The 107,495-nt window shown below is 46.3% G+C and overlaps 1 protein-coding gene and 1 long non-coding RNA gene across 2 annotated transcripts; one reads left to right on the forward strand and one right to left on the reverse strand.

Moving 5' to 3' along the window:
- Positions 1-34,034: 34,034 nt before the first annotated feature.
- LOC126535297 (uncharacterized) lies at positions 34,035-59,459 on the reverse strand. The gene is made up of 5 exons (XM_050182186.3): positions 59,289-59,459; positions 57,405-57,556; positions 38,144-38,211; positions 36,278-36,364; positions 34,035-34,306 (listed from the first exon to the last, which is right to left on the reverse strand). The coding sequence occupies exons 1-5, from the start codon at positions 59,382-59,384 to the stop codon at positions 34,182-34,184; spliced, it is 528 nt and encodes a 175-aa protein (XP_050038143.1). The 5' UTR covers positions 59,385-59,459; the 3' UTR covers positions 34,035-34,181.
- A 14,496-nt stretch (positions 59,460-73,955) lies between these two features.
- LOC140219411 (uncharacterized) lies at positions 73,956-87,449 on the forward strand. Its single transcript, XR_011895658.1, has 4 exons — positions 73,956-74,051; positions 75,761-75,866; positions 78,372-78,441; positions 86,092-87,449. It is a non-coding gene; the product is annotated as an uncharacterized lncRNA (long non-coding RNA).
- The last annotated feature ends 20,046 nt before the right edge of the window (positions 87,450-107,495 follow it).

A 107,495-nucleotide genomic window follows, 5' to 3' on the forward strand; every position in this document is an offset into this window, starting at 1 on the left:
TGTAGCCCAAACGATGGCGAGGCATTCCTTTTCGGTTGTAGAAATGCCTTCCGCTTTTGACAACGACCGGCTAGCGTAAGCTATCACGTGTTCATGTCCATCTTTTCTCTGGACTAGGACGGCACCGTGGCCTAGGCTACTGGCGTCAGTGTGTATTTCGGTATCGGCGTGCTCGTCGAAGTGCGCAAGTACGGGCGGCGACTGCATGCGTCGTTTGAGTTCTTGAAATGCGTCGGCCTGCGGTGTTTCCCACTTGAACTCGACGTCAAATTCAGTTAGCTCTGTCAGCGGCTCAGCGATGCGTGAAAAGTCCTTGACAAATCGTCTGTAGTAGGCACACATGCCAAGAAACCTACGCACTGCCTTCTTGTCGATGGGCTGCGGGAACTTTGCGATGGCAGCTGTCTTCTGCGGGTCGGGGTGGACTCTAGACTTGCTGATGACGTGGCCTAGGAACAGAAGCTCATCGTAAACGAAGCGGCACTTTTCTGGCTTCAGAGTGAGCCCTGATGACTTGATGGCCTCTAGTACTGTTACAAGCCGCCTAAGGGGATCGTCGAAATTTCCGGCGATGACAACGACGTCATCCAAGTAAACGAGACAGGTCTGCCACTTCAATCCTGCTAAAACCGTGTCCATCACGCACTGGAACGTTGCAGGCGCCGAGCACACTCCGAATGTCATAACCTTGAACTCGTAGAGGCCGTCTGGGGTGATGAAGGCGGTCTTTTCGCGATCTCGTTCGTCGACTTCTATTTGCCAATAGCCAGACTTAAGGTCCATCGACGAGAACAATCTAGCGTTGCAGAGCCGATCTAATGCATCGTCTATCCGTGGGAGGGGGTATACGTCCTTCTTCGGTGATCTTGTTCAGACGACGATAATAGACGCAGAAACGTACCGTTCCGTCCTTTTTCTTTACCAGGACAACAGGAGATGCCCGCGGGCTTTTCGACGTCTGGATGATGTCGCTGCGCAGCATTTCGTCGACTTGTTCTCTTATAGCTGCACGTTCTCGCGGCGAAACTCGGTAAGGGCTCTGGCGGAGTGGTCTAGCGCACTCCAAGGTCGATCCAAATAGGTCGCGAAGCTTCGGGCGAAAAGCGGTTCAGTACAGATTGTCACCGACATCAGGAAGGGGGGTTATGGGAACAGCGATCGAAGCGCGACTACGATTGGAGGGAACAAACATTGGGAAAGGAAAAGGCGTTTTTTAATTCAAGCGAGACACAGTTTCATTCATTCAACGAAAATAAAATTCCTGTTCAATGGTATATATTCCTTACGAGTTAAGAAAATACAAGTTTATTCAGTTTTATTAGTATTAATAAATGCATTTATTTTCGGCGCCCATCTATACAGGGGGCGTTCACGCCGCTATCACTCGCCGTGTAAAGCACGTCTTGAAATGGGCAGAAAGGCGCACTCGTAAAGTTCACCTGTTGAAATACGCCCCCCTCGCAGTTTGTGCGTTCTTGCTTGTCGAAGTTTGTCTGAATTTAATGATGCGGGTAGCTTCATCGCTTTTTAATCTGTTCAGTCAAAAGTAGTGAGTTACGACCGCCAGATAATTGTGTAGTTGTTTTCGTGCGGCTGCGCCGGCCGGCGAGCTTGGCGTCCGACGATAGGATCAGCACTCTACACCTAAAGCTTTCGTCGGCCTCCAAAGAAAGTATGTTTTGTGCAGGGGTGCGATTTCGACAACCGTACGGCTGGCTTTTCCTGCATCGCTTTCAGCGCTGAAAGCTCGAAACGCCCACCAAGTCGAATGGCGGGGCTTTTGAATATGTAGCTCAAAAGCAGGCCAACAAAACAAATTTTGCGCCTTCGAAAACAAAATGACGTCACTTCTGCTTTTACAGACATGGCGTCACATTATTTTTTCTTCCGCCGGAAGTGTTCCCACAACATACAGATGGCGCTAAGCCCCATGATCCGCCGATGGACCGCCATGTTTTGAACGTATGGGCTCCTATGGAAGCTTCGCTACCATGTATATTTACCTTGCGCACTCCTCGGTGATTATGCGATGCTTGGCGACTGGCATTTGTCGAATCCTAGATGGGGTCGAAAAGCAGCCTTTGTATCGTCGGAGCAGACTTCTCAGCTGTTGTTGCTTAATCATGGGAAGACTTGGATTAATGTCGTAGTCTGGTTCGGGAACCATCGTTGTCGGGGTAGATGCGGCGGAATCCGAGCGGACAAATGCATTACTGGTTTCCAGAATGTCCTCGATGTACGCGATCGTCGTGCCCTTGTTGATGTGCTTGAACTCCTGGCTGAAGTTTGCCAGCAACACTTTAGTTTTCCCTCCATGCAGTCGAGCGATCCCTCTTGCGACGCAAATTTCACGGTCTAGCAGTAGACGTTGGTCGCCTTCGATGACGCCTTCTACGGCAGCGGGTGTTTCGGTGCCGACCGAAATAACAATGCTGGAGCCAGGCGGGATGCTCACTTGATCTTCGAGCACACTCAAGGCGTGGTGACTACAAGGGCTCTCCGGCAGTATCGCTTTATCTTCCGACAGCGTTATTCACTTCGACTTCAGGTCGATGATTGCGCCGTGTTGGTTCAGGAAGTCCATACCGAGAATGACGTCTCGTGAACACTGTTGGAGGATAACGAAGGTGGCAGGGTAAGCCCGGTCATGAATGGTTATTCTTGCCGTGCAGATTCCAGTCGGCGTGATGAGGTGTCCTCCAGCGGTCCGAATTTGAGAATGGGTCCACTCATGACGGAGTAATCGGCTCGTGTGTCCACTAAAGCGGTAACTGCGTGGCCGTCGAGAAGCACGTCGAGGTCGGTGGTTCTTTGCCTGGCGTTGCAGTTAGGCCTTGGCGTTGGATCACGGCTGCGTCGTGTTGAACTGAAGCTGCAACGTCGCGTCGTCAAGTCGTCTTTTATCGGTGTAATCTTTTCTTCCTGACTTCGTCGGGACGGCGACGTGCCGTTATTATGTCGTCGAGATGGTCTCTTCGTCGTCTTCGTCGGCGGCGGAGGATCTTCGTGAGTTCGACGAACAGCAACCGCACCTCCATCGGTTGCTGCTTTTAGTTTTCCGGATATGGGCTCGCAGAGCGGCCCCGGGCTGGGACGGTGTATGGTCGGCGCTGCGGCGACAGGTAGCGGCCTGGTGACGGCGAACGGGACGGTCGTCGAGAGTTCCACTGAGTGGCGGCTAGGTATACGGCGATGTCACGTGGCCGCTCCCCAAGTTGTGGACGCGGCGCGTTGACGGCGAACCCTCTGAGTTCCATGTCGCGGTATGGGCATCGGCGGTACACATGGCCGGCTTCTCCGCAGTGATAGCAGAGCGGGCGGTGGTCGGGGGCTCGCCAAATGTCCGTCTTCCTCGCGTAGGTGCGCTGGGCGACGGGTGGGCGTGTTGGCGGCGGCGGCGGCGGACGACGGAATCGCGGTGTCACAGGGCCCTGGCGCGGTCGCGGAGGGGGGCCTTGACGGCGTGCGACGGCGGCGTAGGTCATCGCTTCTGGCTGGGGCTGCGGTAACTGAGGTTGTACTTCAGGGATCCCAAGTGTTCGCTGAACCTCATCTTTCACGATGTCGGCGATCGAGGCCACTTGAGGCTGCGACGAAGGCAGGACCTTGCGCAGTTCTTCGCGCACAATGGCCCTGATGGTCTCTTGAAGGTCTTCGGAACCCAGTCCTTGGATGGCGTACTGCGGCGTGAGCCCCTGGCGGTTATATTGCCGGGTGCGCATCTCCAGAGCTTTCTCGATTGTCTATGCCTCTGCAGAAAACTCAGCAGTCTTCGGTGGGTTACGATTAAGTCCGGCGAAAAGTTCTTGCTTGACGCCCCGCATCAGGAAGCGGACTTTTTTCTCCTCCGACATTTCCGGGTCGGCGTGCCGGAAAAGACGGGCCATCTCCTCCATGAAGATCGTGATCGTCTCATTTGGCAGCTGCGCTCTGGTTTCTAGTAGAGCTTGGGCTCGCTCTTTTCGCACGACGCTTGTAAATGTTTGCAAGAAGCCGCTTCGGAACAGGTCCCACGTCGTTAAGGTGGATTCTCGATTCTCGAACCAGGTCCTGGCGGCGTCTTCCAATGCGAAATACACATGTCGCAGCTTGTCGTCGCTATCCAACTGTTAAACGTAGAGACCCTCTCATACGCCTCCAGCCAGCTTTCCGGGTCCTCAAGTGTAGAACCGCGGAACGTCGGTGGCTCCCTGGGCTGCTGCAGAACTATTGGGGCCACTGAGGCTGCCATTGGGGCTGTCTCTTGGTCGTCTCTGGACGATCTTCTCGGACGATCACCTTGGTCGTCTCTGGTAGAATTCCGTGTTCCGGGGGCAAGCTGCTGTAGTTGGCGGCTTGCTCGATGTTCCGGGACGACGTTGCGGTCCGGGCTTGAATTATGGCTTGTCGGGGGCGTCCGGTACATGAACGTAAAGCACCTCCACTAGGTGTCACGTTGTGGTGACGTTGAAAAACGCAGTAGCAATACTGTGAACGACAAAACTAACTTTTATTGGGCCAACCTGTGCCCACAAAACAGGCTACACTTATAGCACAACGATAGCGGCGAACACGGTCGGCGATCGTCGAAATCTGATCAACGGGTCAAGCGCGTCGTCTTTTATACATCAATTGTCGAATGTTCCAGACTAATCGTTGGGACCCGCGTGCCTTTCACAAAGTTCTACACCATTCGCGTCAGGCGATGAAATCAGATAACATAAGGTTCGGCGACAACAGACAGGGAATAGAAGCATCGAGAACTTTTCAGAAACTTCGGATACATGCAGGCGCGTCCCGCGCGCTGTGCGATAACATTTGTTAGGCGGCGAAACGTGGTCACCCGATAAAGGTAAGTACACGTGTCAATATCAAACAGCAAGTTATGGCGCTTTAGATGAAGTCGCGCGAGAGACAGCCGAAGTAGGGGTGACCCAAAAAATTGGCGACCGATCGTGGAGGGCTTGCGGCAGAAATTAAAATTAAATTATGGGGCTTTTCGTGCCAAAACCACTTTCTGATTATGAGGCACGCCGTAGGGGAGGACTCCGGAAATTTCGATCACCTGGGGTTCTTTAACGTGCACCTAAATCTAAATACACGGGTGTTTTGGCATTTCGCCCCCACCGAAATGCGGCCGCCGTGGCCGGGATACGATCCCGCGACCTCGTGCTCAGCAGCCTAACACCATAGCCACTGAGCAACCACGGCGGGTGCGGCAGAAATGTAAAAGGGACAGAGTGAAATAGTTTTACGTTACAGCATCCCTAGCTTGAATCCCTAGCGTTACAGCATCCCTAACTTGAATTTTGTCTTGGTGCAATCTCGGACTTTGGGATCCTGATGTGTATATTTTCTGTGCTGTAATGTTATTAATCTGTAGTGTAGTATTCAAGATTGATAGAAAAAAAAACACAGAACACAAAAACTAAGAAATTATCTTTCTGTCTGCTGTCGAGCTGGAATTCCTAAGGGAATTTCAATGACCATATAATACAGGTCTTGGTTTTGCTGAGACTGGCATTATCGCAGATAACTTATGTGTTGAAGAATTTGGAAGATTCCAGTGTAGTTGAACCCATTTGTCTGCCATAATGATTCTTTATCATCCACACAAACAAAGGGCAAAGCAACAAACTTGTTCGACGAGTCAGAATTGCACCCAAATCACCAGGAAAACCTTCTTTTTTAGTTGTTGCCCTATGAGGTTACTTGTATATAAACTATACATACTTTAGAACACTGCCAGCATATCACCTTCCCGTACATAATGCTGTTGAGCTGTTGTAAGAGAATTTTTTCACGAACGCTGTGATTGAGACATGCATGTGAAACTTCTCTTGCTGATTTGTGGAAGAGTTTATCTTAATTTCACTATATTTGATCTCGAATTCATATGGAGTTCTTTCCAGCAGCAGGCTGAGTTCTGCGCCGTTCGTAAAACCGACTTATATTGGTGCACCCCTACGCGTTGCTTTGCGCATACACATTGCCCACAATGTTTGCATGCTTTTATGTGTGTATAGGTAAAGTTTCTTGTTTAGTTTCCGGAAGACGCTAGAAACACGTAACGCGAACCTGTATAATCCATAAATATTGAGAAAAAGTGACAGTTCACTAAACATTGGCATAGCCCTAAATTTAGCCCTAAACGCTAAAGCTATGCGGCATGTCATACTTAGCACGCTCACAACTTTGGCCGGATAAGCTTTGGGTCGCTGTGTTCCATCACAACTATAGGAAACAGGAAAGTACGGCGTTACAAATCTTTCGAACACACGTGAAAGTGACTTTTTTTTACAAAAGGTGTGATGGAAAAATACGCTTTTAGTACTCCATGTTGATTTGAAACGAGGTAATCTTACGTTTATTAAATTTGATCTTGCAGTCATTTGTAGATCTGTCACACAGAGGGCTAAATTTTAAAACCTCACTAAAACAAGCATAACGCTCCGGAGTGCTTGCATATGTAACTTATTGCGAAGGCTGTAATTAGGCTAACAACTTGTGAGCTTCACCAACATATCTGCCATAACTCGGTGCAGGGCGAGTTTGTACACACTAATAAAAGTTTGAGGGGAGCCGAACACATGCACATGCAACGTGTAGCGTAATCAAAGAAAAGTGACAGCCACATAAGGAACCTGTCTAGATTTGTCTGGCTCTATTTTTCGGGCCTTCTCCTTTCTTTTGCGCGCACTATAGGTGGCATGTGCATGTATTAGCACCCTTTACGATGACATCACTCATATAGTGTGCCCCCTATTTTAAAGGAATACAGTAGTGAACAAAACGACGATATCTTGACTTTGATTCCTGTGAACGAATGGGCTCTGAATGTTAGCGCTCTGTTATGTCAGACCGTTTGCTTAGGACAATAGTCTGTTGAACACGAACTGCCAACGCACTTCATTCTTGCCGCAATAGCCCACCCTGTGAAACTGTAAAAGCAGGCACATTTCATTTCTTTCACTGGTTTTGGTGGCTCTGTTAGCTTCGCAGTAATACGGCTGGTGCAGTGTGCCAGTGGGAATCAAGGTTATGTGAAACTTTATTTAAACGATTCAGTCGGCTCAGTTTCAGTTAAGCATATCCGCGATTGCCTTAGATTATATTGCACCGTCTCGTGGCATGACGTTGCGCTTCAGTGCACGAGGTCACGGGTTTGACCCCGGCTGCAGCGGCCGCAATTCGTTAGGAACCGAAATGCTGAAACATTGGGGTACCGTGCTTTAGGTACACATAAAGGAATCCTAGCTGCTTCAAACCTGATCTGCGGTCACCAGATACGGCGTGTCTCATAATAAATTCGTGGTTTTGCCGGTTAAACCTAAGAATTTATTTAGACACTTTCCTCGGTGGGCGCAGTTTTCTCCTGCATGGTCTCCGGAATGGACTAATTTTACTCGTTTGCGAACAGGTCGAACACACGCGCCAAACATCGGGAAGAAAGGCTTCAAAAGTTTATTTTTATAAATAAATCGTTTCCTTGAAAACACCATTGTGTTTAGAAGATATTTAGGTACCGTTTGTTGTTTCACAGCGTAGCTTCATAGAGAACAAAACCGGCAGCCCATTCACTGTATATTCTATAAAGTATAACTCCGACCTCTCAGATTGCCGATCAAACCAGGTAGCTTTGCTGAGACGGCAGGATGTCTGTCTCAGGAGTAAACAAACTTCACTGAGCAAAACAGGCAGATTGATGGTCTCTGCGTTATTGTGCGCCCGATTCGCAGCGGTGTCCGGTGCAGTGTTACCGGGAACATGGCAGTGTCCAGGTATCCACTGAAATGCAATTACGTGATTCACTGTGCTTGCTTTTGTGTATTCTTTGAGCGTCTCATACAACAGCGAAGTGTTCTTACACATTTTTTTGCTTCTGTTATGAAACGCGAAGCACACATCATTGCGAACAGTTCTGCAAATGTGTAATATGCCTCTCGAGATAGCTTAAATGTTTTCCATAGCGGCAAATGAGGAATGACAAATACTGAAGCTGAGGAATTCGAATTATATGAATCGCTGGTATACATGGGTATGTCCACGGATATAATAAATAAATTTGGAGTAGTGCCAGTTGCTGTGCGGCTACCATGAACATGTCTCTCTAAGATATAATCCCCTAGACCGATAATTCTATATAATTACTTGTTAATATCCAAGGACGATGCTAAACACTTTTCTTTCTACTAGCTCTCCAGAGGTACTGAAGGCCGTTTTATATGTTCTCAGAAAGAATTAATTCTCAATGGATTTCTTTCAGTTTATTACATCGCATGGACATGTCTACCGCAATCGTCATCGTTCTCACACCCAGCATACAATCTTACTATAGTCCTTCTTGCCCCGACACTTAGCAGCTGGTTATAACACATCGGTTCGCGCTGATCGCTCAGCTCTTTCGGGCAATAATAATCTTTACCTGCTTTTTTCAGCCCAATTTCACTGCACCATGGAAAACACGATTTAGATTCACCGACGATGGGTGATGGCAGTATGCCGGATGTTTATGTGAGCAGAAAGTTATTCAAGTCATCTCATTCCAGCTCGTTCACTGAAGGTCGGACACAACCGTGCAATATAGTAGCAGTACTGCATTATCGCTTCTCGTGATCTGAGGAAAATTATTACTTCTAAGTATTAATTCTCCATTCAAGAGAATTTGGTGGCGTATTTTTGGCAGGAGATTTAACACACCGAAGCAATGCACCTCTTTGTACTGGAGCTTCCAATTAGTCTACGACATGCGTTCGTGGTCCACAGTTCGTGGTCTTTAGTGCTGTCACTGAGCCACACTCTTTCCTTATTGCCACTTCAATAATACGATGTTCGCCCTCACTTATCTTTTTGGGAAGTGTGTTTTTATAGCATCTTAAGAAGTTCGAAAACAATCTACAAGGTACTTTTTCTGGTAATCTCTATTCTATAGCGTGTCCGAAAATATTACGGCACATTGGAGCCATCGGTAAGTTGTGAAATGCGTTTTTTTTTCATGGCTGTTGGTCCGTTTCTATAAATAAAATGATCGCTCTTACTCTAGCGTAATCACAAAACGTGGTCTCCCGACCTAGGCGTCATAATGCTGCGGTAACAATGAGAAAGGCAACATTCAGCGGACACATTGAGCGCAAGACATTTGAAAAAGCTGCCCGCGAGCATTAAAGCGAAATAAGCCTTCGGGAATTTCTGGAAGCATTCGTGCTGACACATTATGTACGATGTAGCCTAGGGCAAGTTAACCGCTGACGGTGGAGGCAATTACGATGACCACAACGCGACAAAAACGATGTATGCGATGGCATCCTGTGACAATGACACGGCAACGACTGAAGAAGAACGACGATGAAGACTACGCGGTGTTGGCAATGGCGGCACAGCAGCGATTACGGAGGTGTGATGGCGTCGATGGCAAAAATTACTGCGTAGTGATGATGGCTCTACAAAGACTGCGACGCGATCGCACAATGACAGCGAGGACGGCCTAATGAGAACCGCAGTGCAGACCACGGCTTGACAATGTTTAGTGCATCAACAAAGACATTGGAATTGGGACTAGGGCAAAGGTGTTGTACAGTAAAGACGACAGCATGACGAAATGGCGACGACACTTCCTAGGCAGACATCTAAAAAAGCAAAACACTCTTTTGTGTGGAAAACTGCAAGAATGACTGCTGCGTTGCCGGCGGCGCTACGTTGAAACACAAAACTGAAGACAAGGCAGCAACGCCATGTCGCAGAGGACTCGCGAACGGCGCCTGTCAGCCATGTCCCGCTTGCCAATTATGGTTTTTTGGCCAGCATCCTTCTTCACATAAGAGAGTTCTTGAAATTGCCAGAATTCTCTCAGTGTAGCACAGAAGTTCAAAGACATCCTTATGGCGACACTTAAGTTTGTTGTTTCATTGGTGTACAAGGAGATGATTCCGAAACCTACGAGGAAGTCTATAGATACTTTCCTGCAAGCTGTTTCTGGAATTGAAGCCACATATTACCACCAGTTGAATGCGGATCTTTGCCCTTAGCGGATTTGAGCTAGGTGGTGTAGCTTTCTGTGGGGCCAAAATTTGTGGCTAGGACAAGCCGTCCGCAGAGTTCACTGCCGGTTGTCAACTGCGGAATGTGACGTTTGCAATGAAAATATGGCAAGTTGGAGAAAAAGCGACGTCGTTCTTTATAATTGTGTTGACAGGCTTAACAAGGAACCACGCCTACATCTGCGCGAACTGCCTGCACGATAGACATGGCGCTTTGCTGCACAAAAATGGCGGCCTAGTGTCAACGAATAAGATTGTGAAGCTGTGCTGGATCGTGAACATAAAGAGAAGTGAATGATTTCGGCACATTGCTCACTGCTCATTATGACATTCCCCGCGACTTCTGTGTGCACATCTACATATTGCCACGTGTGTTATATCTGTCATATAATTGCACTTAGGAAAGAAAGAACAAAATATTTTCACATCAGACCTGTAAACCCATCGAAGAAACGTTGAAGTGCCGAGACCACATCAATGGCGGGGCTCATTCATGGCAGCTCGTCTTCCCGTACTCAGCGCTTGCTCCTAACCTCGCAAGAATTATTATACTCAGTAATCGGCACTACGGGCTGCAAGCTGTAACTAAGAATAAAATATATTCAGGCTACGTTAGTGTGAAAAAAGAAAACGTTTGAGGATAATGCCCGCACTTGTCGGAGCGTGCCAATTGCTTTTTTATTCCTTGCTTGGTGCAATCCCATCTGTCGTTAAATACGCATTGACGCATACAGAAGCACATATGTGTATAGTTTCATTGATGCAGCTCTAATGATAGCGTCCGACAGCATTCGCGTACTGACGTGTTCTGAGCTCTAAATCCGTAGTACTAGTTCCGTGCCATTAACAAATTCTAAAATAGAATTTGCAGTTTCTTTGCAAGGTAATGACAAACATGGTTATGTTAACGTGATTAAGAGACACTAAAGCACGCTTCGTATAACCGGTCAGGATTAAACCACGTAGACGAGCAGTTTGGGAAGCTCCACCGAAAGTCTAAACGTGCAGGCAGAGCAGTTATTGCCTCGGACGGCGGAAAGTGATCACAGAGCGCCGGACATGTCCAAAATTAAAATATGGTAAATTTGGCTATGCTAATGAAACGAACGCGTCAGGCGTAGCATGTACTTCACAATTCGTGCATCGTCTGAGGAAAAACTCAGAGATGTACTAGCCAACACGTGAGTTCAAAGCGTTTTAGGTCAAGCAGCTGTAATATCAAAAGGTCATTTGCATGTTCTGCACACCATTGGACTCGCATATCATCGACCCCATGGTCACCCAGTCACTGACGCTTCCGAAAATTATTACTTTTTCCGTCGCCCTACTGCTACTGCGCTAAACGCCATTCCCAGATCAAAGCTGCATATGGTGGCACGCCCAAGTGATCAACTATGGCCTCGCCCGTACATGCCACAGCGCTCAGCATCTAAAGCTCCAGGCGGTATGTTGGCACCAGAATCTTCTGCAATGGTGATGCGGAAGTGACTAACAATAGGTTAAGGGGACTCACGATATTCGCACGCACTAAACCATCTAGCCACATCGAGTTTGCCGCTCCATAGACTACCGACACCGTGGCTCGGTTGTCTAATAAAGGGTGGTTGCCGCGCTCAATCATCACGACCACGTATTCCTCAAAGCACAACAAGTTCGAAGTGGGAAATTGAATAGTTGCGTACTCTTCGCCTCACGGTTTTATTAAAAGTTCTATGTCGTTCCTTTGCCTAGTGTTTAAGGACTCGAGGATAGAGTCATATAGAAGTGCTAGCAAGCCTAATAGGAATAAAGGCGCAAATAATAATATTAACTGTTTTGCCTGGCAGCTAGCTGTGTCAGTATTTCCTCAAATTCTAGGCAGCTTCGAATCAATGATGCGGGAAACTCACCCTAAACATGTCGAACGGTTGACGAGGTTCCGGCAAAACGCTGGCAGCAACCAGGGTGGCTAGCACCATGCATGCTACCAGTTTAAGCAAAATCATTTGGATGGTTTAAGCTCTTTAGATGTTCAAGTTCGCACACAAAATTTTAGCCCGTGCAATTGGCACGTACGACACCACCCTTTTTTCCGGCGATGGGCGATAACTGTCTCAGAAGGTCGGCAGTTCCAGGCTCAAGCTGGGAGTTTGTGCAGATGGACAAGAAGAAACTGCGTGCCGCACTTTCGTGAAAGGAACACACACATGCACTTCAAGTCCTGCGCTAGCTGCACCAGGGCTTATCTCTTCGTGCTTTGGATCAGCGAGTTCGGAGCATGCTGATGCTTGCTTTCTTGTCCTTTTGCAACTTGTGCATGGGATAAAGCATGAGCTATGCCTAACAGCGCACGTACAATTGTTATAGTTTATCGCAGTTACTGCCCACGAATAATTGCCCCCTTATTATTTTACGTTCACAATTAACGTCGGAAATAGCAAACCCCATTCCACTTAAGAGCTTATTAGAACAAGCTGGTTTGGTTTACTTCTGGCCATGAAAAGTTCATTCGAACTAGAAAATAATGAAATAATATTTCATTTAAAATGTAGGAATCATAGCTTTGCTGAGCTATCCGCAAATTAAACTTATTCAAACATGTGAAAACGCTGCTGCGATTTTTCCATTATGTTTTTGGAACTAAAATCATGGTTATCATGTATCCAAATCAAGGAATAAAACCAAGACGATGGCCCTAGTGGAGTTAAAGGGGGAAAAACCTCTTACTTGGAGCTGTGCAGTGCAAACCCATACGCCAGAAACAGCGCTAAAGGTGAGACCTAGGGTATGCTTGCATTTTTCATGCTGGCGATATCTGGCATTCTCGTTTACCTCACATTGTTTATATCTCATGCGGCCACGTTTTCATCAATTTAATATTATCGGATTATAAATCCCTTGCGAACATACGTGCTATGGAGTGATATCACTGTTAGTGCATACACGCTTTTTCTCCGCTTTATTAATTTTTCTTAGTTTTGTCATAGTCTTGCATAACAGAGCCCTTCGCGTCATTAAAACCTCATTAAAGATCAGGACCCGGATTCATGAAGAGTTCTAACTTGAGAATTGGTCTTAGGAGCAAATGCAGGCTAATACGAATGCTTGCCATAATATTTGGGAAGGCAGTCAGCCAATCACCAAGAGCACTTACCAAGAAAACGTTTGTGAATTCCTCCCCAGACAGCCATTTCCTTCCGCCGTGGTGGCTTAGCGGCGATGGCGTGGCCCTGCTAAGCATGAGGTCGTGGGACCAAACCTTGCCGTAGCGGCCGCATTTCGATGGGGCGAAATGCAAAAACGCCTGTGTCCCATGCAATAGGGGCGCGTTCAATATATTTAAATATCCCCTGCTTGTCAAAATTAATCCGGAGTCCCCCACTATGGTTTGCCTCATAATCAAATCGTTGTTTTGGCAAGTGAAGCCACTTAATTCAGTTCAATTCACGCGCCCTTATCAAAATGCTAGAAATAACTTTCCACTAATTTCCAGACTGCTTGCACGATCAAAACAGCGCGTCAAGAAATCGTCCTTTGTCTTCGTCCTATCTTAATCTATGTAGCTTGATAACAATCAGTGTACAGTGTTACTTATTCAAGCGCTTCAATATGCCATACTGATGTTATCCGATTTGTCTCCTAAAATCCTAACATGATTGTTCGACACCAACATTAAATTTGGTGAAATTAGGTAGAAGGTTGTGTTAAGTGTTGCGGTGAAGCTTTAGCCTTCCTATTCTAACTAGGATCGTTGCAAATAATCACTGAATTTTGTTGTTCTATTTGCATGCTTCTAACGAGGAGTGTAGCTGGTTTATGTGGCGTCCTCGATGAACTAAAAAGGCACCTTTTTTTATATTGGGCGAAAACAAGCGGAACATTTCGAGTAAAATGTAGGCAAAGCTCAAGTGCGTGGGTTGTTGGTGGCACTTGCACTAAACCACAAATATGAGGGCATCGGAATGTAATTACCGAGTTGCTGCTTAACTAGGAACACTAAGTTTAAGTTTAGCATACATGGGAGGCCTGCTTTGAGAAATTGGTTCGAAAAGTTAAATAAAATAAAAGTTGAAGAAGTAGACCTTTTAAAAATTTAGCAAGAACTCTACAGCGCTAAATGGCCATTTGACGCTATCTTTCATGGTGTCTCGAGAGAGCTCTGCGTAAAGAAAAAATATTCCACGAAGAATGAGAGGCGCTATATGAGGTATGTGTAGTAGTCCAAGTTTTTGGACTACTGACAGCCTCAGTAATTAATTAAGTATTCAACGGCTCCACGGCGTATATTATTACGTCTTGCCGAGTGGTGCAAAATTCATTACGCAGCTCTCAAATAAGAACAAATGCCACTAAAATTTAACGTAGCTAAACTTGTCGGGCTCCTGTGGCTTATGTGTGCGCGAAGGGAAACACATGTGCATCGAATACAAAGTTTGAAAAAAATTGCTAAATTTAAAGTGTCACATGGCCGTTATCAGCTAAAGTTCTCAATGCCTTGAGAGAAGCGAAGTCCATCGCCAGAAGCTTACTCTGTTTTCAAGTCGCCGTCGGCCAGAACGTGACAGTTCAAAAGCGATGCATAACCTTTGCTCCAAACGTCTATCGGGCAACCACATGAGTCTATTGTCAAAGAGCCTGAACTTCGCAAGTGCCCCACGGAAAGCACCGAAGCGTGGTATCATTGTTGAGATTGAGAAGTTGCGGCGTATTCAGGTTACAACTGGGGTAAACTTGGCTCGCAGCCGAATTGCGTCCACGCGAATGCCAAAAGCACTTGTAAGAACCTGACCGCTGAGGAACGTGCGGTGCTGAAGGATTCCAAATCAGATAATTCTATTGTCATCCTCTCTGCTGACAAGGGCAAAGACACGTTGTTGCTAGACCAAAAGGATTACGAGTAGAAAATGTACAGCATCTTGAACGAACCCTTACACTTTGTGAAGCTGAATCGTGACCCGAAAGCAAAGTCAGAGCGACAGCTGGTTGAACAAATGCAGACACTACGAAACAAAGTGCACCTGGATCAAACGTTGTACCGCCGACTATTTTATTCGGACGCGGCTACTGGAACTGTCTATGGGCTGCCCAAGGTGCACAAAGAAAGTCGTCCTCTCCGTCCCATCATGTCTTCTGGTGGGTCACCAACTTACAACCTGTCCAAAATCTTGGTTGGAATGCTGAAGCCCTTATCTCAGGGCAACTCCAGGTCTGTTAGAAACTGTCACTATATTGCAACTGACGTCCGTACATAGCCGCTTCACGCTGACGACGTGATGCTGTCTTTTGATGTTATTTTCTTGTTTACAAATGCCCCTATTTGCCAGGCGACTAATGTGCTAGAGACACGTTTGAGAGAATATCGCAATTTAGAAAATTGTACGTACTTGTCGGCGGAGGAAATTGTAATTTTGTTGTGGTTTGGTATGAGCCAAACCTACTCCATTTTCACGAATGCGATTTATCTTCAAATTGGAGGGTGCCCTATGGGAAGTCCTGTTTCCGTTACCGTGGCAAACCTAATGATGGAGTACGTCGAAACACAGACGCTGAACTCACTACCTCGTTGGGTCAAATGTATTATAGACACCTGGATGACACCTTTATAATTTTGAAAAGGGAAAACCTGGCAAACCTGGATTTCCACCGGCGCTGAACAGCGCACAACGCGCCATTTAGTTAACGTACAAAGCACATATAATGGCTTGCCCTTTCTGAATGTGCTTGTATGCTGGCCCGGAATGGCAGTGTGGAAACGACAGTGTACCGTAAGCTGTGTGGCACCGAAAATTTTTTATCCCTATGCTTTCATCATTCTAGCGAACAGAAACACCCCGTTGTAAGGCCTTCTACAATGTTGCGAGGCAGTGTGTCAGAGGAAGTAGTTACGGCGACAAGAAGTAGAAAAGGTATTAGGTGCATCAAAATGGCTCCATGAGCCCAGTAAATTTTATTAAGATAACCAGAAGCGAATGCGGAGGAGTAGGGGAAGTGACTTAGGAGTGAGGGCAGCGTCTTCTGTATCTACGTGTAACCCACTGTTCGGAGTGCTTTGCGTCCGCTGGGAACACAAACCGTTTTCAAACTCCATTGTACCTTGGGGAATGTGTTCACGAAACCTAAAGACAGCACCCCTGCGGTTGATCAGAGTGGGGTCATCGACAATGTCCGATGCGGGCATTCTGACGCGAATAACGTTGGCGAAACGGGCAGAAAAATGGCAACGAGATTAAAAGAACACAAAGGAGACGTTGCCAAGGCGACCCATGCAACGCGTTTAAGACCAAGCTTGTCGATCACCGCTGGACGACAGGGCATAGCTTCGATCTTGAGAACGCGACGACGCAGGCCCGAGAGCAAAAGTGTGGGAAGAGAAAACCCCTGGAAGCCTGGTTCAGTCGTCGTGAAGAATCAGCGTGCAACACAAACTATGGTCCCCTAGCCGACGTTTACGAGGACGTGTGGGACGAGTAGACTAGACCTCCCCTCGTTTTTGTCAGTGTACACTGAAGATGCCACCGGCATAGGTGGCGAAACGTCTATGCCCTTTTGTTGCTAATTTGTTATGTTAATTCGGAGTGAACGTTTTCTAAATCATGAGTTCAACAGGCTTTTGGAACATTTTTTGTGAGAACTCTGTAATGGATAAGTTTTGCATTGAGGAAAAATTACGGTCATTTAAAATCAATATATCAGAAAACGTTAACGTTTTTCGGTTGATTAGAAGCGTCCCAAATTAATACTGAACCCGCTTTTTTGTACACGCACGCAGTATATAAAACGCTTACAAAGGACCACTTCCCAGGGAGAAAAGCCTGCAGAGATTTCATATTTAGTGGAACCTGGGGCGCTATAACGCTAAACTATTCCAAACTTTTCTATTCCAATTCTGCAATCAGCCCACCGCGATTGGACAAAAACTGTTTCGCACCACCCCCACTTCACCTGTCTGTCACGCGACGTCATGAAAACCGCAATAGCTCCCCATCTGATATGACATGTACACACTGATTATGCCAAACTTGATCGAACAAAGCAAAAATAGTTATTTCTGATTCGACGCCGTTTTGCCATTAGCCCTCGGCTATTGGTCAAAAGTTTTCGAGCTGCACCGACTTCACCTGCCTCTCACGCGACGTCGCAAAACCGCAAAAACTGACCGCGTCAATGTGACGCGTACGCGTTAAAGATGCATTAATATGCCGAACAAAACTGAATTTTCTTCTGAATAGCCGCTGGCTGCCCCACTCCGAAAGGAATAAAAGATGGCTGCCGCCGACCGCTCCGGCACTGGCTACTCGCCACAGCCAGAGAGCACGGGTTTCTTTGCGTGTAATAAAACTTTTTGCATGGCCGTGTAACGCTTTCGAGAACTATGGGCACGTTTACGACCTCGTTCTGCCAACTCTTCTTTGCTGAGGATCCAGTTTAGCGTCATTCTTAAGCTTCCGTTGCATGCTGCCGCAATTGTCGACGAGCCACCGCAAGCTAAGTAAGAGAAAGCGGACCAATCGCAGACGCCGGCACCACCCTCTTCATCCGGTTATCGCTATTCAGTGCTGTGGCTCGGCCCCATCGAATCCCTCTCCATTTGAGCACGCTCCTCGCCTCTTGTGAGCCAATTAGGTAAGACAAGCCTCACAGTGCAGGCAATGTTATTCGTTTTTTAAGCAAACAAAAGTGACCTCCTATGAACGAGGGGAGCATTTGATTGGTTTGTTCAGACAACTCTGCGGTTGACCACCCGATGCTTGCGCCGGTGGTTACGCAAATTTGACGTCAGGAGATTGGAATAAAAACATATTGGAATAGTTTTACGTTATACGGCCCCTGGAACAGGTCTCAGGTCAATATCTACAAGAAGATTGAAGTGTGCCGCTCATTTGCCTGCATGGACAGCGCTTAGCGTTCTGTTCTACCGAATTTTTATGCTTACAAGAGGCGTGTGGTTGTCTTTTCCCGGTCTCCTATGTGAAATGTGTGAGACGGAGTTTGTATTTCGCTGAACTATGAAGCATATTGTGGCTGACAAACGATAAACGCTTCATTTTGGTGCGCTAATCGCAGTAGTTGTACAAAGTTACTTATTCAAGTATTCAAGAGTGTAATAGAGCCCTTCCCAACTATTCTTCTTACAATATTATATACGAGCTCAATACATCAACTTGAAACTCCGATAAACAAAGCCGAAATGGTGTGTAATATATGTGGGAATACTTTCACCTTTTTGGCTTAATCAGAAGCTTTGTAAATACTTTGCCCTCACGTTTTTTTTATATTTTTATTCGCCATGCGAGGTTTGTGGTTGGTTTCTTCGGTGACCTCCTTAAACAAGCAGCTTGTTTATAATTGGCGAAAATACGGCTCACCCGCCGTTGTTGCTCAGTGGCTATGGTGTTGGGCTGCTGAGCAGGAGGTCGCGGAATCGAATACCGGCCATGGCAGCCGCATTTCGATGGAGGCGAAATAGGAACACACCCGTGCACTTAGATTTAGGTGCATGTTTAAGAACCCCTAGGTGGTCAAAATTTCAGGAGTCCTCCACTACGGCGTGCCTCATAATCAGAAAGTGGTTTTGGCACATAAGACCCCATAATTTATTTAACTAAAATAAGGCGCATGCAATGGGAATATGTAGGTAACATTGAAAGTATGTGGGTCAATTGAGGCCTTCGCAAGAACTGTTTATATATGTGCTCCGAAGCTTTACGGCTGTTCTATAAGTAGCGCGACATTTAGGCCGCTGCCTATGCATGGCTATTGACAAGAAATCAAATTTAAAATCTAATTTAAAGAATCTGCACCGTCCATTATGTCAAATCTGTGTATGAGGTTTTAATACGTGTTTAACAGATATACTTTTTTCAAGCAATATATTAAGAAAGTGTTCGTGTCATGGAGGCCGTTATCATCTACATTTTGGGATGTCCCAAGAGAACTTTCCATTACGTAAAGTTTGTTTAGTGCAAATGAAAGGCAATAAAGTGAAATTCGCCGCAAGGTTTTAACGTTTCTAGCGTACTTAGAAGCATTTCAAATAAGATATTGTAGCGCCTTTTCGAAACTTCTGAGTGACAGGCGAGTTTCACCCAGCGTCATCGGTGAACTCAGCGACTCATCTTGTTTATGTTTATTGAAACATGGGGTTATTAGATTCGTCGGACGATCCTACCGCTGTCAACCAGATATTGGAGTCGTCGGACTATCTCGCCGCTGCCACCATTTGAAGGAGATGAAGGTCGTAGACAGGAACTCGGTGAACAGGATTTATTTACATATTAACAGTTTAAGCAAGATACATTGGCAGTCTAGCGCGACTCCCATATGGAGCCCGCAAAACTAACATACAGCAAACAGCTTACGAGCACACAGCTCACTACTACATTTCGAGCATGACAGAGCACTCAACTCCCGACAACGAGCATGACACGAGCACCCTCTAGCAGCCGGCAAGCGCTGCTTATAAGCTCTCCGCTTGACGTCATAGTTCGACGTCATCGTTCGGCGTGGACGGAGCACGAATGGTCGGGAATGTTCGTCCAATCATTGTAAACTTGCCGCCGCCCCGCAGTATGGCTCACACACACTAATGCACACAAGTTCGAGCCCATACACACAAAGGCTCCGGAGTCGATGACCGAGGGCTTCGTAGAACTGTGCTCTGTCTCGGGTGGCGCGGCGGAGTACCACATTCCTGAGCTGACCGCGCGCCACGTGGCCGCCGGTCATCCGCAGTTCTCGGAAGGGCTCCCTGTCTGGTGGGCTTGGAACACGTGCAGCGGGATGAAAGCTGGCACGATGCCACCCCGTACGGCCATTCCTAACAGCTCCTCCATGGCCCGGAAAATCTCGCCTGGCCAGTGCTGGCAACCGCTGGGCAAGAAGAGAATGGCTGGCGAGCAAGATGACGGCTTTGCTCTCTGCAACCCCTGCGTACTCTGAATGCCTTTAACCATCTTACAACAACTGGCACAGAAGAGCCGACCCGGCAACACAATACCGCTCAGCGTTCAAACGCCCGGAATCAGCTGCTAACCCACCAGGCCTCCTATCACAATTCCAATGCAAGTCGCTCAACTGGGAATCCCAAATTTTTCCCCAAAATTTCGTGCCGCCAAAGCGAGCGTTCACGTTTCCCTTTCAGTTCGACCAAACCTGACTGTCGTGCTGCACAAGAGTAAAGGTTTACGCAAAATTAAACCGAAGGCTCTCAAACACCAATACCCAAACATAACATAAGCAGCCTAACTTCACGAACAGCCTGTTGTTACCCTATCGCAGTGACGTACTTATCTCACGTACTGTTGCCACTGAACAGTCTGGCCAACTCCACAGGTACGCAATCACAATCGCGCTAGCTTTGTGGTCCCTATTCCGAACACGTGCTTGCATCCTACAAAGTTTTCATCACGCTGACTCACATTTGTTCCTTTAGTCCACACAGGACACGTTCCTTAAACAAACAACCACACTTGCGTAACTTACGCAACACAGAGGAACCTTTGAACAAATGTGTCTTTTACTAACTCGCTCTTCGCACGCGCACCAGAGAAGTCAGAATACGGCTGCCCTCGACACACACGAGCAACCCAGTCATCAACGTTCTGCTTCCTTCCGTCCACACAGGACACGTGCTAATAGACTTAAGAGCTCTGCTCAGTGCAAATCGTGCACTTACTGAAAATCTACGCGCTTAACCTTAGAAAATTAAAAAAACACTTAAAAAAAGAAGGTTAAACAACACACACGCGCGTTACGATAGGCCTCCCAGCGATAACCTTGACCTTCAGGTTACTCACACACACAAAAAAGCAAGCCTATATACTTATTAATGAACACCTCGCGAAACTACATGTTTACTTAAAACGCGTCTTTCAAATCTCGAGCTTCTCAAACAAAACATAAACAGAGCTCATGCCTTACATATTGAAAGAAACTTAAATCGCGAAAATTATCCGAGTGCTCAAAAATAAAACAAAACAACATGCTTTACTTCCACGGAAGCTCCCTTGGCCTCCCGTTCCAAGCATTTACAACTGACTCATACTTTTGAGCCGTACTCGAGGTGGTCGCGGTCCGAAAGCTACTCTGGCTACGGGGGAAGAACAAAAGGGCTGACTCACTATCAGCTCCCCCAAGACGTTAGAGTCCCCTGCCAATTTGCGTCCTCGCGCCTCGCTTTCTGCATGTCCTCGATTGACCGCGTCGCTATTCCCCACCTGGTCTCGTCTTGCCACCTTGCGCTTCTTTGTACTGCACGCTGAGCTTCGAAGAGAACGACGGAACGACGAGGAATTTAACTGCCCCGTGCCCTTTGTCCGCGTCCGTGCAGAACATGCTTCTCGGTCCCCTTTTGACCGGTGGCTCGAACGTGTTTGATGCGTCAATATCGTCCGTGACGACCGCACCTGTCTTTTCTTCGCGCCCTGCCTTTTCGCGTCTGTCGCCGTCTTTGGCTTCGCTACATTAGCCACCGCATTCCGATCCTTTCGGCGCTTCTTTCTGCGGCGCTTTCTCCTCGAACTCTCTTTCATGCCGTCATCTCGCGCCTTGTGCTGGCCGTTACACATCTCGTCGGCCCGGATCGGTCTCTTACCCGCACAGTCTGATTGATTTTCATTTAAATCAACATTCTCGCTGCCTCGACTGGCGGACAGCTCAACCGACTCTGGCACAATGCAGCAGGCTTTACTCGAGTTATGCAACTCGCACTCTTGCGAACTGCCCTCTACTGCATTGCCCAGCTCACGCTGTGCATCTGCACACAGCCCGTCGGTATCGATCGCTGTCTCACACGCACAGTCCGAATGATTAACAACTGAATCATCCCTATCTAGGCTATCTATACTGGCGGACAGCCGCACCGATCCCTGAACAATGCAGTTGTTCTCTCGTGAGCTACGGAGCTCGCCACCCCGAGAACTATTCTCAACTGCATCGTCCAGTTCGCACTTCACTTCTGCACGCAGATCTGACTCGACATGGGTGCTCGCGTCTGTCAATTCCGTAGTATTCTGTACCTCGCTAACGACCTCGCTACCATGAGATGCGACGCACACGCGCGGTAACTGTGCCAATTTGTTCGCAGCTGGCCTAGCTGTCTCTACAGTCCTCTGTTGACACAGCACCTCGTCGCTCTCACTCTGGCCTTTAACGGCCTCTGTTGCCACTAAGGCGTCGTTAGCTGCTAGCACTTCGAGTTCACCTATGAACGTGCTGCTACTCTCACAGGTACTACTACTAGTCTCGGCTTTCGACGAAAATCTGCAATCTACTTCCTCACACTTTTGCTGCGTCCAGCCTACAGATTTCTCAAGCCGCTGTTGACTTCCTGCGTTTAGCTGCTGCAAATCCTGTATCTGTTTCTTTACTGCTGCAATTTCTTTTTCAACCTCCTGCCGTTTTTGCTCACGCTCTTGGCGTTTTCGCTCGCGCTCTTGGCATTCTTGCTTAATTGATTCCTGTTCCTGCCTTTTTCTTAGAATTCGTTTACCCATTTGCTCTATGAATTTCGAATCATTGTTACTTTCTAGAATTGTCTTACGAATTTCTGATTCCGTCAAGTCCTCCTCTACGTTTACCTCCATCTCCTCACACAACCACAACAGGTCAGCCCTCGTCAAACACATTAGGACCATGGTCGCTACTTTAAGCTTTGGCTCTGCTGTCACACAATACTTGCTGCGATACCCACGCAAATCAAAATACAAGTAAAAGATCCCCAGCGAATCAAATCAAAAACACAGAGAAATTGAAGCCTGGTAAATCTTACAGCCAAAACCAAACGCTTACCCACTGAAGCAGCACCATATCACCAGTCCTTCCCCGCCGTATCCAGTCAGTTGCAAGAGGTGGTCAATCTCAAGTCGCCTCCAACTTGATCAGGATGCCGGTCGGTCACCATGTGCCAACGTCCGTCAGCTGCCGTTGCTGTCTCCGAGTCGAAAGGCCGATCTAGAAGCCGTAGGCTGGTCTAGGAGCCGTAGGCTGATCCCACCACTGCCACCAGTTATTAGATTCGTCGGACGATCTTACCGCTGTCAACCAGATATTGGAGTCGTCGGACTATCTCGCCGCTGCCACCATTTGAAGGAGATGAAGGTCGTAGACAGGAACTCGGTGAACAGGATTTATTTACATATTAACAGTTTAAGCAAGATACATTGGCAGTCTAGCGCGACTCCCATATGGAGCCCGCAAAACTAACATACAGCAAACAGCTTACGAGCACACAGCTCACTACTACATTTCGAGCATGACAGAGCACTCAACTCCCGACAACGAGCACGACACGAGCACCCTCTAGCAGCCGGCAAACGCTGCTTATAAGCTCTCCGCTTGACGTCATAGTTCGACGTCATCGTTCGGCGTGGACGGAGCACGAATGGTCGGGAATGTTCGTCCAATCATTGTAAACTTGCCGCCGCCCCGCAGTATGGCTCACACACACTAATGCACACAAGTTCGAGCCCATACACACAAAGGCTCCGGAGTCGATGACCGAGGGCTTCGTAGAACTGTGCTCTGTCTTTGTGCTCCTAACAGGGTGAAATTTATTCCTAACAGGGTGAAATAATGCGTGAGGTCTAGGAAACGTTTATAGTTGCCGAGTTTATTGAGGCCTTTGCAATAAATTACGTGTTCAAGTGCTCCGTAGTGTCAGAACTGTTGCACGATCGCGCACAATTTTGTTTGTTTTTTTGGTAGAAATACAAATCGCACAAAAATTTGATTTAACCAAAGCTGGCGAAAGGCTGTGTAAGATTCGTTTGCGACGGTAAATGCATGGGAAATAAAAGATCTTTTTGTAAATGTCTTTTAAACAAGTGTTAGAAAGTGTCATACAGGCGTTACCAGCCATGCTTTCCGTTGTCCCGAGATAAATGTTAGTTACACCAAGTTTATCTGTAGTAGAAATGCGAGTCATGTAAAGCGCAATGTGTGAAGAAAACTGAAGATTCCTGGCGTCATTATAAGCGTTTCTTTTGTTTTGCCCTTTCATTCTTTGTTATAGTTGCCATCATGACTTCGGCTGACAAAGAAAACATCTTGTTAATATTTATTTAAATTTAGGGGAATGTGGCTAGTCTGTAGTGGAAGTAAAACATCTGCGCACTAATTATGTCCTTAGCAATAACATGTGCATGCAAGCGATCCGGATCATTATAAGTGTGTTTTACGTAGAACGCACAATTTATTTCATGGCCATGACAGAACTATGCGAACAACGGAGATCTAGTATAGCAAATAAACGTAGGGAGAATTTTAAATAAAATTTCATGGCAAGGTAAAATATTTGTGGTTGAATTGCTGCCTTTGTACGAATTGCTTAAGCTCTGCTTAAAAGCTTTCACGACAGCAGACACCAAGAAACACTTCGTGAATTGATATGCAACACAGGTCTCACCGCCCACATATTATACACTCCATACAATATGCGTTAAGGCGAGTCTTGATCACGAAAAGAAAGGTGTTCAAGAATGTGCTGTCAAGGATACAAACGGCCCATCGATATACGGGAATTGGTTTCTAGTATAGGCTTTAATTAGAAAGAACTGATCTTCTGACTAGAACTCTGCTCGAAGCAAAGAGCTTCGCTGGAAGTTGGATAGTGGTTCTGCAAGGTCGCGCAAGTGCGCTGTTTGATTGGTGTATCCTGCCTTCACGATTGATACGTGTGAAAATACAGATGGAACACCAACGACCGGTATTTCTTTGTAGATTAGAGAGTCGTAGCTGAGCGCTTCTAGTGAGTTCGTTGCAGGCACAATTATCTTCACAATTTACACACAGACGCGCAGCGATAGTGCAAATAAGCTGGCGCACAACGCTCATAGCAGCAGCGAAACGTAGAAGACTCGCTCCACTACAAAGCAACATGCTACGAATTGTGTGCAGAGCGTGTTTCGGTGGACTACGAGCGTTCGTCCACTTGTATTCTGTGTTGTTTTAGAGCTTCGTTGAATGCACCTTGCTCGTGCCTTTGGGAGAGAGACACGCTTATCCGAAATGTGAAATCAACGTAGTTCCTTGTAGTGAGTCCGCATGAGCAATTTGAGCGGAGTGGAGACGAAGCGACGCGTAGTTAAAGCTGTCTACTACCGCATGAATCACTGAGCGTTGCGGGGTTGTAAAGAGCAACTCATGCAGACACTGCCGAGAAACTAAATCTCGCAGCGCTAAACGAGCGGCTGGAGCATAGGCTGGAGTACATATTCTCGAGTACTTGAGCGATTTAGTTTATATGTGCCCCTTCATCGTTTTATATGTTGCAAAATGCTACTACAATTGTGTGGGATCACTTGGACCGGCCATATAGATGCACTGAAGAGCAATTTATTTAATTAATTATTTATATACAACAGGGTCGTTCCCGCCAAAACAACCATTGTGTTTTCGAACACCATAGGCAAAACTGAAAATTTCCCTAGTGTTTCTTTATTGTTAAAACTCGTTCGCCGCGTTTATTTTTGCCCAGAAGTTTCCTTGCATTTTGAAGATCGGCTACCACTCTGCATGCCGTTTATACATGACGGGTATCGTCCCACAGAAAATTCACAGTGCCAGGTTCCAACCTAGAATGGCAACAAACGATAATGTGGTGCTCGGCGAACTCTCACCTCGAGGGAAACGAGAGGGCGGACTGAACTGCTCGAGGAATAAGCATCCGAGGACGGGTCGGTCCTTTCGAGGAACCTCCCATCCACCCGCATGACATCCTCGATAACAAAAGAAAATAGAAACAAAAGTATAGCTGCCCACAACCCTACCTTACGGGGCAACAGGCCAAGACTGGAGCCGCATGCATGCAAATACATATCCACACGTCCAAATACTTAGTGAGATACACCCTGCAGTCTATGGGGATACCTGCCTTTCTCACAGGGGGCGGCAAACTCTTGCTCACGTAACGTGCACGTGTAAACTACGGACTCCAAATTGTCATTCGCCTCCTTACGGCGCAAATGCCAAATAATAGATAGTGGGTAGTTTGGCTTGCTATCGAAGATCTAAGGTGCCAGAGAACTCTTCTTGATCAAATCCAGCGAGCCGCCGAGACCAGTGAAGCCCTGGACTGGGCGACGAACCCACTGTCCACCCACCGACCCCTGACAGAAATAAAGCTTATATTGTCAGCAAAGTATTCGCATCTCATCTTCCTCATCGGTACATATCATCACTGTACATATCCTCATTACCCCGCCTGCATTAACATCGGCGTCTCCCAAGATGCTTGCAAGCACCGCTACGACTCCACTCACGGCAGTGTGATTTTCTGCCCTGGGGACGAAGTACTACGTGTCCCCGGTTTAAGTGACAAATTTCACAGTCGTTTTCTTAGGCCCAACCGGATTCTTAAACGAACTTCGCCTGTTAATTACCGCATTTCGCCTCTTTGTATTACCTCAGACCGTCGTTGTCGCGGGACCGAGATCGTGGACGTGGCTTGTTTGAAGCCCTATGTGCGGCGCGTTTCGTAGCACACTTCCGCCGCGAGGCTGGCTCCTTCCGCTAGAGGGGGAATTTAGTGTTAGCAAATTATTCGCATCTCATCTTCCTTATCTGTACATACCATCATCGATTCATGTCATTACCGTATCTGCACATATCATCATCAGACCCGTGAATTCCTTGTCGTAGCGCAGTATCTTCGAGAATAAATAAGTTTATTCTCAAACTAATATTACTACTACTGCCACTGCGGCAACTGAACTTATAACTCTGACTTAGCCGCCGGTGTAAACTGTAGGCACCGACTCTGCACCTAAATTAAATGTCCAAATGCGGCCTGTTCCAGGACAAAAGACAGCATCTTAGCTTTCTTCATGATTCATGGGATAATGAGGCATATTGCAGGTGTGTTTAAGCCCCATATAGGTCACGATAGTCTCACTGCAGGTATATAGTTCGATGGCAACGAGGTTCGACTGGCAATTCTACGACTGAAAGCTGTGCCTAACCTCTCCTCTGGTAAAGAAGAAATACTCTGACAAGGTAGTGGGACAGCGCGCCGAATATGTTCCCTGAGAGTGGTGGTTATGTACGTTGATATTGTTTAATATCGCGCTACGATAGTTGTTGCCGCGGCCGGCGCATAATTCCGAAGACCGATACACGTCTTTAGGGCTTGAACTCGCCTTCCCCAGAATGCAGCCAGGTTTTCTTCTTTTTTTTTTTGCAGGTCTTGGCTAGCGCGAACAGGGAGGCAGTATCTTGCGAAACTAGGGAGCAAAGCATTATAAAGGTGCATCATTGACTGTACATATGTGCCCCACAATGTTCTGCCAATAATTTTTAGATTGTGCGTTATTGCAGTTAACGTCCTCTTTAGATATAAAACGTGCGAGCTCCGGGATAGGCCGTGGTCGATAACTACCCCTAAACGCGGTGTTTCCCTGCGTTTGCATTTGCTCGCTCATTGAAACACACAAAGTAAGGCCTCGATCCCTCGCGTTTCAATGCAACAAGACGGCGTTCCCCTGAAGAACACTCTAAATTATATTTTCGCAAGTACGAAGGCGTTCATGTAGGTGCCTTTTGTAGCCTTGCTCGTAGCTGCAGTCTTGTCACGTACGACACCCAGATGCGGATGTCGTCAGCATAGATCTATACTTGGACTGGGTTAGGCAAGTATCGGACAAGGCAAACGAGCACTAGCTCGAATAGTGTCGCGTTCAACACTCCGCGTTGCTTTACTCCACGGAATATTTGGTAGCGAGTTGTGGCGCCATACTATGCAATTATGAAGAAAATCTGTCCGGGAAACAGCTACCTACACAATCAAAAATACAACCGCGGATTGCAAGTTCAGTCAGAGTGTCTATAATGGCTTAATGTGCTGCATTGTAGTACGCGCCTTTTATATCAAGGAACCATCCCGCAATAAGTTGTTTCAAGTATTTCTTATGTTGAACAAGTCAGACCACATCGATGACAGCATCTATAGAGGACCGCCCACGCCGGAAGCCAACTATACCATCTGGGTACCTGCTGTAATTTTCCAGGTACCATTCCAGGCACGTCAAGACCATTATTTTCATTATTTTTCCGAAGCAGCTGGTCGAAGCGGTGGGGCAGTACGATGACCCCTCTAGCAGCAATTCACCATGTATTAGAAGCGGAACCAAGTGCCTGCATTTCCATCCATGTGGAACCAAACGGTTGCGCCAAGGCTCATTGTAATGATTTAGCAGCACTTGTGCTTTCTGCTCAGCACTGCCGAGCGCGACATGGGTCACGCCGTCCGAAACAGATGACGAATAACGCCTTCAAATTGACAGCGCTGCTTCAAGGTCGTCCACCGCAAACGTCACATTGACACGGGAGTCCCGAGACATAGGAATGACATATGGTGCAAGTGCTCGTTGAGGTTGCAAGCAAGCAATATTTCAGCAAAATTCCTCAGTAATCTCAATCTCTCGTCAACCTTGGTGCAGAGTGAAAGGTTTGAAAGGAACACATTTTTCATGTGATGCGTGAAGCCCACGCAGGGTTCTCTATATCTGAGAAGCGCTGCTGTGGATCCAATGGCTCGCAAAATCATTTCCACCTTCGAGATAGTAGTGCATCAATGAGGCGCTGAATCTTTTGTGTCCGCCTTGCCTCTTTGGTACGGCGGATGGATTGATTTCGCCTGTGTTTTCTTTCAGCCCGCCAGCGAATCGCTGGTAATCACTGCAGTGCACCTTCCACTTCTTCGTATTTCGAGAAATGCTGAGAAGTGCCTATGGCTTTTTGAATTTTTCATTCCAGACTTACATGGTTCCATTTCTGACGTACTTCCTAAATGTGTAACCTAAACGACGACCCTTGAATTTCTAGATTCTTAGAGGAGTACTTAAATAGCGCTTTAATCCTCAGATATGTGGGAGTATGTTTACTTTTATATGATTGGATGTGTTGGAGCTATTGCGCGTTTCTTTCGAGGCACCGAGAGGCCAGGGATAAATCTATGAGCTGCTGCATTTAAACCCAGGTAATGTTGGGCTACCATCGTTGAGGTTGGAAAGATGGTGCTAAATGGCAAACAATGCTGGTCTTCTTGCCCTAGAGGCCCTTTTCGAGCTCCCCCAAAGCGGATGGCGAGCAGTAAAATTTCCGGTGAGAGTAAAAGGGACGGTTGTCGCTCACAACATGGCGGGCAGTCATTGGGAGTGTAAGTAACTTGAAAGAGTAATGTAGATAGAGACAACAGTGAACGTAAGCTACTTCGTTGTTTTTTTACAAATGAACAAGCCTACAGTTATCGTTCTGAGGTGCAACTCGGTCCAAAATATACGTCAATTCACACCTACTATGTACAGTGATCTTGCCTGCGTGACCACAGGTCGAGGATACGAATGTCTCACAAGCAGCATGGCGAATCGTATTCTGAATGTTTTGTTCACAAAGTACGTGGATGGGGAAAAGATTTCCGAAAACAAAGGGTATAAAATCTCAAAATTCGGATTTCAAGCCCCGGACACACCAATAGAAGAGAGACACTTTCTAGACTTCATTGAAGAAGGGAAGAGAGGAGTGGTCTATGGTGCTATGCGAAGCTTTCAAGCACCGCAGTCAACGTGTCCAGGGGCGCTATAACGTAAAACTATTCCAAACTTTTCTATTCCAATTCTGCAATCAACCCTACACGATTGGTCAAAACTTTTTTGGACCACCCCCACCTAACCAGTCTTTTTGACGTCAGGAGATTGACGTCAAAAAGTAAATTTGACGTCAGGAAATTTGACGTCAGGAGATTGGAATAAAAACTTTTTGGAATAGTTTTACGTTATAGGGCCCCAGTACTTGCGGTGCCCTACGAGCAGCTAGATGGTCGATATTTGTCAGTAGTAGGCGCATGGCATTCCTGAGAGACTTCAGCATGACGATCACTTGATAATTTTTTTCTAGCATGCGGTCAACTGCGGCGACATTGCACTTGGCAATTCCTGTGCGGTAGTTCTGATGTTTGGCATACATTCGGCATCGCTAGCCACACCTCATGTGATGAAGAAGTGATAGTACGGCCTATTTTTTCGCTGGGATTTGTGGTCTTAGCGGATACAGATGGAGGAAGAGTCGCCGTGTTGCCACACGAGACATTTCCCTCAAGCCGGAAGAGGATTTCGTAGGCCTTCGATTCCGGGAACGATGTCTCTTTAGTGCAACAGAAGCATCTCTGTCTGATGATCTCTGCTCATCTTCCTCAAGAGTTTCTGTTTCTTTCGACACGTAGTCTTTTGAGAATGCAACGTGCGAACCTTGACAATTTGTGCACTTGAGTTTCGTTGCACAGAAAGTGTCGGCGTGATGTTGTTCGGAACATTCTGGGCGTACTGTTGAATTTCTGTAGACAGCAGTCACGTCGCGAATAATTTGACATCTTCTACAATGAAAAGATTTCGGCATAAAAGGCCATACCACATGCCAAAACTGGCGGATCTTTACATGTGATGGTAGGCACTGGCCTTGGGAGACGATCCTAACACAGCTCAAGTTGTGAAAGCGCGGTAAGGGAATGCCATCTCTCGCAAGTTTCATTAATCTGGATAAGCCACTATACACAATCGATGCATCAGTACCATAAACAACCCCAGAGGGGGTATCGTTGCCATGCGGAACAAGGTAGTGCACAATAATGTTCCCAGGAGCATTATTGTCATTAAAGTATCGATTGCGCTCCAGTAGCGAACATAGTAAGCCAGGACGTTCCTTCGATGTTTCATTGTTATCCTGAATCTCTCCTGGCACAACAGCCTCCAGGGAAACAGAAACCGCTTGTCGATTAAGGTTGTCGAGGTCGTCCGCAGGTGTGTCAGGCACAAAGAGAACTGTCTGCGGCGATGGCCTTCGCTGTAGCGTGACAGTTCACCTAATTTACGATGGCCGTCCGCTGATGTTTCTTTTTATTGGCCTTCACGTGTACCGCTCCCTCGAAGCCTTTGTCGTCTGAGACATCATCGCTTGAACGGGAGTACAACACAGTGTCCTCGTTGTCGGGTTGACTTAGAGGGCAGTTTCTTTTCCTCCGGCCTGTTCCTACCGAAGTGGTCACGTCGCGTTAGCGGTCTACCAACTCCATTTGCATGGTCGTAGCAATGGGAGCATCGTCCTCCAGCAAAACACACGAAAAAAAAAAACGATAAAGGAACTGCTGCGAGACAGAACAGTCGTCTGTACAAAAAAACCGCTTCCTCTTGAGACACGCATCATTGAGCCGCCGGGCTACTCTCACACATTCTTCGGCGTACGTTGCGCCTAGTGGCGCTGCCGAGAAGTTCGAGCGTGTCCTCCGACACGAGATGAGTTGCGTGCGTGCATGCGAATGCCGAGAATTGTTCTCTTTTGGTCTGCAAAACCAGTGATTCATGCTCAGAGGCCCAATATGGCCATAGGTTCGCTGAAGAAAGCCACATACCCCGAGCGTTTATGGCACAGGTCGCTAAATTGTTGGCGTGAAAGAGACTTATTGAAAGGCGGCGCATGCTCAGTGCATTTGTGGCGCAGCTTACTAAAGCATCGGGCTGCTGTCCTTCAGATCCGTGTCAAGTGCGTTCGATTCGGCTCAACACGGGAGAAATGTAGCCGGGCTTCACTCCTGATGCATTTCTTGCGTCTATGCGCTGCTTCCCACGGCACACGCTGTGCCGTCTCTCACTGTCTAGTCCGCGCTCGGTGCGGTTCGAATCCGGCGAGCCTTGGAGAAATCGAAAGCATCTTTTATCTCATTCCAGAGTGGCACATTCACAGTGGAAATTGCACAGTTGGCGAAGATGGTATCAAAGACGTTCATTTAAGTTCGGGCTAGTGAGTAACAACTTTATTAATGAAATGGGTGAGGGGTAAGGGAGGCTAAGTTACGTAGGCTGCCAGACTGTGCTTGTACAGCGACACACACCTACTATAACATACCCTGTGATCTATGTCAGTATCAAATAGGTTTCTAGAAGACCATCACACAATTTGGCACATACACACTGTTCCGAGTAAGCCTCAAATGGAATAATTGAAGACTGGTGTGTACCCATGCCCTATATCTAGTTCCTAATCCCCAGTGAATAAATGGTAGGGCGTCAAAGAGGTTCGTTAAAGAGCTGCACATAGGTACACAGTGACACAAACCCAGCGACCCAAGTTGGTCCAACGGTTGCTTTCGAGCCCTGTACTTTCAGCAAAGCAGTCTTACATTCCACCTGTTCCACCATGGACTACCCACCCACCCAGCTTAGCGTGAAGATAGATAGATAGATAGATAGATAGATAGATAGATAGATAGATAGATAGATAGATAGATAGATAGATAGATAGATAGATAGATAGATAGATAGATAGCCCCCACAATGTGCTGGAAGTACCAACGTTACTAGACTAGCTTCAGTTGTAAAACTCCCCGCCCGCGCGCTTACAGCCGCTGTCGCCACTTCTGTGACAGCCGCCAGATGGCAACGCTGTTCCATCGGGCTCCACTGCAGACGCCTCATCACAGCCTTGAGCTCGAGCGGACGGGCAGTTTGCGCGTGTTTCACGCTCGCTGGCGTTCTCCCTTGTCCGAATTAGTGATACCACGAGAAAGCGGTATCCACCTACAGCAATAAGATTTATCGCGCCAGTTCGTTAATACTGAAAGAAGGGTAAACTGCAAGAAAGGAAGAAACGCCTACAGCGAAGCGCAGAAGCTGCGTTTCTAAATTATACGTGGAAAATGCCAGCAAACTTGAGAGTAGAAAAAATCAAGAGGCAGACAGACAAAGAGACAGGAAGGGGGCTTGTCACCACCTTCCTGTCTCTTTGTCTATGTCTGCCTCTTGAGTTTTTCTACTCTCAAGTTTGCAGGCATTTTCCTAGTATAACCATGTACCAACTAGCCCAACAAGCAACTCTCATGAGCGTTTCTAAATGTCGTGCGTTTCTTCCTGTCGTCTTAACGTTTCGCGAAGTTTAGGCTCACGAGCCTGAATATCTGGCCAAAGTGCGTGATTATAGGATGATCTTCATCGCCACCGAAGCTTCTCACCACGCCAAAGAAGCGCTACAAAAAGAAAGAGGAGGTCGGTCTTTCTGCACATAAGCCACATAAAAAAAGAAAAAAAAAGGAAGTCGGATTTTTTATTCCGTGAAGATGCTTAGCCAGAGAAGCTGAAGCGTGCGGCCCCTGTGTTTATCACTCAGTTTTAATCCCGAGGGTTCATTAAAGTATTTCTCAGTTATGGGGTTACACACACAATCGGCTGCGACGGAGAGAACGGCATCACTGACGGTATGCCCGCAGTCCGCAGTTGTCGCTTGCGTTCGATGTCTCGTGTTTGCTCGGCGGCGTGGTAAGCAGCCTTCGCCTGCGATTTGCCGCTTGTGATTCTTCGAAGTTAAATTTCTTCAAAATTAAATGTTTCCGTTACGTAAGACCATGAGTGGCTCATACCCCCGTAAACGCGGCCTCCCCATTACGACGACAGAAGTGAAGTGAAATTCTACGCTGGAAAGATGAGCGGCCACGCAGCCAGCTGTGGAAGACGACGACGAACGCGGGATCAGTGGCACGAGCGCGTGCCGTTGATTTCGCAGAGTGTTCCCGGTCGGCACGAGGAATCGCTCTGTTTCACGCCGAGCGAAGCGTCGCATTGCTGGGAGCACAGAAAAAGTGGTGCGCCGAACTGCCGACATCGTTCCGATAGCGGCCTTGTAGTCAGGTACGCAGCACGTCGGCATCGTCTGCTGATATTCTTAAGAAACTCGGCCAAGGCTACAGTTCCACGGATGACATGCTTGCTGAAATTCGCCGTCCACAACGAACCACAGAATACACCAACACTGCACCGCGTGCTTAGTCCGGCCCGCCCGCGTAGCTGGTCAGTGAGGAAGTGAAGCCGGGCGCGACTGCAGCGCCACGAAGGCGCGGGCGGGTGGCGGTTCCGCGCAACGGCGCCGAGTTTTAAAACTGAAGCTAGTCTAGTAACGTTGGGAAGTACCCTAAGAGCGTTATTCGCGTTAAAATAGTGTCTCATAGTTAGAGCATACTGCTGTTATTCTCGGGGAAGTGAATTTAAACCCACCATCAGGCAATTGAAATCCGTTCTTTTTTATTGAACAAGCCCGAAATGAAGCCAGACAGCAACGAACCAACCTTTTGCTTGTTCTATCAGCTGGGTGGCTGTATAAGTTGCCAAGTGTACACACACATAAAAATCCAGTGAAATGTCGTGACTTTATTTAGTCGTCCTTGCAGAGGTCGTTTTCGAACGTTGGCACTCTGACTTCACAGTTCTCTTCGTACCGCTCCAGGCAGTGCTGAGGAACAGAATGAGCGATCACGCGTTTCACCCACAGCATACAATCTGCAAGTAGTGAGGACAAAGAGTAATGAATTTTATGAACCATACATGAGACAAAACATGTAGCGGGATTTCATGAAGTGGTCGCAAAAAAAAAAAAAAAAGAACGTGCAATGGACGCATGTAATTACGCGCAACAGCCCATTAGAAGAAAAAGAAGCCAACAAATGTACTCCACTTATTCCGACACATTGTCAGATTAAGTGGTCCCATGAATTACATTTGTTGGCTACAGGACTCTATAAAATTAATAACATTTCACAATAAAGAAGTTGAGGAGCACACGATATAAGTATACACCCCATGCAAGCGATCTTGCGCGCGATAGCGACAAGCAACGCGATGGAGATGGCTGTCGCGTTCGCTCGTTGCCTACAAGTCGTACTCCATGCGAGCGATGACTTCGAGCGACGTCGCCCCAGTGTTGCCGGTACGAGGGCAGCAATATAGGCGCCGAAACTAGTGTAACGCGTGCTTTATTAACTTAAGTTGATGTGTTTTACTGTAAAAAGCAGCATAAAATATTTCTGAAAGACTTATAGTAGGTTCTTGTCCTTGCACGTATAAAAATTCAACGTTCGCTCGTTCCGTGCGACAATCGGAAGTACTTGAGTTATGTACATCCAGTTCCGGCTTCGCGCTATTGCCTAGTCGCTGATAGCGCTTCCGGGCGACGAGCGACTAATTCTAGATTTGCAGAACCGAGTGATCGCGCGACAAGAGAGAGCGATTCGTTCACGCGACGGCCCGATCTGTCGCTCGAAGCCGTCGCTCGTCGCTGTCGCGCACAAAATCGCGCTCATGGGGTTTAGCCTATACTATTTAGAGCGGCCACTCAATATTGATTGTTTCTGTTTTCCTGGATACAAAAAAAAAAAAATTCTACAAGAATGTTAACACTGAAAAAGTTATCCGTCTTTCTCACGCATTTTCCAGCCTTTGGTATCAGGAAATCAAGAATGAATAAACAACCCTTCTAAGAAAAACTTCTTTTTGATTCCCGAGTGCCTGTTATAACTACTGCACCTATTTCTAATTTATTATGATTTATATATATACTTACACCAACTTTTTTCTGCTCGGAGCAACGCTCCACCCATGCCTACGCTACATATGCGTAAAAATTTTTGGGATGCTTAGCTGCACGCTTGAGCATACGCGTGTTCAGAAGGCCGCTACTGTGATTGGGGGGGACGCGAAAAGCATTTAGCTAAGTGTTGCCCACTCGCACCCACTTCCTAAACCTACAAATAAAGATGGTGGCTACGTATGCAGTGGTTACCGCAAAGGCTCCCTCACGCCATATGTTGAAATTTGGACGCAGTAACCAAAATTTAACCTTTAGCCCCAATCCTACTTACAAGTACTGCTTTTCGTCGCACAGTTTGCCTTCATACGTGTTTGCATTTGGCTAAAATTCAATTGCTTCTACCCAAGAGGCAAATCACACTTGCGTGTTCGCATAATGCCCACTGATGAATAATGCATTCCTTGATCGGTGCTCTCCAAACTAACGACTCGAGAAAGAATTCAAAACAGGACCAGCGTGACTATAAAACGCGTCACATAAGTTTTCTGCTGTGGAAAAATGTCTCGTTTGCTCTTTCAGTGAGGACCAAAATTTAAAAAAAAGTTGTGGCTGCACACGACCAACTTTTTCGTGAGAAAAGCGAGATTCGTACTTTTCAGCACATAAGCAAATCTGCATGAAAAGGTTCTGTATTCATTATGAGCACACAATTACATTTTTCTTTCTTCTCCTTCAGTGGGCACAATGACGTACGTAATATATAAGCACTTCTAAGACAGCTTCTCTCCTCCCTGTGCAGGCGGAACACATTCTACGTGTCGTCACATTCATACAACATTGTTGCTGTAGTCATACTTCGTGACTAGAACGTGTGAGCGCTACGAAATGAACGCCATGCTCTTTAAAACTACAACAATGACGTTGCAGAGACTGTTCAATCTTACGATCGTGGCCATTGTAGGGAACAATTATGATCATGCAGTTCTTGTAGTCCGTGTAGTTGTAGTAGGCAGTGAAGGGGCGAGTGCGATCTGAAAAAAGGAAAGAAAATTTAGTCCTCTCAACACGAAAACCTATAAACTAACAGCCGTCATTTTGTACTAGTAATTGAAGTACATTAACTGTGAGCTGTGCTATACTTGCAAGGCTATTTTTCAGTCTACTGTGGTGGAGTTTCACACAAATTATGCAACAAAAGTACACAGAGGAACCTGTACTCGCATGTCCGTCCGTGGCCTTTTATGGTGTCTCGTGTGGAATTCGTGCGCTGTAGACCAAACAATGTTGCACAGGCTAACCTCAGTTCAAGCTTTATCGCTAAGCTATCTGCGGTAACGCTTGCGAATGTAAAACATTCACACTACACGTGCTCGCCAGTGTTAAATGCATATCGTGTGCAGGCAAGAGCGTATCAAGCAGCCTGGCTCCTCACCTCTCTTTAAATTCACATACGCCACCATTCAGACATACAAATGTCTGAATGGAGGCGTATGTCTGTCTGAGTGCAGATCAATCCAGTAGTTTTCAGTGTTTCCATGACGGATAAATTTTTGAAAGTACAATCGATGTTCCCTCTTGTTAAAATATTCTTCCGGCAAACAAAGTTTCGCAAGCCAGTAAAGGACACGTATAGCTTCGTTGGAGAAGGGCCTTTTGCCAGACAAGGTTGGCGGGTTACTAAAAAAATAGGTTTACCGCTTCCGTGGCACAAAGAGAAGCCTTGCCCATTGACGATTTCTTTTCAGCTGATGAATAAATTGTGATCTATGTTTATTATTTTGCGCCCTACTTTCAAATTGCTTCAACTGAAGTTTATTTCTTTCTTGTTACAAAGAGGAAACCATGGCTAAGACTGAGAGACCTGACGATAGCAAGAAGGAGTGCGTTGAGATTTACCGGAGCGTGTCTTAAATAGCGCAGTATTATTGCAGTTTTCATCCTAGATAAAAAACTAATAACAGCGCGCACAACGGGACATACAGACTGAGACAGGTGAAGCGCTGTTGATCAATCTGCACGTTCCATTGTTTGGGCTGTTATTAGTTGTTTTTTTCCAGACAAGTACCAACCAGCCCAAGTTAGAACTTTATTTGATTATAGGTTCTTTGTTAATATTTTGGGAAGAAAATCATAATTTTAAGACTGAACGTCGCTATTACAAATTTTGGAATGCCACTCATGGAATGCCTGTGAAGGCACTGAGTAAGCAAAAGGAAAATAAGAGGCGGCCACAACATGGTAAAATTTTCTCAAAGCTGGTGTCCTGACAGCGTCTGGTGGACGTATGTTTAATGTTTTACCAATACTAATATGTTTAATTGTGTTCCAAGAAATTTAAATGTCGTAAGTTGTGAGAAAGCTTGCTCCTCGAAAACGGCTGAAATACACACGAACACGATTCAATCCACAACGCTGCTGAATCGTTGTCGGTACTACGCTTCGAGCACGAAAAATAATATGGGAAATCTTGGCTGAATTTTTCCCTGGCAACGATGTGCATTTTTGCAATAATTGTGTACAAAGAGTCATGAAACGCTGAAACGCAAATTTAATGCCGCTTTTAATGAGTGAACTTAGCTTTCGAATATTTGAAAATGGAATGGATTAGCTACTTGTTAGATTTTTCTTCACTATCTTATTGGCCTCAGATTAAGTAAGTGCGTCAACCGTCAGCTTCCTACGGACTATAGGATAGATGCTAATTTTTATAGTAAATATCCGGCGTAGAATTTGTTGCGCAAACTAATGAAGTCGACGCTATGTTCATAGCGAGGGAACACTCAGAAAACAGCCAATAAAACAACACGTACCATTGTCAACAAAGTAAGTGACCTGGTCAATGGAATTTCCCTCCTCGATATCGAAGCTTACATTTTTCCTGAAAGAGAAAGCTTATTAGTAATGCATTTGGTGCTTAGAATACAACAGTCATTGAATTAATCATAACATTGCTTTAACAATTGTCAGTGGTAGTACAAGATCAGGTACCGGTTTGACTATCCCTAATGCAAGGCATGGATATGATACAGCTCGAGTCACTGCACGTAACAAAAGATGTAACAAGAGAGAAAAGCGGGTTAGTTTGTGTCGATGCATGCTTTATAATTGCATATTTGTTTCGTTACGTCATTTCCCGTGCCAGTATCGCACATTAATTAAATTGCACCCTTGTGTCTGCATAGGTGATCGAAAAAGCCTTTCTTCCGCCTTATATTTAATGGGTGTACTTGTTATAACACCCTTAAAAGATTCATACTGCTACTTTGTATTATCTTTATGAGTCCTTAAGGCGTTACATGTGAAAGATAAACTTTACTCTGTTTAAGGGTGCACGGGTACTTCAACGTTAGAAATACGTAAAAAGCCGCCCGAGCTTCTATGTCAGCGGTTGCCGCAAACTCATTGTTCATACCCGCCATATAGTCACAGTAAGCTACGGGTGTCATCGTGCTACTGGAGTTCCCATGGGTGAAGTTCCCATGGGTGAATGGGAAACAGAGCTGATGATCAACTGACAAGGGAGATATTGGAAGCGCTTGAGATCAAGAAGCGTGGTGTTGACTGTATCAGTGAAGCCTCAGTTTCTCTTTCGACAAAGGAACTGGCGTATCTTGAGAGCGCCACTTAAAAGTTATTCTGTATCTTAGCTTCCTTGTGCGATACAGATTACTGCCCTGTTTATTCTTGTTGTTTTGATCCTTGACAGCAGCTATGTGTTATTATGTCGAGAAATAAAACACTCAGTTGTTACTGCACCTACGTGCGTGTCTCGTGTCTCCTTTCTTCGTGTGTTGTTTTATTCGGCGCCGTCTTTGTAATCATGCTTAACCAACTAGCCCACCAGCACATGCTCATTCAGCTCACTGTGCTGGCTTATAGATCCGCTGTTCAGCGTCAACCAATCACACCACATCAGCGAATCATCAAGATGCATGTTCTTTCTGGTGTAGCGTAGGCAGCGGCGTAATATTGCGCGCAGTAAGCCCTGCACTGTTTGCTGCGGTATCGGCTCGAACAAACATTCTCAGGTACGCGCGGCGCCTTCTCTCGCTGATAAGGATAACACATCAACAATTTGGTGCTGGCACTTCTCGGTCGTGGACGAAGCGGTAAAGAAATGAAGGAAGAGGTCAAGAAAATTGGCAACCAAGTACACGCTTATTTAGAGTGTAAAGAGACAACAAGGAGTCATTAGAAAGAAAGTGAGGGGAACGGAGAAAGTGAATTTGATGCAACAAATTGGCGCAAGACTAACGAGGGATATTTACAGGAGTATGAAGAAATTACAGGGGAAAATCAATATGATAACAAGAAGGGAAGTGCCTGGCTATTTGATGCCCGAGCTGGTTGCCTCAGCACAAAAACATACCGAATCAAATATTCGCAAGTAAATTACGCATGTGTATGCTGCAGCAAAAATCCAGAGACCAGTCAGCACATCCTAATAGAATGCGAAAAGATTGACCTAGTGAGACCCGTAGGTGACCCACACCTTGCAGAAGCGCTTCAACTTAAAATGGACGGAAGCATCAACCTGTCACCTGTCGAGATAAGCAAGAGACGTTTATGGTATATGTGGAAGAAAAGTAGGCAGATATTCATAGGAGCGGATCCTCGACAGGCATACGCAGTGTTACAAGGTAAGTTGAGAAGTTTTGACGAAGAGACGAAAGATTAGAGATCTATACAAAAACACTTGAATGAAAAGCATGTCATGCATACCTGAGTAGCTCAAGCAGGCTAGGTGACTATTTTCACCGGCCCGTTTCAAAGCGAATGCCAATAAAACACCACCCCCCGCATCATCATCGTCATCATATAAAGTATTTCCAAGACAGCGCCAACTCCCGCCGTTCAGGCTCGTGACAATCTTAGACCAGGCCCCGCCTCGCATTACCGCCATATTGTGTCGGAGCTGTTGAAACGGTCATCCATGAGAGTCTAGTAGGGGGGTGCTTTCGTGCGTGTTCCTTACGCTTGTAATTTTCACGGTACCGTGGATGTGTTCGCTAAGTTTACTTTTGGGGCTATCGACGTAGGATAAAAGGTACATGACAGTTTTATAGCTCAAGGCAGCCCATCGTACCAGATTGCTGCGCCCCTTAGATAACGAGCTCAACGGAAGCACGAGACCGATGTCACGGTGATCAGAAGCCTGTTGAGCCACAGTGTGTAATTTACAACAGTCGCATGCCCAGATAATCCAAATGTTGTGAAAATATTCTTGTTGAGTTTCATCACGTAGTGGTCCAGCATGTACTTGCGCTGATTCCTCCATCATTTACTTGCCAGATGTCATGAAAATGGTGGAATGTGGTAATAAAACCACCGTGGCTGTAAATTTGGACTGATGAGTTTTTGCGTTTGTAAGAAGCGTGACACTTCGGCTTGTAAAGTCAATGTACTGAAATATGGCTATGGCCTCCTGAGACCATACACGTACGGTGAATGTACATGGTGAGCTGTCTCTTAACCATATCTGAGGTATTTACAGGCTGTTTTGCTTTATTTTACTCTAGGGACAGTTTTGTATTTGAGCAATGTGCTTTTCCATTCTTTTGGAAAGAAGTCTCACTATGATGCTCTTTCTCACATCGCTGGTTTCACTGGTGGGTCACTGCTAATAGAGCATATATAAAGCAAGCGTCTTTTCCAGGAAAGCGTTTAAGCCCTGACAAGCAGGAAATGTTCACAAGGCGCGCACAAGGGCTTATGCTTTTTTCTAGATGTCTCCAACGGTGCTGTTAATTTATCAGTGTTCGAAAGTCCTGCATCGTTTCCCGCTTCTCCTAGTTATTGGAATAACGCGGACACTCCGGACACATTTACCCCTATTCGTCGCGTGCTTTTCCGTTTAAAGTCTAAGTGCAATTACATCGCCACAACGCACCGTATGCTGTATGTGCAAGTGAAAGCATGCGAGGGTGAGCCGAGGATGGTGGCTCAATCTCGTGGGCGTGGGGAGGCGTTGTGCCGTCTTCCATCGCGCGCAAGGCACCGGGGGGGGGGGGGGGGTATGATTGCAGCGCGGCTGCGTATGGCGTGCGCCCTATCTTGAATGCGATCTGCGATGGGGACAGACTGCGCCGAGTGCACATAGCTGCGTGTGCACTGTATTCCTGCCGCTTAGTTAGCACTGAAGTGAAACGCAGCCTGAAGGTGAATTCGCTCGCTGCTGCTGCCGCACTTCCTCCCACCAGCCTTTTGACAGCGAGTGTGCGTGGCTAGCCAGTGGTGTTCATATTTGCTTCTGCGCGCGCGTGGCACAATGCTTGCTAATTTAGTTATTGAGCGAATGTTTAGAAGTTTATAGGGCCGATAAAACGACACTCCTTACTTCGTGTAGGTGCTTAATAATTTGCTGTCGCAATCGATGGTTCGCTTTTCGGACGAAACTACGAGTTTATATGTTGTCACGTCGTAGTGCCGTTGAAACAAACAGTAAAACCTGTGAATGACGAAACTAACTCTTTATTGAGTGAACTTGTGCCCCGAAAACAGGTTACACTCAAAGCGCAAAGATTCAGTTAGTAAGCGAATGTTTCAACTCTATATGGCCGATAAAACTACTATCCTTACTTTACTGACGAAGCATTGATTCGATTCCGTAGTTGATTCTTGGCCTTTCCTCCGAAACTCTGACTTTTAAAAAAATTATGGTTTCGGGTTTGATGAAATTAGTTTGGGTTGGATAAGATTACGTGGCAGGCCCGGAATAATTTTGATCATCGGGGATTGGTTAGCGTGAATTAAATTTAAGTTGATCAGCATTTTTGCACTTTGCATCCTGAAAAAGTGGGCCACAGCGGCCGCGCTCAAAACAGTGACCTCCAGCTAGCTTCTTATTCCCATAGTGTGTGCCCGGTAATGTAAAACGGTTTCCGGCCAAGTTTGTTATTCTTCCTACTTCTCATAAGCGCGATCTGTATCTAGATAACTGCTGTATCTTCAGTATCGGTAACGGTGCCGTATTTATTCACCTCCTTTTGGCCTTGCCGACATTACATAGTTATACGTTTACGGCCACAATGCCCTGACTGCAAAAAGTGGCGTCAGTATTTTTGTAGGGCCCCACCTAAAACTTTAAGTACACACCATGTGGGTCTGTTTTGTTTCTGCAATAAATTTGTGAGCTTCAACAAAAGCACGGAAAAAGCGAATCTCCTGAGATCGAAACTTGTTCTAGCGTGGCGTTTGTGTAAGCTTTACACCGGCTTTCTTGAGGTGACGCATAAATATTTCAATGCACTTTAGCGTAAAAAACCCGAAAATTACCCCTTTCTAGAGGAGAAGCTAGCTCGGAGCCTGAATTCCCGCTACCAGTCATAGCCTATCTCGAGTGTTCCAACACAATATGGCGGCGCAACAAAACGTGTAACCACCTTGCACGAAAAATCACGGTATCGAGGCACGCTAGTGACTGATAAAGCACCAGAATCTTCGAAAAGCAGGGGTACACGGGGAATGTTCCCCACGTACGGAGTTTATGTGTATCAATATACATGGCTTAAAGCGACGTGCGATAACAGCCTAGGGCCCAGTCCTCGCCCCCTTCCGCGGTCAAGCGTGCGCCCTCCCCTCTCCCGAGAAAAATTTCTGGCTACACTCCTGGCTAGGAGGCATCCAAAGCGAAACGCTATGTGTATTCCTACTACGCCAACTCTGATAGCAAGGGTCCGCAGTAGAAGCGTTCGTAATGAAAATTGACAACGCAGTGCGTATATCGAAAACCTTTCCACTCTTCATAAAGATGGAAGACCGAGTTGGTAGGCGTTCATGTTCAAGTTTTTATTTATTTATTTATTTAGTTTGAATACCCTAAAAGCACCGGAACGCATTACATAGGGGGGGATACAATTCACACATGATATGTCAACGCAATAAAAACGACTGAAGATAACAATGAAACACCGAGTTCGGTAAAAGATACAGTTTATAAAAAAAGAAGAAGAAAAAGAACGAGAAGAAATTAGGGTGAGAGTACAGGGTACATATCATATTTGATATACATGGCCCGCTTCAACGAAACACACGCGGCAGGTGGGGGTTCGAACAGTTCACATTTAGAATATATATATATATATATATATATATATATATATATATATATATATATATATATATAAAGAACTTGAGTGATGCTACAAGGTAAACAGAACAAGTATTTAATTTCGACAGTTTCGATCGGTGGACCGATCTTCATCAGGGCTTATATATATATATATATATATATATATATATATATATATATATATATATATATATATATATATATACACACAACGCAGGCCATGCAAGGAGTGGCAGCTGAAAGTTGATACATTTCAATATGTTTGCAGGGCAGATTGGAAGGCAGACGGGTCAGTGATTGTTACAATACCTTGGGGTGGGGCGTTCCATTCATTCTCTGATAACACCAAAGGGGAATTTTGGAAGTTTTTCGTCCTAGCAAATATGGGATACACTTTGCATACATGGTCTTGGCGCTTGGACAGATAATGGGCGGGCAAGATGGGAGCAGATGAAAAAGATGAACCGTTATAGTAAAGGGAGTGAAAAAAAGACAGACAGAAATATTTCCGCCGTGTGCCAAGATCCGGAAGATTAAGGGTCTGCTTTAACGCAGACGCACTCTAGTATGGAGAGTCGGAGCGCAAAATAAAGCAGGTAGCCTTATTTTGAATTGATTCGATGCAATCAGAAAGGTTAGTTGTGTGAGGGTTCCAAATAATTGAGGCGTAATCAAGGGTTGCTCTTATAAGGGAAATGTATGCACGAAGTCTTGTGTCACTGTTTGCAAGGCACAGGCGACGCTTTAAAAAGCCAAGTTTTTTTAGTGCGTTGTTAGTAATATGCTCAACATGCCTGGCCCAGCTTACATGAGATGTAAAAATAACGCCCAGGTATTTAAAAGAAGAGGTTCGTTCGATTATGCACTTGCGTAGAGTGTATACGTTTAACGGAAAGGTTAGCTTGGAAGAAAATGTCATGACCTTAGTTTCATGTGAATTAATTTTCATCTTCCATACGCGACACCACTCAGCTAATGAGGTTAAATCTTTTTGTAATATGGCAACGGCATCAGGGGTGGTTATCTGTCTATAATTTACACAATCATCGGCAAACAGCCGTATTGTTGAATATATATTCATAGCTACGTCATAATATATATTAGGAATAATAAAGGGCCTAATATTGACCCTTGAGGCACCCCTGACCTAACGCGGCAGAAAGTAGATTGGTTGTGTTATTAATAGTTACTGATTGAGAGCGACCATATAAGAACTCGTTAATCCACTGGGTAGTTTTTTCATCTAACTTAAGGCTGTTTATTTTCATAATTAGACCTTTATGGGGAACACGATCGAAGGTTTTCGAGAACTCAATAAATATTGCTTCAGTATAAAGCAAATAGCGCAAAGAGTCGTGTAGGTCAGTGATTAGTTCGAACAATTGCGTTTGGCATGACCTTTAGTATCTGAAGCCATGCTGGTTGTTGAATAACACATTATTTGCATTAAGATGACCCATAATGTCGGAATAAATTTACGTGTTCAAGGAGCTTACAACAAACTGATGTCAGTGAAATCGGGCGGTAATTACTTGGAGATGAGGGCTCACCGGATTTAAAGATGAGTATGATATGGCCAGACTTCCCATCATCTGGACCACAGCCGGTATCCAGTGATTGTCGGAAAATTAAACACAGTAAAAACGATGATACGTGGGAAGTTAGTTTTAGTAGTTTTGAACTGATGCCGTCCGGTCCATGAGTGGAGCTAAGTGGGAACCTGTTAATAGCCCGTGAAACACCTGCTGCAGTAACGGGGATGGGCTTGCTTGGTTGAGTTATCGTAGAAAAAGAGACGGCACAAAACTGCTCGAGTGGCATTTCGTCGAGTGATGGTTGCACACTTATACCGAGGTCTTTCCTTATGCTTCGTTCAAGTGCGAGTGCTGCGTGAGCCTTCGTCTCCATTCATTATAAACTTTTCAAAGCGCGAGTGTCGTGCTATTTGGGACCACTACAAACAACACGAACCTGAGGAAGACAAGGACACCGTTCCACAAGCTTGAACAAATATGATATGTTCAATTAACTGAGAATAAAACTATTAACTGGGCACAAAGAAAATAAATGAACTTCTTGAGCGGTTGTAGGTAATGTATGCTCCTGCTTTAAAGGTTGTCAGAATTGACATTGCGAAATTATACAGTGAATTATGAAGCATGCTGTAGTAAGGGATCTGGAGTAGGCTGAGCATCATTAAGGTACACCCAAAGTACAGTATAGACCGGTATTTTTTCCGCGTCATCGGAATGCGTCCGCCACGGCCGCAACTCGAACTTGCCACATGAGGTCGAGAGCAACTTGGAGCATGAGGTCGAGGGCAACACCATAGCCACCGAGTCCGTGTCACCGCTTATTATCTTGCTTTGACTGACCGCTTCGCATACGAGAAACAAACATTAAGCCGCACTTCTCGTACACGCACCGCAAAATTTTCACTAGCAGCATGAGCTCGTCGCTCCTGCCGTGAGACTTTCAAGCAACAAATATCTTCATAACATCTTTTGTAAAATGAAGTGGCTATATATACGCCCAACGTATCCAGTTGATCAAATGTTAAAGATATACGGCGAAGCCACAAGGGGAAATTCTCCTGCATGGCGGTACGCCGCAAAGCTTCAAACTTCCTTTAGAGGACAGTGATTAAAATGCGTAGAGAGCTGTTTATTGCACATGGATATCTTCCAATCATCGCATGTGTAAGTTTGTGTTCTATGCAAAGTGGATGCTGTTTTCGTTTATTTTAGAAAGGCCTTCGAGGTAGTCCCGCACAACTTACTATTATAGAAACTGTCATTTCTTTGTCTGGCTGATCCACTTAATGGTTGGCTTAAAGATTATTTGTAGAAACGGCAGCAAAAAGTGGTTCTGAGTGGCGCGATGTCACGAACGGTTAATGCTTTATCGGGTGTGCCTCAAGGGTCGTTATTTCGGCCGCTGCTGTTCCCCATTTTTTATGAATCATTTAAGTGAGTGCCTCGTTTCGAATGTCAGACTATAGGCGGGTGATTGCGTTGTATACCATCTTGTGACACGTGTGGATGATACAAACGTGCTGCATTTCGAGCCCGAAAAAAGTATTCTTGGTGTGCCAAATGGAAGATGGACATGAGTATAGCAAAATGTTATCATGTTCAGTATAGGATCAAATAGAAAAAGATATCTAGTCCCTACATTCTAAATATTGCTTTAATGCAATGCGTTAACTAAGTCATATACATTAACTGCGACATTGGATCGGACCTCCCACGTTGACATAACCACTAAAGCGTGTCGACTTTTACACGTTTTCAAGAGGAAAGTCAAGTACGCGCCCAAAGCTTTGAAGGAAACCTTGTATCTCACTTATGTTAGGCCGGTGTTAGAATACGCACGCACAGCATGCGACCTCTTCACAAATGTTTCTGCAAGTAAGTTAGAGAGTGTTCAGAAGGAAGCTAAAGGTTCTCAGTTAAAGGTGCTCATCGGAGCGGCAAATTTGTTCTGTGAGAATGTGTGCGTGGTGACACATGTCCGTATATGTGCCCCTGGGTTTGTGAAAATACGTTTTTTTTTTTCCTGCGTTACTGGACACTATGGTGACTACGACGGCCAATAACAGTGTGCGTGTTCTCACGTCCAGCCAGCACGTATTGTAGAAACGTTATTCCACGTGCTTGTATTATAATAGGAAAACGCTCAGTGCTAAGACCCACAAACGCTGCTCTCATAGTTCCTTTTGGCGCAAGTTTCGCATTCATTTACAGCGCTCTACGTGGGGAGTTTGCGGGTGCACTTAGACAAGGCGTTTTCGTTTTAGCTGCACCAATTTTTTTAAAGGTCGCCTATGACAGATTGCACAATTCTGACCCTTGATCTCAATTACTCGTTTATGCAGCCCATTACTTATAGGAGAAATCAAAATCTTCAGTCTAATAAATAGTGTACTTACACTAAGTTTTCAATCAATTACTTCACGCCACATGTTTCAATCTACAAAATATAGTTTGCGAGTTAACAAGGCCTATCCACTAGGAACGAATTGTCTGGACACCAGTTCCAAGATATTATTTTCAAATCGTCCATAGAAATTATGCATTCGTGTTCAAGTTCCTTTTGTGCCTTAATACACAATACTGTGGCTTCTTAAAAAAGTAACTAGAACGCCAACGCATTTTGTCGGATACTTTCAAAATCAATATCTCGGAACTAGTACTGTCGAGAGAATTCTTTCTAAGGGGACACACCGCTCGAACTCACCGGCCATAATTCGTAGATTGAAATATGTGGCGTAAATAATTATTTAGAAAGTCAATTAGTGTATTTACGGTAATTAGTCAATTGAACATACTGGATTCTCGTAGAAGTAACGGCCACCTCACCGAGTAATTAAGATCAAGAGTTAAAATTATGCTATCTGCCATAGGCAATATTTAACAAATTTGGTGCAGAAGGAAAAAAACACCCCGTATGAGAGCCAATCCTAGGTTCATTTACTTCGATCATATTGGTTAACGCAGAGATTAGGCGCTAAAATTTACCTTGTTCTCTAATCGATCTTACTTGTATTGATTGTAGACGGCATTTAGCTATGGAAAAATAAGTTTATATAGGAGTAAGACCGAGAAGCAAAGGATTCCTTCTAGTAAACTCAAGCCTTTACTGAACATGCCATGCCCAATTCGGCTTTCAAGCACAAATAGTGCTCGATAAAGTAAAAAATGACACGTATGTTGTTCAGTTTCATGTGCTGCCAAACCAAAGACTGGCTCCTTTAAACTTGTACATTACCTCTTGAACTGCAATAATCACTCTGGTGTGTGCGACAGCTAGTGGACTTTCCTAGACCTTGATAATTCATTACATCTTATGTAGGGCGACAGGCGTGCTTTCTAAACACTGACGGAAAAAACCAAGAACAAAATAAAACGGGCTACTGCTACAGAATAAAAACCACTTGCGACAGAATTCATTTCACGATGATTGTCGACGGCAGTGGGTGAACATTACCGTAGTGTGTGAGCATTAGAATCAACATGTCTGTTGTGCGGGAGGCTCATAGCCGTATTGTTCTGCGCGGCTCGTCCACCCGCTCTTTAACTTTCATCCGGGAGCGCAAGTGTCGCACGGCAGGAGGCAGGCAGACAAGACAGCGAGCGCACGATACGCGGCTCAGGGCTTCTCGGTGAGCGCTGAAAACGTGTTTCCTTTGCTTACTTTTACACACAAGTTTTAGGTGCTGTTCAAATTCACCAAAAATATACCGTGTACCTAGGCGCGTTCGAGGCCGCGTGCGTGCGCGAGATTCGGGAAACACGCTGTTGGGACCACTGTGAATTGACAAGGAGAATGACATGCGCGTGTCACACGTAACCCGATTTCGATTTCTTGAGAGGAAGGTTTAGGTCGGGTCTCCTAGCTAAATACGTTTGAAAGGATAAATTGTTTTTCTCGGCAATCACTGAATCTATTTTCAGTATATTACTGGCATTGAAACAAAAAGTTAAAATCTGAGTGACTGTTGCAAGTAGGTTCTTTCATTTACGCCATCATTTTTTAATGAAAATTATGGAGCTATCAAGTTTACAATAATATAAAGTTGTATATATATATATATATATATATATATATATATATATATATATATATATACAGCCAAAAGAGATCTCACAATTGTCGAAACTGCATGCAACAGTCCATCTAAAGCGGACAAATTAGACGTAACATACCTGGCTTCGAAGTCTACCACTAACACGTAAGTAGGACATTCGCAAAACCTTTGTAAACCTCGTAGGAAATTCACGGTGGACGCAAATTATTAAATAAACTTAGTGCACTTTGGATGTTCTAACAAATGCAGTTTAAATAACTGCAAGATCTGTTCTCCCTGCAGAGTTACGGATTTGTCACAATAGTGCTTCTATATTTTCAAATTCGCAAATTTTCTGCAATTTCTGCAATACAGTAAAATTAATACCCTAAATTTAAGCTTTCCTTCCAGCAGTCAATGGGATTTCACTTTCTCTTTCAAGTGCAATAAATTTCTTTAGAATATGCCACGTTGTAATCTAAGGAAAGAGTTTCTGCGTTCTACATGCATTTGAATAAGAGGCATCGAAATTGGGCCCGCGTTAAGGCTTCCTCTTAACTGCAGTTGCGGTAATAGGGAATATCGTAAATACTTGGTAAAACTGAACTCTTCTTTAAAAAGGGAAAGGATGCGTAGAAAGGTAGCGAAGTTATCCAGGAGTAGTTGCAGTTGGCTACATGCACGGGGGGAAGGCGTAGGGGGGTAAAAATAGGAAGAGAGTGGACCAGGAGAGCAAGAGAGCCGAACACAAAGTAACCGTGTGTGGTAGCGGTTGCAATCGTGGCAGCAGCTGGCGCTTTTAAATTAAATTATGGGGTTCTACGTGCCGAAACCACTTTCTGATTATGAGGCACGCCGTAGTGGAGGACTCCGGAAATTTCGACTACCTGGGGATCTTTAACGTGCTCCTAAATATAAGTACACGGGCGTTTTCGCATTTCACCCCCATCGAAATGCGGCCGCCGTGGCCGGGATTCGATCCCGCGACCTCGTGCTCAGCAGCCCAACACCATAGCCACTGAGCAACCACGGCGGTTGTTAGCGCTTTTAAAGTTTGTCTGGAGGCCCGGTGACCGCAGGAATCTGAGTAGCGCAATAGAGCCTTCTGCGGGGACTTTCGTTTGGTGCACTGGCCTATAGCATTTAGTCCAGGCAGTGGCCAATTGTCCGACTGATCCGGCGCTCTGCATGTCACTTGCCTCTTGTTATTAAAGCACGGGCCGACACAGTCATCGATGCAATGCATACAAAACTCATTGGACCATGGACCCTATGAACAACTGGCGTCCGGAACTCGACGCACCTATCATCACAGCCATGGCAAGGGGCATGTGTTAATCATTCAATAACTTCCACGACACTGCAGTATCGGGAGAAACGACCACGCCGATGAAGCCGCCTGATCTGCACATGAAAACGGCCAATGTGTTTTGATACCGCTTTCGCGAACGGACGCTGCGATTGGGTGCAATCGATGTCCCGTGAAGGTAGGTTGTCCCTGTGGGACTCGAACTTTTTCACGATGTATAGATTACGTTCGTTGTTTCCGCATATACTGATACATCAGCTGTGTGGCTCAGCACGGCGTGAACAGACCATGTTGCACTGTTTGCGGCTAGATGTCGCATTTATAAACTCTTATGCCTTCCATGCTGGTACATAAAGTGATTACTAAGTGGCTCTGACATTGCGCTCACAAGCACGAGGCAACGGGGCCAATTCCCGGCCGGGTCGGCCGCATTTCGACGTTGGCGAAATGCAAGAACACCCGTGTACCGTTCACTGGGGCACATTAAAGAATCCTAGGTGGCGGATAATAATCCGGAGTCCCCCACTACACCGTGCCCCATAATCAAATCCTGATTTTGGCACGTGAAAGCCAAGATTTTTTTTTTACTTTTTTCATGGTAGAATGGCCCCCAGCTCCATATGCGACACGTGCGGCTGTGATGGAATTATTTTTAAACAACGAAGCGACGCCTATGGAAAACATGGAGCAACATTTGCGAGAGTATTAAGAGGTCTGTGGTTGAAAGCGTAACTACGCTTTGCTTTCTTCTGAACCACTTCGGTTTCCAGCAGACGTTTGGCACAACCGGTAGTTCCATGCCCGACCGGCCCTTCAGAGCCCGATTTAGGCATCTTAGGTTAACGGCATTGGTGCGTGTTCAACTCCAAGACACTTTATTCTGCTATGATATTCTGCACTGTATCTTGTTTATGTTTATCGCCAACTACGAATTTGTCGACAGTTTCCCGTGCTCGCACATCGGCACTTTGAGGTTCGCTTAATTTTACGGGCTTTTACAGACACCGAGCACGATCACGAGGCTGTACCGATTAGACTATAGGCGCTGGTCTCGTCACCCGGTCCACACTGTTCTGATTTCTCTAATACGAGAATGCTTTACAAATCTCATGATATGACAGCTCTTATTAGAAGTAATTAAGTAGGTATGGAAGTTGTCCCTGGCACACTGCGGAACCTGTGCGGGTGCAAAACCAGCCACGTCCAATGTCCACGTGGCAACTTATAGAACCGCACAGCGGCGTAATAGAGTATTCCTAGCACTGCCGAAAACTTCGAGAGACACTTACCGCTGCTAATCCATGCTAATCCTGCTAATCCCATGCTCCCTGTACCGCAAGCAGATCGATATATGTTACCACTGCGGCCGCCTCGGGCACCGCATGGACGTTTGCCCGTTCCCTAATAACAAGATCTGCCGTGGCTGCGGTGCTCGCAACCCAGATCAAGATCATCAGTGTACACCCAAGTGCATGTTGTGTGGTGGACCCCACCCCACAGCGGACAAAGCCTGTACTGCCAGATACAAAACGCCGTACGTTATACGAAGACGCCTCGGAGAACGTCGAGTAGCACAGCATTCAGCCCTTCATTCAGAAGATTTCCCGTCCATGGAGACCAAGCACCGGTCCCGGTCCCGCTCCGTCTCCAGACCGAGGTCGGATCGAGGTCGGTCCAGATCAAGATCCACGTCGACTCCAGGAGCCAGATATACCTCAGAAAAGGTGAGCTTCGCAGAGGCCCTGACGGGCGTCTCGCGAGAGGGTCACGTTAAATCCCCCCCACTGCCTAAACCCAACACAGACAACACAGATAACACAGACATCAAACACCTTAAGAAAGAAAACGCAGTTATGCGTGATTTAATCCAAAAGCTTACCCAGGAGGTTCACAGCCTCAAACAACCCAAAACCCAACCCACACCTAACACCCCAGAACCCGCTACCAGCAGCCAAACCGAAGAACTCTCAAGACCAGCCCCAAAAAAGCGAGCCCTCCAAGAAGGAGCTCAGGGCCAAGTACGCTCCGAAGTCAAGGATATGCTCATAACACTCCAAAGCACGGTGGAAACTTTACAGAATTCTCTAATCGCCCTTATGCACAGAGTCACCACCATGGAAGCTAATATTCAAACCCTTTTCATACAACCCGCTTCCACCGCTCAAACCGTACCCATGGACACCACAGGAACCGTCGCCGCCACCCTGCCACCTGTGGCATCCCCTATCCTTCATCATGGCCCACACTAAAACTGACACAACATTGTGGCAGTGGAACTGCCGCGGCTACCTCCATAAACAACCCGTTCTCCGTCAACACCTCCGTGCTACTTCATGTCAACCCGACGTAATCTTGCTCCAGGAAACGCACAATACTCCGGTCAGCCTTCCAGGATATCACTCTTTCACTGCGAACAACGCTCCACACGGAGTCTCCACACTCGTTCGAAAAAGAATTACCGCAATCGAACACGATCTCAACGATCGGCGCACCGAACACCTCTTCATTGAGCTCATCCCGCACAGAAAACGAAAGGAAGGAATATTTATCCTCAATATCTACAATACTCCATCTCAACGCCATAGCCGATTTCTAACCCTCTTCAAAAAGGCCCTTAACATCGCAGGCAGCGGCCCCCTTATCATCGGAGGTGACTTCAATCTCCCGCACACAGGATGGGGTTACAGACGCAGCTCTGCTGCAGGTCGTAACTTATGGCAAGACTCCCATGATCTCGGGCTTACGCTCATTACTGACCCAGCCTTTCCCACTCGCCTCGGCACTTCTACTGAACGAGACACGACGCCAGACCTCACTTTCACCAAAAACGCAGACAACGCCCATTGGCGCAACGCCCAACACGACCTCGGGAGTGATCACTCTATCATCGAAATTACTCTCCCACACCTAACAGCCGTTATGAGAAGAACAAGGGACTTTACTTGGACGGACTGGGATGCGTTCCGTAAACGCCGTGTAAGAGCAACGACGGACACTCCCATTACCGACATAGAATCATGGTCATGTGATCTACTGTCTGATACTAAATCGGCCACCCGCATTATCACAACAGACGCCCCGACTGAGCGCATGGACAGTAGACTCGCCCACCTTATCGAGGCCAAGTCATCCATCCTCTCTAGATGGAAGGGAGAACGGCTCAATAGAAGACTCAGACGGAAGGTTGCACTTCTCAACAAGGAAATTGAAGCACACTGCCGCGTTCTAAGTCACCAACAATGGACAGAGCTCTGTCACTCTCTAGACGGGCAACTCCACCATCCCCGCTCGTGGAAAATCCTCAAACATTTGATTGATAGCACCACCACCCGCTCATATCAACAAGATCGCCTCACCAAGCTTTTATTCACAGAAAGCAAAACGCATGGCCAGGACCACGTTAAGAATAGCTTATGTGAAAAGTACATCCCATCTGGGCCCACTCAACCTCACGGCCCATACACAGGGACCTCCAACCCTGCCCTTGATGAAGATTTCAGCGTGGCAGAGATTCATGCTGCCCTACATAAGCTGAACAGCCGTTCGGCGCCAGGCCCAGATGGGGTTACGAATAAAACACTAAGAAATCTAGATGACCCCTCGGTGCAACAACTCACCGAATACATCAACAACTGCTGGCGCCAGGGATCAATTCCCCCGACATGGAAAACGGCCAAAGTAATTCTCATCCCGAAACCCGGTAAGCCATCTAGCCTCGCCAATCTCCGGCCCATATCGCTAACTTCATGTGTAGGCAAGGTCATGGAGCACGCACTCCTAACCCGTGTAAACACTCACCTCGAAGACACATGTGCTTACCCCCACTCGATAATTGGCTTTAGACAGCATCTTTCTACCCAAGACGCTATGCTCCAACTTCAGCATCAAATCCTAGATGGCAAATCCCGTCACACGAAGGCGATCTTGGGCCTCGACCTCGAGCGCGCCTTCGATAATATAAGGCACTCCACCATCCTCGAGCGCATCTCCTTGCTCAACCTTGGAGAACGCACTTATAACTATGTAAGGGACTTTCTATCCAATCGAAAGGCCTTCCTGTCGGTCGGAGACATTCGATCAGAGGAACTCTCCCTCGGCAGCACGGGCACACCGCAAGGCTCTGTCATTTCCCCAATACTGTTTAATCTGGTTATGCTCGGATTAGCACAAGAACTACAAAAACTCGACGGCATTGAACACACCGCCGATGATATTACAATCTGGGCTGCAAAGGGCAGTGACGGCCAAATCGAAACTGCCCTACAAGACGCCATTGACGTCGTAGAAAATTATCTTGAAGGCACGGGACTCCGCTGTTCCCCCGAAAAGTCGGAGCTTCTCCTATACCGACCCACACTCCGTGGACGCCCCCCGCGGGGCTCCACGACTAAACGCCAATACGAGGAAATAGAGCTCAACCTGAGGGATGGCAGACCTATACCCGTGGTCCCTTGCATCCGCGTTCTTGGTATGACCATAGAAGCCAACGGAGCTAACTCTACGGCTATCTCAAAGATCCTTCGACAGACCGCCAATACATCCAGACTGCTGAAACGAGTGACCAACCGGCGAGGGGGTATGAAGGAAGACAGCCTCATCCGCCTTGTCCAATCTTTTATCGTCTGTCACATTACTTATGTTGCGCCCTTTCTCAACTGGTACAAAGCTGAAAAGACTAAACTGGACATCATCATTAGAGGAGCCTATAAGCAGGCCTTAGGACTACCCAACCACACCAGCACGGATCTTCTACTACAATTAGGTATCCACAACACGCTAGACGAGTTAATCGAGGCCCAACGTCGATCTCAACTAGAGCGGCTTACTCTCACGGAAACGGGCCGCAGCATTCTAAACAAGCTTAATATCACCTACCACCGTCAACATGGAGACAAACACCCAATACCACGCGAAATTCAGCAATGGATACACGCCGACCCTATTCCAAAAAACATGCACCCAGACTACAACAAAGAACGCAGGAAGGCACGAGCTACTTCCCTCATCAAAGCTTACGCCAACACAGCGGGTGTCACCTTCGTCGACGCAGCTGAGTACCAAGATGGACGGCGCTTTGCGGCGGTTACCACAGCAGGCGGCTTGCTCCGACATGCTGCCAGCATCATTACAAAAAATGCCGAGACGGCCGAGGAAGTGGCCATTGCCCTGGTCACTCTTGACCCATCCTGTCACACCATACTGAGCGATTCTCGCGCAGCAGTCAACAACTACATCAAAGGTCGTATTTCTCATCAATCACTCCGTATCTTACGACAAGCCCCGCATTCGTCTGAAAATCAAATCACCCTCGTCTGGATCCCAGCACACGCCGGCGTTGTCCACCCGCGCCTCACCAACCTCAACGAGGTTACACACTCCGTAGCACGAGGACTAGTCAACCGTGCCGGAGACGGTGCAGGTGCACCCGCAGGGCGCGACCGCCTTACAAGATACAACGACCTTGTAAAGTCATTTTACCTCGCAAGAAGAACCTTCCCCACCCATCACCGCAAGTTAAACAGGGCACAGGCAACCACCCTTCGCCTGCTACAGACGAATACATACCCCTCCCTCACACGCTATCACACTATATGCCCCGACATCTACCCGAGCCAGACGTGCAAGGTCTGTAAAACTGAATCGGCAACACTCCCCCACATGCTATGGGAGTGCAAAGATCAATACCAAGAGCTTAATCCCGTGACCCTCTCGTCGAGATGGCACGCCGCCCTGCGCAGCTCCCATCTCGACGACCAACTCTGGGCGACCCAGCAGGCCTACGAAGCGGCGAAGAGGCAAGACCTCGACGTCCCATCGTGGGAGGCCTAGGCCCAGCCGACAGAACTGCTGGTGTTCATTAAAGTTTACTCTCTCTCTATCTTCTGTGCGTTCCATGTCTGCGCATACTCTCGCCTGCGTTTTAGCTGCGCCTCGGTAAGGCGAAACGACAACGTGCCAAGCGTCTCAACGCACACGCTAGCCCACGAGGAGTTCCTAATTCGAAGGGCCGCTTAACGGCGTTCAATTGAACGTTACTACTTTTTTATTTAATGGCGAATTCGGCAAATCGCGCCGACGCTCGCCCTGAGGCCACGATGATTGGATGAAACGGTGCATTGGGCCGCCCCGGTGCGCACCGCTACGATTTGACTAATTCGCCATTATACACTCGTTTTGTGTGCTCGTGACGTGGCGCTACCTCCTGCCCATTGGCTGCGCCGCCACATGCTGACAAGGCGTGGACTGGGCCACACGTTTAGTCAGCCAGATGGCCGCGATGTGACGTGCGCATTGACGCACCCATTGGGCACACATTAGTCAACCAGAACCGTGGAGCCCAAGTAGCGTCGGGAAAGCGTGCACATTTGGCACCCTCAAGGCCAGTGTGGCATTCCCACCCAGATGGAAATTTACCTAATATACTTTTCAATGACATTAGTTTATATTGTTTACAAGAAACTCCCGGAGAAGTTTGAGGTCAATCCAAGTGTTTTGACGTGTTTTTAGTCTTTGCCGTGGGGCATTTTTCGTACCATCGTTGCGTCACGCCGCCGACTACAACGCTGGATTTTCGCGTAATGAGGTCTATAATGCCTTTGTATTAAAAAGCATATATAGGCGTTTCGGCACGCCCTTGCCAATATATCCGCACCACAGCTGTCATAAGAAAGAAAACGATGCACTAGAGAGCACAACTCATTTGTGATTGAGGCAGTAATGATAACCGCCGAGTGATTGCGCTGCACTGAAGCATTCTTCGCCATATCCGCATTTCTCTCTCTATCTCCCTTCGTTCTCTTTCTAACGAATTCTAATAGGAATCAAAACCGCCATCAATCAAACTGCGGATTCTTGTGCACAAAAGCCACAATTTGTGCGCAAGACGCGCCTTAGTGTGGGCCCTCGAATAATTTTGGCCCTCCGGGCTTCCTGACGGTGCAGCCAAAGCTTAGCATATGAGTGTTATCGCAATCCGCCCCCGGCTGAGTTCGTAACATCGGCTGCGAATGGAACCAGGGACCCCTTTCTCAGACGAAGGACGCAGCAGCGAGTGATCTAACGCAGCGGGTTCTGTTTTGTATGTTTTGTGTGTTGTAAGATTACGAATTAAGAACAGCTTACTTCACTCGGCCCTCGTCGTCTCTGAGGCGCCAAACGTAGGTGGCCTTCTTTGCTTGTGGATCAAAGTGCGTTCGAATGGCGCTCAGGCACTTGAAGGACGAGTCGTTGCTCGACGTAGAGATGCTAACGGCTCGTGGGAATGCACCAATCATCTGTAAGAAGCAGAGAAGGAAAGAAATGTTCTATTTCTACATATTGCAGAGAGCTGTTTGTTTTAACGCAGAGTTTCAGCATAATTTGTGCGCTACATGATGAGTTTTTTTTTCATGAACTTTTTTTCAGAGATGCTAACGGCTCGTGGGAATGCACCAATCATCTGTAAGAAGCAGAGAAGGAAAGAAATGTTCTATTTCTACATATTGCAGAGAGCTGTTTGTTATAACGCAGAGTTTCAGCATAATTTGTGCGCTACATGATGAGTTTTTTTTTCATGAACTATAACAAAATATTTTTAGAATTGCAAAGCAGTCTTTCAAATGTTGCCTCCTATATCGCCACAGCGCTTTCCATCTCGGAGGTGCCACTTTTCAAGACAGCCAATTCATGTCGCACCTTCTAAAATTGCCAAGTAGATTGCGATGATCCGCGAATAGTTCTTTCAGAATGACTGCCAGCAAACGGGGCAGACTCCGTATCCAACGAGAGAACAAAAAAGGAAACATGTCACTCTTTGCCCCTTCAAAGCGATTTGTTGTGATAGCGTTGAAGTATAGTGGCACCATTTTGTCGCAGAATGCTATCCACTAAACAATTTCTTTAATTTTATATAATAATTCAACTGAAGTGTGAAAACACTGCACATATCGTTCATTTGTAACTTTGCGGCTGCATTAAATTGTCTCCATTTTTTAAGTTCGCAGGACGTAGAACTAGAGGTATGTGCCGCTTCACGGCCACGTTTCGACAAAAGAAGTGATTTTTATTCGCTATTACTGTTTATTTATTACTGTGATAATATGACACACATTACGTATTAGCATATTCGACTGTCTTACGTAATGGGGCTGCTGAAAACTCACTGGAGCGACGCCGCTGCGATCGACAGCGACGCACATTTTTATGACCTTATAATAATTTACCCGCTTCAGGGGGAGTGCTTTAACGTGTCACTTCATGATCAGAAAGGCCCGCCGTAAGGGTTCTGCACGTTTGTACAAATCAATATCGTTGAAGAGTCCTTTGAAACGTAACAATAGAACTGGGCTGTTGCATATTCGGGGGCTATAGATTTCATGGTAGCAAAAGTTGAAATTCAGTATAAAAGAATCAGTACTAGCATCGTGGTCCTCTTTGTCTCCGCATCAAAACGAATACTTAAACTAATCAGCAAGGGTGATGAAAGCGACGGATCACAAATGTCTCACAATCTTGGAACATAAAGAAATTTGCGTAGTTTTTCGTTCCTTTCGCAATGAATTTTGCGTAATTCGAGGAATATCTGTTTTCACTCAAAACTTTGTTTCGTTCATCAAAATAATGCTTTGCCTAAGCATAATAATCCTAAACTAGCCTATATTCTAAGCTTAAGAATAACGTAACTCTCAATTTTGTTTCTGACAAGGTCTCACATCACCCAAGTTTATCGCTGTACGGGAGCTTTTGGAGTACGCTACAAATGAAATAATACATGTTTCTATATCCTGCGTTCCTTTGTGAGTGAGAGCAGGAGGTTCCCATTTGCGGACTGAAAGACGCGTCATAAAATAAAAACAAATATAATTATTGGCAGTCGTCTGGTGAGTTTTTCTTGATGCGGGATATCATATATTTGTTGATAGCATATTTTTGGCATGCATGAGGAATTGGCATCTGGTGAGTTTAATATGGCAATCTAAATTAAACATTGCAAAAGAAGGACACCTGGAGAAAGCCTGGCAAACTCACCCGAAATGCGTCCGTTGGTTCTCGGCGATTCGCAGCAATGATGGCAGTAACCAGCACAGCTAGCACCACGCACGTGGCCGCGTTCCACCAGCCCATTTTAATGGACGATGGCCTTTTTGGGCTGTTCAGCCTATCGAGGAGGACGGAATGCAGGACGACTGACGGGGGCTAAGGGGCCACAGGCTCCTTAAATGGCGACTCAAGATCTCTGCTCTGTTGTTGCTGTAAATGCTGCGTCTTTTTAACTTTATTTCCTTTGTTTCTAAGATTTGTGTTGTACCTGTAACCGCTGTAGACTGTTTAGGGTCAGAGGCCTCGTCAGGCTCCATCAGCCTTTAGCTTCTGTCCCTGCATCAGGCTCTGTTTTCGTCTGATGCTGAAATAAAATAAATAAAATAAATAAAATAACACAAAGAACAGTGGCCGGAGGATCGAAACACGGGAAAGAATGCGCGGGAAATTCTGAGTTAGAGGACAGGCTATTTCGGAGCCCCCTGTGAACCACTCGCTTATCTCTTAAGTCGGTCTCTCAGCGGGAGAGGTATCGGAAGCCACTTCATTTTGCTTTCTTTTTCGGGAGGGGGGGGGGGGGGGTGCGGGTTAAGACATCTAGTAAAGTGTAAGTTTGAAGGCAGGTCTGCATGCTCGAAAACAGGTCTTTGGGTTGCTGGATATTTATTTTTTGTCTGTTTAGCTACGCGAGAGTTCGGGAAACTAGTAATGTTACTTTTTGCTTTTTGTTATGTTGAATTCTGACTTCACAAGATATAAACGCCTCGTGTTCTTAGAAAATAAGGCGGGGAAACGTTTCCAGCAGACGGATGTTGAGTGTAACTAGCGTCAATAAACTCGTTGAACGTTGCAGGTAGAGCCGACATTTAGCTTTTGACGGAGTTCAAGTTGTTATTCTCTTGGTGATGAAGGTGTTAAGAATAAGAAAAAAGAAAATACGCCCTACGTATTCAGAGTTTTAGAATCTATGTATAAGCTGCACGTTAATTAAATGGCATGCTATGAAATAATTCTCACTATGCAGTAGCTATGATTGTCGTTTCAATTATAGTTTTTTTTTCTATGAATGCCTCTATTTGATTCTTGTCAAGTGCTTTATGATTTTCGCTATGGTATCCTTTCGAGAGACTTTCCAAGGTTGCTTCATTATATTGCGATTGTGTTGGGGCTGTTGTTATAATTTCACTTCTGCATGGCGAATGATTATCGCCATCATTTTTCATTTTGTTGTGTATCGCATATTTTTCATTTTATTTAGATTTTATGGTGTCGTTTCGCCAAATTAAAAGTTGTTTCTAGTGGCGCTTTGCTGGGAAGTAATCACATCAGGCCAAATACCCACCGAGTGACTGGTCATGCATTGCCGACGGACTGCATTTCTGAAATTGAAACAATTCACGTTGATCACGCTGTGAGACGTTGATGGGCGACGTGTCAAACGAAGCCTTGCTTCGAAGAAAATCGAAAACAGTGTCTTTTTAGTGCCACCGTGGTTTGCCATAGGATGGAGTGAAGACGGCGGTTACACGCTGCAGGATGTTATCGTTCACGAATCCCTTTTGATTCCCCGAGCAGTTCGTTTCACTAGTCGACGTGTAGCTCTCGCTGCTTTCCTATGAATCAAATATTCCGGGCGGAATATTCGGAACCTAGGCGGAATTGAAGACCACCCCTGAGACCCTCGCTTACAATGAGCAAAGATGACTGGCTCGCCCTACGTGACCTGCGCAGTGCTTTTCCGTTGCGCTTAAAGGGCACGTCGACAACGCCAGAGACACCATTCCACTGCGACGCTTTAAATGGCTCGAGTCGGCTGCCCTCTTTCACTGGGCACGAGAGAGGGGCAAAGATGCGGTCACTCACGAATCCCTTTTGCTTTCAGGCGCAGGTTGGTGGCACACCACCTCTTTATATTAAGCGATCAAACAATGTCTGCCTGCTGCTGCTCCCGCGCCCTAGTTTGCTTTCAATTGCTCTTGTGAATGTATTTTTTGTTCATCTTTTCATTGACTTCTCAAGCATTTTTGTTGTCAAACTCTTGCTTCTTTGCGGGACTGTAGAAGAATTTCCTCGTCCGCTAAACGGCGACCCTAGCAAATTGCACGAAGAATCGTTCGATGCCATATGTTTCCCTGCAGCGAACTTTGATAGGCGCCACTCAGATGTAATGCATGCGTTAGCTGCACTAAAAGAAAACTAAGAGCCACTGTATGAGACGGTCTCGTATCTTGCATGCAGACTGGCAAATCATGAATCTACTTTCGAACAACTTGAAGCGGTGTTACCTGCCGCGGGCTTCGGTAATTCTGTTACCCAAGCCACTAAAGCAGAAAGTGCTTCGCTAACGTGACGCCTTGATGATCCATATGATAGGTCACGAAGAGATAATTTACTGTTTCTTTGGCATTCCGGACGGCAATTATCCATTTAAATCTGCGTATCACAAATGGCATGGCGGAGAGAGCGCAAACAAAGGGTGCTCATGTTTCAAGTAACGATCGCCCATTCATCAGGACTTTTCCTTCCTTCAAAACCAAAAACAGTATTCTGTTGAAGAAAGCCAAACTGAACAGGGCAGGTGTTTCCATCGGCGAAGATTTCTGCAGCGCTAGACATTTGCCACGTAATAAGTTTGACGAATTTGACAAGTGTAGCGGCCAGCCTTCTCTACATCGCTCTATAAACTTGTCATCAACAATAAAACGTGCATATATAGCGAAGTGGATTACGCTGTCAGTGAACTGAAATCCCTAGAGAAGCACCTGCAGCTTTGACTCGCAAACCACCTGATATGCCAACGGTGCGTCAATTTTTACCCAATGCGCGCACTGTTCTTAATACGCGAACAACTTTATCAGCTCGCATTGAGGCGTGCTCAGATGACATTGCTATTTTTTGTGAAACCAGGCTTTCAGCCAAACTAAAAAATTACAGTCAAATTGTTAAATGTGAAAAAAGATAAAGAAAGAAGGTTTCCATTGTAGCATTTCCTACGAACGGGTTGATGTCTGATTTTTTCTTTATTATTATAAGATTAACCGGCACGGCCCTAGTGTTCGTGCTGGCGGGTCTGTTCTAATTGCGAAAAATAATCAACTTGCTTCGTTTAATGTATCGGTAGCTTCTGCTTTAGCGTTTGTGAGCGTACGTATTAGCAATCGATAATCGCAACTGCATTTGTCTGCGCATGGCCGCTTGGATCGGCGCACGCGGCGCGGTTGTTACGGCTAAAGCCCCTTAAACTTCGTAAAGTAGCGCCACGCTTTGAAGAGTGCCGCCTCCTCCTCGCGCGCTCTGGCCGACGCCGCGTCGCTATTGGCCTAATAGCATCACGTGGGCCCTCGCGCCGCGCTTCAGCGCCATTTTCGCTCGAGAAGCGTCTACGGAGCGGCTAGTAACCCATGTTGGCACGATGCGTTCATTTGAGGGACCGCCAGTCATTTGTGCGCAGGCGCGAGTAAGCGAGGGCGCGAGAGATAATCTGGGAGCTTTTGCTCCTTGAATGTATGACTCTGCTTAGGTAGTACGGAGGTGACTTCTTAGCGCGTGTTGTAGGCTTTTGTCCCTAGGCGTGCCGGCGTTACGGAGTAGGATCTAGTTTGTTTACGCTCGGACGCTGGCTTCCGGCGCGGTAAAGTAGGTGAAGCAGGGTCGAGGACGGAGCGTGAAAGCTTTGCTACGTCGGAGCTTTGTTACGTTTGAGTGGTGTAGGTGGCGCTAGGGTCGAGGACGGAGCGTGAAAGAGGGGAGAAATGAGGAAGAGACTGTTACTACTTTACGAAGTTTGAGGGGCTTCAGTTACGACCATTTCATTCGGACGGAGAGGACGTAATTGAGTAAAGGGGCGTTTCGCTCATCTCGCCGCTACGCGATGCGCACCTCCATGCCCCGACTCTCTTGTCCTGGCTGCACGCGAGATGATTCGCGCCACCTTTACTATATCCGTTTATAAGAAACCGTGAGCAGCCCTGTTGGACAAAAACCACACGAAAGCCTGACTGGCCCCTGTCGCTACTTTTTTTTCTTTGCGCTCCAGTCTCTGTCGCGATCATGCTGCCCGAAGAGAGTACACTCGAGAGCGAAAGTTTGCGGACAAATTACTTCCGCGCGCTCAAGCAGAGAATGCCAATGGTCCGCATACAAGCGAGAGAAGGCATTCAAGCTCTATCTGCTAAAAGGAATGCCATCTGACTGACGAGCCAACGCAGATTTTTTTTTTCGAGAATCGTCAGCCTGCAAATTTTGTTGATGACTTTTGGTATCTGCAACTGCATATAGCTCGGGTAGCCAGCAAAAACTCTGGGGACAGCAGACTGCTTCAGGTGCCGGGTCGGTGCCATATTACAGCATAACGTTTTTATATTTTCAAAAGCCACAACTGCCAGTTACATTTATTCTTTAATAAATTAAAGATGATGTTTTATCAAACGTTTGTACAATGGTGCTTCAAACTTGGTTCCACTCTCAAGCGTTAAAATAAGGTCCTACAAAAGTGGATAACTGTGTTTCACCGTTTAAGAAGTGCCTGGTGAAAATGTGATGATTCTATTCATCCATGAAATATCCTGCATCGTAAGAAACAAATCGCTTACAGGCTAAAATGAATGTATAATCGTTTATCGAATAAAAAAATTATTCCACCATCCCTACTTTTTCTTAATATTGCGACGTAGCTATATGTGTGTACGTGATGCCTTAGAACAAATGGTTTCGGTATCAGATACCCATGATAGTGATGGCGTTAAATACACTCCTAGGTAGGCATAGGTTTCGGCCGAGCTGATAGGGGAGAAATTAATGTGGCACGTGTGGTTTATCGAATTGTCTTTGCGCGAGAAGGATATTAATTTGCATTTCGACAAGGTTAAGGGCATGAACCATTGATTAGACCATGCAGCGATATTATGTTGCAGTGTAGTGGTGTCGTCAGAGTTATGCATCGGGTTATAAATAACGCATTCACCGGTGAAAAACCGTAATTTTATTTTGTGTTCGCGCGACGATCGTTGATATAGATTCAAAATAACAGTAGTGCTACACCTTCACCTCCAGGAACGCCTGATCTTGCGCTAGAAAATTTAGAGTTAGTGTTATTAGCAGTGGCCAAGTGAACTCGACCTTTCAGAAAGCGTTCCAGCCAGCAAACTATGTTTCAACTGATACCGAGGGAAGACACCATAATGAGAAAATGATTGTGAGATAGAAGATCGAATACCCTCGCGAGGTCTGCAGGAGCTCATTCATATAATTTGCAAATTGTGTGTGGGTTTTACTTGCAGATTTTCACAGGATCGCTGCTTGCGGAAACCATGCTGCGGCGGGTACAGGTTAATCGATCCGACGTGTACCATTAGGTTGGAAGCAATTCTGCGTTCAAACAATTTGTATGGAACACTATAGTCAGAGAAAGTTGTCTGTAATTGGGGACAAGTTCTTTATTTCAGATTTTTCTAATTCTGAGAAATCAACCTATTTTCTTAGTTTTGCAGGGCTTGCTAAATATTAGGCTCAGTATGTTAGTATATATTGTTATTGCATATTTCAGGATTTCACTACTAATGTTGTCGCAGCCTGTTGATAATGCTTTATGCTGCGTGGTACAATCATAGACAATTAAAATCCTACTGCAAGTACTCGAAAGAAACAGCTTCGTTCTAAATTTTACTGGATACTGTAAGGTTGCGCATAAGCTGTGCGATTTTTTTAATTTTTTGTCATTATGTCTTGATAATATTGAAGCCATATATTTAACATAGTTATAGACCTAAAGCACCTTGTAGCGTATCGCTTCGAAATTTTTCAGTGCAGACGGCAGTAGCACCTTTTTAATTGATTAGTCTAAACATTACAGAAAACAATATTTTGGCCAATTTTCGCCAACCAGACTTTCTTCTGATTAACATCCTTGCGTTCTACCTTTCTTTCCTCTCTTTGCTTCCCAACCATCGTTACACACGTGTCCTACGAACAAATTTATTATTCTGGCTCTAACTTAAGGGGAAACTTCAGCTCGGGGGTCCTACCTAACTACATGGGAAATAGGCAATCCTTTTTCGGCGAAAGCATTGCACCGAACGTGATCAGTTAGGTTTAAATCAAAAGCAAAAGTTGAAATGTAAGTTCGAGAAGGTGATTTTATTGAGCTGGAAGCTTTTGCTGCAAACATGAAAAAAACATTTCAAATGTCCCAAGAAACAAAATTTGAAGCATACAACTTTTTACTTCGGCTATTAAAACGATGTGGTGATTTTGTAGGCTTCACCTTGTATTACACCAAAAGCGGACAAATATTATACACCACACGCTACGCTGAAGTATACCATAATTTGATGTAATGACATTTTCAACAGCTTTTCAAATATTAGAACAAATTCTCATAAGTTGTAAATTCATACACCAAAGCTGTCTGCATTGGATGCTTCAATGGATGCAGATTATAGGAGTGAGGTATTTGTTTTTGATGCTTACTTACGAGTTTGTTAACTTCGTGCTTTTTTTAATTGGCATTCCCAGCAATTACTAGACAGAAATATCACCGCCCCTTCCAGTCCGTGAAGATGGTCGCACAGCGAACTACTAGGTGTTAGTTACAACGAGTTAAACTTCGCAAGTAGTCGATGTTGTAAACTTTTTGTTTCGCCATTCTTTCACCTAAATTTCGCCTTTGCGCGCTTCGCGTGGTGAGCATCCTTTAGGAGTGCTTCTCTCTCTTTTTTTTTTTTGCGGTTCGTCCAGTGTTTTTTTTTCTTTCTTTGCGCGTGAAGGAGGCACTGCGATGACGAGCCCGTTCACGAGCCAATTCTCGCTCAAGCTCGTGGCAGGCAGCTTTTTCCGCAAGAGTACGCAGTACTCATGGTCTCATGGTCTCATGGTCTTGCCATAGTTAAAGTCTGGATAGAAAGGGCAGACCCACTAATCCAAAGCTCCGTATACTGGGCGCAAGGGCCACCACTATAGATCCGGGCACTGCAGTCGCTTTGACAATTTGTTGGATTGATTTGACAACTGACGTGGCTGCCAGCACTTCTTGCTGGTGCATGATTTGCTGGCAGCCACGCGCTCCTAGTATCGCGTTTCAAACGCTGGGCACTGTTCACTGGTTGCAAATTGCCAGAATAACATTTGTTTCTTTCGCGGCAGTGTGGAATCAATCGTCGATAAATTCAATGTCGAGCTGGCTCGATAGCCGAAAATGCGCCGCGCAAGAACCGTGCAAGGTTCGCGTATGAGATAGCATTCTCACAGGCGGAAAGGTGTCTCTCCAACCCTTTTACCCCTGTTGAGCTTTTCTTTCCCTCTCCCGCTAGGCCACTGGCCCCTTTTTAGTGAAGTCCGACAGCGAAGGCACATGGTCCGCATAATCAGCTTCGCTCTGAAAATCCATGCTTCTGTTTGGTGCAGTTACCGCGGATGAAGTTTCTTACGTGCAACCACGGCGCAAGAATTATTCAAGAGGCGAGACAGCGCTCGCTCGGGAATACCAATAAAGTCACGGCATCGGGCACTTCGGGCACTATCGGGCGCTACACCCCGCAATCTCCAGAAGCAGCGCCAACCACTTCCCTCCTCCTCTTCCTCTCCAGTTGCGCGGTCGGCGCGGCTTCGACAGTGACGCCTCCTATGCTGGCTCTGTCGTAGCAGACGATGGCGAACACGATACCGAAGGAAATCCGCGGAGAGGTTCGTTCGAGCCCTGCGGAGCAGTTTTTCAGGCGAGATTTTGCTTCGTCAAAATAGAAAAAATTACTATTATTTAAGATGAACAGTGTCTGCACATTGAGAGTTCGTGTTGCTGATATACGACGCATGCACACGATGGGCTCAAACACGCGCGTAATTACCTCACTTTCAGGTTTTGACTGCGTGAAAGTATGTGTACGTGGCTTCGGAGGTTCATTTACGTACCTGCAGGATACCTTTGTTCGGCCGGCGCGTGAGAGATTCCAACTGTCTAGGGCCAGCATGCCTAGCAACAGGGCTGCTTCTGTTCGGCGCCTTTTACAGATGTGTGTAGCTCATGCTCGGGTTCTGGCGGCCATGACCAACGTTTTCACACGTAAACAGCATTGATAATTTCAACAACGTACCAGCACATGAAATCGTTTTTTTTTATTTATTATGGTGTAAGTGGTTGGAATTTGATAGCAAGAATGAACCTGTTGAGACAACTGGACAGACGTTTCGAAAATAATTACCCCCCCCCTCATTAGTACCAATAACGCTTTTGTTTATGTGCTCATTTTGTATCTGTAAACTACATGCGTCTGTATTCTTTTGCGTTGAAAGTTTTCGCAGCGAAGCAGTGTTGCTTTAGCAGGAACACTCAACGCACACAAGACGAAGAAAAAAAATGATTTTAAGTTTTACGTGCAAAAACCACGATCTGATTGTAGGCTCGCCGTAATGGGGGACTCCGAATTAATTTTGACGAGCTGGTGTTTTTAACGTGCCCCCAATGGACCGGACACGGCGTCTTTGCATATGGCCCGCATTGAAATGCAGCCTCCGCGGCCGCCATTTGATCCCGCGATCAATCCGTCTGCGCGTACTTTCGTCGCACTGGGTCGGCGATGGCGGTGGTATCGCGCTGAAAGAAAAACTATACAAAAGCGCGACGCGCGTTTCCACGTGACACAGATTGGCCAATGGGGGAGCGGAGGAGGATGGGCCGACAGGAGGCGTGGAGGAGGAAACGCCGGGAAGAGCGGGGTGGTGGAAAGGTCTAAAAACGGCGCTACGGGCTTTATCGGGCACACCGCTGATTCGCCCTCTGTCGTGAGTTGGCTCGCCGAGAAGGCATAACGCGCACGGCGTGCTTTCTGAAAGGACTCGCTGGTTGAAGGTGGCTCGGTGGCAATTCGCCACTAGCGCTTCAGCCACGAGTGCTCCTCGCGTCTCTTCGCCGGCTCTAAATGCCTTGAAAATTATCGAAAAAGATGCGCGACTTACAGAGCGATTACTTGCGTGATGTACTCTTTTAAGAATGCCAAGCCTAAAAATTGTGTTTTATTAAAACGCGGGATGGAAAGCGACGGCGAATGTTGGAGGCAACAGGACACACCGTCTCATTTTTGTCACCCAGTCAGTGTGCATGTCCGTGCCTTCAACAACCGAAGTCTGCGTCTTGGCGAGCTTCACGCACTTTCACGACAGATACAGTTGCCTTTCTCTTTTCGAGAACAGAAGACAAGTAGCGGGCATAGTGCGGAAATATTAATGGTACGGCTTTTGGTAACATAAGAGGCCGTTTATGCTTGTCTAGAAGGACTTCGCCACCAAGCTCACCATAATTCCACCGCCACTCCATGTCGCTCTCTGAGAAGTGATTCTCGCAAACATATTCAGGGGACGTGAGCTCTCGATCCATCCTTGGAATTGCGCAAGCCCACAATTACAACCGTATCGGGTCACTGGATGCGTAGCCATTGCTGCACTTCAGCACGACACATTTCGGCCCTGTCCAAAAAAAAAAAGCAACGATAGAAAGCGCTCGCCTTTTTTGCAGCGTGCAAAGCTCGACAAAGTGTGAGAAGCCAGGGCCCCCTGGCGCAATGCGGAAGCCCGCAATAGCTCTAATAGAGACGGGAAGCCTGCAGATTGCCAAACAAACCGCGACAGCCTGCATGCCCAAATTGGGAGCTTTTCCTCGATCCTAGTGTCACCTACGCATGCACCCATACCACTTTCGAGCGAGTGAAATGCGGCGTCGTCGACAGACGTCGTCTGCTCCGGGATTACGACTCGTAGCTCGTTTCAAGTGCTCTATGTAATTAGGACAAGGTTCATCAATAGCTGCAGCTACAATGTCGACCGCTTCCATTTATTGACGTTACAGTATGAAATCTGGGAAACCTTATAATAGATGGGACGACATCACAACTTCTGTGCGTGGCGTTCTTAGAACATGCAAACTCTACCAACGTGACGTACTGCCGCATTATCTGTCGTGCTACGGTGAAAACTGCATTTCCTCCTCGCCCAACCATGCCTTTATTGGGCCGCCTGCGCACGCTGTCACCCCCTAGCAGATTCCTCAAATACATCATTCTCCGTCGGTGCAACAAATTTCGTTCAAAGCAGCTCAGAGGCTTTCGAATAAAACCATGGATAAGGTTGCCTTTTGTTTGAGTAGCATGAATCGCAGATTGGCCCGAGTTTATAAAGGATCCTCCTAAATAATACATCACGCCTTTTCTAAGAAACCCATGAAACAAAACGCTAACACATACACGAGGAGCCCGCGCCCACAGTGGTACACAATTTAAAGAGAAGGGTAGTGACTACAGTGACGGGGCCCGCTACTTTACCATTTGCACTACAGTGACGGGACCCGGCACTTTAACATCAATACTACAGTGACGGGGCCGCCACTATAAACGATGTCGGTATTGGGGGCGAGGACTTACGGAGTCACCATCTGTCGGAAGTGCCTCACTTGCGTAGTCTGAGGGATAACGCGGCGTGCTCCGCATAGGTTTGGCTATAGGCGCTAAATAAACATACTACGCAGGAGCTCTCCTGGACATTTTTGGAAGTACTCTCGAAATGGCACAATCATCTTACCTTTAATATAATAATCTTGTACAAACAGAAGGCGCAGAATGGTTTACAGATGCTCTTTACCTACTACGTACGGTAAGCTGGGACACTGCGCGCGGTCGCCGCGATCGATTCCCCCGAACCGGTTTCTTGCGTTAAAGGTAGCAATAACTGAGAGAAAACTATGTGAAATATGTTCTTATAGTGGGCAGTCTGTATAACCAAATGGAGCATCACAGAATGAAGCTTCAATGCAGCGATCGCACGGGTTCGCAGTGACCGACTGCGCGTCTGCATGCATGTCCGCGCACAATGTTTCGCCTTCGCTGCGAGAGCGTTTTCGCACCGTGCCGTGAGCTTTATGCCGCAGTATATGAGCATTTGACCGTACACAAGCAACCATTGTTGCATGTAGACTATCAGAGCTGTTTGAAAATAATTTCGTTATACATAGGAACTTCGACGTCTATACGGCGACTTGTGCTGTGCCGTCGCGATGATTCAGTGTTTTCTTTTTCTTTTCTTCTAAAGTCTTCGAAGCTTCATTATCATTATTTCTCAAGTTGCATCGCACTGGATGCTTATCGGTCTTCTAAGCGAGCAATGACCCGCTGCTTCATTTCTTAATCCAGTACAGTATTCCTTGCCTGGTGCTACACAAGCATCAACATATGCCATGGCTTTTTTTTAATGCGCTTTGTACCGTTCCCTTTCCATTCCAGTAAACTGTCTTTCTTTCTTTCTTTCTTTCTTTCTTTCTTTCTTTCTTTCTTCCTTTCTTTCTTTCTTTATTATCATCATCATAGGTGTTACAGTGCATACGCAAAAGACTGGTGGACCCAATAGCCGCAGGCTAGTGGATGGGTGCGGATGCGAAATATAATACACATTCGGTTCAAGCATAGGGGGATCAATGCATAGGATGAATGCAACACATTAGCCCATTAAAAACAGAAAACAATGAATTTTTTTTACAGCATGCATAAAAATTATCACCAGTTACATAAATTATCAAACCGCAATGAAGAGAACGCCAAGCAAGAATACAGGCACCAAATCAGTGGGTCATAGCTAATAACTATGATTGTAGTGATTTGCCGAAATTTTGGCTTTTTTTGGAGGGTAAGTTGTTCCATGTCTCCAAAGGCTATCAGGGGACACAAGATTGGTGCAAAGGAAATTGAAGTCGCCCCGGAGAAAGTTCCTTCAGCAGTTCTGGACGACAAAGTTGAGATAGGTGAAATCCGGAACTATTTCACCGATGATGGGTGAGCCGCGCTCGCTGCAACAACTACTCAGAAGCGTAATCATAGTTTTTGGACATGTAGTGCATGTCGGCAAAGGATTCATGATAACGCCATTGGGTGTGACAGGTGGCTGAAGTGGCTGCACTTTAAATTTGTGTCTCGCATGTCTACGCCAGAAAGTAAGGTGTGGTTTTGTCGGAATTGTGTGATATTTTCGAATTTATGCAAAGGTTTCTCAATATGGGCGTGTTCAGATAACGCTAATCAAAGTCCCATTACCATTTTTTGTTTTCTATAGAATTTTTATATGTGATGGGCGAATATGTTGATACAAAGGAATAACCCTTAGATCTGCATGAAACGCTCCAGTTTTCTTGGGAAAACGTTTTATGTGACAAGAAATGGTGCATGCTACTTTTGCGATTTCGCAAAGTTTCAAGTCTGGGGCCCTCCTGCATGGGCAATTTATTTTGCCATGCTTGAGTATTTTCTCTTGTAAGCCTAACAACTTGTATTGTTTCAAACACTAAGTAATATTTCTTTTGTTGTCTTCTTATTCTGAGAAAAATTCCTAAACATTTCTCCACGAGCTACGCGCTACGAAGAAGCCACTTTTCAGCCCAACCTTCACGCAAGATGTATCGAGATTTGATCGCTGAGAAAATATTCATGCGCAACAAAAATGTATGGCGTATGCAGGAGGGCCCCAAACATGGATCTTAGCGAAATTGTAAAAACGCTATTCTCTGCCATTTTTCATAATACGATCATGGTCATGGTACCTCGATTACCGTTCTTATATAAACATGTCCATATATATGTTCGTGTATTTGTCATACGTCAATGTGGTTAAAGAGCCGGACCCCGTCTCTGTAGTGTAGATGTTGAAGTGCCGGGCCCCGTCACTGTAGTGCAGATATTAAAGTGCCGGGCCCCGTCACTGTAATCACTACCAAAGAGAAAATCCCCAAAGAATAAGATATATCCAGCGGAAGCTTCGCCGGGAGAAGGATCTCGGCCAGACATCTCATCCCGAATGCTGACGAGCTGTCTGGCCAGATGTCTAGGGAAGTCGTCGTGTGATTGCCAGTCGAGCAAGTAGCTGGCAGTCTTCGAGATAAGTCTAATGCATAAGCGCAATCATTTCCAAGTACCGAGGTCAAGCGAAAATCCCAGGGTGTGCTTCTATCTCTCTCTCTCTTTCTTTCTTTTTTTTTTTGTTGCGCGTCCTGGCAAACGACATGGCGGGAATTTTAAATTCTTTGACGTGACACGCCACGTGGATGCGAGCAAAGAAAACTGAAGGAAATGTCCCTACTTCCTGGGCGTGACGTCCTATTTCTAACGTCATTGTCAGCCCACCTCAGCTTGAGTCCCAGTGACTTCGTGTTTGCATGAGTTGCAGTGAGTGCCTCTAAGTTTGAATACGTGAACCCGTCATTTCCTGCGAGCGCTGTTTTGTCCGATGTGGTTTAGTGCGAGGCCGTGTGAGTACGGCTGCATTAAAATTAATCCATATTGTGTTTTACGTGCCAGAACCACGATACGCCTATGAAGAACTCCGCTTTTATTTTGAGTACCTTAGCATCTTTATTGGGCAGAAAAAGCACGGCACGGGGACGTTCTTGCAACAACTGCAAATCGAAGACACGACTGTCGTGCTGTTGGTTACTATATACTTTTCAAATTGATGGCATTGTATGGCTTACGATTGAAGTAGTTACGGGTCTGGCATTTCTATCTCGTAGAGGAGGAAAGATTGAGTGCCGGGGCGAGATGAGTTCAACATGGAAACTGGTCCTCTCGTTGAAACAGCTGCATTTATGTACATGTCACAGCCACCTTCAGGGACAATATTCACATTGTGGTACGTCGATGGTCTTGTTGGTAAAGCTTCATAGCTTTATTTCCCCTGACAGATGTATGAAATCATGGGGCAAGGTCCTGTCTTGCCGTAGCCGGCTGGTGTCGGCCGGAGAAATGGCATCCAAAGTGTCGCTAAGGCTCCGTAGTTGCAATTCGTTGCTAAAGAAGCGCAGCATTCCTCGTAAACAACGAAGACAGTTTTGTCTAAACCCAGTAACACAGCGCTTGGGTTCCGCATATAAGTATATATACATTTATGACTAGGCTTCAAGGCTGTGACATGAGATTCTATAATAGTATGTTTCTTTCCTGAATATTATATAATCTATCTTTTTTTTTTTTTTGCTCATGAACCAATCCGCTCTAGAGGTTTGGTTTGCCATGGTTGCTCTGGCCATCTGTTTTGATGCCGACATATTACGACTCCGGAGGCCTCCGCGGCTTGTTTGCAGTGGCGTCTGAGCTTAACATACGTTGATGCACAAATTCGCGAAATCATCGCACTAGCAACATGCAGTCATCAAAAGGTTTTTACGACTTGTCAAATTCACAATCAGTCATTCTACACTGTAAACACAAATGAGCCCATATGGGCGTTTTAACAGTTGATATGCCATTTTCCCCCCCTAGCTTAAAATGAGTACTCCCACGAGAAGAAGTAAAATAAGCTAGAACCATTATTATACCCCCGACCCCATTTGAAGGGGCATTGCGGTTGTAAAATGGGGGTTTTCAAGGAATAACGGTGGCGTAGGGGAAATTGAGATGAGCCAAACAGAGAAAAGAATAACTCAGCCATGACCAACAAGGCAGTCAGCCGCAGCGACAATTTCAGTAGGATTATTTCTGCAGTCAGATTCGAAATATCCCGCGCAATGTGTGTCGGCGCTGTTTTTCTGTTCGGAGTAGCCGCGCCTTGGTGCTGCAGAGGACGCCGAAGTCGGAACTACGCGCGGAGGAACACCAGCCTTCGGAGCGCGCGCGCGCGCGTTGAAAGCTGCGATCGAGCAGCTTTCAGCGACGGCCATTCGACCAGCGACGGCACATTCTTCTACCGTGGTTGATGTTTCTCACTGCTTTGAACCCCCAAGACTCCACGGTAAGTGACTTTGAACGATTATTACATGTTCTATGAGTGTGCATGTGTTCTAAGTGAGGAGACGCGCTGATATGACTTGTTGAAGGTCTCGATACAACATGGCGCGACAGTTGGCCGTCCAGAACCATTTTGCACGATCACTGTGTTTCTTCGAGCTTTGCCGTAATCGAAGCGACTTGAGTGCTCAGACTCAAGCGAGTGTACTTAAAAATTAGGATTTTATATAATGAGAGACTTTGCCGCGTCTTTAATTGGGCGGGTGTGAGCATTCGACATGATCCCCGAAGCGCAAGCCACTACCATAATAGTTACGTGCAGTGCGAGGTGAGCTAAACTTCGCCGCCTAACCGCGGCCTGAAAATGTGGCGGCTCGTTAAGGGCTTACTGCGGTGCGCGTGTGTGAGTGTTTGTACAGCGATCATTTGAGCGGGAACCAGCGGCGCTTCTTTGTGCGCGGTATCTGCTAGCTGGCGCGTACGTGGCGCCAATCCCCTAGCTCGTGCGATTGTGTGCAGTAGGTCGCCCACTTAGCGCGCATTGTGCAGATTTGCCAGTACGCTCCTTTCTATCGTCTGTGTCTCGTCGCGCCCACGTCGTTGATTGTGCAGGCAGTGCGCGACTGCGGCACGTAGCATGTAGAGCCTGCGCCCGTCGACTTTGGTCTACGGGCGTGAAATGTCGGCGGCGCGTTTGTGGTATTAAAAGCGTGTGGTGAGCTTCCAACGGCACTACGGGTCAACGCCACATGAGCTGCCGGTCAGAGTATAAGAACCTCTTTATTGTTAGCGTACTGCTTGCGGTAACAGGTGTCCTGCTTGGGTTCAGATTACTGGATACGCCGTCACTTGAACCTCGGCGGCCGGAGCAGGTGATTACCAGTGGCGCCGGCACCTCGGCGGGCAGAAAACGGTGCCCATGCCGTGACGAGATATATCAATTTACGCGATAGCATTGCCGGTGATAGGTGATACGGGCGCGTCGCTCCATGCCTGTGTTCTTTGCTGAGGCTGCCACTACGCCTGCGGTGCACTTACTACGCTATATCTATATAGTCGATGCTTGTGCGATGTTGTTATTCAACAGCTGGCGCTGTGCTCTGGATACCTGAACTTGTTTAATGTTTAATTACTTTGCTGCTGTGCCATTGCGTATTGGGTACAGATATTTAGTATTGAATTCTAGGTGCCAAATTCACACAAAGAAGTTGCGCTTTTCAACTCAGGATTATATCACACATCACAGCGTCATCCTATATTGCACGAGTATTATTAACAAAATTTCTGTTGCTGGTGAAAAAAAAAACAAAAGGCAGACCGATCAACCTGTAACCTGTATCTGTGAGAAAAATGTGCTTCAAGTCCGCCATTGTCTATAAAAAAAGGTACTACCTTGGTATTCAATGTCAGTAACACTCATAAGTTATGCATCCTTTTGTGTGAAATAATTTGTCTTAGAAGCCATTCATTGTAAGGGATCAGTAAACATCTCATAGCTTAAGTAGTGCATATGTGCATGAGTTGGGCAAAGGTATTGGTTTGTAAAGAGCAAAGCCATTAAGATATGAAATATTGGCAAGCTTAGTTTAACAATAAGCTGACGAATATACAAAACCTAATGTAGCAGCAGATGTTCTCCAAGATAAGCTTGTGACCAGCTTTTTTGTGTTCTGTGTGATCATTGTAGTGTCAAATTTTTCATTTTTATTTCAGGACTGCGGCTGCGGTCGTGTCATTGCCAACTGTGAGGATGAAGCAGCTTCATGGCCGGAGATCGGGCGCCTCCCATCAGTTTCCCTTTTCAGCAATAGAGGCCTTGGTATGCTCTTACCTAGAGTTTGCTTTTTTTACCCTGTATGTTTTGAGCGCAATGGCTAGTTTAGCGGCATTACTTAGAGTGATTGGTGTGACACCTGTCGCATAGGAGGTATGCAGGTTATCCCACGTAACTTTAGCAAACTTTTGAAAATATGAATATGCCACCTAGCTGCACAGAATCTATGTAATGTTGTTTCCTGTCTCTTGGAAATACTTGGATTTGCTGCATTTTGCCGAATTACCTAATTAGTCTTAATCAATTAATCAACTTCTCAAATGTAATTAGATAAAAAGTCTCAATTATAAAATTGTAGAGTAACGTGAAAATTTCCCAGTACAGCTATCTGTGGCTCAATATGTGCTACATAATGTGTTTTTAGAGCATGAAAGAAGCCTGAGAATCTAGCAAAGTGCCTTGAGTATGTTTCTGTGTGACAGCGCCTGTGTTGTGTTCTTCCTTCAGTCCTCGTCTTTTGCGCTGTACTAACAGTCGACCTCGAGTGGCCATTCCCGTGGCAGTCTTGCATGTATTGAGTGCTTGCCCTGTATAAGCATGTGTGTTTCCAGTAAGAAAAAAATACTGAAGGAGCCCAACGTGATGTATTTCAGGACAAGTGTATGGTGTAAATTACTATGTGACAATAAAATAAACTGAAACAAGACTTCACAGTAGAGGTATGCAGGTGTGTGCATTAGCATAATGACGAAAACCTCATGCAAGTTTAGAAAAATATTCATTAAGTTAGTTTCTGTCATTCTTCTCTGTCACATTATTATTGCAAAAATGTGCTCTCTAGTATTGCACGATTAAAAACACAGTTCAAACACATCATTTGCTGGAACCTTGACATTCATAGCAACATAGAGAGGAATGGTTAAAAATTTGCTTTGCTTCTCTGACCTTCATTTTAGGTCCTTCTCATGTTTGCTAAGCTTCTTAAACTATCATAGACACCTTCCAGGGTTTACAGGCAGCTTGAGCACATTGTGCCAGATTGTGGAGAAGCTGCAGAGGTCACAGTGTGTATAGTGGTGTCCGGTAAATGTAAGTTTATTGCAAGATGCATTATGCTCAGTACCAATTATATTAAGTTATAATTTTAGCAAAAGTCTCTGTTTTCCAGATATATATCAATGTGTCTCCAAAGAACTGCACTTTTTAAAAGAGTTGCTCATTCTCTGTCCACTGTTCGGTGTTGTTAAATGCATGTATGTTGGACAGCATAGTGCTTGGCCTTCAGCTGAAGGTAGTAGTGTAGGTAGTAGTGTAGAAAGTGGTAGCAGTAGTAGCTTTATGCATGTGCATAAAGCTGCAGTAAGCCAAATGTGAAAAGATAAGGGCTAATACGATACAGCCATGTAGCAAAATTTACACAAGCAAACTGTTTGATGCAATCCCTAGGAAAGTAAGCAAAAATATAAGAATGTGCTTATATGATAAACAGTACCTATGTTTCAGGCGCATGGCCTTCTACCACCATATTCCATAACAGTTCATTATTTAACACTTTAAAACTACTTGCCCTGTTTATGTCTAACTGCTCTAAATTTGAAAATTTTCATTGATTGCACTATGAAGGTTTTGGCCGTGGCTTAAGTTACTGCCAGAATTAAATTTATAGTTGTGGCCGTCCTATGTGTGATAACAAAAAAACATTTTGTAACCAGGTGACTGCTATGCAGTATGCTAATTGTGCGTATTACAACAGTCACTTATATTTTCATTGTAACCATGTATAAAGTATGTATGTACACATCTCGAAGCCATAGACTGTGTAATCTTAATTGGAGGTGTTATTGTGTGGAGTAGGTTTTTTTGTAAGCATTGTCTAGAATTTGCACTACATTGAGGTGTAGTGAAGCCAAGCGAAAAATATTAAGACAAAATGGCTAAAGTACATTCTTAAGAGTATTAAGCGCACTTAGGTGACTTTACATCATGTAGTAAAACAAGAATGGGAACTGAAGTGCTTAATTTTTGTTCATTATTACCATATGGCACCAACATGCAATGAAGACATAAGCGGAAGAGAAGTGAAGTGCACTAAAGGGCAACTCGCTCCTGATGGGAGCTACATTCACATCTACATGATGCATGCAATCTTTGAGTTATAGCAGCAGCTATCCACCACCTGTTCAGTTTGTTGCACATTTGTATTGTTTATGTACTAAGTCTGGCCCTGGAAGTGTTAGGCAGTGCCACTCGTGGCATTGGTGTTGCATGCAAGACATCCTTCTAACCACAGGTGTTATGTATTATGTAAACCTAAGTTCTTTTAAATTCATGTAACCCACAAAAGTTCCATTTGAAAGGATGTGCCATATTCGCCACCATTGCCATGAGTAGCACTGGCTGACAGTCACAGGGCGAGACGTTAATCATGCTCAGCTATTATGCAAAACTATTTTACATACAAATGTGGTAATTAGTATACATGCCGAAAGCCTCACAGAATAAAATTTTTTATTCGCATCTTACAACGATTGTTATTTTGCTTTAACTCAGGAGGCCTTTCTACCTGCGTTGCATCCTGTGGCTGGACCACTCCAACGATCTCGGCAGAATCGTTACACAGGTGTGATCTTTTATGATTCTCAGTACTGATATTTTGTAGTTTACGTTCGATGTAAATGCACAGATCAAATGAAAAACAGGTTAAAAGATGAGCTCACAGGCACTGTATCCAAATGTTTGTTAGGAAAGAAAATCTTTTTTACAAGTTGTCATTATAGCAACACTAGAGAGTGTGCACATCACACCACCAGTACCTAGCAAGCAACAGCATTATACCGTAGAAGAAGCCAAAACATCAGGCGAAAACCTGTACTAAACTAGGGACTGTATTAAGACGTTTTGGGGGCTTAAACTATTTCTTGGGTTACTCTGTCTAATTGCTTGAACTGAACTGACGTGTCCTGCAAAACAGTTTGCATTCGCATTTGATACAATCTGCAGCAAAATATGAACAAAGGGCTGCAATACTCTAAGGGCCTACTATTGAAGTTGCAACCAGTCTTCCCAGTGTACTGCAGCCTCAGGAAAATGAAATGTGGTACACTGCACCACATGCACTCGCAACAAATTTTAATCCATGGGCATCTGTACATTGTGCTTGTGCAGGACTGCGCAACTGGCTGTTTGTTCGTGACTGAAACAGCTACGTACATCAAGACTGTATTGGGAAGCCACCATCTTTTTCAGTCAGTGTAACAGTCCATAAACATATGGATTTCCATGAGCATTTTGTCTGCCACACTTTTCTTTCTCGTTTTTTTTTCACTCCAGCTTTGATGGCTGCAAGACACTTCAGGCTGGCTGAAGAGACAGTGGTAGCCTAGTAGGTGGCCTCGCAAAGTTGTTATTTTGATTTTTAAGAGCCAACTTGCTTTGGACAATGCTGAATAACACATCAAAAGGCACGGGATTATTGACAAGGTTAGAATGACTTTGAAAGAAGTTTGAGGCTTCTTTTTAACTCTGGTCTGTCTGCTGAGAGCAAATCATGTCAGCTTTTAATGAAGCAATGTTCAGGTTGGAAAGCTGCAAGGCTGTGTGGGTACTCAAACACCATCATTGCTTCATATAGCTGAAGTTGCTGTGACATCAAGGCAGAAGCAAATGACATGGCAAAGGAAAGGTTGGTTGACAAAGGACTCATTGGCAATTATGTAGGTTCAAGGGCTATTGCACTGAGTAAGAAAATGTGTTCCTGATACAGCGTGAACAGTGTTAATGCTGAAGAACAAACTGGCACCATCTCCCCAGTCCTACACAAGCACGTGCATAGAAAGGGATGCCTGTTGGCCTTGAGGGCCACCACTGGAGGGATCACCTGCTATCGCTATGACATAGAATGTGACATCAGATGACTATAGTTCACACCTTTGCTGCAGCTCGCTGGCTGGGCAATTGAAGCCTTGATTGTAAGGATGAAAAGTTTCAAACACAAGGTGGCAATTTAGTTGCCAACTCTTACAGCATGGTTCACTACTCAGTGCTGCAGTGCTGGACGTATCTGACCAAGCCTGGTGCGAGTTCTCATGAGTACCAATGTTCAAGCTGCCGCTAGAGTTCTCATGAGTACCCATGTTCAAGCTGCCGCTAGATACTTAGTTGATAAAGTCACTGAAAATGAAATTTGGTCATCAAAGGAGTCATGAAAACGATGCACACAAGGCTTGTAGCGTGCTTACTTGATATGACCTCAGTCAAGACACCCTGTGTAGAGATGCTGGCAAAAGTGCAGCAGAAGTGTGGATTGAGGGGACAAAAATATAAGCTGCTCAAGTTCCACATATAACAAACTGATAATAAATCGCCGTTCAGCAAGAACTCCGGCAAAAGGGGCAAGCTGCACTCCCCACAACGAATGCTATAAAAACAGTACTGTTATTGCAGCAAAATTGCCTATAGCTCTTTAGATAGCTTGATAGCTGGTAGCTGGTAGCTACTTGATGGTAGCACTTGATAGCTGGTATCACACAATGTTTTCTATGCCACGGAAATATTCCAGCACGTGGGGGCCACAATTCTCCTAGAGGCCAATACAGACACAGGTTGCCAGCAAGCATGGGCTAAAGATTTTTCCGTTTGCATTGATGTAGTCTACCACATTTTGTTTTCTTGGGCGCACAGTCACACTGGGGTAACAATTTTCTGCCTGAATATTCATCGCAGGGAGCACTGCATTCAGCTAAAGCGAGTTTTTTGTTCACACCTTGCCACAGATGCGGCAAGATGTAGACTTGACCCATTTTTCTAGGCACATTTGTTGGGTTCAAGAAAGAACACAGAGTAGCTTAAGAACTTTAATCCTTCTAGATTTAAGGCGTGGGGCCAGGTATTAACCATTGTTTTAAGAATTTTACCAAACCGGGAAAAATTCTTTCTTGAAAGTCTTCTCATATCAGCTTGATACAGTCCCTGGCTTAGTATGGGTGCATGTGCTGTGGCTTTGTTTTAGTCTGTTTAAAAGGTCGTTTTCCTTTTGAGTGTTCCAGTCGCAAAGAAATCACAAATATATTTTGATTTCAGGAACCCTTGTGACATTACACAATTCCTTTACATGTTGCAACCAAGCTTATTTTTTAAACACATGCCTTTCTTTCAGCATGAAAAAAACATCTTAGATGAAACAAGGCAAAAATGGCTGCTTATGCATTTGTACGATATTCCAACTGAGAGGGGTGAAAAGTAATAAAATGTTCTACTTTCATAATTTTTCTACCATGTGTACAACATTTCTTAATAGGCATGAAGCACATTCACTTTTATCACTAGCCTTTTACAGAAACAAAAAATGACAAACTGAGCTTTTAAGGGGGCCCTCAGAAGGGCCCAGTCCGTGCGTCTTCTTTTCTAGCGCCATGGCTGTGAGCGCAGCTGAGCACATCTGCAGCCTGCACACCCTGTTCTAGAGGTGATCTGCTGCGTGTGGAAAGACTAGACGTGCTGATATGGCGTGGTATTATGTGCACAGTCTTCCCACGTGTTTAGTACACGGGGTTGCATAATCTGTAGTTTTAGAGATGCATTGAAGTTTGAGACAGACAAAGCATTCGCCTCCACTGCCAGCACTTTTCATGATAGTGTCGTTCCACTGTGTGTGGCAGTATCAAAGAGGACAGGGTGGATGCGAAAGCAAGGCTGGGTTTGCTTCATGCTACCTATGTGAAGGTATCGTTAACACACCGTGAAACCGTATCTTTGGTCGCTGACTCTCAAATTCAAAATTTTTTTCTCATTCAGATTTGTGTTTTCTGACTGTGGCCCTTTCCTGGGGAAAACAATCCATTTGAAAATGTACTTATTTGACTAAACGGTCGAATCTGAGTACAACAAACCAAATTGCTGATTTTAGTGCATTCGTTATGTTGGGGTTCCTTTGTATATGACTCCAGAAAAAGCCGACCATTGTCTGCTCACACTCCGCCGCGCCCGCCCATATAGGAATAAACTTAATTTTGGTTGGCCACGATGCTTATTGGTGTAGTAGCTGTCGTGTGTCCACCCATACACATTTTGTTGGCTTCCCGAAAACCTCAAAGAACAGCTGTATTTTGCTTATGTGCATTCACTAATCAAATAAGTACATGTTTGCTAGAATCCCCATAATATTGAGTCAGCTGGTCTGCTTGAAAATGTTCAAAATATGGCAGTTAGATTTGTAATAGGAAGTCATACTAAAAGGCTTTGTATTACTGAGAGTAAGGGTAAGCTGCAATGGCAGGATTTAAAAGACTGGGAAATCTCTTCAGTTAAAATTATTTCAAGCATATGCTGTTCCAAACATGTAGAGATAGAGAAATTCATATCAGGCTATCATCATACCTCACAAGAAAGAGATTACACTAAAAAGGTTTATTAATTTCCTTTACTTATAGGTGATGCCTCACATTGTTTTTTCCTTGGACCAAAGGGGCTGCAAGGTTTTTCAGCCTGCAATTGTTTGCATAGTTTTCAAAGATAATTCCCTCCCTGCTTTGTGTGCTTGATTTGAATGTAAGTTACATTACACAGAATGTATACCCCCCCTGCAATGCCAGTACAGGCGAAGCAGGTACTAAATGAATAACCACGAAAGGATTTTAGAGCGAGCAAAAATGGCATGTGCAATAGATATGCGTAGATGTCCCGTTGGTGTTGCTGTCAAACAAGAAATTGGGATGTCGAGGAACTGAGCAAAGTAACTACATGTGTGCTTGCCAAACTATAGCTGTCATTTACACCTTGATTGTGACTTAGCTACCAAAAGAAGTTTTTTTTGTCTTGTTCTTTTTCTGTTAAAATGTACTTTTTTCTTTGTCTACTTTCGTTTGGGTTTTTGTAGCTATATCGTGCACATGTGACCAATAATGCCGTGTGGAAGTTAGTGGTTGTTGGTATTTCTCACTGCCTGTCGTTTGTTATATGTGTGTACAAAAGTCAATAGAGCACCAACCAGTATAAACCAGTGTGTTGAATTTGTTTTCTTGTTTTAGTACAAATGATCTGACTGGTTATGTGCCCAAATAAACAATTAGATTATGAAAACAAAGTTCATCAGAACATGTCATGCATTTTACTTATAATTACCCTATTTCAACTGCAGAACCCACATATTAAGGCATGTAGATTTAAGTAGAACAAGTCTTTTTGCAATCCTTAGTTCTGAATAGGTGAGAGCAGTGCTAAGGACACAAAGTGAGTCCACATAGATAAATGGCATGGTGCACTGTGCACTGACTAATAATTGATGTGTTTTTGCAACAGACAAGCAAATAAATATCCAGTAATGCCTTGTCAAAGGCACGAAAGCACATAAAGAGACAGGGGGTGGTCAGATACAAATGTGCCGTGGTTTCAGGTTTGTTAACAAGCATACCACTTTTCTGTAACTTCAGAGAACAGGGGCTGCGCTGACACATTAATCTTTTTTTTTCTTGTTATTTTGTGGGATTTGATTAGTTTCTGGGTTAATGGTTGCTGCTTTCGCTAACATGTTGCACTTATGAAATTTGGGCTGTCATCTGCACTGTTTACAGTGTATGTACTCTTATGGTCACATTATAGTGGTGCTTAATCGTGAAGGCTCTCATTCAAATATAAGCTTGTCTGGTCTACATATGCTTTCCTTCATGCCAAAGGGATAAGATATACTATGTTTGTGTCAGAAGGAAAGAAACTGAGACTGGTGCCTATTATTGCACATAAATCTATGCTTAGTTGCGTTAACATTTTTGCATAATTTCAACAACTTATTTAGTGCATTTCTGTAACATTCACACTCTTTCTTATCCACTTAGGTGTAAGGAATAAAGGCAAAAAAGTAAAGCATTGCAGTGGATTTAACTTAATGCTCTTGATTCTTGTTACCTTCTTGATAGCTTTTTTTACCCGCCGTGGTTGCTCAGTGGCTATGGTGTTGGGCTGCTGAGCACGAGGTCGCGGGATCAAATCCCGGCCACGGCGGCCGCATTTCGGTGGGGGCGAAATGCGAAAACACCCGTGTACTTAGATTTAGGTGCACGTTAAAGAACCCCAGGTGGTCGAAATTTCCGGAGTCCTCCACTACGGCGTGCCTCATAATCAGAAAGTGGTTTTGGCACGTAAAACCCCATAATTAAAATTGATAGCTTTTCTATTAGGAAGAGCATATGTACAAAAGCATGTTTTGACCAAATAGGCTGCTGTTTGGGAGGCTTTGCATGCACCACTATAACGGGACAAAAGCAGTGTGTGGCCATTTGGTTATATAAATTCTGGTGTAATGACACCACAAAAAGTAAACAAAGATATGTACGCACATGACACAAGCACCGGATCTCACTTCAAGCTTTAAAATAAGGAAGCAGGCAATATTTACTAACAGGTGGAGACATGATGTGATATCTGTTAAAAGAAATTCTTTATGCAGTGCAACTAATGGATCACTGATACATTCGTCATTCTTTTTAAATGTTGCAAGCCACAATTACCTTGCATGTTGTCAGGTCGTAATACCTGGCTACAACGCAAGTTTTGTGGAACAAAGGACCGCAGTCACATTCTTTGCAGTATTTAACATTGTGTGATGGAGGATTGTTTCACACGGATGACTCATACTCCCTCAATTTCCCTGATTTCGCATTAATAGAGCATCTCATCTGTCCAATGTAGGCACGGCCTTATGATGGCAGCAGACTACACAACGCTTGCGGCCTAGCTCACTAGATGCATATTGTGCTTCAACCACAACCAACCTTTTCCTTTTTTTGGCTTCTGCCTTTTATTACAGCACAAAACTCTCCTAACAAGGGCCTGAGAAAACAATGATTTGCGCAACTAAATTAGGAATGAATTTGGAATATAATGAATGAGATGAAGTAAAAAAGTGGTTGCAGTTGTTTCGTATGCATTTGTGATTTTCATGGGTAATTGTGTAGCTGGTCTCTACGGGCAAAAATTTTTTTTCTGTATGAAACATGTGATGAGAGATTTGCTCTGATGAGAAAAAAAGACAAGCCAGGAAAACAAATTAATTTGTTGCGTTCAGCACAATTTGCAGGCGGTGCACTGTGCAACGGAGGTTATGTACAGTCAGCCATTCCCATCCAGTCATGCTTGCATTGCATACACACATTGTATCAATTTGAGATTGCGGCTAACGAACTTTGTGTGGAATAACTCTCATTTGCACATAGTGATGCACTGCAAAATAGATTGGTTCGTTCCTTTGTTCATCAAAACTCGTAGCCAGAAATTATGAGCAGATGTACATAAGATAATTAAGCTTTGGCAGATTAGCACGAAAAGGACAAATGCATCAGTCATTCTCAGTTACATTGCACAAAGAACTTGTTTTTGAATTAATGACATCACTTCCTGTCACTATGTGATGTATATGATGTCTGTTTTCTTATTAAAGCGAGAGTTGAGGTTAGGCGCTTGTGTCCTGCATGTCTTTGTCTTCGTTTGCTTCTGCGGTGCCATTACACCAGAATAAGTCCATGACAGGAGCTGCCAGTCTATGCAGTTATACTGCATTGGGCTCAGTACGCCTGGCGGCCTGAATGTGACGAGTGAGATGTAGCAGTAAGAACTTCAGAAGGGTAGAATTTTGTGTCGGTGGTGCATATTACAGTATGGTGAAGCGCTATAGATGGAACAGTGTGAGGCGAGACAGATGGGAAAGTGCTACAGACAACTGTGAATGTTTACTGGAAAGTTTCGCTGCAGCGGGACAATGCATGCGTTATCCTGGTGCAGCAAAATTTGCCAATGTTCATAGTTGTCAGTAGCACTTGCCCATCTACATTACACTTCACCGTACACTAGTAGCAGTAACAACATAAACCAACTGACCCGAGCAATAATGAAAGTCCACAGAATTGCCAAATTGTAGGAGAAATGTTTCAGTGTAACACATGTTTCGTTAACTGACAAGCAAATGGCATACATGTCTGCGAACCGATGATCAGACGCATTTTTCATGCACATACATTATTTTGTACAACTGCTTCCTGCTTTGGTTTTTTATGGCTTTTAGGAAGCATTCCAAAGTACTTAACTGTTTGTCTGTTCTAAAATTGAATCTGTTCTCAGCCAGCACTATGTGGCATTACTGCATAAGTCCTTACTTCGTCAGTGTCCTTCGCACTGTTCCCAACTAAATATGAATAACCAAATAACCATGTTTTTATATTTTCAGATTATGAAGAAAATACTCTTAATATGTATTTCATTAGAAAAATTTTCTCAATTTTAGGAAGAAGTCTGGCTGGCCCCAAGCCTGGTGCAAAATGAAGAAATGGCACTCCACATCAATTCATGTTTACTTGTCGTCATAACCAGTCTGTTAGCTTAATTTTTGGTTCTTCCTATTGAATTCTCAAGAAAGGTACCAACTCTGTCATTCATTGAAAACAAATTTTTGCGCTTGGGGATGCAGCCATGCACAAAGCCTTTGAGCTCATTAATATCTTTATTTTTTAAAGAAAGTGCAGCTCCTGCGTGGAGCAATAGGTTGAATAAGATGAGGGTAAATGAAAAGATGGCGAAATTAGTCATCAACAGTTGTCAAACAAAGGAAGTCTCAAGCTGGAGGCAACATCTTTGCAAGAGAACCAAATGGCTCCAGCCTGAGACATTCGTTGTTCAACCTGGCAAGTCTCCTTCTCGAAATATTTCCTCTAGCCTGAGACCTATATCCATTCCACCACCCTTGACCAACAATACACCTATACATTTGGCAACCCATGGAAAGGTGGCAAATTCACATTCAAGGAAAGGGAATGTAGTGTGCACCCTAGAAGGTAGCATGAACAGTATTTTATTTACTTAATGAAATGCAGATTTGCTATCCAATTACTTTATTTTGATCCCCGTTTTATAATTGGACAGCATGGTTCCTCAGAGAGAATAATAATTCGAAGCTCACACAATTTTGCTCCTTTATGTCCGTTAAATCTGTCCTGGTTGCTACACTATCAGCCCTGTCTGCAATTGCATAGCAGTGTTTTGAGCATGCATCCAAATTCAAAAGAATAGTTAGGCTTCTACCTCAGAATGTTTGCTACTGTGTTGCAGCTCGAATTCTATGTCTAGGTGGTCACTGTGATGCCATGTGCTTTTTAAATAAGACCAATATGCTATTTGAAGGGCAATTAAATGCAATCTCAAATGACCTCAGCTCGGGGAATGACACAATTGGAGTTCAATGTGATAAGGAGGACTTGATTTCTGAAAACAAGGCACTTAAACGGGAGAAAGCATGACTAATTTCGTATAAAGATGCTGCTTTTGGATATGATCAGGGAAGGTACTTGTTCGTGGCTGCATTTGCAACATGTTACATTGCTGGCTTTATATATTACACTGGGTACAGTGAAATGTTGCTGCTTGCACAATATTCAACTAAACATGGTAGCCATGCTAATGTGTCCATGCAGAACACAACTCATCCACTATTATGGACTACAGTGGAATCTCGATAAACGAAAATCGCTTCGAAACTGCCGCTTAAATAGGACACCATCCTGATAATTGGTTGGCTCTCTGCAATGTCTCTCAGTAAATATAATGCCTGGTAAATGGAACCGATTTCCCTGGCACCTTGAGGCTCCATTTAAAGATCGTGTTTGGAATTTTCATAAATGTAGTCTTAAACAAAACCGCATTTCAGTGGGAGCGAAATGCAAAAGCACCCGTGTACTTAGACAGGTGCATGTTAAAGAACCCCAGGTTGTCCAAATTAATTCGGGGTTACTCGCTATGGCATGTGTCATAATCAGAAAGTGGGTTCTGGTTCGTAAAATACAATAATTTTTAATAGCTTGCTCAGAAATCCAGCACTAAATTATGTAGCTTGTTTGTATGATGAGTCCCAATTTCTTAATTTAGTACTTTGACATTTATCATATTTGTGTGCTAGTCCATGCAAAATACCACTGATCGGCCTCATTATACCAGCCACTGTTAATTAGGAATGGCTTAGTCAAGCAACTTAAACTTACAGCACAAACACCCAAGACGAACCACAAAAGGAAGATACGACACACACTGGTGCTAGCAACTTCTTTATTTCTTCGTCGTCGATGCAATATAAACCCTAGGCCACACTACCGCGCAGGCACTCAGATTACATTACAGAGATCTGCCAAATTATCACATACGCAAGCGTAGGAAGTCAAATTGAGATGGATGCAAGGACAAAGATATCTTACTAATGCAATTATCGCCCTGCCTTTCTTGTGGTAAGCCTCTAAGGCAAGCCGCACATGCTCATTCTTGCTTTTGCCAAGAATTGACGTCCCATCAAGTTGTGCCTCACAAGTGCTGCAAGAGTTTATATGCGCACCAAGGTGCACTCCTCTATCTACATTTTTGTTTACTTGTTGCGCATGTTCCCTGAGTCGCTCATTGATGCAATGCCCTATCTAGCCAAGCTATGTCTTACCACATGAGAGTGAATGGTATAAACCACGCCGACCGCGCACAACACGTATGAAGCATCATGCCGAATTTGGCGTCCTCCTCTGCCCTCTCCGCAGGTGCGGGAGCATAGCTTTAAAAGCTTGTTCGGTGCAGAAAACGCCAAAGGAACACAATGCCTGCAAGCAATTTTCTTGAGTTGATAGATGACCTTATGTGTTTAAGGGACCGCGCAGGGAACATGCACAAAAAGTAAACAAAAATGTAGATAGAAGAGTGCACATTGTTGCGCATATAAACTCTTGCAAATATTGTGAGGCACGACTTGATGGGACGTCGATTCTTGGCAAAAGCATGAATGAGCTTGCGCGGCTTGCCTTAGAGGCCTACCACATAAAAAGGCAAAATGATAATTGCATCAGTGACATAGCTTTGTCCCTGCACCCATCTGAATTTGAGTTCCTACGTTTGCATATGTGATAATTTGGGAGATCTCTGTAATGTAATGTGTGCGCCTGTGCAGTTGTGTGGCCTAGGGCATATATATGCATCGACGACGAAGAAATAAAGAAGTTGCCAGTTAGCGCCAGCGTGTGTCGTATCTGCCCTTTTGCGGTTCGTCTTAGGTGTTTGCGCTGTAAGTTTTAAGTTCAGAATTATGTACCAACTAGGCCAAATGAAGTTTTACTCTTAGTCAAGCGAGCTCAATATATAGTCTGTGCAAAAGTGTGGAGTGTCAGTACAAAGTAATAGTTCAAACACATGGCTCTATAGTTACAGTTCAGTATGAAACGAGATAAGATTTCTTAGCATTTCTTTCATTTACTAATTTCATTGTATTAGGACATGTAGAATACTAGCAACTGGCATGCTTACAATGTACAGTGGTCTTTTTTAAAATCCAGACAATTGGTTTACTGGGGCAGAAATGTGCTTTCTTTCGGGCCCGGAAGTGAACATATTATATTTCTTGCATTTGGTGTAAAATAAATTTTCACTGTCAGTGTGTGTCTCGTGCATTTTTCCTTTCAGCAAGTAGCAACTGCTCTCGAAGGCGTTTGCTGGCCTCGGAGGCACTGCCGATAAGCAAGGACAACTGTATAAAAGCTTTGCAAAGAGGGGCTCTGTGATCAGCGAAAGGGAAAAAAAAATGAAGACATGCGGTGACGGGTTCATTCGCCATTGGACCACGTGTGCGCGTGACTTGGTCGATTCAGCGGTGGCCCTGTGCCGTCGATTGGACCACGTGTGGCGAGCCCGCGGCGAAATGCTTCGTGGCGGTACGCCGCGCCTATGCAGCAGCAGACGGAACACCGCAGGCCAAGGTGTCGGACGCCGGCGTTCGCTCCGAGCAGGTGCGACGCCTGCTCGGGTGGCAGCTCACGGACGGCCGAGTTCCCTTGAGCCTTGATCGCCGGCGTTCGACATATCGGCCTGCGGTGTTCCGTCTGGTACTGCGTAAGCGCGTGACCCGCGCCACCATGCATTTCGCTACGAGCTTGCCGCACCTAAACTAAAATGCCTTTAATTCCTGCACAATACTCCCATTGTACCTCCCAGTCAAATAGGGGGGGGGGGGGTGAAGTGGGCGTATTACGGTACCCCCGTTGTGTGCCCAATTAATGCCCATGTCAACGGGAGTTTTATCGTACGCCCTTTCAATGGGAGCAAAAAGATGTACAAAAGGGAATGCGCTAGAGGACAAGCAAAAAACGCCCATCTGGGTGTTTTTTTGTTTACAGTGTAACTACATTTCCCAAGTCGAAAATTTATTAGGTGCAGTGCACTGTGGCTCGTCTACGTTACAGTTACCGATGGTCACGGTACCATAAAGGTCACAAGCTGTCTGTAAAACAGATATTATGGCAAAGAAGTCAGCCTTACACGTGTAAACATGATATTGTATTTTCCAGGCAGTAATAACGTTTTGACCGCTTCGTTCTTATGACACACGAATGAGGTCCAATGTGTGCTGTGTAGCTTTACAACCGTATTTTTTTTACACGACGAAGCAAGTATTAGCTTCATTCCGGCAAATGTCCTAAATTGTCATTTGTTCAAGGCGTGGAATAAAGCTGACGAGTTACAGCTTATTCGCAGCACCAAGGAGTGGAAACACATCGTAATTTGTGGCAAGCCACGGATACGTCGTGTTGTCTCCATGGGCTAATAACCGATGCGATCCACCACATTTTTCTTACCTTGACCCGCGTTTACATGAATGTGACAGCAGCACATACCAACGCGTTTCTGCGCTTCACATCCACGTAAACAATAATATGCTGTAGGAAAGCTGATCACGGTAATAATGCGCCAGAAGACGACGGGTCGAAACGCGTCAATCGTCTCAGCGGTACATGGAAACCCTTGCACATTGCATCGATGGAGAGAGCGAAAGTGAGCTACCTGTGCCTGATCTGCTTAAATATTAGGCCAAGCGCAGTCACCATGAACAGGTTTCGGCTTGTGTCGAAGCCAACTGCAAAGCGCCACATCTAAACTCTGTCGCATCGTATTCCCGTGATGCGCCTAGAAATCCTACACGCTATCATTGTATTCCTGTTAACGTTACTTCAGTTAAACAGCTATAGCATGCTGCGTTGACTCGCCAAGGGCAATCAGCCAAAGTAAACCTTAATCATCGCTTTATCCAGAACTCAATATATTGACATTTCTTGGATACCACGTGTATCGAAGGAATGTCAAAAAAATTTTTTTGTCCTGCCGTGGGAAGGGAAGAAGAAGCAAAATGCGGATGCATGTCGCGTCGGCTCCACAAATTTTGAATGATTCTCGGCAAAGATTCGAAGAATTCACCGAAGCCTTATTATCGAGAAGAAAGTGGAAATTCCATGGACCACTTTAATATCATTCTAAAGTAGGTGGACCGCATACTTTCGGCACATCCGCCACTTATATACAACGCAACGCCGACAGGGCCGCTAAGCCTGACCCATTGAAGCTTGTGGCTTGAGCCCCCGCGAGCCCTCGGGTTAGCGCTGCAAGATGGCAGTGGTGTGCGTGGAAGGAGAGTATATCGCTACAGAAGATTATGAGTACGACGCAGGCTGACACGTTGTGAAGAAAGGAGGATGTGCCAAGGAGCAGACCAAATCGTACCGAGCCAAGGATCAGGCAGCGCGCTTCTCAAGCGGGAACGCAGTCAATAATACGTGGAGCAAGGGTCAGACAGCAAGACAAATTATGGCGGCAAGCAGGATGCCCAGATTGACGAAGGCAGAGTACAAGATAATAGCGCGCCCACGTGACGGCTTCAAGGTAACCGACTATGGGATCAATTGCCTAGAATGCTGCGTCGCCAACACCGCACGAATACCCAGAGAGGAATCGGAAGATGACACGGTGCGTGCCAACTACAAATAGAAAGTTCTAGTGATCAACGTGCCATCGAAGGAGTGCGCCGAAAAAGAATACAGGACTATCACTCGACTGAGGATGCGAGACAAGAAGTTCGATGGCAACGCGTACGGATCAGCTCCGGAAGATACATATACGGGAGTGATAAGAGGAGTAACGCACCAGGTGTCTCCTAAAGAAATCGTAAAGATACTAGTAACACCAAGACATCCGACGGTCCTCATGGCCAAGCGTATGGAAGACACCACGAATGTCACCATCACTTTTGACGGGCATCCCGTTCCAAACTACGAGAGATACGGAAGGGCACTAGTCAAGTGCTCACTATACCGGAAGCAAATAGATGTGTGCTACCAGTGCGGACACCTCGGTCACAGATCGAATGTCTGGCCGAACCCGAACAGCAGCATATGCAGAGGCTGCGGGATGGAGACCCCGCCATAGGACCACGAGTGCGAAGTGCCAGCTCTGCGACAAAGACCACCCTACGGCGGATCACCGATGTAAAGCCAGATACAAGGTACCGTACTTGGTAAAGAGGCGCCGCTGGGAGCGAGCCAGGCGAGAGGAAGAAGAAGCGATGTACAACGAAAGGGAAGCAGAAAGACTGTACAGGCCAGGACGGGAAGACTGTTGATAGCGGTCGGAACATCGTACGAGGGACGGATCCGGACCGGAAGACTTCCCCAAGCTTCCGGCATGGGAAAGGGGCCGCTCGACAACAGAACCAGATCGAGATCGCGGTCCAGATCAAGATCTAGACCCAAGATCAGTAATACCGGGTCTCCAAGAGCACAGGGTGGAGGAAGATGCCAGAGGTGAAAAGTAGAGAGCAGCGTCAACGCTGCCGTGGGACCCTTATAGGAGCGCTGGGTGGACGCGGCTTCCACGACACGTGTGGAGGCAGAGGTTGCTTATATATATAGAGAGTTAAGACACTATAGAGAGAATTGGCGCAGATCAGGCAGAGCGATGGTGCGTTTTTGGATGAAATGAGAAAACTCCGGAATGAGGACGGCTGTTTGAGGAACGGGAAAGTGCCACGCACCGAGGAAAACTCGCGAGTTATAACGGGGGGAAAAGACACAGCAATGAAAGAAGACGTAGCACTCTACCCCATTAAACCTAAAACCAAGAATGCACCGATTGAAACCGGAATAAAGAAACCCAAGCCAGCCACGAGGCTCCAAGAAAGACAGGAGGAATTTGAACAGAAAATTGAAGCTAGCATCAAACACAACGAAACCAAATTTGAAACTAACCTAGAACCAATGGAAGCGAAACTTGAGTCAAAGATAGAGGCAAAAATAGAGGCATAGGAAAGGCAGTACTACAGCAAGTGCAACAAATGATGGCTGACTTGGAAGCGAAACTAGCAATATGAGGACCGCGATGAACCAGGGGGGGGGGGGGGGGGGGGCGGTGAGGACTGGTTAGGACGGCCATGAAGCCATACACTAGGCCCCCGGTACCCGCCAAGGGATTCGAAAATCTGTTAAGCCGCCACGGACAATCGAAATAGACACACTATTTCGCAATGGGATTGTAGAGGATAAGATCTACAACGATACATTCTGCCACAACACCTTAAAGACAAAGAAAACGGGGATATTATAATGACGCAGGAAACGCATGGACTGGAAAATTGTCGGGATACAAGTCCTTTGGTAGGGCCAAAGCGGAGACGAAAGCGCTAACGACATTGGTAAAACGAAATCACACGGTCGTGCAACACGACGCGGAGGGTATGTAAGTCGATCACATTCTCCTAGAAATCATAGCCACGCGGGAAATAATGACAATCTTTCTGTATTACATATTTACAGCTGCCAAAAATGCGGACACCATAAATTTCGAACGCTCTTTAGAAAAACCCTAGCCGCAGCGGACAACCGAGCGGTAGTGATCTGAGGTGATTTTAGCGCCCAACCCGTTGCATGGTGCTACAATATCGAAACTCAAGAATGCAGGAACCCCTGTTCTAGACCCGCAACAGGAAGGCCTGACCCCCATGACTGTCCCATCGGTTCCCACAGGAATAGTTACCAGCGTTTGCACAGATACTACGCCAGATTTAACATTCACCAAGAACATAGGGGCACGCAGTGGACAAATACGCAACACGACTTTGGGAGTGATCAGAATATGCTAGAAATGACGAAAGAGGCAGGATTGCGCAAGAAAAACAGTAGACACCTTAAAATTGTCCACTGGGACAAATTCAGCAAAAGAAGAGAGGAGGCCGACAACACGACACAATATACTGAGGAATGGGCCTAAAACTAAAGCAAGATGTAGCAGCAGCTACGAAAAACGGTCCCGCCAGCAGCGAAGTTAGAGATCGTAGAAGATAAGCTTCTACACATGTCCGATCAAAGCTAAGGCAGGATCGCAACTGAGATGCAAAAAACAAAAACAGAACCGGACGCTTTGTAGAAGGACAGCCGAATTGAACACTGACATAGAACAGTACGCCCAGACGCTACACAGACAACAGTCGGAGGAAAAATTCAACGACATGGATAGTCAGATAGGAATGGCAAAAACGCGGAATATCTTTCCATATTTGTTAGAGCTGGATGGGACCAAGTCGGCGCATATGCAAAATATAAATCGGCTAATGCAAGCGTGCTGAGGGACAGAGCAGGACTTCCTCAAGTAAATCAAGAAAATATCTCGCAAGCTATGCCCGTCATACACCCTGCCTGCACAAGGAAAGCAAATGACAAATTAGTCAACGAAATCGGTGAGTCAGAGGTCAAGGCAGCCCGACAGAAACTCACACCAAGTTGGAGCCCGGACTAGAAGGGATAACGAACAAAACGCTAAGGAACTCGGACGATGAGTATATAACTAAGTTAACAGAATACATTAACGAATACTGGGAGGCAAGGCAGATTCCGCAGCAATAGAAGGTGGCACAAATCGTGTTAACACCTAAACCGGGCAAGCGACTGCAGATTGAGAACTTGAAACCCATATCCCCCACTTCTTGCGTGGGGAAACTAATGGAGCGCGTGGTCGTAGCGAGGATAACTACCTACCTAGAGGACTGGCACGTGCTCCCACCCACGATGATAGGATTCAGGAGAAACCCCTCAGCCCAGGACTCTATGTTACAACTAAAACATCAGATCATAGACGATCCGGGCAGATCGACAAAGACAATTTTCGGGTTGGAACTAATAAAGGCCTTCGATAACGTAACACATGCAACGATACTAGGTCGAGTAGGAGAACTAGGACTGGGAAAACGGATGTATGGTAGCGTACGCAATTTCCTAACGGGCAGAAAGGCAAAGATCACGATAGCGGACAGAGTTTTGGACAAGATCGAGATAGGCAGCATAAGTACGCCACAGCGCTCGCTATTATCACCGATGCTATTTAATCTAGCGCTAATCGAGCTGCCGGTCAAGCTACAATGAATTGAGGGACTCAATCAGGCATTATACGCAGACATCACACTATGGGTGAGAAGCGGGAGTGAAGGGCAAATAGAAGAAACACTTCAAACAGTGGTCGAAACAGTCGAACGATATCTAGAAGGGACAGGGCTAACCTGCTCGGCAGAGAAATCAGAGCTCTTGCTTTACAGACCGACTCGCTGAGGTCGTAAACAAAGCAACTACAGGGAAGATCTCACTCATAGAGAAGAGATACAGTTAGAGACAGCCGGTGGGAAACCCATACCCAAGGTAGACAGATTTAGGGTATTGGGGCTCCTCATCGAAGCCAAGGGCAACAAGGGAGAAACCCTTAGAAGACTGGGGTAAACGGTAGCGGAAATCATGAGGTATAGCAAACAAACACAGCGGGATGAGAGAGGAAAAACGATCAGGTTAATACAGGCCTTCGTCAGAAGTAGAATAGTATACGTAGCGCCGTACTTGAAATGGCAGTTCGCGGAAAAGACGAAACTAGAATGCCTGATTCGGAAAGTATACAAACTAGCCATAGGGCTACCGATCAACATCAGCACGGACAGGTCGCTACTACTAGGCCTACACAATGCGATAGACGAGCTCATTGAAGCGCAATGTACGGCACCATACGAACGCCTCTCTAAGACTAGAGCACGCAGACACATCCTAGAGAGACATAGGTTACCACACAAAGCACGTTGTCAAAGTGGACATACCGAGAGAGACGAAGTAAACAGTGGCAATACTCCCCCTACCAAAGAACATGCACCTAGAACACAATAAGGACAGACGAGAGAACATAGCGAAGGAGATACAGAAGAAATTTGGCAGCGACAAGGACGCAGTCTTCGTAGTCACGGCTCCATACAATCGCATACGGGGTTTTAAGGCAGCCGTAATGAATAGCGAGAAACACTGTAAGACGTGCGTGACGATACGCACCAAAAGTAACGAGACAGCGGAAGAATTAGCCATAGCGCTCGCAGTAGCTCCGACTAACGTAACCGTAATAGTCAGCGACTGTCCGATGGCAGTATGAAACTTTGCCAACGGCCAAATCTCTCCAGATGCACTACGCATTTTTCTCGCAGGAGGTCAACATTTCAAAAGATGTACAGTCGCGGACAGAATAAAATGGACCACGGGATCTCCGAAAACGTTCAATTCCCGAGCAGCCTGTAGCCGTAACCAGTAAAACTGCCCACGACAATGTTGTTAGCATATTCTAGTCGAGGTCCAAAATGCAAATACCAGATTGCGTTGTGAGGTTGCGGAGATATTCAGCTTTTTCTTAGATTTCATGGTCCATAATATTCTGTCCGCGACTGTACATGGCATTGACAGCCGCTCACGCCCTCGCGCAGGACGGCAACAACGGGGTGGCACACGACGCGGCTCGAGGGCTGACGGACCGAGCCGCGGTCGCAAGTGACGCCATGGCACCCTCCGGACGTGACGGTGAGGTAGATGAGTGGGTGTGGGAGGACAAACAGAAAGACCAAATATAATAACATAACAAAACACTATAGGTTACAGAAGTGCATATTCCCGCGGCCTCACCCAAAAGCGACAAAAAACAGTTTGTCGCACGGCGACCGTGACAAACTAGGACGTATCCGAACCCTGCGCTCTCGCACCTCATATATCCGGATATATATCAAATTGACAAATGCAACAATGTGAATCCAGAGCTACTCTGGAGCATATGTTATGGGAATGCCGAGGCATATGTAACAATAACGAGAACGCAACCTCTAGCAACAGGCTTTGCACGCGCTAGGAGGACGCGCTGCTCAGCCCTGCCCTCGAAGATGATCTGTATGTCGTCCAGCGGGCCGAGGAAGCGGCCATGACCCACGAACTCCTGGCGGTCACCTAGGCGGGACCTTTGGCCCTCCCCACCAACTCGCAGGACACACCATAAAATTATTTCCTCCTTCTCCTCCTCCTACGTGGCTTACTTGCCCTGTTGTGCCATTTCATCTTCGGCTCAAAATACTTACTCCTAACTGTGTGTAGGCCATTCTCACGTAGGAATTGCAGTAATTTATTGGGAAAGTTACCATCCATGAGCCCAGTCTTATAAGTGGCTTTCTTATGTGTATACAGTTTGGCAGCTCATACTAACCTCCCTCGAGCATTCCCCTTTCCTGGATTTTGTAGCAATGCTTTGTCTCTATTCGTTATTTGAAACTCTTAGATCTCTTGGTGCTCATTTGTCCGTTGAGGCAACAGCAAAAGCCGGCAGCTTCTGAACATCTTGAACAGAAGTAATGGTATTAGCGCAACGTGTCGTGCCTTATGTAGTCTGACTTTTTTACTCGTGGCTTGCGCTCTTTCCTCCTGAATGAAGAAGATAATGACGACGGCTGCTCCTGTAAGGTCATTGCCTGCGTTTGTCATCTAAAGATATGCGCAGGAGCCACCGCTCTCCAAATCATCGCCGCGTATGCTACGCACCCCGAAGTAAAGCATTTGTTTACCGGTTTCCAACGCTTCCCATCGCATAGATTTTAACGTGCGCTTTGCCAGCGAATGGTGCCACAGTAACAGGAGTCATCTATGACATTGACAATGAAATACCCAACGCAGACCTCCCAGTTCTCATAAAACCAGCAAATGAACACAATGGCACTGTGCATGTTGGCCACCTCGGTAACACACGTTGTGTGAGGGTAACATTCAAAGGTGACTGCCTTCCATCCTACGTGAAGATTGGCCACTTTCGCCACCAGGTTCGACCATTTATTCCAAGACCAATGCAATGCTTAAATTGTCGGAAGATTGGCCATGTGAAGGGTCTTTGCAGAAATACCACCGTCTCCCCTCGATGCGCCGAACCCCACTCTGAAGCCAACTGCAGCGCTACCACTTTGAGTGTCCTTACTGTCATGGTGATCACTGCGCTTCTTCCAAAGACTGTCCCCAGATCAAGAAGGAGATCATCATTCTTAAAACAAATGGTGAGAGACAGCTCTACCCACAAAGAGGCCGCGGTGAAAGTGCGGCGAAGACGACATTAGCGTCGAAGGACTTCCCGACGGAGAATATCAACGTTTCAAGAAAAGACAACTCGTAACGCAGCACCATCGGCGGAAGTCTCCATCACCCCAAGCACCGATGTCGGAAAGGAGAAAAGTGCCAGATCTCTCTCTATAAAAGAATCGCCGCCACTTCCGCGTACATGACCGGAAGAACAGCCGCAGAAGAGGCCGCCCCCAGTACAGCAAAGTGCTGTATTTGAGGAGTCGCGGAAAACAGCTGAGCAAGTGATAGCTCTTATTAGGCCTTTAATGAATGCCATTCGCGTGTTGCTAAGCAACATGCACACACTGCCTGCCAGAAGTGCACTTCAAGTACTGGACGCTCTCAGTCCAGTTCTGGCAGCCCTTGAGTAGATCACGGTTCCCCAGCCAGCGTCCTTCAGGGATGAGGTCCAACAAGCAGCTATGTTTCAGTGGAATTCCCGTGGACTCAGAGTGCGCATTTCGGATTTCCGTCACTTCGTGAATGCCAATATGTTTCCGATTATTGTTATTTGCTAGCCGAACTTATCGAACCCGACCAGGCTTTCTGGATATGAATCGTTTATGTCGCCAACTGTTGTTGAAAACAGTCAGGTTTTGGTGTTTATCCGCCATGACCTCACCTACATTCGTCAGCCTGTGCCACCTAACCCCGATAATCAATATATCGTCACGTTGTAGTGAACGTGAAGAAAGCAGCAATACGGTGGAATACAAAACTAGCTTTTATTGGGCGAATCTGTGCCCACAAAAACAGGCTACACTTATAGCACAACAATAGAGGCGAACACGGTCGGCGATCGTCGAAAATCTGATCAGCGGGTCAAGCGCGTCGGCTTTTATACAACAGTCGTCGGATGTTCCAGACTAATTGTTGGGACCCGCGTGCCTTCCACGAAGTTCTACATCATTCGCGGCAGGCGATGAAATCAGATAACATAAGGTTCGGCGAGAACAGACAGCGAATAGAAGCATCGATAACTTTCAAGAAACTTCGGATACATGCAGGCGCGTCCCGCGCTGTGCGATAACATTTGTTAGGCGGCGAAACGTGGTCGGCCGATAAAGATAAGTGCACGTGTCATTACCCTCCTCTTGAAGAGCATCGACCCAATGCTGCAAACAAACGAAAGTAATAAACAAAAGCACTCGTAGCAAAGAAAACAACAAAAATAAGGAAGTTCGTCAGCGTCCGTAAAAGGGCTTAAGGCGCACGACGTGGACCACTTCAGATCGTGCGCGGCGCCGCTGTGAATGCGAAATGAGGTCTGGCACGACCTCATAGTGCAGAGCACCAATACGTCGGACGACCTTGTAGGGTCCGAAATAGCGTCGGAGTAGTTTTTCACTGAGTCCTCGTTGGCGTATCGGGGTCCATACCCAAACACGGTCGCCGGGCTGGTACTCGACGAAGCGTCGTCGGAGGTTGTAGTGTCGGCTGCCGGTCCTCTTCTGGTTCTTGATCCGCAGGCGGGCGAGCTATCGGGCTTCTTCGGCGCGCTGGAGATAGGTAGCGACGTCAAGATTCTACTGGTCAGTTACGTGCGGCAGCATGGCGTCGAGTGTCGTCGTCGGGTTCCTGCCGTAAACCAGCTTAAATGGCGTGATCTGTGTTGTTTCTTGCACCGCCGTGTTGTAAGCGAAGGTTACATACGGCAGGACCGCGTCCCACGTCTTGTGCTCAACGTCGACGTACATCGCTAGCATGTCGGCGAGGGTCCTGTTCAGGCGCTCCGTGAGACCATTCGTTGGCGGATGGTAGGCAGTTGTCCTGTGGCTTGTCTGAAAATATTGCAGAATGCCTTGGGTGAGCTCTGCTGTAAAAGCTGTTCCTCTGTCGGTGATGAGGACTTCTGGGGCACCATGTCGCAGCAGGATGTTCTCGAGGAAAAATTTCGCCATTTCAGCTGCACTGCCTTTTGGTAGAGCTTTAGTTTCAGCGAAGCGGATGAGATAATCCGTCGCCACGACGATCCACTTATTCCCGGATGTTGACGTCGGAAACGGCCCCAACAAATCCATCCCAATCTGCTCGAATGGTCGATGAGGAGGTTCGATCGGCTGTAGTAACACTGCTGGCCTTGTCGGTGGTGTCTTGCGTCGTTGGGAGTCTCGGTATGTCTTGACGTAACGGGCGACATCGGCGGTCAGACGCGGCCAGTAATACCTTTCCTGTGTCCTCGACAGCGTCCGGGAGAATCCGAGGTGCCCTGCGGTTGGATCGTCGTGAAAGACGTGCAGTACTTCTGGACGCAGCGCCGACGGAACAACAAGAAGGTACTTAGCGCGAACTGGTGAGAAGTTCTTCTTCACGTGTAGGTTGTTTTGAAGCGTGAACCAAGATAAACCGTGCTTAAATACCCTAGGGACAACGTTGGTGTGCCCTTCCAAATACTCGACTAGGGCTTTTAGCTCCGGGTCCCCTCGTTGTTGTTCGGCGAAGCCTTCCGCGCTTATTATGCCAAGGAAGGCGTCGTCATCCTCGTCATCTTGCGGCGGCGGGTCAATGGGGGCGCGTGATAGACAATCGGCATCTGAGTGTTTTCGTCCGGACTTATATGTTACAGTGATGTCGTATTCTTGTAGTCTGTGGCTCCACCGTGCCAGCCGTCCTGAAGGGTCCTTTAAGTTAGCTAGCCAACACAACGCGTGATGGCCGCTGACCACTTTGAATGGCCTGCCATAGAGGTAAGGGCGAAATTTTGCTGTAGCCCAAACGATGGCGAGGCCTTCCTTTTCGGTTGTAGAATAATTGCCTTCCGCTTTTGACAACGACCGGCTAGCATAAGCTATCACGTATTCATGTCCATCTTTTCTCTGGACTAGGGCGGCACCGAGGCCTAGGCTACTGGCGTCAGTGTGTATTTCGGTATCGGCGTGCTCGTCGAAGTGCGCAAGTACGGGCGGCGACTGCATGCGTCGTTTGAGTTCTTGAAATGCGTCGCCCTGCGGTGGTTCCCACTTGAACTCGACGTCACATTTAGTTATCTTTGTCAGCGGCTCAGCGATGCGTGAAAAGTCCTTGACGAATCGCCTGTAGTAGGCACACATGCCAAGAAATCCTCGCACTGCCTTCTTCTCAATGGGCTGCGGGAACTTTGCAATGGCCGCTGTTTTCTGCGGGTTGGGGCGGACTCCAGACTTGCTGATGACGTGGCCTAGGAACAGAAGCTCATCGTAAGCGAAGCGTCACTTTTCTGGCTTCGGAGTAAGCCCTGATGATTTGATGGCCTCTAGTACTGTTGCAAGCTGCCTAAGGTGATCGTCGAAATTTCCGGTGAAGACAACGACGTCATCCAAGTAAACGAGACAGGTCTGCCACTTCAATCCTGCTAAAACCGTGTCCATCACTCGTTGGAACGTTGCAGGCGCCGAGCACAGTCCAAACGGCATAACCTTGAACTCGTAGAGGCCGCCTGGGGTGATGAAGGCGGTCTTTTCGCGATCTCTTTCGTCGACTTCTATTTGCCAATACCCAGACTTCAGGTCCATCGACGAGAAGTATTTAGCGTTGCAGAGCCGATGCAATGCGTCGTCTATCCACGAGAGGGGGTATACGCCCTTCTTCGTGATCTTGTTCAGACGACGATAATCGACGCAGAAACGTAGGGTTCCGTCCTTTTTCTTCACCAGGACAACAGGGGAGGCCCACGGGCTTTTCGACGGCTGGATGATGTCGTCGCGCAGAATTTCGTCGACTTGTTCTCTTATAGCTTTACGTTCTCGCGGCGAAACTCGGTATGGGCTCTGGCGGAGTGGTCGAGCGCACTCCTCGGTGATTATGCGATGCTTGGCGACTGGTGTTTGTCGAATCCTCGATGACGTCGAAAAGCAGCCTTTGTATCGTCGGAGCAGATTTCCCAGCTGCTGTTGCTTAATCACGGGGAGACTTGGATTAATGTCGTAGTCTGGTTCGGGAACCATGGTCGTCGGGGTAGATGCGGCGGAATCCTAGAGGACAAACGCGTTACTGGTTTCCAGAATTTCCTCGATGTACGCGATCGTCGTGCCCTTGTTGATGTGCTTGAACTCCCGGCTGAAGTTTGTCAGCAACACTTCGGTTTTTTCTCCATGCAGTCGAGCGATCCCTCTTGCGATGCAAATTTCACGGTGTAGCAGTAGACGTTGGTCGCCTTCGATGACGCCTTCTACGTCAGCGGGTGTTTCGGTGCCGACCGAAATAGCAATGCTGGAGGGAGGCGGGATGCTCACTTGATCTTCGAACACACTCAAGGCGTGGTGACTACGAGGGCTCTACGGCGGCATCGCTTTATCTTCTGACAGCGTTATTGACTTCGACTTCAGGTTGATGATTGCGCCGTGTTGGTCCAGGAAGTCCATACCGAGAATAACGTCTCGTGAACACTGTTGGAGGATAACGAAGGTGGCAGGGTAAGTCCGGTCATGAATGGTTATTCTTGCCGTGCAGATTCCAGTCGGCGTGATGAGGTGTCCTCCAGCGGTTCGAATTTGAGGGCCTTCCCATGCAGTTTTAACTTTCTTCCACTGCGCGGCGATGGGTCCACTCATCACGGAGTAATCAGCTCCTGTGTCCACTAAAGCGGTGACTGCGTGGCTGTCGAGAAGCACGTCGAGGTCGGTGGTTCTTTGTCTGACATTACAATTAGGTCTTGGCGTCGGATCACGGCTGCGTCGTGTTGAACTGAAGCTGGAACGTCGCGTCGTCACGTCGTCTTTTGTAGGTGTAGTCCTGGCTTCCCGGCTTCGTCGGGGTGGCGGCGTGTCGTTATTATGTCGTCGAGATGGTCTCTTCGTCGTCTTCGTCGGCGGCGGAGGATCTTCGTCAGTTCGACGAACAGCAACCGCACCTCCATCGGTTGCTGCTTTTAGTTTTCCGGATATGGGCTCGCAGAGCGGCCCCGGGCTGGGCCGGTGGATGGTCTGCGTTGCGGCGACAGGTAGCGGCCTGGTGACGGCGAACGGGACGGTCGTTGAGAGTTCCACTGAGTAGCGGCGAGGTAGTCAGCGATGTCACGAGGGCGTTGACCTTCCTGAGGGCGCGGTGCATCGACGGCGAACCCTCGCAATCCCAGGTCGGGGTATGGTCATCGGCGGTACACATGGCCTGCTTCGCCGCAGTGATAGCAGAGCGGGCGGTGGTCGGGGGCTCGCCAAATGTCCGTCTTCCTCGCGTAGCTGCGCTGGGCAACGGGTGGGCGTGCTGGCGGCGGCGGCGGTGGACGACGGAATTGCGGCGTTACAGGGCCCTGGCGTTGTCGCGGACGGGGACCTTGAAGGCGGGCGACGGCGGCGTAGGTCATCGCTTCCGGCTGAGGTTGCGGTGATCGTGGTTTCACCTCAGGGACTCCAAGCGATCGCTGAACCTCTTCTTTGACGATTTCAGCGATTGGATCCACTTGGGACTGCGTCCTTGCGTAGAACTCCTGCAGCTCCTCCCTTACGACCGCTCTGATAGTCTCGCGTAGATCGTCGGTAGCCAGTGATTGAACCCCGCCGTAGTTTGTAGAGTTCGTGCGGTGATCGAATTACCGGTTTCGGATCTCGAGTGTCTTCTCAATGTTCGTCGCCTCACGAAGAAACTCTTCGACGGCTTTCGGTGGGCATCTTACCATTCCGGCGAAATGTTCCTCCTTTACACCACGAATCAGTAGGCGGACTTTCTTCTCCTCGGCCATATCCGGGTCGGCGTGGCGGAACAAACGGCTCATTTCTTCCGTAAAGATGGCAAAGTTCTCGTTTGGTAGCTGCACTCGGGCGTCCAGCATAGCTTCAGCCCTTTCCTTGCGCACGACGCTTGTAAAGGTGCGCAGGAAGCCGCTACGGAACAGGTCCCACGTTGCCAAGGTCGATTCCCTGCTCTCAATCCAAGTTCTGGCGGCGTCTTCTAAGGCGAAGTAGACATGCCGCAGCTTGTCGTCGGAGTCCCAGTTGTTGAATGTCGCGATGCGTTCATAGGTCTCCAGCCATGATTCCGAGTCTTCAGTCGCTGCTCCATGGAAGGTTGGTGGGTCCCGAGGTTGTTGTAGGATAACGGGGGACGCTGGGGCAGCCATTGGAGTTGTCTTGACCACGATCTTCTTTGTCGTCTCAGGTGGAAGTCCGTGCTCTGGGGGCAGTCCTTGCTGTCTGCGGCTAGCACGCATGTCTTGGGCGATGTGGGTTCTGTCCTTGGGCTTCGGGCTTGGGGGGGCGTTCGGGGGCGTTCGGTACATGAACTTGCGGGGGCTTTGCGGGGGCGTTCGGTACATGAACGCACAAGCACCTCCACCAGATGTCACGTGGTAGTGACGGTGAAGAAAGTAGCAATACGGTGGAATACAAAACTAGCTTTTATTGGGCGAACCTGTGCCCACAAAAACAGGCTACACTTATAGCACAACGATAGCGGCGAACACGGTCGGCGATCGTCGAAAATCTGATCAGCGGGTCAAGCGCGTCGGCTTTTATACAACAGTCGTCGAATGTTCCAGACTAATTGTTGGGACCCGCGTGCCTTCCACGAAGTTCTACACCATTCGCGGCAGGCGATGAAATCAGATAACATAAAGTTCGGCGACAACAGACAGCGAATAGAAGCATCGATAACTTTCCAGGAACTTCGGATACATGCAGGCGCGTCCCGCGCTGTGCGATAACATTTGTTAGGCGGCGAAACGTGGTCGGCCGATAAAGATAAGTACACGTGTCAATATATGCCTAACAATAAGGGAAAAGAATTTTACCTTTTTCGTGGATTTGGTCAGAAAAGATTACGAGACATCCTATCCTCAAGTCCCGATCCCTGGGTCACCATTGGAGATTTCAACGTCCATCATACACTCTGGGGAAGTTCGAAGGTCAACACGAGAGGCAGAGCTCTGGTATCTTTCGCCTCCAGTCATGAACTTTGGCTGCTGAATGATGGAAGCCCTGCGTTTCTACGTCAACCCACATACAGCAGCTGTTCACGAGTTGGCTTTTGTCTTACGAAGCCTTGTCAGGCGTGCTGGGTTGTTTGCAGACACAGAGACGCACGGAAGTGACCATATCCCCACGTACGTCAAGATCAGAGGATTGTCCCCTTCTAAAATACGAGATACGATCCAAAGAGTGGACTGGTCTAAATTTCAGTGTGTGATGGAAGAACACTGCGGCGCCAATTCCACCTTTCGACTTGGAAGAGGCAATCAAGAGCGCGGTGCAAGACACTATGCGCACTCTCACATGCTCTTCGAAACTGACGGGATTTGATGTGGAGCTAGAACGGCTTCGAGCAATCCGACGACGTGCTGAGCGAAGGTACCGACGTACGAAGACAGTGGGCCATTTACGGACCACCAGACGAACGCAAAAGAAGATCCAGCGCTGGTTAGACAAGCTCAAATCGCAACGTTGGACTGCATTCTGTGAGTCGCTAGATTCACGCAAGCCTTTATCAGAACTATGGAGAACGGTGCGCGGTCTCAGGACACTCCCCGTAGAGCGGTTCCCATTCAAGGCTCTTGCCCTTTCTCAAAAGAGACCGGAGATTGACGCGGCAGAGAATTTCTGCGCCAGATTATCCGGCCAACTCACAGCTCCCAACATTCTAACGCCTTCGAATAGTTGTCCGCCACCACGTGATCGCCGCATGGATGTACCATTCTCAATCCACGAACTCAAGACAGCATTTGCTCTGTGTGGCCGTGCATGAGCGCCAGCACCTGATGGAATTACCGTCCAAGCTCTGTGTGATCTGGGTGAGCGAGCGAGAGGTGCTCTCCTTGAGCTGCACAATGAATCTTGGAGAGATGGTGCGCTACCAACAAGCTGGAAGACATGTCGCATTGTTCCACTGCTGAAGTCTGGCAAGTCGCTGTTGGAACTCTCGTCATATCGCCCGATCGCTTTGGCAAGCTGTTTGGGCAATGTAATGGAGAGGATGGTTTTAGGACGCCTGGAGTGGTACGTGGAGTACCACAACATCTACGCGGATGCCATGGCGGGCTTTCGACGTGATCGATCATCGATCGATCACGTCGTCGACGTGATCATCGATCGATCACGTCGTCGACTTGGTCACCTACATTCAGCATGAGAAATGCCGTAGGGTCTCTGCGCTTCTTTGTTCCTCGACATGAAACCGGCGTATGACAACGTTACGCATGAAGCCATCCTCTCTGCTCTCGCAGACGTAGCAGTGGATGGTTGGATGTTTCAATGGATACGGAGCTATCTCTCCATGCGATCCTTTTTGTAAGCACCGAGGAAGGCCATACTTCTCTTCATTATAGCTGCCGCGGCGTCCCCCAGGGCGGTGTACTTAGCCCTGCGTTAATTAATCGAACTCTAATTGCTCTCCTTGAGCACTTGCCAAGCACAGTCAGATTATCAATGTACGCGGATGACATCTGCATATGGACCTCTGCAGTAACATGCCTACAGTTGCGGGCGAGAATTCAGAGAGCCGCCACCGAAACTGCTACCTCCGTAATCGAGGCCTGGAAATTTCCTCCGAGAAATGCGCACTAGTGCCATTTACGCGAAAACCAATGACAAACTACAGCGTAAGGATAAATTGCCAAATAATAGCACGTGTTTGATCGCACAATTTTCTAGGCGTCATAATCGACAGGGACTTGTCATGGAGCCCTCACGTATCATACGTGAAAAAGCGGTTGATAGGCATCTGCCACCTGTTCAAGTTTTTCACTGGCAAGACTCGGGGAATGTCGACAAGTGCCATGTTACAACTGTACAGGGCCCTTTTTCTAGGCTTTCTGCGATACAGCTTGCCAGCAATAACCAACACAGCTAAAACGTATCTACGCACAATACAAAGTGTTCAAGCTCAAGCACTCCGGATCTGTCTAGGCCTGCCTCGGAGTGCATCAACAGTGGATACGATAGCAATCGCTGGAGACCACCTTGTCAAGACTCAAATAGACATTGAAGTGCTCAGGACGCATATAAGGCAACTAACCAGGACTCCTCGTCACCACTTAGCCTTTCTACCAGCGGACGGACCTCGCACATCTTTCAGCCAAACGATTACCACACATGATGAATCACTGCCATCTCGTTTCACTCCGGCTGCGAGACCTTCGATTTCTCCATAGTGCCTCACTCAGCCAAAAATCAACCTCACAATACCTGGCATCGCGAAAAAAGCTGATCTGTCACCACCAGCCCTTAAACAGCTCACACTACTATTTTTGTACGAGAGTTACCGTGACTCTGCACATATCTACACTGATGCATCTGTCTTGCCAAACAGCTCCGCGGCGGCAATCGTGATACCAGCGACAGCCATAACAATCAAATTTAAGATGACTCACGCGACAACGTTGACGGCAGCAGAGCTCGCAACGCTCTTTACTGCCCTTCATTACATTAGTAATGAACAGCCACACAAGTGGATGGTATTCTGCGATTCGAAGGCGGCACTGCAGTCTTTACTGTCACCTTTA

This window comes from Dermacentor andersoni, chromosome 7 (genome assembly GCF_023375885.2).
Source record: "Dermacentor andersoni chromosome 7, qqDerAnde1_hic_scaffold, whole genome shotgun sequence".
Taxonomy (NCBI): Eukaryota; Metazoa; Arthropoda; class Arachnida; order Ixodida; family Ixodidae; genus Dermacentor; species Dermacentor andersoni.

What these genes read in the sequence shown, in the direction of transcription:
- LOC126535297 (XM_050182186.3), bottom strand. Translation starts at nt 59,384, where the DNA reads ATGGGCTGGTGGAACGCGGCCACGTGCGTGGTGCTAGCTGTGCTGGTT. An exon ending in AACCAACGGACGCATTTCGG is followed by an intron (nt 57,557 to 59,288) that starts GTGAGTTTGCCA and finishes TGCTTCTTACAG; the next exon opens with ATGATTGGTGCATTCCCACG. An exon ending in GACGACGAGGGCCGAGTGAA is followed by an intron (nt 38,212 to 57,404) that starts GTAAGCTGTTCT and finishes TTTCTCTTTCAG; the next exon opens with GAAAAATGTAAGCTTCGATA.